Source organism: Schistocerca piceifrons, chromosome 4 (genome assembly GCF_021461385.2).
Source record: "Schistocerca piceifrons isolate TAMUIC-IGC-003096 chromosome 4, iqSchPice1.1, whole genome shotgun sequence".
Classification (NCBI taxonomy): Eukaryota; Metazoa; Arthropoda; class Insecta; order Orthoptera; family Acrididae; genus Schistocerca; species Schistocerca piceifrons.
The window spans coordinates 683,569,291-683,713,469 of NC_060141.1; positions in this window are offsets into that span (position 1 = coordinate 683,569,291).

Here is a 144,179-nt window from a genome sequence, read left to right on the forward strand (position 1 = left end):
GCCAATGCCTTCATGGGAGAATATCTTCCACGTTAGTCTTTCTTCAGGACCCCAGAAATATTGAAATTGCCTAGACACAGCTAGGGTCTCTATTTAGCGTGTGTAAGATATCCCTTGCGAAACTTCCATAGTAAAGTCGAAACAACCTTGACAACATGTGGGCGGGCTTTATCCTGCAACAGAAAGATGTCGGCCATCAACATTACTGGCCGTTTGTACTACGCTGAAGATGCTTCATTGGGAAGCCCTTATGTATCATCCGTACAGTCCATTTCTCTCCCTGAAGAAAGATATTTGTGACCGTCGATTTGCTTCGGAATAGGTACACGTCTATGTGGAATCTTGGTTCCACAGAAAACCGCAAAGATTTTTTCCATGAAGCCATTGACCATGTTGTTTCGCGGTGGGGTAAATGTATCAACAATTATTACGACTACGTTTAAAATAACAAACACTTTCTCCTTTTATTCAGTGTGTCACGTTTTCATTTGACTACCCTTTATAGCTACATCGAATTTCTGCGAGTCTCCATTACTCTTGCATGTGGTCTTCCTTGACCTGTTACTTTCGTTCTATCGCATGTATTAATTTCTATAGTGCCATATATAATTTTTGACGCCTCCTAAACTTGGAACAGGGCACTAGAATTGCTCTAACTGAATTCTTGTGTGCGTTTCCTTTCCAGTTGTACTGAATAGTGCCGGCCGGAGTGGCCGTGCGGTTCTAGGCGCTTCAGTCTGGAACCGCGTGACCGTTACGGTCGCAGGTTCTAATCCTGCCTCGGGCATGGATGTATGTGATGTCTTTAGGTTAGTTAGGTTTAATTAGTTCTAAGTTCTATGCGACTGATGACATCAGAAGTTAAGTCGCATAGTGCTCACAGCCATTTTTTGTACTGAATATTCCCCGAAATAAACACTTCTACTTTTATGGTCATTATCGGGCTACAGAGTATTGAAACTTCCTTGCACTTTCGCAGCATCCTTCATAAACAGTCTGAACGCAATACTGCAGAAGCGCTACAGATGATATAATTTATCACGCGTTTGCGTTTGAGATACGCGAGCTTCCTGCTCGGCCTTTTTCTTGAAAAGGCTTGGTGAGCCGCCAGTTCTCTCCCCTTCATATGCATAAATGGAAGTTCTCAGATATAATTCATGCATGTTTGCGCCAAATGCTCCGCGGGGTAAAAAGAATTTCGCATTTTAATGCAGGAAAATAATTTCAGCCCTACGGGCGTGTTGACATGTTTATTGTTGGCCTTACGTTCATTAACGATGTATCTCCCAAACTTTTTTATTTAAATCCTCAGGCAATCTTAAATATATCTTTCGGAACGTCATGTTTTTTGTCGTCTATGCATTAACAATACAACGAAAGTTACGAGTTTCTTGTTTACTTGAGTGTTTTTGTATGTCGTTAATTATAGCAACCCTAAATGCAAATCCGCATTCAGATGTTAGCATGTCAGAGGAAGTGGGAAGAAAGCTGCAGTACAGTAAATTTCTGTTACTTTGTGACAGTATGCCCAGATACGTGAAAAATATCTCCAAAACATCAGAAGTTGAAACAAATTGCTCCACTGTTGTACTTTGTCTCCAAGGTAATTTGCAAAACGGGCCGAAATCTGTAAGAAAGAGTCTACGTTCTTTGATACATGCTGCAGGAATCTTGTGGTAGTCACACTACTTGGTACTGTAATTTGCAAAACGGGCCGAAATCTGCAAGAAAGAGTCTATGTTCTTTGATAGATGCTGCAGGAATTTTGTGGCAGTCACACTACTTGGTGCTGTGATTTGTTGGGGAGTCTGGGATACTGAGTACTTAGTATAATATAACACGTAGAGCGATAGTTCGGGAGAGAAGGAGATGAGGCGAATTGGATGAACTGTGCATACTGGAGACTCTGCCAACACATCTGATTTTCCCAGTGGTTTCCATTTCGCGACCGATCGGAGCTTACTTTCCGGACAACGCTCGTACAATTAATAATACACGGTAATAGAACTTTCGCTAAAAATTATTCGCAACGTTACATTCAGAACTGAAAGACTATTTAAAGGAAACAAATCTTCGCGATTTGTCAGCATATTTACCACTTTCTGAGACCGAATTCGATACCTACATGTGACCACCTATCATTTTCAGGGACTTGGATGGTGTCATGTATTACAATGTGTGTCAGATTCCTTTCCTTCACATAAACAAAACCAGACACAATATTCCGTAACTACATTAAGACTGAATCCGTTTCAGAAACCTTACCTCACAAGTGACAGGTTGGTAACTGTTTTCTAACTACTGTAGCTTGACAGCTGGAGTTCACGCTGGAGCTTACAATGGACGTCGTTTTCTTTTGTGAAGTATTTAGAAGCTGTGGATTCTCGTAGAATTAAAATGTTGTAGTAAAATGGTTGATGTGTAATGCTTAAAGTGAAAATTACGGTGCGACGCGAGAAATAAATTCATTTACTGTTAACGGAACTAAAGTGCTCTACAATCTATAATTTAACGTGCAGTGTCTATCGCTGTTTTCAGTACCTCATGTCACATCGTAGTATCAGGGTAGATGAAATGCCAGCTGCGCATGGAATTAAAAACAGATGTAACTACTGATTTTGACTCTAGATGAAAGAAACTCTGTGCACAGCGTACATAAAGAGCAAAATTTTACATCAAGAGGAAAATTAACATTATGCACTCCGACTTACAACCCAACATCACAGAATTGCCTGCAGTTAGTTAGCCTTCTGAACTAGTCCTCGGGCGACAATATCACCTGATAGAGTAGTAGTAGCTCAAGCAGTCTGCTGATAAATGTAGAATATATATTTTCTCTGCCGAGGTTACAGACGCACACCGAGCATTTAAAAACCAGTAAAAATTAAATATCTACAAAGTATCACGAAGGTAGAGCGGGCTGTTCGCATTCTAACATATTGCAAAGTCCGGCACGTTTCCATCAAATACAAGGTGCGCTAGTAGCCGGCGACAGGAAGTACCAATTGAAAGTATTTGGAAGAGTGTTCTCCGTTCGAGCAGTTAACTTACAGCCATACGAAATCTCCAGAAAGTCAGAAACAGGGGATGGGTATACTCTTTATTTAATTCAGGTATGACAGATCTGAGGCGACAGTATTTGTTCATGTGTACATCAGAGTATTGTGGACGACTTGGTTGGGATGTACAGTTTACCTATCTTGCTGATGATCTCAGGATGTGCGATTCATGATGCATGGTATGAAACCAGAAACTAAGCTATTGGCAAAAGCAAATTTAACAGATGGGAGGAGTCTTCCTTAGATCCAATCTTGAGGACAAGGTTGTTTCTGAATCTCTGTTCATTTTCCAGTTCGGCAGCTTCTAGCTACACACGAATTGATCCACAGGCGTGGGCCAGACAGGCCCAGCCGATAGGCTGCGTCCGTCGTAAAAGGTGGCGGGCGCTGAACGTGGTTCGAGGTCGGCGCCATCTATCTTCGTCCCTGGGTCTGCTGGCCTGGGTTCACCTGCGCCTATAAACCGGCCGACCGCAGCGCAGTGCGCGCTCGCGCCCACACCAAGATTGCCGCTCGAGTGGCTCCGCTCTTCGGCACTCGCCGGAACTACCCACGCCGCTCCTGCGGCCGGTCCCTCGAGGTTTTTTTCCTCCCTCGAAGCCCGACCTCCCCCTGGCCCTCTTCCCAACTTCCTCCTCCTGTACTTCCAGCTTCCCTCCCACCTCCACCCACACCACCGCCAAGCTCCCTCCCCCTCGCCGTTTTTCCGACGGCAGGTAATCTTTATGGAAATTCGAGATGAAGTCGACATGTAGTTTGCGCTGTATCTCCCTCAAGTAAAGTGGGTGAAGCGGCGGCAGAGGGTGGCGGGCGGCAGAATTCGAATTTCCGCCCCGAATATTCATCGCGTCTGCTTCTCAAATAAAACTGCCCTGTCCCGGATACCCAGCACCGCGTTTCCTCCTGCCTCCCCCCGTCCGACGAACCCCTCTCATGGGTAGTTCGTCTCACCTCCTTATGTGACTACTTTTCGAATTACGGAGTTGTACAATAGGCACCTCTTTGAATCACTAATATGGTAGATAAGTCAAGTCGGAATGTAGTGACCTTAGTCACGTTCAGATGAAATAGATTTTCGGCAGTCATATTAACCTCTAGCTTTACAAATATCTGACGTAAAGTGGTATGCATTGGCCATAAAGGCGCCACGAAATTGAACTCGGCATGCATAGAAAGTAAAAAAACAAATAATAAAGTTCTATCAATCTGAAGTAAATGCATTGGCCATGAAGGCGCCACGAAATTGAACTCGGCATGCATTGAAAGTAAAAAACAAATAAAATATTCTATCATTTGCGAAAATTCGTGTACAGTAAAACATTAATCACAATTTCAGCAATAATTCCTATCATATTTAAAAATAAATCTATTGTCAGGTGAAAGTAACAGCGAACGTTTCCTACCATTCGTAGGTGAGAAATTCTGTCAAATTCGGGACGACTACGATAGAGAGGATCAGTATCTTGTATGTTGAAATATAGTAGTGTTGAAGCATTACTTTCAGTTATAAATACAAATATCATGTAAAGCAAATGAAACCTGCCCTTAGTTTCACTGAAAGTTCCGTTTTCTTTACTATAAATTTTGTGGTGGAAGTAGTGAACCCTTTCTCGACTACTACTCAACATCATATTGACATATGTTTAGCATTGCCTACACAGTCACTTTGAATGCATTATAATCTAACTGATTCCCTCATATTGCGTGTAAGATGCTTACATTCAGTTACCAAACAGCGCTAAGTCCAGTTTGGGTTCAGGCATCATTCAGGTATAATATTTTAATCTCTAAGAATAACGTGCCACGTGCTTTTTCTCTATACTGTATTTTTTATAACTTTTATGCTTAATACTAACTTGAAAATTTATTTATCTTCTCGTTTTGATAATGACTCATAAGACGCGAAATGATAATCTAGTTAATTCCATTCGATGTGATCAAAATAACTGCGAATAGAAAAGGAGTTCCCAAAATAGATTACGTTCTCCAGTTTCACTGTGTGGGCATTCTTCGCGTAATTATTTCCATTAATATTACGTAGAATCTAGAGTCACTGCACATGTGTAACGTGTAGATGCATTGACATTCGAGTATCTGACGATAGTAATGATAGTACTGTATTTCGCCATACAGTAGTGTCACAGGATTGAGATTGTAGTCAAAGAACTGACTGTACCAGTAGCTTATACTTGCTTGGTACACAGATTGGGAATCGTGTACACGTTGGATGAGCCAGTAATGAAATTTGAAACAACAGGACAAAAGAATTGCTGATTCTAGGAGAGAGTATAGCAAGCTATGGTTTGTTCTTTAATGTTTTGGGGGTTCACTCAAACGTATAGAAACGTTCATGACCAATTTTTCATAATGTGGAAAACAGAAGAATGTTAGAGGTATTCCAACGTGGGGTACATAATCATTGTTGGAGTGCTCCTGAGTGCGTTTCAACCCTACAATTACTGCCCAAAAGTGTGTCTGTCTCACTTGTAGAAAGACATGGGTCCTTGTATACCGCCACACCAGCTGGTAAAAATGTGCTTTATACTACACCACTGAAATATCACAAACAAATATTTGCTTCAAGTAACGAATTCCCTTAAATTATCTTTAGTCAATGGGCCATACTATCACGTTCCTTTAGAAGTTAGTGTGTGATAGGAAAATGTTAAGTGTATTGGTTCAAACAGTGAACACACACAATTTACTTTAATTCTAGGAGCACGCAGAGTGTAGGATATAACGATGATTTATTCCGGTAAAATGTTAATTGCAGATTACCACTGTGTCACACTGTGTTTTTTCATGTTCAGTACTCGCAGTTTCGATCTTAAGACTACATAGTCTCATCGTTAGATGCAAAACGTGACTCAGAAATCTAGTGCTGAAAGTACGACAATCGTCGTCCAGAACAGGAGGTCGGTATGACGATATCAGCGAGAGGGTTAAATGAGAACATAAATAATTTGTACCAACAACAATACGATTGTCTGTATACACTGCTCTTGCACGTTATGCACATTATACGGAATCCAGTTGGAGCTTTACTCGTCACACACCAAGTGAATCAGGTAGATACTGCATTTCTTGACTTCCGAGAGTCATTTAACCAGAACTGCACCAACTCTCACTAACGAAAGTACGAATATATGGGCTACCAAAAAAAATGAACAGATTGAGCACCTTTTAGTAGACAGGATGCAGCTTGTTACTTTTGACTGAGAGTCATCGGCAGAGATAGAACTTCATTCAAGTAAGCCTTAGTGAAGAATGGTGCTACCGTTGGTGCCCTTATTATATGTTAATGATCCGACACACAATTTTAACAGCATATCTTGTAGATTATGTAGTTATCTATATTGACGAAAAAAAAAAAACACAACACCAAGAAGGAGTTGTGCATGATAAACGAAAGTTGGTAGCCGTGCTTCTACATCTGGAAGATGACATCTTTTCAAATTTTGAGCCATTGACATGAGGACGTCTGTTCTTTCAGACATGTTCAAAAGAACATACACCATTTTGATCCAGCAGCCAATATGATTTAAGACAAGAAGGAAGTACAGGCAATGGCTACGAGCAAGCAAAATGGTTGAAATGGAACTGAGCACTATGGGACATAACATCTGAGGCCATCAGTCCCCTAGAACTTAGAGCTACTTAAACCTAACTAACCTAAGGACATCACACACATCCATGTCCGAGGCAGGATTCGAACCTGCGACAGTAGCTGTCGCGCGGTTCCAGACTGAAGCCCTAGAACTGCTCAGCCACACCGGCCGGCTACGAGCAAGCACTGATTTAATTCAACAGGGAAAGTTGAAAAGTTGTACTCGAAAAGGATTCGAACCCGAGTTTCTTGCATACTAGGTAGATGCTCTGACCACTAAGCCATGCATATAGAGTGGTCACTACAACTGTATGGACTGCCCTAGCGAAATTACAGTCATTGCCTAAAATCAACGGGAAAAGCTGAAACTGTATGCTAGAGACGGACTCGAGCGCGGCTCTCCTACTTACTATGCACAGTCTCTGACCACAAAGCTATTTGGACACAGTGGTCACTGCAGCTGCACGGGCTATCCTATCACGCCTCACGCCAGACCCAAGCTCTCAACTTGCCTACCCACTAATAATGGTATGCCCCTTGCCCACAGTCCCCATTATTCACGGTATTTCGCAGATTCCCGTAAGAGTTGTCTGGTGTGCATCTGCAGTGAAGAGATCATTGGCCATCTCACCTGCGTGTTTGTGCGTGGGTGTGCGTGTGAGTGGTGTTTGTTTTTTCGGACATATTCTTCCGCGATACCACAGAAATACTTGCGAGGAATGTGGCCATTGTACATCATTGCTGACAGCGCAAGGTACAGGCGGAAGAAGACAGGGCTCCACACAGACACATGCCACCAAAGACAGCGAAGACCATCGCGTTCAGTAAATGGTTGCGGGGCATTGTACTGCGCCTGCACCAGCATGGAACTGCGTCTGCTGCTGAGCGGCAGCTGGCACCACAGTGACACAAGGAACTATTACAAATCAGTTACTTCGAAGAGAGCTCCGATCCAGAGGGCCTGTAGCGTGCATTTCACTGACCCCAAACCGCCACCATTTGCGACTTCAATCGTGTCAGACGAGAGCTGAGAGGAAGTCTGTTGTGTTTTTGGATGACAGCTGGTTTCGCCTCGGTGCCAATGACTGTTGGTGTTTGTTAGAAGGAGGTCAGGTGAGCGCCTGCGACCAACTTGTCAGCAGCCTAGACTCACTGGACCTACACCCAGAGTTATGGCCGGGGATACAATTTCGTATGACAGCAGGAGCAGTCTTGTGGTTATTCCATGCACCCCGACTAGAAACTTGTACGTTAGTCGTGATTCGACCTGTTGCACTGCCATTCAGAACAGAATTCCAGGGGTGTTTCCCAAGAGGATAATGCTCGCGCAGATATCGTTGTTGTTACCCAAAATGCTCTACAGTGTCGACATGTGGTCTTGGCCTGTTCGATCATCGTATCAGTCTCCAATCGAGCACGTATGGGATATCGTAGGATAACAAATCCTGTGTCATCCACAATCGGCATTAACAATTCCTGGACTGACCGACCAAGAGCATAGGGAATGGAACTCCATGCCACAATCTGACATTGGGCACTTGTACGCCACAATTAATGCACGTTTGCATGGTTGAATTCAACACTCTGGGTGTTCCACTGGTTTCCAACGGGTTTTCTCGTGCTTTCATTAATCTGTGACCTTGCAACGTTACTCACTTAAATTTATTATCTTGACAAATGCATTCGCAAAATTTCATTACTCTACATTTTTTTGGGGCTGCAATTCTTTCCCTCAGAGTCTAATGCAATACCGTCTGTAAAAAACTGCAGGTATATTCAATCAGATAACGGTAAGATTTCAAAGGTGCACAAATATTTACCGCTTGATTTCAATGTAAAAAACGTGCGATATTATGCAATGCAAAAAATTAAAAAGTTGGTATCCTGTGACTAGTTACCAATAATTCACGGTAAAAATCAGTCACCTCGTAAAATTACGCGGTTGTAAAAATTCTTATTGACATCTAATGGAATGATCGTACAGGTGCAGGTGTAGTTAAGGCTCGGAGCAGATTTTTCTTTATTGTCAGGTTACTGAGAACGATAGTCAGTCTGCAAAGGAGACTCTTACAAATCACTTTTAGGTTCTGTCTCAGAGTATTGCTTTAATGTGTGGGACTCAAAAGAAATAAGAGCAACACGGTGATACGAGTCCTCATAGGTTTGTTTGGTCATCGGAGAGCTTCACGAAAAGATTGAAAAACCTACATTCCTAGACCCTTGAAGACAGACGCACATTATCCTGCTGAAGTCTATTCTATGAAGACTTAGTGTTCAGTGAAAAATCCAGAGATATTCAGTTCCCAAGTATCTCACCCATGGGGACCGTAAGGATTGGACGAGATTCATTACAACAAACACACTGTCGGTACTGAAAATGATACACCACCAGTTATCAAATGTGTGAAATTTCTGGCACAGTTTTGAGGCTTCGTTATCCTATTATCAAATGCTATAAAACAAGGAATCCAATTTATACATCCGAGTACAACACGTACTAACCACCATATAAAAATATTAATATCGTCCTGCGCAATAACATATCTTAGAGCTTCTACGTCATTAGGCGCCATCAAAAATAAAAACGCAACACCAAACTTGCTTTGTCAAACACAAGACTCTTTCTAGAACGTCTCATGTCGGCGTGTTATACCCTCAAAGCAGAGACGTAAACTAAAGACAGCCGCTTTCAAATATAGCGCATATGTCACAGCCTTCAACCATGGCGTTATAACAGAATCTATAATCATTATAAGCTGAGAAGCCACAGAAACTGGTACACCTGACTAATATGATGCAGGGCCCCCGCGAGCACGCAGAAGTGCCACAGCACGATGCAGCATGGAGTCTAGTAACATAAAAGTAGTGCTGGAGGAAACCGACACCATGAAACCTGCAGGGCTGTTCATAAATCCGAGAGTACGAGGGAGTGGAGATCTCTTTCGAACAGCACGTTGCAAGGCATCCCAGATATGCTCAATAATGTTCATGTCCGGGGAGTTTGGTGGCCATTCGAAGTGTTTAAACTCAGAAGACTGTTTCCTGGAGCCACTCCGTAGAAATTCTGGACGTGTTGGGTATCGCATTGTCCTGCTACAATTACCCAAGTCCGTCGGAATGAACAATGGCTATGAATGGATGCAGATGATCAGGCAGGATATTTACGTATATATCACCCGTCACAGTCGCATCTAGGCGTATTAGGTGTCCCATATCACTCCAACTGCTAACGCCTCACACCATTACAAATGTACACTCCTGGAAATTGAAATAAGAACACCGTGAATTCATTGTCCCAGGAAGGGGAAACTTCATTGACACATTCCTGGGGTCAGATACATCACATGATCACACTGACAGAACCACAGGGACATAGACACAGGCAACAGAGCATGCACAATGTCGGCACTAGTACAGTGTATATCCATCTTTCGTAGCAATGCAGCCTGCTATTCTCCCATGGAGACGATCGTAGAGATGCTGGATGTAGTCCTATGGAACGGCTTGCCATGCCATTTCCACCTGGCGCCTCAGTTGGACCAGCGTTCGTGCTGGACGTGCAGACCGCGTGAGACGACGCTTCATCCAGTCCCAAACATGCTCAATGGGGGACAGATCCGGAGATCTTGCTGGCCAGGGTAGTTGACTTACACCTTCTAGAGCACGTTGGGTGGCACGGGGTACATGCGGACGTGCATTGTCCTGTTGGAACAGCAAGTTCCCTTGCCGGTCTAGGAATGGTAGAACGATGGGTTCGATGACGGTTTGGATGTACCGTGCACTATTCAGTGTCCCGTCGACGATCACCAGTGGTGTACGGCCAGTGTAGGAGATCGCTCCCCACACCATGATGCCTGGTGTTGGCCCTGTGTGCCTCGGTCGTATGCAGTCCTGATTGTGGCGCTCACCTGCACGGCGCCAAACACGCATACGACCATCATTGGCACCAAGGCAGAAGCGACTCTCATCGCTGAAGACGACACGTCTCCATTCGCCCCTCCATTCACGCCTGTCGCGACACCACTGGAGGCGGGCTGCACGATGTTGGGGCGTGAGCGGAAGACGGCCTAACGGTGTGCGGGACCGTAGCCCAGCTTCATGGAGACGGTTGCGAATGGTCCTCGCCGATACCCCAGGAGCAACAGTGTCCCTAATTTGCTGGGAAGTGACGGTGCGGTCCCCTACGGCACTGCGTAGGATCCTACGGTCTTGGCGTGCATCCGTGCGTCGCTGCGGTCCGGTCCCAGGTCGACGGGCACGTGCACCTTCCGCCGACCACTGGCGACCACATCGATGTACTGTGGAGACCTCACGCCCCACGTGTTGAGCAATTCGGCGGTACGTCCACCCGGCCTCCCGCATGCCCACTATACGCCCTCGCTCAAAGTCCGTCAACTGCACATACGGTTCACGTCCACGCTGTCGCGGCATGCTACCAGTGTTAAAGACTGCGATGGAGCTCCGTATGCCACGGCAAACTGGCTGACACTGACGGCGGCGGTGCACAAATGCTGCGCAGCTAGCACCATTCGACGGCCAACACCGCGGTTCCTGGTGTGTCCGCTGTGCCGTGCGTGTGATCATTGCTTGTACAGCCCTCTCGCAGTGTCCAGAGCAAGTATGGTGGGTCTGACACACCGGTGTCAATGTGTTCTTTTTTCCATTTCCAGGAGTGTATAACTCATCGAGATGTATACATATCTAATTAGCTTTGTTTCATAACAAAAGCACTGTTTTAAAATATTTACTTCTAAAAGTAGCTGTTGTTTTCGTGTTTCGTTGATTAATACAGTTACAGTAACTGTGGAGGAATCAAAAGAGAAATTTTTGTGGGCTTCGTCAGTGAGAGAAGTTTTATGCAGATTTGGTTTCTTAATAAATATTTTAAAAAGTACTGATGTTCATCCTGACTCAATCAATCACTCCACCCTTTCCCACAGTGCTTCAGATACCTGTAACAACGTCCATCATAACACAATTACCAGGTGGTATTCACTTGACGCCACAATACGTATGTTCCCTAAGCACTGTTGTTTCTAGTTCACAGAGTCAATGTTTCAAATTGTCGAACTGTTTTATATAAGAAACCGAATGCTGAAATAGAAGATCCTTGATGATGTGAAATCAGTGTACAGACGCATATAAATCAGTTATAATTAATTAGATATGTTTACATCTAGATGACCTATACACTACTTGACAAATGGAAGTTCATGCTGATTAAGATATGACCATGAAGCTGTCTAAATGGTTACATGTTTACGCAAAAATTATAGAAAGAACACATAAGTCGATAAGCCTAGGGAAACATTTAAACATACTCTCTCTACAGCCTCAATGAACACGCAGCTGTAAGTAAACGTTCCTCATGTAACGAACGAAATGCTCTTGCAAAGTATCACTGAAATATGTGATTGAGACACAGCCTCCAATTATGTGACATCAGACTCAATTGACCTCATTTCTCCTAATAAATGCATAAAGTTAGTTAAATTGCTGTTTGAAAGTGGGTTGTTGTTGTTGTTGTGGTCTTCAGTCCTGAGTCTGGTTTGATGCAGCTCTCCATGCTCATCTATCATGTGCAAGTTTCTCATCTCCCAGTACCTACTGCAACCTACATCCTTCTGAATCTGCTTAGTGTATTCATCTCTTGGTCTCCCTCTACGATTTTTACCCTCCACGCTGCCCTCCAATGCTTAATTTGTGATCCCTTGATGCCTCAGAACATGTCCTACCAACCGATCCCTTCTTCTAGTCGAGTTGTGCCACAAACTTCTCTTCTCCCCAATACTATTCAATACCTCCTCATTAGTTATATGATCTACCCATCGAATCTTCAGAATTCTTCTGTAGCATCACATTTCGAAAGCTTCTATTCTCCTCTTGTCCAATCTAGTTATCGTCCATGTTTCACTTCCATACATGGCTACACTCCATACAAATACTTTCAGAAACGGCTTCATGACACTTAAATCAATAATCGATGTTAACAAATTTCTCTTCTTCAGAAACGCTTTCCTTGCCATTGCCAGTCTACATTTTATATCCTCTCTACTTCGACCATCATCAGTTATTTTGCTCCCCAAATCGCAAAACTCCTTTACTACTTTAAGTGCCTCATTTCCTGATCTAATTCCCTCAGCATCATCCGATTTAATTCCTTACATTCCATTATCCTCGCTTAGCTTTTGTTGATGTTCATCTTATACCCTTCTTTCATGACACTGTCCATTCCGTTCAACTGCTCTTCCGAGTCGTTTGCTGTCGGTGACAGAATTTCAATTTCATCGGCGAACCTCAAAGTCTTTATTTCTTGTACATGGATTTTAATACCTACTCCGAATTTTTCTTTTGTTTCCTTTACTGCTTGCTCAATATACAGATTGAATAACATCGGGGAGAGGCTACAACCCTGCCTCACTCCCTTCCCAACCACTGCTTCCCTTTCATGTCCCTCGACTCTTATAACTGCCATCTGGTTTCTATACAAATTGTAAATAGTCTTTCGCTCCATGTATTTTACCCCTGCCACCTTCAGAACTTGAAAGAGTGTATTCCTGTCAACATTGTCAAAAGCTTTCTCTAAGTCTACAAATGCTAGAAACGTAGGTTTGCCTTTCCTTAATCAAGCTTCTAGGATATGTCGTAGGGTCAGTATTGCCTCACGTGTTGCAATATTTCTATGGAATCCAAACTGATCTTCCCCGAGGTCGGCTTCTACCAGTTTTTCCATTCGTATGTAAAGAATTCGCGTTAGTATTTTGCATCCGTGACTTATTAAACTGATGGTTCGGTAATTTTCACATCTGTCAGCACCTGCTTTCTTTGGCATTGGAATTATTATATTCTTCTTCAAGTCTGAGGGTATTTCGCCTGTCTCATACATCTTGCTCACCGAATGTTAGGGTTTTGTCATGACTGGCTCTCCCAAGGCCGACAGTAGTTCTAATGGAATGTTGTCTACTCCTGGGGCCTTGTTTCGACTCAGGTCTTTCAGTGCTCTGTCAAACCCTTCACGCAGTATCGTATCTCCCATTTCATCTTCATCCACATCCTCTTCCATTTCCATAATATTGTCCTCAAGTACATCGCCCTTGTATAGACCCTCTATATACTCCTTCCATCTTCCTGCTTTCCCTTCTTTGCTTAGAACTGGGTTCCATCTGAGCTCTTGATATTCATACAAGTGGTTCTCTTTTCTCCAAAGGTCTCTTTAATTTTCCTGTATGCAGTATCTATCTTACCCCTAGTGAGATAAGCCTCTACATCCTTACATTTGTCCTCTAGCCATCCCTGCTTAGCCATTTTGCACTTCCTGTCGATCTCTTTTTTAAGACGTTTGTATTCCTTTTTGCCTGCTTCATTTATTGCATGTTTATATTTTCTCCTTTCCTCAATTAAATTCAATATTTCTTCTGTTACCCAAGGATTTCTACCACGTCCTTTTTACCTACTAGATCCTCTGCTGCCTTCACTACTTCATCTCTCAAAGGTATCCATTCTTCTTCTACTGTAGTTCTTTCCCCCATTCCTGTCAATTGTTCCCTTATGCTCTCCCTGAAACTCTGTACAAACTCTGGTTTAGTCAGTTTATCCAGGTCCCATCTCCCTAAATTCTCACCTATTTGGAGTTTCTTCAGTTTTAATCCGCAGTTCATAACCAATAGATTGTGGTCAGAGTCCACATCTGCCCCTGAAAATGTCTTACAATTTAAAACCTGGTTCCTAAATCTCTGTCTTACCATTATACAATCTATCTGAAACCTTTCAGTATCTCCAGGCTTCTTCCATGTATACAACCTTCTTTTATGATTCTTGAACCAAGTATTAGATACGATTAAGATGTGGTCTGTGCAAAATTCTATCAGGCGGCTTCCTCTTTCATTTCTTAGCCCCAATCCATATTCACCTACTACGTTTCCTTCTCTCCCTTTTCCTACTACCGAATTCCAGTCACCCATGACTATTACATTTTCGTTTTCCTTCACTATCTGAATAATTTCTTTTATATCATCATACATTTCTTCAATTTCTTCGTCATCTGCAGAGCTAGTTGGCATATAAACTTGTACTACTGTAGTAGGCGTGGGCTTCGTGTCTATCTTGGCCACAATAATGCGTCCACTATGCTGTTTGTAGTAGCTTACCCGCACTCCTATTTTTTTATTCATTATTAAACCTACTCCTGCATTACCCCTATTTGATTTTGTATTTATGACCCTGTATTCACCTGACCAAAAGTCTTGTTCCTCCTGCCAGCGAACTTCAGTAATTCGCACTATATGTAACTTTAACCTATCCATTTCCCTTTTTAAATTTTCTAACCTACGCGCTCGATTAAGGGATCTGACATTCCACGCTCCGATCCGTAGAACGCCAGTTTTCTTTCTCCAGATAATGACGTCCTCCTGAGTAGTCCCCGCCCGGAGATCCGAATGGGGGACTATTTTACCTCCGGAATATGTTACCCAAGAGGACGCCATCATCACTTAACCATACAGTAAAGCTGCATGCCCTTGGGAAAAATTACGGCTGTAGTTTCCCTTTTCAGCCGTTCACAGTACCACCACAGCAACGCTGTTTTGGTTATTGTTACAAGGCCAGATCAGTCCATCATCCAGACTGTTGCCCCTGCAACTACTGAAAAGGTTGCTGCCCCTCTTCAGGAACCATACGTTTGTGTGGCCTCTCAACAGATACCCCTCCGTTGTGGTTGTACCTATGGTACGGCTATCTGTACCGTTGAGGCACACAAGCCTCCCCACCAACGGCAAGGTCCATGGTTCTTGGGGGGGGGGGTTGAAAGTGGGTAAGAAACAAAAACCTAATAGCCTTCAGCACATATTCATGAGACAAAAGTAATTTTAGGTTAGTAATCCATAAAACGGACTATAACGATGCAGTATGTTTTTTTTTTCCACAATCTTACTAGCTTACTAAGGAAAATTGTACATAATGGTAGTTCACTTTAAATAAGAGAATAAGTGGAAATCAAGATATGGCTGTTCAGTAACCTTCCTATTCACAGAACCTAGATTCAGTCATAAAATACTATGTACACGTGTTGTGTGATGTTCTTATTTTAGTTAAGTTTAAGTAGTTGTACGTTCTAGGGGATTGATGACCATAGATGTTAAGTCCCATAGTGCTCAGAGCCATTTTTTGAACTATGTACACAAATATTTCGGCTCAGAAAATCAGCTGTAGTAGTCCAGCTCACAGCGCACTTATTGAGTCTTATTGTTATAACATTAATTGGAGTTCCTCGTGAAAGGGGAGGTGAAGTAACACTTGTGCCAAAATTTTCTCATTTTTTTTTTTTTTTTTTTTTTTAGATTCGCACAAATCGAGGAGTTTCAGGATAAGTGTTGAATCATAATTTTGTTGTATCTGTGACTGACATGTCATCAAGGATTTCACATACTTGGGGGGAAAAACAACAGCCTTACATAGTGTGGCAAGAGCAATCTTTTAGACTATAGGCAGACTATGCCCCATAATCAGATGCAGCTTGTTTGGTCTCAGGATATTAGTTGAATCTCCTCCAGAAACAAACCAGCATTTGAACTGGATCAGCTTTCTGTTGGCATATGTGATCTCGTCCTCTCATGAGACTTCCAGGTTGGCAGAATTATTCACCTCCTCCCTCAAGCGATTTTACACACAACATATCGAAGTAAGGATATCGAACTTAGGTAAAAGCATGTATTACAAAACCATTATTTTAGGAAATGCCTGTTAACTTTGCTGTATTGAATTTTACACAATTATCCCGACCGGTTTAGGTTTTCAACCATCACGCTGCAGACGAATGGATAGTCTCTGCATTTCAACTGCATCACAATATTTCACTGATAGCTGCCGTCCGCAGCTCGTGGTCTTGCGGTAGCGTTCTCGCTTCCCGCGCACGGGGTCCCGGGTTCGATTCCCGGCGAGGCCAGGGATTTTCTCTGCCTCGTGATGACTGGGTGTTGTGTGTCTTTCATCATTATTTCATCCCCATCGACACGCAAGTCGCCGAAGTGGCGTCAGCTCGAAAGACTTGCACCAGGCGAACGGTCTACCCGACGGGAGGCCCTAGCCACATGGCATTTCCACTGATAGCTGCGGATGTGTGTCACAATATGTCCTGCAGTACGTCATTCTTCTGCAGCGTGATATATGAAATTTAAAAATGGTTTTGTTTCTTGCTTTTCATTGGATGATGTTTGAAAATCGAAACCAGTCAGAATAACTGAGTCAAATTCAGTGCAGAAAAATTTACATGCATTTCTTCAAATATATTCATGCCATAGATTTTTTTGTAAAAAAGAGTTCAAAATATTATACCTCCCTCAGAGAGTTCCTCTTACACTATATGGTGTCAAAATTCATACTCTGGGACATTACTTAACAATTGGACACCTCTCAGTCACCTTTATTCATAATACCCATAATATACAAGTAAAAATACGGCACACTAGCTCATATTACATCAGTTTTTAGACATTTACATGTCTCAACATAGTTTTACAAAACTATAAAATGGTTGTGCACATATTAAACAGTTAATTCATCAAGTGCACTACTTCTTCATAATTAATTTGAAATTTTACTACAGTTTCAATTGATTAACTATCACCACGTTCAAACTCATTTAAATCTTGATAACCTGCCATTGTAGCAGCAGTAACCGATCTAACAACTACGCCAGACACTTGTTGTCTTATATAGGCGTTGCCGATCGCAGCGACGTATACTGCCTGTTCAAGTATCTCTGTATTTCGATACGCATGCCTATAACAGTTTCTTTGGCGCTTCAGTGTAGTTTCTTACAAAGTGCCATCCTCATTACACAGTAGCATTTAGCAAATATTCTCTAAGCAGCTATGTATTCCCTAAAATAAAGTTGTGCAATTGTGGAAGACCAATTACACAACACTTCCGTTTTCATCTTTAAATCTTTCAACTGAACAGTCACCAGAGCTAGGAATTTAATAACTACAAGGGGAACTTAAATATCGGTAGCAGCTTCTTCATGATCATCTCTGGCCCGGAGACGCTGTCAGGAGATCGGGAAAGAGTTTTCTTTTCTGCGTGAGCTTTCGAGTGCCCTGGAATCCCTAGCAGGGAGGTGGGGTTCGGAACGTGAAGAGTACAGCATTTGCGGCGGTGTTCCGATCTTCCCTCCGGACCTTTAAAATGCGGAAGAAGGCCACGTGGAGTTGGCGCACTGGTTCATACATCCGCACCAGGTCTCCAGGGTGAAGAGCCTGCAGTCGATAGAATAATTCATGTAAGGGAAGGCGGAAAATTGGATCCGTGACATCCGGATAAGAACTGGGACGTGTCGGGCGTGGCTGGGAAGTGGGTCAGCGCTAACGTGCCGGGCCTGGGCGTGGTGAGTGCCGTATGGACGCCGGTAAGTGAAAGCGTTTAGTGCGGGCGTGGTCTGCTCTCGCCATAGGTCGGACTCGCGCTGGCCGGCGGGGCAGGATTAGCGTCTGCAGTTCGCCACAGCGTGCTACTCTTGGAGCGCTATTGGTGAGCGGATTCTCTTCGGCTGCCATTCAACGAGCAACTCAGTAGCAGCATAGACTGTAGGAATCATGCTTTCTAATTAAAACGAAGCATTAAGATGGCAGGTGTTGACGCTTTTATATTGTGTTATCCGGATTATGTCTGAGTCTATTCAGTTCCTTAACAGATTATGAGTACCGCGTTTTGATATTTGTGATGGTTTAAACCAGGGGTGCACAGAGATACTAGCACCCTCACTGTTACGAAATAAGGGCCGCAAGTTCAAAAATAACTTGGCATGAAACAGATTGTTGAGTGCTAGCTCGACTGTGCACATAAGGACTATGCTCTACAAGGTCTCGCTCTCTCCTTTTTGGGAGATAATGAAAGACAAGTTAAAAAGAAAACTACAAGAACAAAGGCGAAGGGCGAGTCTCAATCACAGCAATGGTTGGCTGCATGTAGTCCTGATTGAATCGATCAGCTTCGAACGTGTTCTTCTGAGCACTATGCAGGAAACATTCCAAGTCTGCTCCCCAATGCCAGGGGAGTCTGATGGAAGTAGATCTCTACAATCGTCAACTTCCATGTTCTCTTGTTTTTCGTGTCCCGTACTTGCGAGCAGTCTTCACGGTGATACCTGTGCCCACTAGTCGGTATCTTTGTAATCACTCCTAGCACAGTTACGCTGGTTTGTCGTAACGGCGGTCTTTGGCAATGGCCTTACAAATTATTCGACAACGGGATCGTAACAGCGGTGCCTTCAGCACGTCTAAACGTCTGCTTCTTCAATGAAAATTGATTTTCAGGTGGTATGGACATATAAATTATGTGGATTTGGTTTGCAACTTTTTACTAGATTTCTTCCAAGTTCCAGGAGCTAAGCTTCCGTCGGAGTCTTCGGACGAGTATTTGCTGCGCCAAGTTTCCCGTAATGTCCTACGAAGACTCTGTATTAATACGTTCCCAACAGAAACGTGATCTGATTTACAGTCGTGAACCAAGTATGCACAAAACACATGTTTTGCCCACTCCTATGACGTGGAACACAGCAAGTTTTGTATTATTTAGTGTAAGTTCTTCTGACTAAAAACGCACACATTACAAAGAATTAACTAATTTAAATTCCCGATTTGACAGTTGTGCTAAGTAAGATTTTCTGTATTGCTTATTCATGTAGTGAAGTCAGAATTTTATGTGACACAGTTCATAGGGAAAAGAAGGAATTTTCATCAACCCAGTTTTCTGTGGCGTCCCAGCGTCCACTAAGGTTAACTGTAATACACAGACAGCTTACAACGTTAACCTGACTATGCTGTACTCCTGGAACTTAAGCACCACTGATATTTTCGTGATTGTGTGGATGATATTTATTCGAAAGTCTTGTATGTCTCCAGATCTTAGATTCCACAAACTATCTTGAAGTTTAGTTTTGGTGCCTCTTCACCGACAAATTCATTAATTGTGAAGAATTTCTGCCTTATCTGATCTGTAACACTGGATAAATATCGACTCCCATTTCTTCCTCTATCATGTCATCATACATTTCCTGCCCTCGTGGAGTCCGTAAATATCTTTCCATCTATGTGCTCCCCCTCTGAGTTTGAAAATGAAATTAACAATTCACATTTAATGTTGCTGCCCTTGCTTTGCAGTTCAACGAAGATTGTTTTGACTTTCCATGTGCTGAATCTTTCCTTTGCTACCGTTTCAACTTGGCTTCCCTGCACTTGATATTCATTTCATTCCTAACTGACTTATATTGCTGCATTCCTGTCGTTCCATCAACATGTCTGTACTCTTTTCATTCGTCAGCCACGTAGACAATTTCTCATGTCACTCAAGTTTTCCGTGCAACTCCTTTTCTTGTACCTACGTTTGTCTGTTCACTTTTAGCGACAGTCGTTGGAGAGATGTCCCGTCCTCTACATTTGAACTGCCTACTTTGTTTATTATATTCACAATATCTGCAGCCTGAATGACCTTCAGGAATATCTCATTCTTTCCGAGTGCTATAGTAACCCACTTCTAACCACACTAATTGCTACCGACAATTGTTTTCAACTTCAGCCTACACAGAATCATTACTACATTGTGATCTGAGTCTAGATCAGCTCCTTTTACGCATTACAATCGATTATTTGATTTCCAAATCTCTGACTAGCCATGATGTAATTCATATGGAATTATCTATTCTCTCTTTGCCTTTACCAAGTATACCTACTCTCTCTGTTAGTTTGCGTTTAGGAACCGATGGCCACAACGGTTTGGTCCCATAGGAACTTACCACAAATTTCCAAATTTGGTTTGCGCTTAGGCGCTATCTGAAACTAAAATTTATTGCAGAGCTCAGTACTTCTCCTCTCTATTCCTATTCCCTAGCGCATAATCTTCCTTAAATGTCTTCTAATTCTGTCAGCCATCGCCAGCATCCCCCATGATACTTAGATTACCACCGCACTTTACATACCGAATTACACCTTCAGTATTCACACATTCTTCCAATATCCCTTCATATTACGCTTATGACCCCGGTATGTAGATCTGAATTACTGTTTTTGGTATTAGTTTGCTATCAGCTTCGATGAAACCATCCCTCACGCCCGGGTTCCCGGGTTCGATTCCCGGCGGGGTCAGGGCTTTTCTCTGCCTCGTGATGGCTGGGTGTTGTGTGATGTTAGTTAGGTTTAAGTAGTTCTAAGTTCTAGGGGACTGATGACCATAGATTTTACGTCCCATAGTGCTCAGAGCCATTTGAACCATTTTTTTGAAACCATCCCTATCACCGAATTACGCGCAGTAACTCATTTTCTACCCTTCCTTACGGTTCACAACTTCCGCTTTACCATTTTATGCTACTACTATTATTACCACATTTTCGGCTGATCATAAATCCTTATCTTGTTTCCATTTCACTTCGCTCACTCCAACTATATCGACTTTGACCTCTTTCGTTTCTCTTTCAGATCTTCCAGCTTCCATATCACTTTCTAAATTCACGCTCCCACTCGTAGAATGTTACTTTTCCGTTGGTTATTCAGTCTTTTCTCGTGGTTACCTCTGCCTTGGCTGTCGTGCCGGAGATCCGAATGGGAGACTGATCCGGAATATTTTGTCAATGGAGATACCATCATGGGTAACATGCGCTGTAGATACATCTTATGTGTCTTTAATAAACAAGTTTCCATGGCATTGTACTTCCGTACGCCATGGATCATTGGTGATTATTTGGTATTTTTGGGGCAGTTTCCCACCCGAAGGGTGAACCTTTATCAGCTCCTCCATCCTCTTTGGCAAGACCGTTGGCAGAATGAACTAACTTCCTATGCCGGAAGTCTTCCGCCGCTATTGCTTCCTATTGTAACTGAAATATAAGCAGGAGTTTGATTAAAAACTGGGACGAAGGACGTTTTTATTACTAGTTAAAGATGATATCCCTGGACTAAAAAGGACAAATATATATATATATAGACAAGAGAGTAGTAAAATTTGCACATGTGTGCAGTATTAAGATATAACCAGAATGAACTTTTATGGAGCGATGGCCCCCTCTCGCTAATCGACGGAAGTGAGTTGTGTGTCATTTATAAACGACAAGAATATAAGATCCAGGCGGAAGAAATAGGAATTCTTACGGTTGTGAAACAAATGTATCAGAATAAAGCGATTAAGAAACAGAGAAAGAAGGAAGGAACTGAACATATTTAGCAAGTTGACTGCCGTACACTTGAGTGACGGATGTTTCACCACCAGGTAAGACCTGTCACACGCTGGTGTTAGGCTTGAGGCTCTTCTGTGGCTAGCGATCAGACGGCAGTCAAAGTGTGAACGTAAGAAGTAGAAGTCAAGATATCGGAAGAAACTGGAGTGAAACTCTTGACAGAATGAATTGCGGCTGTCCACTTCACAAAGTAGGAGGAAATAATCCCGTATTCCGGAGAAGTCTGAGAAGGTCAAGGAAGAGATGGATACTATATCTGGCAAATGCCTCATATTTTAAGTGAAGCAGTAGAAAAAATGCAGAAATACGAAAAAGTGGCAGTAAGTTGAGGTATACTTCGTAAAGGAGGAATACACTTAGAAAACAACATGAGTATTTTTATCAAGCAGATTTTGGCATGTAGTAACAATTGCAGTACCATCGTAATAGTTAACACAAAGAAAAAGGTACTATAATGGAAACCGAAAGCACATAATGAGCAAAACTGCCGCGATGACGAAATAGTAAAAGGCATAGTGACAGCTGACAGCTGTCAAAGACAAAAATACGGATACCGTAGAATTTATTTTAACGCTGATTAAGACTAAGACAGAGGGCAATAGAATGGTTCGAAGAAATGAAGAAAGAAATATCAAAAATAAGAAGAAAATTATAGGAAATATCTTGAATTCTTATTGCTCGTCAGATAATTCTTAAGATACCTGAACATCATGAGCTGCACATAAACTGTTTATTGTTCAACCCAGTATTCGGGTCTACAACTCGTCGTTATTGTCATATGGGACAAAGGAACAAACAACTGTATGTAGATAAATGCCAACACCGTGGCAAGTGTACACATAATAGCAGAATCTGGAGCCTACTTATATTATGTATCTCTATATCAATGACCTGTGTCTCAGTTAATAATTCTTTATTATGTTTGCCTAGATATTTATCTAGAAAGCTAAAAATCATGTGGATATCCAGAACTCAGTTACATCGATTTCTGCGATAGCACATAGGAGATGAATAGCACATAGGAGGCGACAAACGTCCTATCTCACTAAACACAAATTGTCGTACATGTGTCTGCTGTCAAATCTTAGGCAATGACAATGCTTGATCATATTTGTCGTAACTCTCATATAGTGTAACGTCGGACTGACAGGTCAAACGATGTATATTACACGTTTCTTGTTATTTTTGAGATCATATTGATGTACACCTGTTATATGCACTCGTATATCTAAAATACTGTGTCGGGACAACTGATAATGAGGATAGCATATGCAAAAGGAATTAAATTGCAGATATACGAAAGAAATAAAATTGCCAAGTATTCCAACATATCAAGTAAAATTACATGCAGGGTATGGAGAGACTCGAAAACTTACTTATTCGGTTAAAATATTGTCAAAGTTTTGTACAGACATCTTATTCCATAATTCTGTTTGTTCATTAAATATGTTGTTTGGGTATTCCATGGTATAGCTGTATATTTCAGTTGCTTCTAGAATGTTGAATAACCTATATTTTATGCTCTATGAAGGATGTAGATAGTTTAGTAATGTCATTAGCATATTGATTGTATGATCTTAAGTGGGCACTGACAGCTGAGATACTGGCTTGGCTGAAATAAATATGTACCTTGAATTTCGCTCTTAAGTTTCTACCCTGTTTGTCCAAAATATATCACATTCATTAGATGTTACTTCACATTAATGAGCACAAACATTACGACCACCTGCTTAATACCTTGTTCCCCGTTTTTGGATCGAAAGTTTACAGGTGGATTTGTGGAGATATGTAGCACTAGATGTCTACTTACAACGCGTGTAATTCGCGTAAGTAACGAGCCACTGATCTGCGTATGCGGTGATGGCATCCAGGAGAGACCCAGGTGGTTTTATACAGGATTTACACCAGGCGAATTTGGTTCAAAAATGGTTCAAATGGCTCTGAGCACTATGGGACTTAACTTCTGAGGTCATCAGCCCCTAGAACTTAGAACTACTTAAACCTAACTAACCTAAAGGACATTACACACATCCATGCCCGAAATAGGATTCGAACCTGCAAACGTAGCGGTCGCGCGGTTCCAGACTGTAATGCCTAGAACCGCTCGGCCACCCCGGCCGGCGCCAATTTGGTCCCCGAGACATCAATGTGAGTTCACTATGATGCTCCTCAGACCACTGTTGCACGGTTCTGGCACCGACGCAGGGACAATTATACCGCTGAAAAATGACATTACCTTCGGGGACATCAAGCATGAAGTGGTGCAAGTGGTTCGCAGCTGTCAGTAATCTTCAATTATTTCCACAGGTCCCATGTAAGCGCAGGAAAATGTCTCCCCATCATCTTGCGTCCGTGGCGCGCTGGACGTTTCGAGCCGCCACTCACCTCAGTGAAGGCGTTTGTGGAGACAACCATCGACCTAGTGTAGCAAAAATACGGTTCACCCGAAGAGTCGACACGTTTCCATTGATCGAGGGTCGATGAGGCGTGTGTACTTCCATCTTTCCACGGCTCGTTTCCTGAGCGCTGTGTGGAGCCAATATTTTTGGTAATCGACAGCGTTTGGGCGGGATCGGGCTCTAGCATCTCGTTGCTGTCGTTTATTGCTTCGCTTCTATTTCATTTTTAACGCGGTTGTTAAGGGTTGGACTTTTATGAAGCTCTGTCGTTTGAACTCCCGCCCGTAGTGTACCCACTATCGATTGCGAGTTTCTTCTTTGGTGTACTTAGAAACCGTAGGTTGGTAACACGACAGACTCACGTGTTTACTGCAGCAGACTCTTTGGCCTGTACTGTTTATAGGCGAGCGCGGTCACGCTGGAGCATTCGCGCGCCGGAGATCAACGCCTCGTGTTCTGTGTGTGCCGTCGTTTTGTGCTTAAGTGGTTCAGTGTTATTCGTTTTTTGCACCTACGTTCACGTGTGACAATTTTCGTTTCTGTCTGTGTCCAAGTGTCTGATCAATTTTATCTTGGACTCTACGCCCGTGAACGGCACCTTGTATTTTAAAAAGTGTTTGTCTCCGTTTATATGTCCACCATCTTTTTTCTCTAATTGTTTTCATTGTATCTTTGTGTTTCCATGCGGCCAAAGAGCGGCGTAGTATGCTGCTGCAGGCCTGCCTGTATACAGGTTTCCAAATGACAATAAAGAAAAAAAAACACGGTGGAGAAGGTTGTCGCACAGTGGCCTTCGTGTCTGCTCTGGTGACGTCGACATTCTGACTTCCGCGTACGGGTGTTGTTATCGAACCCGCACTTCTACCAGTGGAGGAACGTCGGCCTGGTTGAGGCCCCTCCGTCCGCTCTTGACTGGTTGTGCGTGGGAGGCGGATGGCAGTCTAATGATCGCCTGCGTCGACGAAGGCAAACAAACAGTAACCATCATGGGGCGGTGGAGCCGCCGTTCGGCGAGGGTTTGAGTCCGGGAGCAGTTCGGCTTGGTCGGTGTCTGCCGGGACGACTGGGGACGGCTCAGAATTGTGAACAGCAGTCCCGAACAAACGACGAAGTGCACCGAGGAAAAGGAGAAAATAAGTTAAGTGTGAATGTTTCAAGTTGATCATCCTTTGGGGTTGAGTTCATCCAGTCGTCGTTCCCGCCTTGTGGCCACCGCCGGGGCAATCCTCTGTTCTGTTCACTGCTTCAATTCTGACAGTGCAGATTCCTCCACGCATCGTTGCTAACCGCTGTAGTGGGGTATTTTGGTAGTTGTTTGTGTACGTTTGCACTTCTATGTTTTGGTAGTTCATCCTCCCGCCCTGTGGTTGCAGAATTTCGGGTGGGGAGATAGTTCCTTGTCTCCCAAGATCTAGTGCTCCGTTATTAAGGTTAATTCTAGTTCAGTCTAGTGTTCTGTTAATCCCTGGGTATGTGTCCGCCATACTATCTGCGCTGTATTTATTCTAAGTAAGTTGCACTGACAGTAGTTGGCGGTTCGAGTCCTGTCACGGAGCTGATAAGGTGTCACATTGGTTTCGGCTTGTCAGTTGGAGGGTGTTGCCGCAAAGGTTTGTTAACATTGGCATGTCAGCGTTGTCTAGCGCTACCGGGACCCTACGAAGAACATTGTGCTGATTAGGGAATATTGTTACACGTTCTTGTTTTCATTTCTATATCTGTATTTGTGAAGGCAACCGCATGATTAAGATCTATTCTGAAGCTGTGCTGGATCTTGCGCTCTTGGTATTTTTGGTTTTGTTTTCATCCCGACTATTTGGGTGTCAGGAATATGGAACTGTGTTATTAATGTTTGGCTTGAACAACGGACATGCGGCTAGTTTAGTACGTGTGTAGTGGCATGGCGTCCTCGTGAAGACGTGCAAGCTAGATTGCTATTGCGTCTCCTCAAAGTGTAATTTGCACCATACTAAAACCCCCTTATTAAAAGGAAGAAAAAACAGACTTTAGAAATACCTTCTATTTGCATTAACTATCTTACCTGTTGCTTAAGTAAATATCTGCTCAGTAATTAAGCTAATGGGAGCGCCTATCCTCAAAGCAACAAGCGCAATTCTGTTATGGTGGCCCTCGTGCATATTTTGGTCCGAAAGATTGTATAAACAGGCTTACATGCTCCGTATCGAGCTTCTGATGTTGTTTTTTGAGTGATTGTGGATTATTAAAATTCATTATAGTGCAAACGTTTGTATTATCCCAACCATATTTATAAGTAATTAATATGATTGGCTGCAATGGAATATGATAGTTTTAGGACCATAGGTTGTCCAGGTAGAAATTTTGAACCCATGCTGTGTTGTGAATTCAAGTTATAATGAATTCTACTCTGTAAATGATGAAAGTCTATATGAATGCAGCTTGCCGCTAACTTGGTGTAATGTTTTGTCTGTACAGAAGTGTATCTGTCGCCTTTATCGCTCTTTTACCCTCACACATAAATCGGTACAATAAAGTCAGGGCTTCGTGTTTTCTTATTAGGCTGATCCGTGAAAAGACAGACAAACAATTATGCTAATGGAGGATTCTGAGTAATTTCTCGAATTTCATATGCTCTCTCTCTCTCTCTCTCTCTCTCTCTCTCTCTCTCTCTCCCTCTGTCCTTTATCTGTGTACAGTTTAACTATATTATTTACGTGAAATCAGCCTAGTAGAATCTCTGGTGGAGCCCTTCGTCTTAATGTTCAGCGGCTGGCTTGCTGGAAAAGATCTTTACATTTGTTATTATTATTAAGCGCTGCATTCAGTTGGGAAAATCGATCGTTTGAACAATTCGTTCAGTTTACGACAGATCTAAAATTTCAGATGTGGACGAAGCCTTTTTGGACGATATATAAAAACTCAGAGATTGCAGGCTCTCTTCGTCACAGCTGAAACTTCCCAATTAATTACAGGGCCCAGACAATCATCAGTGATTCAGACAGAAAACTCATTCATCATTCACTCTAGAATAAAATGGTCACAAACCTTATTTCTGAGGAAAATTGTATGTTGAATCCATTTTCGTACATGTTCCGTTTTCTGATGGTTCCAAGTCTCATGTAATTTTCTTTTACAGGTTTTTCTTTCTCTTTATCTATCACGCTAGCGGCACAAACTTTCCTAGCTCGCTTTAGCGCGAAGAAGAGTAAATAAATCTCTTTTAGCAATCCGAAAATCCTCCAACCGATACTTCCAAAGCTGTTCCTTTCTCCCACTATATTAACCATGGAGCATACATTTCTGTACCTCTGTTGTTCCAAAGAATAAACGTACTAGAAAAATACCTTGGCGTCGACGAGCTGTCGGCGCATATATTACTAGAAAATCTGATCAGATACTTTTCAAACGTAAATACATGTAGATGATTTGGTTGACCATTATTAATTATTGCGTGGTAGAGGGTAATTTTCCGTGGGGAGATTACAATGCCCCTCGCAGCGAGCGAAGTTTGTGAGCTCAATTTTGATTCACCGAACACACTTCGCGAGCTATCTATTAGCGTGGATTACCCGGAAGTGATGATTGTCAGTCCTCCGACTGAAAAAGAATATTATATTTGAGACAGACGAAGAAAAGAAATGTTGAAGACAGAAGAAATGAAGAGACAGGTACCGCGGCTGTATTGCTTTTACGTGCATCTAGGTGTTATGTTTGCTGTGCACAACCAAGGAAGATTATCTTTCATGAAACTGTTATCAGGGTCTACCCATTCGGGAACTTTCTTAAGCAGGGAAACCTTGGAAAACCTCTTAAGCCTAGATCCCCAGCCTACGGTACATAGAAGATAGGAAAGCCTATAGAAGAACAAAAATAATTTTGAAATTCATCTCTAAAGGAAAAACAGGGATCAATTTGTATCACGATTTGGAGAAGAGTGGTTTGTGCCTCTAGCAAAAAAAACGTTTTACAATAAATAACGTGAATTCTCGTTTTACAATCTTGCTCCTGGTACAATATCTTGCGGTGCTAAACTCCCCCGGGTCTTGCATGTCCCCGACGTCCACATTTGTAGTCGGTCTTCTACGCGGCCCCCTCTGTAGTTGATCTTCTACGCGGCCCACAATGGGAAGAGTAGAAGGAACAGGGATACTCGAATTCACATGCAACATTCATTCCAAAAGAATAAGCAATGACCAAAAGGAAAACTCTTCCTGTAAGAGAACTGATTAGGTTGCACGGTCCAAGATTCTCCTTTTTGAAAGCAAAATCCTTATGGCTTCATCGATCCTTTTTGTTACGACGTACTTCAAGGAATTCAACCATTAACTAATGATGTTGCCAAAAGCATCATCCGATTTACTCCCTTTTGAATACTCCTTTTGACTTTGCCTCCCCACTTGTGCTTATAAGTCCAAAAGTTCTAACACATTTTCTATCACTGATTTGTTCTTCGTAATTTAAAGGACTCATGTAACTTACTAGAGATTTTGGATTCAAATCATCGAATAATGGAAAGTGTAGTTCATTTTATACCAAGACATCATCCATATTTCCTTGATAAGTCATATAATTTAGCTATGCTCAAAACTTTTTATTCTAAATACATATATTTTTACGCTTGAGTGCTGAAATGTAAAATTTATTAGCACTGAGGAATGCGGATTCACTTCTTTCATTTACTCTCTGATTCATACGGCGTTCATCCATGCTCATATATGGAAATGGATTTTTCACACAAAATTCTCAAACGAACACGAACCATTAAATTACTACTGAATCTATGAATATTACTTTCTTCAATCATTCGTTAATAAATTAAAAACTCTTAAGTTCTAATTATAACACCTATTCCTTTTAAAGTTCAACATGAATCGGTTTATCCTCGCGTTTGGTGCGAGTCTCTTACAAAGCATATCTGTGTCGTCTATATCGATTTTAATTCTCGCGCCGACGTCAACTGTTTTGCGCGGGAAATTATCTTTGCGGCGTTAACCGTCACTCACAATTCACTGTCACAACACATCCCTTCACTCGTTTACACATCTCAGCGTTCACATGAGATTATATATGAATATTCACTCGGAACCTCTTTTGATTATTCAACGTCATTTACGGGAAACATTTCATTCTTCTTGACGGTCAGTTAGATCTTTAATCATTCTTAATGACATTAGCAATGCTAAAGTTCTATGTTCACCCAAACCACAGGTGAAGCCTATCGCCACTCTCTTCTTTACAACACTCGATAATAATAGTTAGTCACTATTTCTATAATCATGTCACTGATTAACTATTTCAATTTAAAGGTTTCTATCACTACACACACAGTTTATTGTTATGTTTTTACGAGCGTTCATTTCTGTCACTCGGAACACCATTCCTCCCTATCTTCTAATCTTCATTATACTTTTTTAAGTCGTTATGAGAAAATAACCCTTTTATTTTGTTCGATCCCGGGTATGCTAACAGACAAGCCCCCGGATTCGGAATTTGTAGGATAATGTATGGTCCAGTATATAGTAACTCCCATTTCTTTATACTTTTCTTTATTACGGATGATTTGGTATGTCGTTTAACTAGTACCTTCTCTCCGACATGGTATGTCTGTACCCTTTTGATTAATTTGTCATATCGTTGTTTTCTTTGATCAGCCCTTTTCGTCATATTTATGATAGCTTGTCTTATTTTTTCTTCCCAAGGCATCTCAGTTTCCTGAGTTTTGGGGATATGGTCAGTCCAGAAGTTTTCCTCTTTTGCTCCGAACATCAATTCACAAGGTGTATATCCAGTTGAGGAGTGGGGCATGTTATTGTATATCTGTTCAAACTCTTCCACATAATTTGCCCACGCAGTTTGCTTATTATGGCAATACGTCCTCATAAATCGATTGAATTCTCTAAAAATCCTCTCAACCAAATTGCCTTGTGGGTGGTAAAGTGATGTTAGTACATGTTTCACACCGACTTGAGACAAAGTCTGCTTCCATCGGAGTCCCGTGAATATTTTAGCATTGTCTGTTATGATCGCCTTAGGTGTACCAACATGTAGAAGATAATCCCTTATCAATCTTAATACAATTACTTTGGCTGTAGCCGCCTTTATCGGGTATAGCTTTACGTATTTCGTACACACATCGAGAAATGCCAACACATATTTAACACCACCTCTTGAAGTAGGTAACGGTCCACACAGATCGCATGAAATTAATTCTTTTGGTTTTTGTACTAATATAGAGCATAATGGATGCTTAGTCCCTTTCGAATCCGGCTTTGTTTTTTGACAGATTATGCATCTCTTTAAGACCTCATGCACTCTGCACTTCATGTTGGGAAAATAACAGTACCCACTTATCTTGTCTGCACATTTTGTCGCACCGAAATGTCCCCAGGTTAAATGAGTGAACCATACAAGTTTCTCTATTTGCGCCTCAGGTATACAAACACACCAACGGACTTTGTTTGGCCTTCCACAGCGGAAAAATAATACGCCATTTACCAGCTTGTAATAATTAGCCATCTGATCCGAAGGTTGCTGTTGTAACCTTTGAATGACACTTCCCCATTGAGCATCCTTTTTCTGTAACTGGGCCATATGCACACACAAATTGACGTAGAACGTCTTAAATGGATTTTCCTGCAGCAGCTATACAGGGAATTCTGAGGAATTATTTACTTCAATCTCTTTTGTTAAACCCTGCGGTGACCTTGATAGAGCGTCAGCAATAATGTTTTGCTGCCCTGAGACATGTACGATCTTAAACTGGTATTGTTGCAGAGCGAGAGTCCATCTAGCCAGTCTGGGGTGTAACAGTTTACACGTTTGTAAAAACGTTAATGATTGGTGATCGCAATATACGATAGTCTTCGACCCATAAAATAATAATGAAATTTTCTAAATCCCCAGACGACCGCAAGAGCCTCTAATTCTGTCGTCGTGTACGTTCGTTCTCAGTTGTACAAAACACGACTAGCAAACGCAATAGGACAAAAGGTAAGCTGTCCATTTATCTTGCGTACTTGGAAAAGGCACGCTCCAAGACCGACATTTGACGAATCTGTTGACAAGTAAAATTCCTCTTGCATATCCGGATGGTACAAAAGCGGTGCATTTACTAGTTGCTTCTTTATCTCTTCGAATGCTTGTTGACACTCTAATGTCCAGAGCCAGGGCACATCCTTCTTGAGCAAACTATTTAGAGCTGCTGCATTCATGGCCTGATTCGTTATAAATCTTCTAAAAAATGAGGCAAGACCCATAAACCCTTTTAATTGCCTCCTATTTCTCGGTGTTGGAAACTTACTAATCGCAATTAGCTTCTCCTTGGTCAGTAAAATTCCCTTTGCGTCAACTATATGCCCCAGGAACTTGATTCTGTTTAGTGCAAAATGGGATTTCTGTAGGTTAGCAGTTATTCCCATGGTTTTGAACACGTCCAACACCCGACTCAGTAAGGCAATATGCTCCTCCCAGGCCTTCGATGCAATAAGCATATCATCAACAAATACTGTTATCCTGCTTCTTAGTTCTGGGCCTAGAGCATAATCTAGAGCTGCTATAAAGATTCCAGCACTAATGTTGAGTCCGAAAGGAACTACAGTAAATTGGTAACTTCTTCCGGCATAAATGAAAGCTGTATATTTCCTTGATAACTCATCCAGCTTGACCTGCCAATAAGAACTCCGCAAAACGATGCTCGTCAAATATTGGACATCCTGGAACCGTTGTAGCAGCTCGTCTATGTTTTCCGGATGTGTCCTCACTGGAATTATGATTTTATTTATTTCCCTGGCGTCGAGTACCAGTCTCACAGTTCCATTTGCTTTTGGCACGACCAACAATGGGGAGCAGTATGGGCTTGTGGAGGGTTCGATCAAACCCCATTTCAACATGCGATCTATTTCTTTTTGAACTTGAGCCTTTAACCTCCAGGGAACAGGATAGAAAGTTCTACAATACGTTTCGTGCGGCTTAACGTAGAGATGGCATATGTATCCCTTAATAACTCCTGGCCTTTCATCAAACACGTTTTCATACACTAATAATAATTCTTTGAGCTGCTTTTTCTGATCTTCAATAATGCAGTCGGATTCATTTAACTTCTCATACACTAATTGACCGAAATCTCCTTTGACTTGGAACTCATTATTTACGTGCTGTTTAGAATTTTGTGCAGTCCTAATTACTTGCACACTGATCCCACTATTATATTTTCTGGTAAGGCTTTCCTTTTTCAACAAGTCCCACACAATTTCTTGTTTATTTACATTTAACCAAATTTTTCCTGTTTTAAAATCTATTCTGCATCCGTATTGACGTAGGCTGTCGACTCCGATAATGCAGTCTACCACCAAATTTTTTACAACAAGGAATGTGCTTAATATTGCTACATTTCCGACTTCTACCCTAAGTAGTGACTGCACTTTTACATTAGCCGATCTAGCCCCAACGGCGCCTATTATTCTGCAATTTTGAACTGGAAAAATTGGTACTCGTCTTATATTTCTGATCTTGTTGAATAGAGCCTCCGAAATAACATTCGTGGTTGCAGCTGTGTCCAAAACCGCCACTATAGGTACAGTCTCCAAAATGACTTGCACTTCGGCTACTGCCACCTGTTCCTTATCCTCATCTTGGAGTTCTAAGTCCTCGGTCAATTCATCTGCCAGTAATCGTCCATCATTATACGTTAGCATGGGTACACATATCCTGTTGCCCCTCAACCAATTGTTGACCGCTCCTCCGGGGCACGAGTGGGTCCTTACAAGTTTGTTGGATTTTGATTCGCCTGGTGGTTGACATCGTCCGTCACTTCGGTAATTACCGGTTGATTCGTAGATGTCCGTCCCCACTGATGTTGGTTATTTGAGTTTATTCCCCCCGGTTGATTCCACTTTCTATTATCGTTATTGTTCCAGGCTTGCGGTCTGAAATTCGTTTCGTTCCCCCATACGGGATTGTATCGTTTCCCATTCCTGTTGTTCCTTGGATAGCCCCTCGCAAGACTATTGCCGGTATTATTATTGAGATTTTGAGGGGCTTCTCCACTATTTATCGATCTCTGTGCGTTCCCTTGCCTACCACTTGGCGGAGGTTCTATCTCCCTATATTGGAATCTGTTGTTACGGGCTTTCTGGTTGCTCTCTTCTATAATGTCTATATGATCTAATGTCGTGAGGAACGACTCCAAGTCTTTATCGTTCCCGTAAATTAATTGATTCCGGATGTTAGTTGGTAATCTTGCCTTAAGTATGTTTATTATGTCTGGCAAAGGCATAGGTCTGTCCCAATATCTAGTTTTGTTTATATATTTTTCAAAATACTTCCTAAGGCTTCCTTTTGAAAAAGAGAAAGGCTCTGGGTAGAGCACCTCCTGCCTTTGGCGTTCCTGTACCCCTTCTGACCAGAATTTTGCTAAAAACGCTTTCTCAAAATCGTCACATGTCGAGCAAACAGAAGTCATGTCCGAGGCCCAGATCGCCCCCGAACCTTGTATATACCCAGTCACGAAACTGATTTTCTGCCACTCCGACCAATTTCTGGGTAGCACTCCTCTAAAACTTCGGATAAAAACAATCGGATGGACCCCCCTTTTGGCAGTGTTAAAAATCTGGAATTGCCGATGCTTTATCATTTTTTCTTCGGCATGGCAAAGGCTTTCGTAATCTCCGTCAGATAAAACTTCACGCGAACAACTAGCTCATGGCAATTTAATATTCGAGTTACTCACACAAGTCGGTATCGTGTGCGAATGTGCAGTAACTGGCTCTATCGTCGCTGCCGACTTCTGGTGCTGGCCTGTATTCATTTGTTCTGAGCCTTGTTGTGAAACGCGTATCGACTCTGCTATCGTTTGTTTCCAATGCTCGAAATCAGCCCCTAACTGCTGTCGCACTTCCTCAAGTCCTTTCGCAAACAAATTCTCTTCCTGTTTGCCACATAGACTCTGGAATGCTGCTTTAACATTTTGCTCAACGTTTTCACACATTAGCCTTTTGTTTTCTAATGTGATTTCGGATAATTTACCCGTTAATACATTAATCTGGTGATCTATAACGTCTTGACGTTCTGTCAGATGTTCCACACTTTCCTTTAGGTTCGTCTGCGTACGTGCCAATTCAGGAAGTTGCGCAATTGCACATGACATGGCATCTTGCTTTTGTACTAACTGCGGAACCATTTCCATCTGTTCGCGTACGGTATCTATCTTAATCGCCACATACTCCTTCATTTCTACACGTACGCGGTGAGTAGATTCCTCACATTGAGCTTTCACCAATTCTATTTGTGCAGTTAATTTTCGTTCCGTCTCTTCGGCCTGATCTTTAAGTTCCTTTGTCTTCGCCTCTATCCGCTGCTCTAATTCGGAAAAACTGTCGTGTAACTGCTGCTTAATCTCAGCTTTCAGATTTTCCTGCCCCTCATTAACTGAGGCGAACTTCGCGTTAATGTCAATTTTTAGATTTTCTTGCCCCTCAGTAACTGAGGCTAATTTCGTATTCATATTATTCATGGTCTCAGTTAACATCTGCATCTGCCTCATGATAATGACCAATGGATCTAATCCATGTTGCGTACTTGCTGTTACATCTCCAGCCGTGTCTACAGGTCGTTCTATCGCGCTATCTGTAGCGATCGGTTCTACAACACTTCTTACTGCATCACTATTATCCGTGCTAACAGCTGAAGGCTGTTTCGTGTTGCTCTGCTCTGCTTGACTCATCTTAAACATTGCCCTAGTTAAAACCATATAAATGTTCTATCGTCAATATGTATATATCTCCCTTCACACAAGAATACTTCAGTGGCTACTTTCTTATAGTATATACAGGTAAATGCAAATAGGGCAGGTCAAACAGCTGAAGGCTGTTGCGTGTTACTCTGCTCTGCTTGACTCATCTTAAACATTGCCCTAGTTAAAACCATATAAATGTTCTATCGTCAATATGTATATATCTCCCTTCACACAAGAATACTTCAGTGGCTACTTTCTTATACTATATACAGGTGAATGCGAATCGGGCAGGTCAATCAAACTACGTCTGGCGTGAGCACAATTAGTAAATGATCAAACCTACGTCTACTTACTCAATACTAGCAAGCATTAATAAAATATTATAGATCTGCACTTTATTTCTGCGCCCAGCGTGCTGCTTTTATTTGTAGATGGACTTAATTTGGCTGCGAGTATTTCTTCTCTTTTCCAAGTTAAGTTGTCTCGTCGTAGTTCACATGAAACAGAGAACAAAATTATTTTAACAACGTCCAAAAACGTGTCCTGTCACGGATTGGCCATTATAATCAATTCTACTCTGTAAATGATGAAAGTCTGTATGAATGCAGCTTGCCGCTAACTTGGTGTAATGTTTTGTCTGTACAGAAGTGTATCTGTCGCCTTTATCGCTCTTTTACCCTCACACATAAATCGGTACAATAAAGTCAGGGCTTCGTGTTTTCTTATTAGGCTGATCCGTGAAAAGACAGACAAACAATTATGCTAATGGAGGATTCTGAGTAATTTCTCGAATTTCATTCGCTCTCTCTCTCTCTCTCTCTCTCCCTCTGTCCTTTATCTGTGTACAGTTTAACTATATTATTTACGTGAAATCAGCCTAGTAGAATCTCTGGTGGAGCCCTTCGTCTTAATGTTCAGCGGCTGGCTTGCTGGAAAAGATCTTTACATTTGTTATTATTATTAAGCGCTGCATTCAGTTGGGAAAATCGATCGTTTGAACAATTCGTTCAGTTTACGACAGATCTAAAATTTCAGATGTGGACGAAGCCTTTGTGGACGATTTATAAAAACTCAGAGATTGCAGGCTCTCTTCGTCACAGCTGAAACTTCCCAATTAATTACAGGGCCCAGACAATCATCAGTGATTCAGACAGAAAACTCATTCATCATTCACTCTAGAATAAAATGGTCACAAACCTTATTTCTGAGGAAAATTGTATGTTGAATCCATTTTCGTACATGTTCCGTTTTCTGTTGGTTCCAAGTCTCATGTAATTTTCTTTTACAGGTTTTTCTTTCTCTTTATCTATCACGCTAGCGGCACAAACTTTCCTAGCTCGCTTTAGCGCGAAGAAGAGTAAATAAATCTCTTTTAGCAATCCGAAAATCCTCCAACCGATACTTCCGAAGCTGTTCCTTTCTCCCACTATATTAACCATGGAGCATACATTTCTGTACCTCTGTTGTTCCAAAGAATACACGTACTAGAAAAATACCTTGGCGTCGACGAGCTGTCGGCGCATATATTACTAGAAAGTCTGATCAGATACTTTTCAAACGTAGATGATTTGGTTGACCATTATTAATTATTGCGTGGTAGAGGGTAATTTTCCGTGGGGAGATTACAAAGTATTAACGTTTTGTATTGAAATGTGAATTTAAATGTGCTGAACCCACGCTTTGTGATTAATAATTAAAGATTTAAGAGTGCGTTCACTTAGCGCTTATTTTTGTGTTGTATTATTATTGGTATTTTTAAAAAGTTATATTAGGCGTTTTAATTTCTTAAATTAAAGCCTTTTCAATTCGAAAGTGTTTGCCCTCCCATTTTGGGCAATGGTAAACATCCAAGTAGGATTTACGTAGTTGGTGTTATGTATTGTATGTTATGAATAAATTATGAATGTGTTAAATCACGCCTGATATGTCAATTCCTTGGCCCCGTCCACACCTTGATCGTAGTCTTTTAATATTAAATGATCAGACCACCGTTCCAGACGACCCCGATGGTCCCATGCCCACTGCAGTCGTGACTGACGATGTCGTTGGATTAACATGTGAACACGTAAGGGTGGTCTGCTGCAGAACTCCATGTTGGACAACGTACGATAAGCGGTGTGCTACGAAACACATATGAATGCGCCATCATTGTGCAAATATGCCACAGATTACCTTCACCATCTATCCAACTTCACAGAGGACACAATCCTCCAAACCCCACGTTCTCTGAAGAGTCGTTGACATCCAGCAATTCAGCGCCTAGTGGTAGTTTCACTATCCTTCTACCTCTTTCCATAGATGCTGACGACGGTAGCACGTGACCACTCGACGAGGTTCGCCGTTTTCGAGATACTCGTTCAGAGTCTCTGCGTAACAACAATCTGTCCTTTGTCAGAGTCCCTTATCTCAATAGATTTCCGCGTTTGCAACTTATTTGTTCGATAGGGTGATACGCGTCCGTGTCTGATCGTTTTTCGTACTTTAGCTATCGCGTCACGAGCCCGTGATGCTACGAGACAGTATCAGAAGTCGCGCTGGGCAGTGGTCATAATGATTTGACCTGTCAGTGTCTCTACAGCCGACATCTATACGCATTATAAATAACATCCAAAAATATAAGATTTCAGATGTTTACAAGATGTCTTTTGCATAAATGGTGTACAAGTTAAAACTCGAAAGAAAAGAAACACAATGGCAGAGTGTAAGAGCTAATATTTTGAAAATATCTACCAATAAAACCAAATACTTAATTAGGAAAAAAAGAGAAAGAAACGGACTTGATGAAGCTGTGAGGGGTGGTAACCCGTAAAGACCGATGTCGATTAGACTATGCTTGCGGCTGTATGGGAAACGTGAGACAGCGCCTGGTGGAGGATGCGGTGACCCGGGTTGGCAGAGGCGGGCGACCGCAGCGCATTAGACAGCGCCTGGCTAACAGCTTCCGGCCTAACTCTCCAGCCGCCGACAGCGGTTGCTGGGTGCCACAGGTAGTCGCCGACCGCGCTCGCATCCTCAGCGGTCACGTGACAACATAGCGCTCTTACCGACAGGTGGAAGGGCAAATAAGTGGTTACCAGGAGTGCAGTATACTGCTTGCGGTGGGGCGTTAGGCGTTGTATCAGTTTAGGGAAACATGGCCACTTGTTCGTACAAACGGTGGACATAAACATTTAAACACCTCTAGATATGTATGCTTGAACCTAAATGCAGTCGTGGTCAGAATTGAGTTCTGCGCGGTTGTAAATGCATTCTGTTGTAGCTAAGTCAATTGGAAAATGGACAAATTGCTTGTATGGTGGGTGCTTCTGTAACCAAGTGAGCCGAAGTGTTCGGCGTTGAAGATTTCTCCCTCATAAGGGGACGCGGGAAAACATCATCCGCTAAATCACAACATGGACGAAAGTGTGTCCTGAGCGCTCGTGACAGGCGGTCATTGAAGAGGATTGTTACAACATCTGCAAAAGTCAGCCGGCCGCGGTGGCCGTGCGATTCTAGGCACTTCTGTCCGGAACCGCGTGACTGCTACGGTCGCAGGTTCGAATCCTGCCTCGGGCATGGATGTGTGTGATGTACTTAGGTTAGTTAGGTTTAAGTAGTTCTAAGTTCTAGGGGACTTATGACCACAGCAGTTGAGTCCCATAGTGCTCAGAGCCATTTGAGCCTTAGGTTAGTTAGGTTTAAGTAGTTCTAAGTTCTAGGGGACTGATGACCTCAGATGTTGAGTCCCATCAGTGCTCAGAGCCATTTGTTTGCAAAAGTCACTGCAGAACTGAATATCGTACTCGTGAATGCTGTTCGCCGCAAAATAATACACTGGGAACCGTAGGGCGAGCTGAAATCCCAAAATAACCCATCAGTGACGGAAATGCCCGTTACTCGACAACGTGGTGAACGTGGGGCGAATTCTGGGCTGTGGAGTCATGACGAAGAAATCTTTTAGTCTGATGAGTCTTGTTGTATGTTGTCTCAAATTTCTAGCCGAGTTTAGTCCTCAGAGTACAACGTGGCGGCTGTTCCGCAATGTAACCCGGTCAACGAAGACAAGGAATGTCGATTATGAGAAAAAAACGTGTAGTCTCAAATTTCTGCACAGTGCTAGAAGGGAGTGACGTGAAGAAAATAATAAAAGTCCTGACCGGTGACGTGTGAGCTTTGGGAGAGGTGGTTTAAATGTCACAATTTTATGTTTTTCTCGAATATCTGAGGAATAGCGGCTCCAAGTGAAAATGTAGCCATGGCAGATGCGAGCGGTCGTCGTTACACTACTGAGGAGGTCTTAGTGGCAAGTGTGTGGGTGCACAAAACAACACACAGGGCACAAGATGAGACAGATACGAGAGCATTTTAGATGAGATTTAAGAAGGTTCCAACCCGCGAAATGCAACACATCTGGATTGGAAAATACGTGCCTTTTGCCTTTGGAGGTATCAGTCAGATCGTGGAGTTTAAGGGAAAAGAAAAGAGAATAAACTTGTGGCGATATCTCTGCTTCGAATGAACAGTCTCTTATGAAGTCGACAAGTAAACGCTTCGGATCAGTGTACTGAAGGCAACAACGTGAGATCCTTTACATAAAAATGCAGCGCCCAGTCACTTTTTTTAATGCGTTTTTATTTACGCCAAATGTGGCATCGTGAGATCGCATGTTAAAAACCCTTAAGGTCTGTCCATTTCGACCAACGTTCGTAAACAAGTTAGTGGATACAGACCGGAATGAACGCGTTTTAGCATGCCGTGCTGTGTTAACTCAAGTTCTAAATGCAGTGGACGATGCCAAGTTTATGTTTTCAGATGAATGTGGCATTTATCGCAGCATACAGGCTGGAAATGCAGTCGTTTGGGTCAAAGGGAATCCTCACTACACATTCGAGTTAGAAAAAAAAATAGCCGCCTCACATCACAACATCTGCTTGAGCTGTACTTCTTTGAGCGGACAGTGGACAGTGCAACGTATTTACACGTTCTGCAAACATGGCTAATATCTCATCTTGAGAAAAGGAACCTCGTAGAACGCATAACCGGGTGCCTTCTCACTAAGCTCTTGCAGTGCTCGAGTTCCTAAATAAATACTTCCCAGGACGGTAGATATATGGTGGTTCATCGGCAGCATCAGCCCTTTGAAATGGGCGCTAAGATGTTCTGACCTCGCCACACTTGCCAACTCGTTACAGAGTGTCATTAAGGCACATGTATCTGCACGTCGTTATGCTACAAACGAAACACTGCGCAATGTTGTTGAGGATGCATGTGCGCTATGGCATCGGACATTCTCAAGTATGTGTCAAGAAGAACATGGAGGGGTATGGAAATGTGTCTACAGCATGGTGGAGAACATGCTGAAATACTGCACACTTAATATGTGAGTTCTTGTGCTAAAACAAACGAAATCAACTGGATTTCGATACAAGGGGCTACGGGGAATCCTTGCCCACCCTGTATATGAAGCTGATAATCAAAATCCTTCCGCAGTACTGTGAACATTAAACAGCATACAGAAATCTATATAGAGGTGACGTACCAGCTCCTCACGTCGAACTAAAATGTACCAGGGCAGGTCAGCTGCACTTACGTTCACCCTCGAGTCCTATCTAAAAAAAGAAAAGTTGGCAGACCACTCAGTCCTCTAAAGCGGTTCCTGTTTCATGTGATTTTACCGCTACCTCGTTTCAACATTTCGGCAGATAAGCCTCGCAGACTTCTGTGTTCAAAGGCTTGCTTGTGCAGACACCTAATCGAAGATACCTTGCACAGCACAGTCCGAAAATTACGGCATTACTACAAGTCTCTAGGAGGATGAATCTATTACTGCTAGCTGATTGATACTACGAAAAGTATGAGTAACATGCCGTCAGTTCCATTAAATTGGTCATTTCTCCAAGTGTATGCATCTCGCTCGTCATTTAGAGCCTGGAAGAGTTTAATGTGACTTCGTTATGGGACGAGTCGGCACGTTTAACGGCGGAGGCGCCTCAACGGATCCTTCACTGAAGAAGTTCAAGAAACTGTGCCCTGGGCTGGTAACCTCATGGCTACAGTCTGTTGGGAATCTGAAGGGGTTATTTCGTTCGTGCTGTTATGTTCTGATCTGTTAGTAAATAGCAGAAACGGTTACATCACGTTCGCGACCACAAAAAGGTGAGCGCACTTCTTGTTCTCCACGATACCTACCGCGAGTACTGGAATGCTGGAGCTTATCCGAACTCACTCCTTCCGACATCTGTCTCTTTGGGCTACTGAAGCAAGGTTGCAGAAGTTCGCTGAGATGAAGAACAGTAAAGTGGCACCATAATGGCACACAGATACTCACATTAAGACAACGTAATGCTAGAGAACTGAAGGGAGATAACGTTTACAATTAGGGTTTTGTAGTCGTAGAATTGGAGATTGATGTGGTGTATTTAAATAATGAAAAATGCTACAGCGCTTTGAGAAAATAAATGCATTAGGTGTTCAACTATCTCTCACACTATAAGGGTTCTAGTGTTCAGTGGAATCAATGTCTCCTGTGTTACCGGGGACACTACATACACTTGCCGTAGTTGTTACTTTCCGGCACGCGAACTTCACACTGCGCAGCCGGCTGCTCTCTGCGGTTTCTGGAGCGACAGAGGCCCGCATCCAGAGGCAGTGGACGCTAAAAGCCTAGTTGGTAAACTTTTGGCCCATTGTCCTCGGCCAAGTTGGCTGCAGCCGTCGGAAGAGGTCCTGAATAAAAACGCCCTCCTAAGCCGTCAGCCGAGGTCTCGGCCTCCATTTAGCACCACCGGCAGCGCAGGTGTGGCCCGGGCTGCCGCCAGCGTAGAGGATACTCTTAACCCGTCACCACGAGAGCGCTCCGTGTTAGAGGAGTGCGTTTTACGGTGTCCACGATGTCTGAATACCATTAATGTGGGTAGTATACAGATTTAAATTCCTGGCCACGCACTAAGCTTTGTAACACAGCGACTTTGTCAATGCAATACGCACGTGGCAAGGTCACAGCATTTGTCCAGAACAACCCTCGCCACAATGGCAGGGAGAGTTGTAAGGTTAATCCTTTAATTCATATCACAGGTGCTAATTCAAAATGAAAATTCTGATTAAACTGATACCTAACTCAGAACAGTTGATTAATTAACAGTTCATCAAACATGCCTACTGAACTGGTACTCCTGAATTAATTTTCCCTAGCCTATGGATGCTGCAGAGATATTGTAAACATACAGGACCAACGGCTGCAGGGGGTGGGACCAATTCAACATTCCCAATTTGATTAACATAGAAAACTCCCAAGACAGAGAAATCTAGATTGGTTTTCTGGCCGTTGTTTCGAAAAGTCGTTGAACACACACGCTGGCGAAGGCACTCGCAGTTCTCCCTCGTTCTGAGAATTAGTACCAGTCCAGGTCGGGCAAACTGAGGGCCGAAAATTGACCACTCCAGCTGGCCACGACAACATGGATGGTTCCACGTCTCATCGCTGTTGTGCAAGCTACAAGGACCTTTTTATGTATCGTAGGGGCGCAACGCAACTCATCGACTGCGACTTGAAATAACCTGGGGAGCAACTGTCCAGCCCACTCCACTGCAGTTTCTAGAAGTGTCAACGTCGCGAGGTTCAGTGTACAGCAGTTACCATTTTTAGTGGCTATTCATCCTTGAACCACTCGTTATGTATAGAGTTACTACACACATCGCAATTACAGTTGTGGCAACTCTACTACCACAACGTCTGCGCCAGAAGATACTGATGGTGCTGATCAACATGTAGCGTGGAAAGCCATTTCGGCCGACCCCTGTTTCTGTTGCTGTAAGCGTAACCCATGGTTAGTTCCTTCTGTTGTTGTGATATCAGTTATTTCATTTCTGTGTTCTCTCTAGCGACTGGTCTTTATCCTGAAGACGATTTTCTGTGTAGTGGCACCACCGTTTAGGACAGGGAAAGTCAGTTTTGTGAAATATTCTGAGCACAAGTTACAGCCAGGTGGGGACTGGATTGCAGTGAGTTATGCGTACCAACAGTTGCGAAGTAGAATAGAGACCACAGGGTCGTCATATTGCTGAAAGAGTATACGCAGCGGTTTTGCATGTCGCAAATCACAGGCAGAAGGGGCCCACTGGCTAATGCGTTAACAGTACGTGATGCGAAGCGGCGCGTATGGCAAAACAGAGGCGCACAGCCATGTAAAATTAGGTGTGGGTTTCTAACGAGATTCATTCAAGTGTGGCAGCTTTCGTGGACGGCGGGGCGTGTCACAACACCAGCTACACACAGCCGGCCGGTGTGGCCGTGCGGTTCTAGGCGCTTCAGTCAGGAACCGCGTGACCGCTACGGTCGCAGGTCCGAATCCTGCCTCGGGCATGGATGTGTGTGATGTCCTTAGGTTAGTTAGGTTTAAGTAGTTCTAAGTTCTAGGGGACTGATGACCACAGATGTTAAGTCCCATAGTGCTAAGAGCCATCTGAACCAGCTACACACAGCAGCAGATGGGGCGCCAGCATTCCAGTCCATGGCGGGTCGCTGGTTCAAACCTCTGAGGCCAACGCGAGGTCCATAGCCAGCCTGTGGCGAGCCACTCCACGGCTCGCTACTGCGGGCTGTCGTCCTGGCTTCCAACACACGCTGGAGGCACCCCAAGGCGAGGGATGAAGATTCGGGACTCCGGATCGTGAGCGCTTGTTGTCCTAAGCCATGCTGGCGAGGGAGCATGGCGCGGACTGTGTTGCAGTTGTCAGCGGGCCGCTCAGCAGCTCCTTGGAGTGTTGCTGAGCAATGAGGATGGGGACAGCTGAGTCGGAAGCCAGTGCATCCTGATACCATCGGAACTCCGCGGACGGCCAAGGCTGGCTCGCCACAGCATTTCATTGTGCGGGCCACTCGGGTACTTCCTCAGCATTGCATGGCCCTGTGACACAGACCAAGGTAAATGAGGGCACTGTAGTTGGTTCTACCTCTTTCCGCTGCATTTGGTCATCCTGATACATTCGGTGGCAGAAGTTCCCACTACAGCTGTGTGAACTTGTGTTATTACAACTTATACTGCAGCAAATATATTGCTCGCCCAGCGGCTACATTCAGTGAGTGATGATTCATGGGAAGTTGTGACTGAGCTATCTCTCGTCTATGTGTCCAGTTTTTAATATATTTTTCTCCATATTACTGCGACTGTCATTGTCTGTAGCATCCCTACAGACCCTTTTGCAAATTAGTTACTTACTAGACAGCGAACACCTGCTGCAAGAACGAAAATCGGCATGTGAGTGGTCCACTAGGGAGCAACGTTAGTCGGTGCTTTTTCGATAATCTGCTACAGCCACATCTACCAACACCCAAAGGCTACAAGATGCTAAGAATCATTATTCTTCCCCCTTGTTTCTCGACTGTAAGGCTCCCTTTCACCGTTCTTGCTATGGAACACAGCTATTGAAGCATACATAACTCAATACCTTAGGATTTTTCCGTTGTTGCGAATGAAACTTTTTTCAGCGCACAGCCAGAAAGGTCAGAAAGGAAATCTCAGTTTCGCATGCCGTGGTTGAAGTGCAATTCAATACTGGATATAGATTGTTTAAAGCAACAAACTCTGATAGTTGGCGAATTGCTAATAGGAGTGGTCTGGGTTCGACTTCCGGCATCTACTACGTTTCAGTGATTCCCGTTTTCCTATGTATTGTGTAGGCATCAATAGCAAATCAAGACCAAGGGCCGTTACCCACCAAATTCCAGCGACGTGTGTGTCGGGCATGTAAGTTGATAGAGTAAAGTCACCCACTCGTTCGAGATTATACTCATTTCCAGAAACTGCTCAGAGTGTTCACGACCCAGATGAATACCAGCAGCATCCCTCAGTCGGCCATCCTCCAGATATCGGTGATAAACGACCGAGTTGAAGCGGACCGCCGTTAAGGCAGCGTGGCAGAGCATGCGAATGCTCTCTGGTGAGATGTGAAGCAAATTATTGCTTAGTTACAGGCAAAGAGATTATAGAACACTTTAGATTACATGTCAAAACATCACACGGGTAAAAAGCTGTGCTCCAAACGTACCTTTCTAGAAATATTCATCGACTAGCTGTTAGTCACGGCTGCTCTCGCATATCAGTGAGTTAGTTATGATGGTGAGTCAGTATGTAAGCCGTATGCGCAATATCATCAGCTGCCCTCACGTGACCGTTTGTTTGGGAAAGTATACCTCGCGATCTGCTCTCCGTTCTTCCACTTAACAAGCTGTCTCACCCAACGCACGATGCGTCGACATTCGCAGTGTCGCTGCTGTGCAGTTCGTACACAGGCTCATGTGCAGGAGGGCGCAGCTGTGCAGCATGCTATTCAAGTCGTATGAAAGTACGCGTTAAGCACATCGAAGAATGTATAAGAATTGCGTTCACCATTTGGATCGTATCACGCATCACGTGTCAGCCAATCAAAGCATTTTCCCAAATATGATATTTAATAGTCAAAGAGTAAACAGGTTTCTCAGAGTAAATATTTTTTTCTATAATTCGTGTAATGTTTTTCAAATCAACAAGTATCTTGTACTACATTCTTTATATGCTGGACTGTGCTTTATCTCAGTGTTTAAGCTATCTCCTTACAAAATTTCATCAAATTTGGTCCAGCGGGCTAGTAATAATAAATTTCAACGTCAAGCATGTTGCATCAGTTTTTCACGTATCTCATTTCTCATATTGTCACCGGTTTACACAATATACAAGAAATCAGAAAAAAATCTGGTTCACTCTCATAGTTAAAAACGAAAAAGTGGTACAGAATCAGTTGTTAAAATCACGAACAACTACAGACTGCTGTTCTCGCGGCTAATCTGCACATCAGCAGCAGACAAATTGCGCAAGAACCGGGAATCTCAAAAACGTTGGTGTTGAGAATGCTACATCAACATCGACTGCAGCTGTACCACATGTCTATGCACAAGGAATTGCATGTCGACGACTTTGAACGTCGTGTACAGTTCTGCCAATGGGCACAAGAGAAAGTACGGGACGATGACACATTTTTTTCACTCGTTCTATTAGGAGACTAAGCGTCATTCACCAACAGTGGTAACGTAAACCGGCATAATATGCACTATTGGGCAACGGAAAATCCACGATGGCTGTGACAAGTGGAACATAAGCGGTTTTGGTGGGTTAATGTATGGTGCGGCATTATGGGAGGGACGATAACTGCCCCCATTTTATTGATGTCAATCAAAATGGTGCCATGTATGCTGATTTCCTGCGTAATGTTCTACCGATGTTTCACTGCATGACAGAATGGCAATGTAATTCCAACATGATGGATGTCCGGCACATAGCTCGCGTGCGGTTGAAGCGGTATTGGATAGCATATTTCATGACAGGAGGATTGGTCGTCGAAGCACCATACCATGGCCCGCAGGTTCGCCGTATCTGACGTCCCCGGATTTCTTTATGCGGGGAAAGTTGAAGGATATTTGCTATCGTGATCCACCGACAATGCTTGAGAACATGCGTCAGCACAGTTTAAATGCATGTGCGAACATTACCCAAGGAGAACTGTTCTCTGTTGAGAGGAATGTCGTTACACTTATTGCCAAATGCATTGAGGTCGACGGACATCATTTTGAGCATTTATTGCATTAATGTGGTATTTACAGGTAATCACGCAGTAGCAGCATGCGTTCTCAGAACTGATAAGCTCGTAAAAGTACATGTATCACATTGGAACAACCGAAATAAAATGTTCGAACGTACCTACGTTCCGTATTTTAATTTAAAAAACCTGCCTGTAACCAACTGTTAGTCTAAAATTGTGAACCATATGTTTGTGACTATTACAGCGCCATCTATCACAAAGCGAAAAAAATGGTCCAACTGAAACTTTTTATTTCTTTACGTTCTACACAAATATGTAATAAAAAATGTGGGTCCCTATTTTAAAAAAAGCAGTTGATATCTGGTAGACCTATGGCAGCGCCATCTAGCGTGCCAACTACAGCGCCATCTGGTCTCCCCCTTCAAGCTAAACAAGTTTCGTTCTTGGTAGTTTATTCGTTTGACGATTATTTCGTGAGATATTTGGCCCGATCACGATCAATGAACCACCCTGTATAGTGTACTGACCAGTCAAGACTGTTCTCTCACATAACACACACTGTCGCACGCTCCAGGGTTCATAAACACAGACAATCCGTTATTCAGCACTGACAAGCTACCTTTCTGGAAGTTATTTATAAATGGCCACACTTAATACACGTTCACATGTAACACGGAGCATTGCCTCAAACACAAGGATGCCACAATTAAGTGTAAAACAATTCCTTTCCTGTGCTAACCTCTTCATATCAGAGTAGCACTTGCAACCGACGTCCTCAATTATTTGCTTGACGTATTCCAATCTCTGTCTTCCTCTACAGTTTTTGCCCTTTACAGCTCCCTCTAGTAAAATGGAAGTCATTCCCTCATGTCTTAGAAGATGTCCTATCATCCTGTCACTTCTCCTTATCAGTGTTTTCCACTTATTCCTTTCCACTCCGATTCTGCGTAGAACCTCCTCATTCCTTACCTTATCAGTCCACCTAATTTTCAACATTCGTCGATAGCACCACATCTCAAATGCTTCGATTCTCTTCTGTTACGGTTTTCTCACAGTCCATGTTTCACTACCATACATTGCTGTACTCCAGACGTACATCCTCAGAAATTTCTTCCTCAAATTAAGGCCGGTATTTCATATTAGTAGACTTCTCTTGGCCAGAAATGCCTTTTTTGCCATAGCGAGTCTGCTTTTGATGTCCTCCTAGCTCCGTCCTGTCCGTCATTGGTTATTTTACTGCCTAGGTAGCAGAATTCCTTAACATCATTGACTTCGTGACCATCAATCCTGACGTTAAGTTTCTCGGTGTTCTCATTTCTACTACTTCTCATTACCTTCGTCTTTCTCCGATTTACTCTCAAACCATACTGTGTACTCATTAGACTGTTCATTCCGTTCAGCAGATCATTTAATTATTCTTCACCCTCACTCAGGATAGCAATGTCATCAGCGAATCGTATCATTGATATCCTTTCACCTTGTATTTTTATTCCACTCCTGAATCTTTCTTTTATTTCCATCATTGCTTCATCGATGTACAGATTGAAGAGTAGGGGCGAGAGGCTATAGCCTTGTCTTACACCCTTCTTAATACGAGCACTTCGTTCTTGATCGTCCACTCTTATTATTCCCTCTTGGTTGTTGTACATATTGTATACGACCCGTCTCTCCCTATAGCTTACCCCCACTTTTTTCAGAATCTCGAACATCTTGCACCATTTTATATTGTCGAACGCTTTTTCCAGGTCGACAAATCCTATGAAAGTGTCTTGATTTTTCTTTAGCCTTGCTTCCATTATTAGCCGTAACGTCAGAATTGCCTCTCTCGTCCCTTCACTTTTCCTAAAGCCAAACTGATCGTCAATTTTCTTTTCCATTCTTCTGTATATTATTCTTGTAAGCAGCTTCGATGCATGGGCTGTTAAGCTGATTGTGCGATAATTCTTGCACTTGTCAGCTCTTGCCGTCTTCGGAATTGTGTGGATGATGCTTTTCCGAAAGTCAGATAGTATGTCGCCAGACTCATATATTCTACACACCAACGTGAATAGTCGTTTTGTTGCCACTTCCACCAACGATTTTAGAAATTCTGATGGAATGTTATCTATCTTTTCTGGCTTATTTGACCGTAAGTCTTCCAAAGCTCTTTTAAATTCCGATTCTAATACTGGATCCCCTATCTCTTCTAAATCGACTCCTGTTTCTTCTTCTATCACATCAGACAAATCTTCACCCTCATAGAGGCTTTCAATGTATTCTTTCCACCTATCTGCTCTCTCCTCTGCATTTAACAGTGGAATTCCCGTTGCACTCTTAATGTTACCACCGTTGCTTTTAATGTCACCAAAGGTTGTTTTGACTTTCCTGTACGCTGAGTCTGTCCTTCCGACAATAATATCTTTTTCGATGTCTTCACATTTTTCCTGCAGCCATTTCGTCTTAGCTTCCCTGCACTTCCTACTTATTTCATTCCTCAGCGACTTGTATTTCTGTATTCCTGATTTTCCCGGAACATGTTTGTACTTCCTCCTTTCATCAATCAACTGAATTATTTCTTTTGTTGCCCATGGTTTCTTTGCAGCTACCTTCTTTGTACCTATGTTTTCCTTCCCAACTTCTGTGATGGCCCTTTTTAGAGATGTCCATTCCTCTTGAACTGTACTGCCTAGTGCGCTATTCCTTATTGCTGTATCTATAGCGTTAGAGAACTTCAAACGTATCTCGGCCTACTTCCGTATCCCACTTCTTTGCATATTGATTCTTCTTGACTATTGTCTTGAACTTCAACCTAATCTTCATCACTACTATATTGTGATCTGAGTCTATATCTGCTCCTGGGTACGCCTTACAATCCAGTATCTGATTTCGGAATCTCTGTCTGACCATGATGTAATCTAATTGAAATCTTCCCGCATCTCCCGGCCTTTTCCAGGTATACCTCCTCCTCTTGTGATTCTTGAACAGGCTATTCGCTATTACTAGCTGAAACTTGTTACAGAACTCAATTAATCTTCTCCTAGTCCCAAGCCCATATTCTCCTGTAACCTTTTCTTCTACTCCTTCCCCTACAACTGCATTTCAGTCGCCCATGACTATTAGATTTTCGTCCCCCTTTACATACTGCATTACCCTTTCAATATCCTCATACACTTCCTCTATCTGTTCATCTTCAGCTTGCGAAGTCGGCATGTATACCTGAACTATCGTTGCCGATGTTGGTCTGCCGTCGATTCTGATTAGAACAGCCCGGTCATTGAACTGTTCACAGTAACACACCCTCTGCCCTACCTTCCTATTCATAACGAATCCTACACCTGTTATACCATTTTCTGCTGCTGTTGATATTACCCGATACTCGTCTGACCAGAAATCCTTGTCTTCCTTCCACTTCACTTGACTGACCCCTACTATATCTAGATTGAGCCTTTGCATTTCCCTTTCCAGATTTTCTAGTTTCCCCACCACGTTCAAGCTTCTGATATTCCACACCCCGACTCGTGTAACGTTATCCTTTCGATGATTATTGAATCTTTTCCTCATGGTAACCTCCCCCTTGGCAGTCCCCTCCCGGATATCTGAATGGGGGACTATTCCGGAATCTTTTGCCAATGGAGAGATCATCATGACACTTCTTCAATTACAGGCCACATGTCCTGTGGATAGCCGGCCGAAGTGGCCCTGCGGTTAAAGGCGCTGCAGTCTGGAACCGCAAGACCGCTACGGTCGCAGGTTCGAATCCTGCCTCGGGGATGGATGTTTGTGGTGTCCGTACGTTAGTTAGGTTTAACTAGTTCTAAGTTCTAGGGAACTAATGACCTCATCAGTTGAGTCCCATAGTGCTCAGAGCCATTTGTCCTGTGGATACACGTTACGTGTCTTTAATGCAGTGGTTTCCATTGCCTTCTGCATCATGTCGTTGATCACTGCTGATTCTTCCGCCTTTATGGGCAATTTCCCACCCCTAGGACAAGAGAGTGCCCTGAACCTCTATCCGCTCCTACGCCCTCTTTGACAAGCCCGTTGGCAGAATGAGGCTGACTTCTTATGCCGGAAGTCTTCGGCCGCCAATGCTGATTATTTATCACAATTTAGGCAGTGACGGGATCGAACCCGGGACCGAAGACGTTTGGATTATGAATCAAAGACGCTACCTCTAGACCACGGGTACGTTGACCTGTGCTACTTACGATCTGACAAAGTCGTTCCCTCTCCTCCAGTGCAACGCTGTGCATTCGACCGAGGAAGACAGCAGCCGCTGCCCTAAGTTATTGGACACACGGCAGCTCTGCCAGTGTTGATGACTGTCGCGTCGGGTACCTACCAGCTCACCAGCTCCTGGAGACGTTTGGGACTGGCTCCACCAAGCACTTTTTCTGTCTCACTCGAGGACTTAAGCAGTATCGTCCATCCACCTCCAAGACCATCCCAAGCCGTCAGCCTTCGCCACTGTAGCAACTTTCCGTGGCCCCTCTGCCTGTTGTTTACCGCACCACTGCTCATGCTTCCAGGAGATGTTGCCTTTTACACTTATTTCAAAACCGAGCGAGGTGGCGCAGTGGTTACACACTGGACTCGCATTCGGAAGGACGACGGTTCAATCCCGCGTCTGGCCATCCTGATTTAGGTTTTCCGTGATTTCCCTAAATCACTCCAGGCAAATGCCGGGGTGGTTCCTCTGAAAGGGCACGGCCGACTTCCTTCCCCATCCTTCCCTAATCCGATGAGACCGATGACCACGCTGTCTGGTCTCCTTCCCCAAACCAACCAACCAACCAACTTATTTCAAAGTCTGTCCCACCACTGGTGTTACCTTATCCCAGATCTGTCAACCGTTGTGGCGCTGGTGTCTGTCATATGTCCGCAGCAGTCGCTCTCTCGTGGCGCCAGTCCACACACACCAATATTCACGGTTTCTGGCCCCCGGAGGGAATAGCCGTTCCCCTCGACACAGCGACAGCTTAAAGCCAGTTCCGTCTTCGATGAAACGATCCGTTCATCTCTATTGTTTGTTATTCACTATTTGTTTAACTAACCTGCCTTCCCTGATTCCGTTTACATCTTGATTCCGTTTTATACATCGTTGTTAGATTTTTCATTTATGCTTTACCTACTAAATTTTCCTCGTACAATATTCTATGCTTTAACTTTCCTTAAAAAATATATTTCTGCAGATTGTGTTCTTCATTTGTTCTTCTTAGTCAATGTGCAAGACAGAGGTCCATATATGACAATAGGGGTAGGGATACTCCACAAAATTTTAGCTTTTTTGTCATTCCTTGTCTTGTCATACAGTGTTCTGTGACTTATACCGCATTCAATTTGAAACTCGTTTAACGTATTGGCACCGCTGTTTTCGTACTCATAGCTAATAACAAACATAGCATATAAAAATATCTATCTTCTGATGATTATTCATTTAGTACTATTTGGAAGCCTACAAAAAATTGCTCTTGGAAGACAAATTCTTTCGTTGATTTAACCGAAATTTTTAGATCACATTTCTTACATATTTGATTTAGACGATGCGTTCTAATCTGGTGGTCATTTTCTATCTTTCAAATAAGTATGTAGTCATCAGAAAAGTTCAGAATGCTTAACCCTAGCAGTAACAACGCATGCGTGGCAATACTCTCAGCACGCTGTACAGTATAATGCGGAGCGGAGAACGTCTTCGTCAGTCTTCGATGACTGGCAGTTGTACAATCGAAACATAGACGTTTACGACGCCAGCCGCAATCCCGAAATCGCTTCGAAAGCATAAGCATGTTCCATACCAGACATTACCGATGGAGGCAGGAGGTAATACTATGCGAAATACCTCAACAAGATTTGTGTTAAAGACGTACTGATGTGTATGTAGGGTCCAAAACCTGATAACATCTTATAGAACATTCTTAAAAATATCGGTACACCACCAGTGACGCGTAATATTAACGGGATTACTTTATGCCCACTGTAAGGAAAACGATTAATAAATACAAATTTTGTTTCATTTTTGTTGATTTTTACTCACAACGTACTATTTAAATAGATATTGATGTGCAAATGAGAACCACGATTTCAAAATATTGAAAATGACTGTCACTGTGGATGTGACATCTGCTCGTAAGGCTTACATTTTTGGGTTAAGTTTAACTTAAAAATTTAAAATATTTAGGGATTCTAGTAGAAGAATTCGTTAAAAAATATATATTTTTTTCAAAATGTTAAAATGTAAGGTAACTTATTAAATTACACTATTTCCAAGAGGTGGGCATAAATTACCATCCGTCCCCACCCACCCACAATCTTAGTTTTGCGAGGGTTGAGTGTGTGTGTGTACTGGTAGTAACCTGACACCTTGTCTAACACACAGTTTCCACCGTTTAACAATGATGTCCAGACAATATTCCGTTAAGTGGGTGAAAGTGTAGAACGTTGTCGAATTTTCGCAATCTTTTTTTATGTATATTGGTCCCGTCTTCTCTTTCTTTGCATTTATTTTAATTTATGTATACTCATTCAAACTAGTCACAATTTTTCAGTATTTCAGTGTTCTGTCTCGGATTGTCCGATAGTTTTATATGCACGCGCACGTGTCTTCGTTTGTAATGGGTTTATTATGATTATCGGCAAATTTAATGCTCTGTTATTTAATGCATTGTTGAAGCGATCTCTGTAACTTAGTCTGTCCACGTACTGTAGATATTAGTAATGTTGAATACACGTCACTTCCTAGTGGCTCGTTTCACCTAAAGTACTTGAGTGGTCAGCCAAACGCGTAATGGATGCACAAAAGTATGGAAACACTGTGAAAAATACATGCCTGAACATAAAAGACCATTCCTGCAGGTTGCGCTGTTGTATCTGATCACGAATGGCACCTACTGGGTCTCCTCAATACGTTGCGAATGTCTGTCGTGGTGAGAACAATTTTCTGCATAGTTATGAGTGCATTCTGTCGGAGCTAAGTGAATTAGAACGTAAACAAAGTGTTTGGGCTCATATGGTGGTTGCTTCAGTCAAAAAGGTAGTCGAAACATTTTGTGTATCTAATGGTTCTAACGGCTCCGAGCACTATGGGAATTTACCTCTGAGGTCATCAGTCCCCTAAGACTTAGAACTACTTAAACCTAACTAACCTAGGGACATCACACACATCCATGTCCGAGGCAGGATTCGAACCTGCGACAGTAGTGGTCGCGCGGTTCCAGACTGTAGCGCCTAGAACCGCCCGGCCACCACGGCCAGCTTTTGTGTATCAAGAGGCACCGTATCGAAGATTTATACCTCAGACTGAGAAGGAGAAAATAATAAGTAGGTAAGTCACAACGCGGACGAAAAGTGTATTGTGGGTGATCGTGACTGACGGTTGTTGAAGAGCACTGTGATGAAAAGCAAGATGACAACAGCAGCAGAACTCACTACTCGACTCATGTAGCGCTCACGGACTTTTTATCAGCACGTAAACAACACCAATGAATGTCCATAAACGGGAACTGTATGGCGAGCTGAAATTCCAAGACCACACGTTAATAACTCCAGTGCCTGTAATAGGAAAAATGTTGACAAACCCATAAAATTTGGTATATGGAGCAATGGAAGAAAGTCGCATGGCCGTACAAGTCTTGTTCCAAACTTGTTCCAACTTCTAGCCAAGTTTGCGTCGCTAGAGTGGGACATGGCGGTGGTTCGGTGATAATTTGGCAAACGTTATCTTGGGGTTCAATGGGCTCTATAGCTACTCTGCAAGGTTTTCGTTACTCCCGAGGATTATGGGATCATTTTGGCTGACCATTCCGCCCCATGGTACAAAGTTTGTTCCCCAGTGGAGGTGCTATGTTCCAAGGCGATACAGTCTCTGTTCATACACCTATCATAGTCCAGGCCCAGTTTTTGTGAGCACGAGGATGAAACATCTCCTCCAGCCACCACTGTTAACAGATCTCAGTACTGTTGGGTATTTTTGGTCGGCTCTGGAGAGAAGGGTGAGTGAACGCTATGCAGGTGCATCATCGTATCCTCAAACTACCATTATTTTGCAGGAAGGATGGAGTACAATTCTCTGTTTACCCTTTCTGAGACGACTCGAAGCTGTCTGGAATCCCAATAGGTAGGCTGCACCAAATTTGGCGTGGTAATGTTTTTGGTGTTTCCATGTTTTTTCACTCCCGGCACTTTATCCACATAAACTCTATTCACACTTGTATCCCAATTCGGGAGACTATTTACCACCACAAAGGCCTTAGATGCAATATCTGGTATCCTAACAGCAGATTGAAATTCAAGAGGCTACAGAAGAATGTGTATGCGAATAAATGGAGTTCGTACAGTTTAGATCAGAATCAGACGAAGTGGAAATTCTCAGGGGGAATGAGAAATAGTCTACAGAAAACGTTGTAAGTAGTTCAGTAGGAGTTGAATATAAGGAAAAGTCTGCTAAGGCACAACAGAACATCATAGGTATAGTGAAAGCAGCAGTGCAGAAGACATGGATGTATCCGGAAATTTTCTATCCTATGGATCGAAGCAGGATGGCAAAAATGATTGCATGGTAAGCGATTACGAGCATGAGTGGTTTACATGCTGCTATTCGCCCACAGGATCGACGCAAAAAATTATGGAATAACTTGTCTCAACACTCATCTCCATTATCCACTCAATTTTCAATTGGTATGGAACAACAAGTGGATATCAGTCCCAAGGTAAACTGGGATTTAGGGGAACTCCTTCCCCCAACAAAGATATTGATTTGTCTGACCGTTAACATGCGTGTAGCTCCCCTTCAGTACTGTTGTTTAACAGTTTCCACGAAGTTTGTGCTTTACCAAAGCCGATTTTTTTCGGTAATTATTTTGAACCTCGTTTGTCATCATTTATATATCACACTCTAAGGGAGGAACTGCTATGGTCATACCTGTTTCTGACACAGATAGGAGTGAGTACACAAGGATTTGGTTCAAGTTGGTAGGAGTAAGAAAGGGATGGAGGAAAGGAGGAGAGTGGGTGAAATAAGAGTGGGGAGGTATGGGTAATGAGTAGACTGTAGGAAACTCATATTATTTCCGTTGAAGGAGGAAGGGTGGAGAGAACGAAGTAGAATTTGTTAAAAAGAAGTATTTGGGAAAACTGTGTTTGTTAATCATCAGTCATACGAAAGCAACCACTTTTTAACTGGAACCAACTACCTACAGTGTTCTTTTGTGAGATATCACAGTTTATCGGAGACATTTACAAATTATTTAACTGTTAAATCGGTATCAGTCAGATAAATTTTGATACTCTCTGTACACATACTCACATTTTTAGAGTTTTCTGACTGGAGTGGAGACTAGTTTTGACATATCACGAGAAATGGCTCTGAATGCTTTTGCTTCTAGTACCCATCCATTCATTTGTGGAGTGGATCCTTTTGCCAACAGTCGCCATTATATTGTAACAACGACACACATATCGTGAATTGCACAAAGGTGGGATGTTTTCTAATGACTACACAAAGATATTTCCTATATTATTAACAAAACTAGTGTTAACTATGAGTTGTGTTCATAAGTGGCTTTATTATTCGTGGGACAGGCAACCTTTTTTATTATGCCAGAGTCTTTTCGTTTCACACTTAGCTCAACTAATGCACAAATGTGCATTACTTGCAAAGGGAACGCAGCATAAATGAAATAATAATATCTTACCAACTTTAAGTAAGGGAGAACAATCGTCTACTTTCTTTCCAGCGTTATATGATTACAATCTACGATTATAAGTGCATGACTACTCTGCAGTTAACACTTCAGTGCCTGGTGGAGTGTTCATTGAACCATTTTCTACCTATTTTTCTACCGCTCCACTCTTGAACATCTCTAGGGAAAAACAAACACTGGAATCTCTCCGTGTGTGCTCTGATTTCTCTTACTTTATTACAATGATCCTTTTTCCATATGTAAGTGGATGACAACAAACCGTTTTCGCTTTCGAAGATGAACGCTGGAAATAGAAATTTCGTGAAAAGATCTCTACCGAAATTGTTTTAATAACTGCCACGCCAACTCGCGAATCATATCCGATACCCACTCCCCTATTTCGCGATAGTACAAAACGAGCTACCCGTTTTTGAAATCAGAGCACGTACGGAGGGATTCCAGTGTTGTTTTTCCCTCGAACTGTTGGAGAGTGGAGCGGCAGAGACATAGGTAGAAAGTTGTTCAAAGAACCCTTCACCGGGCAATGAAGTGTTAGCTGCAGAGTGGTTATGCAGTTATAGTTGTAGATTGTAATCTTATAAGCGTTGACAAGATGATGGACGACTGTTCCCTATTACTTAAAGTCCATCGTCGGTCCTATCTGGTAATGATCTACAATTTCACAGCAAATATTCTGGCAGAGGATAGATAAGCATAGCGTATATAGTCTCTTTAGTAGACCTGTTGCATCTTCTGAGCATTCTGGCAAAAAAGAAAGAAAAAGAAAGAAAGAAAGAAAACGGCAGCCGATGATTTACTTTCCCTACAACATTATCTATGAGATCGTACCAATTTAAAGTCTTCGCAATTGTAATACCTAGACATATAGTCTAATTTACAGCCTTTAGATCCCTGTCATTTGACACATATCATTAATTTAATTAATTCCTTTTATTTTTTACGCGGATGACCGCGAAATTTTATTATTTAGGGAAAATTGCCAGTTTTCGCACCATACACATTTCCTGTCTATTTTATTTACTAATTGGTTTTGATTTTCTAATTGACATTGTGCCAGCCTTTGTGGCCGAGCGGTTCTAGGCGCTTCAGTCAGTAACCGAGCTGCTGCTACGGTTGCAGGTTCGAATCGTGCCTCGGACGTGGATGTATGTAATGTCCTTAGGTTAGTTAGGTTTAAGTAGTTCTAAGTCTAGGGGGCTGATGACCTCAGATGTTAAGTCCTATAGTGCTCAGAGCCATTTGACCCATTTTTTGATTTGACATTGTCATTTGCAAACAAACAAAGGTGGCTTTTCGAGTTTGTCTCCTAAATCATTTATGTAGTCAAAAACAGCAAAGGGCATGTAACACTTCCTTGGGGAGCGCCAGATACAACGTCTCTTCTACTTGACGACCCCCATCAGTTACTAAGAACTGTAACCTTTCTGACAGGAAACAACTTATCCGATATTCCAAAGGTATGCAATTTGTTTAGAAGCTACTTGTAAGGAACGGTATCAAAAGACTTTTTGCAATCTATAAATGTGGAATCAATTTGTGATTCATTGCCTGTAGCATTTATTATTTCGTGAGAATAAATAGTTGCATTTGACAAGAACGACATTTTCTGAATCACTCAGACGGTCTCATAACAGATTGTTTTCCTCGAGGTAATTCATAACGTTTGAATCCAGTATACATTCGAAAATCCTACTGCAAATCCACGTCATTGATGCAGGCCTATAATCCACCGGTTACTCCTGCATCCTTTCCTAAATAGAAGTGTGATCTGGGCAACTTTCCAATCTGTTGTACGGATATTTTGTCAGGCGAGCGGTTGTATATGTGTACGACAAGTACGCAGCTATTATATCTGCGTACTCGGAAAGGAATCTAATTGGTATACAATGTGGACTACCTGTATTAAGTGAGTCAAGTAGCCATGCAACAACTAGGATATCGAATGTTACTTATGTTATGGCAGCTGTTCATGATTCAAACTATGGAATATTAACTTCTGCTATTTTCGGTTAAGGAATTTCGGAGAAGTGTATTTAATAACTCCGCTTCAGTGGCACTGTCATCGGTAACATTACCATCGCTATCGGGCAGTGAAGGTATTGTTTGTGTCGTGCTGCTGGTGTAATTCGCATACAATAAACATTTCTTTGAATTTGCTGGCAGATTTAGAGATAGAGTTTCATCGTAAAGAGCATTAAAAGCATCTCACTTTGAAGTTCATGCTGATTTTAGAGTTCCTGAGAAAATTCCACCGCTATAGGGATTTTGTGCTCTTTTAAACTGCGAATGGTTTTTCGTTGGTTCTGCAATAATTTTCTGATGCGGAACAGACGTGTACCATGGGAGGGGGGGGGTCTTTATTAATTTATTTCTTATGAATCTCCCAATGCTGTCGATAGCATTTCCCTGAAATCAAACCACATATGGTCTGCACTCACATAGTTCGGAGGAATGGGTGTATCTCTTAGGGAGGCGTCAAGCGAATTTCTATCTGCTCTTTTAAACACACAGATTTTTCAGTATTCAGTATTACAAACAAGCGCTTGTGGTCGCTAATCCCTACCTGTACTGGTCAAAATGCCCCTATTTACTCGTGATTTTTGTTGCCAAGAGGTAGAATATGTTTTCTCGTTCATTTACACATCAGGTCGGCTCCTGAACTAATTGGTCCAAAATAATGTTCCTTGAAAGCATTTAGAACGATATCTGATGATGTTTTATGCGTATCTCCGACTTTAAACATTGTGTATGTAGTTAAAATATACACTGATAGAAATAGGTAATTTACGCCCGAAATTCAGATTGGTGGCAATCTGACTAACAGCAGACTGCCAGTGCTCCTTACGGCGATGCGGCTGTAGCACGACGTCCGAACGTCAAGTACTTGGACTCGTCCAGTGCTACCGGATCCACTTGTGGAACATCATCTGTGTGAAATTGAAAACTGATCTTCGACAGTGCTGACCCCTGGGATCTACATTCTAGTTTAATGTGTGTTATGCTGTTGTACTGATTATCACCCCATTTTCAAAGCCTGTTAGCTCACGACGTGCTGTCATGTTCACTACTCACGTCTGTAATTGATTGCTGGAGATGTCGTCAACACATTCGTCATAGCTGCATCTTGTAGAAATATTCGAGAGTCAAACAAAGCACTTCTTGAAATGGAATTACTCTGTCCCTTGTCATATAATTTCACAATCGATGTCTAGAGGAAAGTAGATCGCGACATCTAGCAATAAACTTTTTGAACCTAACCAAACTAGTAAGTATAACGTGAAATCAATTTCTTATACTTAAGGTACATTTGTGAGTGAAGTACAATATCGCTGAATTGATTGATATCGATTTTCCTTCCACTCTTTACATTTTACAGTTCGTTTAAGAGATCCATATTTCGAAACTTGTTACTGGTTCAATTCACCAACCCATGTTTGGATACCATGATTTGAGGATCGACAGAAACTAAATATCATAGCAAGAGAATAGTTTTCATGGGGAACCAGCTCACTGGGCAAAATCCCAAAACTGTATCACAAATGAACGGAGAAAGCTGTTGAGTAATATCCGTACTGCATTAAATGAATACTTTGAAAACGAATATTCGTTCAGAAAATGCTGCAAGACAAAAGATCATAATTTACATATAAAATTGTAATCCAAACGTATTAGATGAATTCATGTTAGTAAAATATAAATCGTAGTATTATATCATCTATAACTTCGGAAACATAATAAACTCACATAATCTGGCCGTAGTGACATACTTTATACTCAGTCTTTTTCACAGAACCTTCGCTTATCTTGTTGTACTAAGTTGTGCAGACAGGATTCACTATGTAATATTCAAACCACGTATGGATGTTAGTACATTAATATGCATTCAAACAGATTAAATGTGTAAAAGAGAAACTGTCGTAAGCTAATATTAATACAAATGAAAACACAGCTAGCCTTGCACCTAGTCTGTTTCCATCGTTACATACATTTTATACTCTCCTGTGACATCACATGCCTTAAAACGGTGAGAAGAGTGATGACTGTAAAATAAGATTTATGTAGGCGACAAGCTTCACTTGAGACTGAGCTGGTATTGTGGTAGGTCACATAGACCTGTAACAGTTTCGTATTTTATGAATTGCAATCAAATTAAAATTAAAGCAATGCATGGAGGATAACAGAGTCACTCTCAAATTATTCAAGGTTAACAAAATTTAGTCGCACCAGATTCAATAGCATTCCTGTATGTTGGTGGAATTCGTGTAATAGCTGCGTTTCAAGTAAGTGTACTTAATTAATCACCGCATGACATACCGAGCACTCACGTACATGCCCGTATAACTCAAAGCGAAGGGTTTGATGCCCTTTCAGCAGTAATCTTCCGTCGGTTGGCCACACACCACTCCGGCTAAGAACAAGACTGCATTACTGTAGCCATCGATTCCACACATTCGAGCTCCTCCTACTAAATCACCCCATCTCACATGTGGCGTAAACAGTCACTGCAATCCATCGGAAGCACAACTTATTGCTTAATGCCTGACAGTATGCAATAACTACGAGTGAGTACTGAAAAAAGTCTCCAAATTTCTTATTCTTTTGAGTTAAAGGACATGTCTATTACTCGGTCGAATATCGCGCTTCGCTGACGCAAGTTACAACCCTTTTCCCCTAGAAGGCTCCGAATTCTAGCTTGTAACGCAGCAGTGTGTAAGGTAAATACGTAGGTGCGTGAGGGAAATCTATAAACGAGTTTCTAACCGTATAAAGAGTGCCTACAATTGAAATCCGTTGTAAAATAAAAGCTCTGTTCGATGGTGACTATATCGGTAACATCAGACGGTGGGTTGTTCATGCTCGTAATAGAGGAAACGGTGACGTTAATCTCAACGTGTGTCACAGAGCATGAAATGGACGACCGCGTACGGCAACCGACGAGGGTTATCGGAACTTGATTGATCAGTTCACCAAAGAATATCGTCGGATGACACAGGCACAGCTCTGAGTTAAATGTGGCATATAGCAAGAGCATGTACAGGCCATCATTGCTGATCTCCACTACGCAAAACTATGTATACGGTGGATGCCTCGAATGCCCACTCCTGACCTGAAACAGAGGAGGTTGGACATCTGTCAACAAGTTCTTTTATGTTTTTGGTGTGAATTTGATGAGTTCCTTAACAACACTATGACACGTGATGAAAGCCTTAACAACGCAATGACAGTTGATGAAAGGTAAGTTGGCCACTTTGACCCCAAAACAAGAGAGCATCAGTGAAGTTCCGCCACAAAAGATCTCCAACGCCAAAAAAGATCAAGACCATGCCATAAGCTGGCAAAGTCATGCCCACAGTGTTCTGGCATATATGAAATTCATGTCTAAAGGTACCACCATAAAGATAATGCGATACCCTAAGAAAACTGAAAGGAGGAATACGAAGAGTACATCCACACATAAAACACCTTCTTATTCAGCATGGCAGGACCAGACCACACGTTAGCCTTGTGACGTATTCAAAAATTCGACGCATTCTGCCCTGAAGTCGCGACTTGGGCCCAAAATTTTAAGTACACCTACGAGGATTTCACTTTGATAGTGATAAGAAGTGCAAGCAGAGGTGAAGTGTGGCACTGTCAACAAAGTGAAAAATTCTAGAGCGAACCTATCAACAAAATAGTCTTTCGTTGGGAGAAATTTGTTCGTCGCAGGGTTACTATGTTCAGAAATAAATATGTAATAGACATGAATAATACTGACGTATAATGTTAATAATAATTTTTTAAAAAAACCTTTACGAGTATTAGCATAAAAAATTTGCTAGCATTACTTTTAAACAAGCACTCGTACTAAGAGTACTGACTGGTTAGAGTTTGGGACAGCCTTGCTCGGCATCAAGTTCCATCTCCACCTCTTCGGGCGTGCCCTCGTGGGACGCCGCCGTCACCCAGTGCTCTCTGGAGCATTCATAACTTGCGGAACCGAGCCGCTATATGGCTCACAAGAGAAGGTTTCAAAAACATACGACCTTGTCCGATAACGGTCATTCGCGACTTCTTCCTGTTGTTTAGGTAATCACATTCTGAATTACGAAGACAACTTTTTTGTATGTCGGTACTGACTTTGTATATAATTATGAAAACTATCAGTTCCACTGAACTTTGGTTCCAGAGCACTGTAATTAGCTGCAGCTATCAAAGTCATCGTATTACGGTGATGAAATCCACAGCTTGGATTTATGGAATATTGGAGTTATAATGAATGGGGCCAGAGACTTTTACATCGATCACAAGCATAGGTAATAGCACGCCATGACATACTGCCACTAGGTTTATACATATCTTAGAACAGGTATCGACTGGACGCCCTCTCCTTTGCTCTGACATGCATCTACTTCTTAATCTGTCTGTAACTTCGTCCATTTAGAATGTGACCCATCATCCTTCTTGTTTCTCTCGTTCGTTCCTTCACTATTTGTAGCAGACAACTGCTTCACTGCAAACATCCCAGCCAAGCTATTTGCTTCTTTCGTATGAAGTCAGTAGTTAGTTTTCTTCTACTATTCTTACAATAACTTATTCTTTTCTGCTTCAGTGGTTCACGGGCGTCGAGTCGGATGACGTTGTGAAGGTGCACAATATTTCAGTGAGAGAGCTACTTATCATCCACAGGTGCTTACTGACTTGTTGCTGCAGTAGCTCGCCATTATATACGCTGGCTCGCAGGAACAAGAGGAGGGGCTGTAACGTCGTAGTAGAAGGCTCACAGAGGACGTCGACGTGCAGAGTCCAAGTACGTGGAGACGAACGAAAAGATCTTTGTCTCTCCGTAGGTAGTGATATGTTCCGTGTCAAGCCTGTGTTCAGTAACAGCAGATTTTTCTGGCTAACCAATTCTGGTGTGACGTCGACCTTGAACGCATCATCTTTGACGATATGAAATGTATAGCTAACGTATGATTTCCCACACTGACACGGGATTTTATATATCCCTGATCTCTTTATACCTAAGTTGTTTTCAGTTGAACCCACCATCGTTTGCACTTGGGCTGGAGAGCGGAAGACACATTTCATTGTAATTAAACAGCCTGAAGATATTAAAGGACACGCCACCAACGTAGAGTAGAAAAACTATCCTAGGGAGTTCTCTTTTCTCATTCTATTACTGTATTTCCTCTTCAAGCATTTTTCTCCGTAACCAGATATCAAAACTACAGCTAGAAACACTTGCCGGATCTCTTGATTAGTGCTGTCTAAATTCATTTTGCTTTCAACAAATCATACGCCTTTTCAAAACCGCATGTACCAATAGATACTCCGTGTCTTATTTTCTACACAAATATATTTCCCTTTATCTGTGTTAAATAGTTATAAATCTAAATTTATTCGAAAATCTTCCTGAAAAAGGTGTACTGTTTGACAATTGCTAAGGAACATCTGACACTTTCTAAGGAACGACTGCCAGTTGCTACGAAACACATGCAAAGTGAGAGTAAAAGGAAATGAGAGGGCAGGGCGTGTGAGCAGCACAAAAGCCTGTGCACGAACGCTTTGTATGTATTCATTCAGTACGGCGTTTGACGAAGATTGTTGTGGAAATGATTAGTTCCACATTCCGTGTGGTACTACAAAAGTCAACAACGTATCATTTCAGATCAGCTTGATGGCTCGAGGCCCGCCAAAGTGTAAATATCGTTGCCACAATAATGTTTGTGTATAGGTGAGTCATTTCGCGTTTAAAACGGCCGCTGAATGCTATGCGAAAGCATGCCGATAGTCGTAAAAGGACCATCAAATCACAAGAGGATCGATATGTAAGCCTAGTGGTGACAAGGAACGAACATGTCACTTCTAGACATATCGTCGTAGATCTTGCAGCCTCTACAGGTACACTTGTGTCTACCATAACAATTGCGCGCCGACTAAGTCACGCTGATTTCTATGTTTGGAAGCCTGTTAAATGCATTACACTTCAGCGACGCCATCGTCGAGAAAGAGTTATTTGGTGCAGCGAGCATGTTCGGTGGGGTAATGACAGTGGTCCACAGTGATGTTCTCTGACTAATCCCGCTTCACTGCAGCAAGTGAATGTGGCCAGCCGTTAATATGGAGAGAATGGGATGGGCACATATTACACACCAGGATCTTTATGAACATCTTCGAAATGGCCTAGGCGTTATGGATTTGGCAGGCATAATTGCCAAACACCACTGCATATCTTTACCCGAAATACCGTTACATCATAGTGGTATTACAGGAAAATTATTCCGGATCATGTATGTCTGTGGGGTATGTTACGACTTTCTGCTTATGAACGACAATACCCGACCACACAGGATCGCTGAAGTGTCAGACACAACGGAAAGTGAAGATTATTGAATGACCTGATATCTTACTACCTACACCCTATAGATGATATCTGGAATGTCTTTGGCAGATATATTTCTCAGCGAACACTCCCTCCCCGAAACGTGGAAAACTGAAAACGCCTTGAGAAAGGAGGGGTACAATATCCCTCAATGACTCCCCAACAGTTCAGTATCCAGCACGAATAACTGATGCAAAACGTGCTTCGGTGCCCGAGGAATACATATTCCTCACCAAGAGTCCGAAATCGACCATTCTGTTGAGAGTCTAACCTGTGTCAAAATGAACGGTATTTATGTATGTGATGTGTTGGCAAATGTGCCAACACCTTGTAGATAGAGGAGGCCGAAATGCACGCTATCTAACGCAGACGGGCGTGAATTCTGGAACAGGATAAGTATTGAATGCTAATAAGAAAAGTATGCAGCTCCTCGAATACTTAACTTTTATTTATCCTTGTTGTGAATACAGCATTCTTGATGAGACATTTCATACGATAACTATCAAACTATGTAAGGCTAATGGCGCCTTGCTAGGTCGGAGTCATGTACTTAGCTGAAGGCTGTTCTAACTATCTGCTCGGCTAATGAGCGATGCTTCGTCCGTGTAGTCGCTAGCAAAGTCGTCGTACAACTGGGGCGAGTGCTAGTCCGTAACTCGAGACCTGCCTTGTGGTGGCGCTCGGTCTGCGATCACACAGTGGCGACACGCGGGTCCGACATGTACTAAAGGACCGCGGCCGATTTAAGCTACCACCTAGCAAGTGTGGTGTCTGGCGGTGACACCACAGTATGTCTTCCAACTTTCCGGTACAGTGATTTCAGTACCATTTTTCGGTGTGAATCAACCACTTCACTTCTATTAGCTATGTAGACTTTATGTCCTCCATAATTGCCTATGGTTATTCCCGTCCAACACTGTTCCTTAGTAATTACCACACAGTGTATTTCGCCGGATTCTGCATTCTTGTCGATTCTCATCAAATTAGTCTTCTCATTCTCATTCATGTCCCTTTGCCCACGTCTTCGAACTCTCTACTGTAAACTGAAGTTCTTCCTCCTGTACCAACACAAAAGCAAACGGTCGTTGTTGGCAGAGGGGAGATGTTCGCCGTGATGGTGGCGTGTTCGGAGTGCATAAATCATGGCAGCGAGTATCGACTGTCTCCTCTACTTGTTGCTCTCCTCGCAGCTTACATGTCCTGCCAGAGTGACGTTTCAAAATGATGAGCTCCTAACGCACCTTATTCAAGCTGAAATGTCAAAATGTTTCCCTTTTGCTTCTAACATTCATGACTGATGCACAAATACTGCAGTAGCATACACAGGTGTTCTCATTTTTTTTTTCTAAATCGTCTGAAATCTCAAACCATGGACTGTGCTAACAACGTGCTGTATGTTCTAACACACATTTAAATTAAATTGTCTTTTACTTTTCATTAGACAGCTGTCGCTCTATTTGATTCTTCCATAGAACACCGTTTAGATCCAACAAATGAGAATCAAATGTTACAAGACCCCCTTCTCTATCTTTAAAAGTTATTTAACTATCAACATAATCAAGCATTTAAAATTCACTGTTGAGTTATGGGCGTCCTTAGTACTGTTCGTTTCACATGAAAGGTCCGCATCTCCTCGCTATAAATCAAACTTGGTAGCACGTATTCGTTGTAGAATCTCTTTCCGAACAGTTTCGCTGTTTAGTTTCAATAACTTTCCGTTTATTATCAAAGAGGTCATTTCAATTTCAGCACTTCTGCTTTCTTTCCCTGATCAACCAGACATTCTCTACGGCTGCCCTACATACAAAAACTTAAAACCTGGTACTGTAACATTATTGTTAACGTATATCGTTTTCTTTTTGACGTGTTGCAACAAATTAATTTTAAGGCTTACTTCCAAACTCGTTCAACTATGATCTCGAGTTTGTTGGTCAGGTTTGTCTGTGCTAAGAGCTACAGGAGTCCCCGCATGGTCTGAAGATGCCGGCACGGCACCTCAGAGTGTTCGGTCAGAGTGCTGGCTGGTGTCTGTAATAAAAAGAACTGAGTGAAGGGATCAACAGCGAACTTCAACAGATGTCATGAGACGTCCGCTACGACCAAATACAACAACAATATCGAAACAAAATGCAAGAATAAGGGTATAGCGTCTCAGATTAGTAGTGAAAACGTTCCCGGTCCCGGGTTCGAAACCGGCCACAACTTAAATTTTGATAAATAATCAGCATTGGCGGCCGATGTCTTCCGGTATAAGATACATTTAATGTATTCGGAATTGCGAATAAGGACTACCATCAGGTTTAGAATGGAATGATAATGAAATTCTGTGCCGGACCGGGACAAACAACCGAATTTCCCGCTTATTGCGTTGAAATTTGGCTATCCGTCCATGACTCGCTGCCAGACCCAAACTTCTATACGTCGTCAACAAAGCGTCTACGACCAATAATCGGCAGAGAAATACGATATTGTAGTATCATATGTACATGTCCAAAGGAACTTTTGCATCCAAATCAGAGTGACATATACACTGCAATATCGTGTTTTTCTGCCGATACCGGGCAAGCGACTTTCAGTTATAATGTCTGACCTATACGTGAATATACATAATGGATTGTCGAGTACAAGTCGTAGACGCATGGTTAGCGACATATACACTATTGGCCATTAAAATTTCTACATCACGAAGATGACATGCTACAGACGCGAAATTTACTGAACGACGAACCTGAGTGCACGAACGGCAAAACGTCATTTTTTCGGATGAATCCAGGTTCTGTTTACAGCGTCTTGATGGTTGCATCCGTGTTTGGCGACATCGCGGTGAACGCACATTGGAAGCGTGTATTCGTTATCGCCATACTGGCGTATCACCCGCGTGATGGTGTGGGGTGCCATTGGTTACACGTCTCAGTGACCTCTTGTTCGCATTGACGGCACTTTGAACAGTGGACGTTACATTTCAGATGTGTTACGACTCGTGGCTCTACTCTTCATTCGATCCCTGCGAAACCCTACATTTCAGCAGGATAATGCATGACTACATGTTGTAGGTCGTGTACGGACCTTTCTGGATACAGAAAATGTACAGAAAATGTTCGACTGCTGCCCTGCCCAGCTCATTCTCCAGATCTCTCACCAAATAAATACGTCTGGTCAATGGTGGCCGAGCAACTGGCTCGTCACAATAAGCCAGTCACTACTCTTGATGAACTGTGGTATCGTGTTGAAGCTGCATGGGCAGCTGTACCTGTACACGCCATCCAAGCTCTGTTTGACTTAATGCCCGGGCATATCAAGATTGATATTACGACCAGAGGTGGTTGTTCTGGTTACTGATTTCTCAGGATCTATGCACCCAGAATGCGTGTAAATGTAATCACATGTCAGTTCTAGTATAATATGGTTGTCAATTGAATACCTGTTTATCATCTACATTTCTTCTTGGTGTAGCAACTATAATGGCCAGTAGTGTAGAAATTTAGGTCTGGCCGTGAGTCGTACCCGAATACCCAAAATACTCGTGTAAGAAACTGATCGTGATAAGCGGGAAATCCGGGTTCTAGTAGCGGTCCGGCACAGATTTTCACTGTCCTCGTTCAATTCAACAACTGATGGTTGTTCTTATTCGCAACTGCGAACACATTTCATGCCCTTCATAATGGCTGCAGTCGCAGCAGAGTCCGTTTCTTTGGACATGCATGCACATCGAAAGGAACTTTGCATTGTAATCAGGATAATATAGACATTGCAATATCGTATTCGGCGTAAGTGTGACCCTCATTCTGCCAACGGCCTTATCAAAGAGGGCTGAGTAGCGAACCGAGTTTCAGACACTCTCTTGTCCTTGGGGTTGGGAACTGACACTAAAAGCTGAAGAATCAGCAATGATGAACGGCCTGAGGTTGCAGAAGGCAGTGGAAAGAACTGAATAAAAGACACGTAACGTGTATCCACAGGACATGTGGCCTATAATTGAAAAAGTGTCATGATGATCTCTCGGACGGCATGAGATTCTGGGATAGTTTCCCATTCGCATCTCCGGGGAGGAACAGCCGAGGAGGAGGTGGCCATGAGAAAAAGATAGAATAACCAACGGAAGAATAATGTTCTACGAGTCGGGACGTATAATGTCAGAAGCTTTAATGTGGTAGGGAAGCTAGAAAATCTGAAAAGAGAAATGCAAAGGCTCAAATTAGGTACAGTTGGGGTCAATGAAGTGAATGAAAAGATGACAAGAGTTTCAGGTCGAATGACTACAGGGTAATGTCAACAGCAGTAGAAAATTATATAAAAGGAGTAGGATTCGTTATGAATAGGAAGGTACGGCAAAGAGTGTGTAACTGTGAATAGTTCAGTGATATGTTTGTTCTTATAAGAACTGACAAGAAGGCAACACCGACAACGATAGTTCTGATATACATACCGACATCGCAAGCTGGAAATGAAGAGATAAAGAAAATATATGAGGATATTGAAAGGGTAATACAGTACGTAAAGAGAGACGAGAATCTTATTGTCATTGGTGACTGGAATTCAGTTATAGGGGAAGCAGTAACAGAGAAGGTTACAGGAGAATATGGACTTGTGACATATTATGAGAGGGGTGAAAGACTTATTGAATTCTCCAATAAATTTCAGCTAGTAACAGCGAATACTCTGTTCAAAAATCACAAGAGGATTAGGTATGAAACTTCCTGACAGATTAAAACTGTGTGCCAGATCGAGACTCGAACTCGGGATACAGTTTTAATTCTGCCAGGAAGTTTCATATAAGCGCACACTCTGCTGCCGAATGAAAGCCTCATTCAGGAGTAGGTATACTCGGAAAAGGCCTTGTGATACGTGAAGATTTCAGTTCGAGTACTTCACGGTCAGACAGATATTCGTGATGAAAAGTATGCTGAAATTTGAGGAATTATCCAGGAAGAATCAATATGCAAAGAAGTGTGACACGGAACTAGTAAGAAATGACGAGATCGCTTTTGGTTCTCTAAGACTAAAGATACAGCAATAAGGAAAATTGCAGTAGGCAGTACACAAATGGAAATCTTAAAAAAGGGCAGTCACAGAAGCTTCAAGGAAAACCATAGGTACAAAGAAGGTAAATGCAAAGAAATCATGGGTAACAGAAGAAATAATTCAGTAATCGATGAAAGAGGGAATTACGAAATTGTTCAGGCAAATTGAGGAGTACAGAATAGTTCCTGAATAATGAAAGGAATAGGTAGCGCAGGAAATCTAAGCTGAAATGGCTGCATGAAAAATGCGAAGGAATCGAAAAAGAAATGATTATCGGAAGTGATGGCTCGGCATATAGGAAAGCAAGGGTGGCGACATTAAAAGTACGACCAGAATTTCACTGTTAAATAAAGAGGAGAGAGCAGATAGGTGGAAAGAGCACCCTGAAGGTCTCTACGGGAGGGGAGATTACACTGATGTGACAGAAGAAGAAACAAGAGTCGATTTAGAGGTGATAAGGGTTCCAGTATTAGAATCAGAATTTAAGAGAGCTTTGGAGGAGTAAAGATCAAATAAGGCAGAAGGGATAGATAACGGTCCATCAGAACTTCTAAAATCATTTGGGGAAGTGGCAACAAAACAACTATTCACGTTGGTGTGTAGAATATATAAGTCTCGCGATATATCATGTGATTTTCGGAAAAATCTCATCCACACAATTCCGGAGACTGCTAGAGCTGACAAGTGCGAGAATTATCGCACAATCAGCTTAACAGCTCATGCATTCAAGTTGCTGACAAGAATAATATACAAAAGGATGGAAATGTAAACTGAGGATGTCCTAGATGACGGTCAGTTTGGTTTTAGGCAAGATAAAACACCAGAGATGCAATTCCGACGTAGCGGTTGACAATGGAAGCAAGACTAAAGAGAAAACCAAAACAAGTTCATAGGATTTGCCAACTTGGAAACAACGTTCGGCAGTGTAAAATGTGCAAGATGTTCTAAATTCTGAGAAATACGTGGGTAAGCTATAGGGAGAGATGGGTAACATAGAATATATACAAGAGGCAAGAGGGCAGAATAAGAGTGGACGATGTAGAACGAAGTGCTTGATTAAGAAATTTGTCAGAATAATATATAGTCTTTCGCCCCTACTGTTCAATCTGTGCATTTAAGACACAATTATGGAAATAGAAGGAAGATTCTGGAGTGAAATTAGAGTTCAAGGTGAAAGGGTGTCGGTGATACGATTCGCTGAAGGTATTACTATGTAAGTAGGCTGTTTATGTTTTCTCTATGTAAGTAGGCTGTTTATGTTTTCTCTATGTAAGTAGGCTGTTTATGTTTTCTCTATGTAAGTAGGCTGTTTATGTTTTCTTATTGGCAACGTTACGTAGCGCTCAAAATGAAATCACTGGCTGTGCTGTGTGCAGTCTGTGGCTAGTTTGCATTGTTGTAATACTCGCCATTGTAGTGTTAGGCAGCTGGCTGTGAACAGCGGGTAGCGTTGCGCAGTTGGAGGTGAGCCGCCAGCAGTGGTGGATGTGGGGAGAGAGATGGCGGAGTTTTGTAATTTTTCATGAACTGCTTTATTTATATATGATGATATCAAGGTAAATACATTGTTTGTTCTCTATTAATATCTTTCATTTGCTAACTATCCCTATGAGTAGTTAGCGCCTTCCATAGTTTGAATCTTTTATTTAGCTGGCAGTAGTGGCGCTCGCTGTATTGCAGTAGCTTGAGCAGCGAAGATTTTTGTGAGGTAAGTGATTTGTGAAAGATATAGTTTAATGTTTGTCAGGGCCATTCTTTAGTAGGGAATTTTGAAAGTCAGATTGCGTTGCGCTAAAAATATTGTGTGTCAGTTTAAGCACAGTCATTGTAGAATAGTTCAAAGGGGACGTTTCAACTATCCTGAGTGAAAGTGAAGAAGAATTACATGATCTGCTGAATGGAATTAACGTTCTAATGAGAGCAGAATATGTACTGATATTAAATCTAAGAAAGACGTAATTAATGACAAGCAGCAGAAATGAGAACAGCGAGAAACCTAACATCAGGATTAATCGTCACGAAGTAGACGAACGGAACAATGAGGACATCGAAAGCAGACCAGCGTTGACAAAAACTTCATTCCTGGCCAAGAGAAGTCTACTAGTATCAAACAGAGCCCTTAATTTAAGTAAGAAATATCTGTACATCTGGAGCACGGAAATCTATGGCAGTGAAACATGGACTGTTAGAAAACCGGAACAGATGAGACTCGAAGCATTTGAGATGTTCTACTAAAGACGAATGCTGATAATTAAGTGAATAAGTAAGGTAAAGAATGAGGAGATTCTGCGTAGAATCGGAAAGGAAAGGAATTTGTGGAAAACAGTGACAAGGAGAATGGACCAAATGGTAGAACATTTGTTAAGGCATCAGTGAATATCATCCATGCTACCAGAAGAAGCTGTAGAGGGTAGAAACTGTAGATGAGGACAGAGATTGGAATACATTCAGCAATAATTGCGGACGTAGATTGGAAGTTTGGAAGTTTGCACGTGCTACTTTGAGATAAAGAGGTTGACACAGGAGAAGAATTCGTGGCGGGCCACATCCAACCAATCACAAGACTGATGTCCTCCCCCCCCCCCCACCAAAAAAAAGAACGTGACATGTAGTACGACAGAAGGGAAGAGTGTTGTCCGTGGAATATAGTGTTTCTACGAACACATGTTGACTTCTGATTGGTGTTTCAATCTAATTAACCATTTTCGGATCACATGAAGAGACGCGTAGCAGGCACCACAACAAACATTTCCTGTCAATTTCGAACGGTTTTTGTTCTTGTTGGACATGAGGTTGTGTTTTGAACAGCGTTAGAACATATTACAGGATCTACCTATTTAAGTGTTGTATAGTTGAGCAAAGAGTATTATGTTAAGTAAATTTCACTATATTTGTAAAGCTAGTTAAATAACATGTGGACGATTAAGTCATATTTCGTCGGTCGTGCACCATCTTGTACCCTGAAACGGAAAGAGGTCTTCTACCACAGAACACGTGATGTTTGCAAATGAACTGAGTTTCTTTAATGTCTTAAAAATTATACCTCTATCGAAAATGGAAATATGTTTTAGTTGGCAATAGTTTCAGTTTCAGAAAGTCTTTAACTTGGAACCCCCTTTTTAATAGTACTCGTTCTTAATTTGATTTCAGTTACTGATTATTGTGTAGTAGAGTAATAATGCAATAACGATCTATTAAATGCAGCATAGTACTCACAAATATGTCTCTATTGAAACATTCAAGAATTGAAATAGAATATGTGTTCCTAGTTACTGGAGTGTAAATGGTGTTGTTGGGTTGGCCTCCACGAGACATTTGTCACTCGGTTTCACGCCAGCGACGACTTTACGTTACGAATAATTGGCGGTCGCAGTACTTGAAGTTTATTGCATGAGTGTACTTGCTGTGCAGTGCCACTAAACCATTCCATATGACTTTTTGTCGTTTTGCGGTTGGGGCTGATGCTGGAAGAGAGTCCCGACCTATGTAGGCTACTAAACTGACACAGTCAGGTTTGCTTTGACCCTTCTGTGTTATACCAGCAATGTTTCCACTGTGCAGTTACTTCTACAATTGCTGATATTGAAGAAGATCGCTCATAATTTGTAGCTCACAACGGAGCGTAACTTGTATGTGTAATGCGTTGACAATAGGGACGAATGACAGTTCCCATCACCATTCTTCAGTTGCCCCACCGTTGACATTCTTGCCCATCAACGGTGAAAGTTGAAAATCTTTGCTGGATCGGTACTCGAACCAGAAAAAAACAGCTCTTCAGCCGTCTACTGGCACTAATACAAATCAATAGTGAAACTTAAAAATCTGTCCTGGATCAAGACTCGAACCCGAGAAATTAGGACTTTATTCGTCTACTGGTATTCTAAAACACATCAGTGGTGAAAGTAAAAAATTTGTGCCACATTGGGACTCTAACCTGGATGTTATGCTTTTATAGGGAGTAGAGATGTGAGCTTCTGGCAGATGGAGGCCGGGTGGACACGTTCGATTCCGAAGGCCTCGCTACGATGCCTCCCCTTTCCTGTCCCTGAAAGAGCCCTCCGACTTCTTTTTTTCCGTTTCTTTGTAAGTGTGGAAGAGGAAGGCAGGTTAAGCAGAGGGTCTTTATTTTCACAATGGTGCTAAGAGCAAGGGAAAAGAAAGTAACTAAACAACAAGAAAAATGTTAAAGCATAAATATAAAATAAAGGCGGAACCAACATTAGACGCTACGTTCGCTGCTACTGCGGTCACTATGACCATGGATCCTTCTAACTCGCCATTAGGTCCACGCACGAATTCACGAAGAAACGGTTTGTATAGCTCTCTCACTTGTTGCGGTCTGTAGTTTCAGCTTTAATTTTTTGTTTTAGTTATGTCATGTTCCGTAGATCATTTTCCCAATTATTTCATCGATATCATGTGGAACAAGTAAGATTACAAGATATATATATACACACATGAATAGTGTTAATATTAATGTAACTGAAATTTTTAGTTCTACTCATGCAATTACATTTAGGGGTACAGTTATTTTTACCATTTCTGAAACAAAAACTCGTCAATGGAGTAGAAGGAAATGATTTTAAACTAGATTCAATACTTGATCTGCTAGCTGCCAGACACTTTATGTTGTATTGCAAATGATCAAAGATTTTTGTTGCTGAATAATGTACTCCTTTTTGAGCAACTGACTGCTTCAATAACGGACAGGAAAGATCATTTTTACCTCTAGTGTTGTACGTATGAACATCACTGTTCCTCGCTAATTGACATGGCTTATTTGTATTGTAACGAATTTCATTAGCGAAATATGTACTCTGATGTTGCAGTTAAAATACCTAACTCCTTGGAAAGGTGCCTACATGACGTCCTTGGGTAAACACCACTAAGTATTCTCACTGCTCTCTTTTGTGCAATCAATACTACATGTCTAAGTTGTGAGTTACCCCATAAAACTATTAAATAAGACATTAATGAGTGGACAAATCTCTGTTTCGTAAAACTGACATGCACGTAAGGTTAACTTCTCATACCTGGCACACCTAAATATATCGGAAATAATACGTCAATTATGGTTTGATAGTAGTTTAACAAATTCCCTCTTACGGAGCAAACATATAAAGTCGTAATGATAGAACTGCCAAACTAATGTCAAATCGTAATTAACGTATTATTTTGAATATATTTACGTCATTTACCATCTTATCAAATCTGTGATAGTTATAAGTTCACTAACCACGTAATATGGACGTCACATCATCCTAGACTCACTTTAAATGCCCAGTCACTGGTGAATAGAGATTAATTGTTGTAAGCAGCTATTCTGTTGCAACTTTCTAATAATTAGGTCATTACTTGACATATATTATGCGGCTGGTCTGAGAGAAAAAAAAATTAACCATAATTTACGGAATTTGGTGACGTCACTTTATTTATTATATAGATATACGAAGTATATGAAGTAGTGAAAAACGAAAGATACAGGCGGAAAAACAGCAAGTTCAAAGAAATGGCTCTAAGTCGGCTACTATGGGACTTAACATCTGAGGTCATCAGTCCCGTAGACTTAGAACTACTTAAACCTAAATAATCTAAGGACATCACACACATCCATGCCTGAGGCAGTATTCGAAACTGCGACCGTAGCAGCAGCGCGGTTCCGGACTGAAGTGCCTAGATCCGCTCGGTCACAATGGCCCGCAAACTGCAAGTAAACTCTTCATTGTAACAGAAGTAATTGTCATATGTATTAATACATGTATCACACTCTGTGATAGGACGGTCAAGGCCTTCATGGAATAATGTTCCGGTGCCTACGGGAACCATTATTGTTCCAAGGTATGTGCCTCTTCATCCGAAACAAATGGACGACCCCGAATCTCATTCTTCAGGGCTCTAAAACTATTGATCTAGCATATGAAAAGATCCGGTTTGTATGAAGGACGTGTACAAGCTGCGCATGAAAACTTCAGCAGCGTAGTCGAAACAACCCTGACAAAACTTGGGCGTGCACACGATGAAGAAGTTTCGATAGGAAGCCTACACAAATCCTCCATACAGCTCCGATCTCTCACCAAGCGACTTCCATGTTTCTGGAACCCTGAAAGAAGTTATACGTGGAATCCATTTACTTCCGACGAAGAAGTGCACGCCTGTGTACGATCATGGTTCCGGAGACAATCCAAGAAGGCACTGACCGTCTGGACTCAAAGTAGGATACATGTATTGGGTTGGGTTGTTTGGGGGAGGAGACCAGACAGCGAGGTCATCTGTCTCGTCGGTTTATGGAAGGAATCCGGCAGTGCCCTATCAAAGGAATCATCCCGGCATTTGCCTGGAGCGATTTAGGGAAATCACGGAAAACCTAAATCAGGATGGCCGGACCCGGGATTGAACCGTCGTACTCTCGAATGCCAGTCCAGTGTGCTAACCACTGCGACACCTCGCTCGGTGGGATACGTGTATTAACAAATATGGAATTACACTGGGTGATCTAAGTCATGTGATAGCGACATGCACATATACAAATGAAGATAGTATAGCGCACGCAGAACATAAAAGGGCAGAGCATTGACGGAGCAGTCATATGCTCTCTTGTGATACATCTCAAAAGACTTCTGACGTGATTATGGCCGCAAGACGGATCCAAGTGTCAAAGAGGTACTATGCGGCTGTCGGTGGCTCCATAATAGTGTGGGATGTGTTTACATGGAATGCACTGGGTCCTTCGGACCAACTGAACCGATCGTTGACGGGAAACAGTTATTTTCGGCTACTTGGAGACCATTTTCAGCCTTTCATGGACTTCATGTTCCCAAACAACGAAGGAATTATATGAATGACACTGCGCCATGTCACTTGGGTACAGTTGTTTGAGAATTGTTTGAAGAACCTTGTGAACAATTCGAGAGAATGATCTGGCCGCAAAATCGCCAAAATGAATCGCATCGATCATTTAGGGGATCAATCGAGACGTCAGTTCGTGCACAATCTCTGTCGCCAGCGACACTTTCGGAATTGATGGACGGTTGTAGAGGCAGCATGACTCAATATTTTTGCAAGGGACTTCCAACGACTTGTTGAGTCCATGTCACGGGAGGTCCGACACGATATTAGAAGATATCCCATGACTTATGTCATGTCAGAATAATTTGAAATTTTGAACAGTTTACTTTATTTTTTCTATCTGTGTCATTTTCATTTGACTGTCCTTCATAATTTTTCTGTTTCAGTCACATTTTACGATTTTTTAGCAGAGCGTGTTTCTGCAGTTGTTTTAGAGGTACGTCTACATTAATGTATAGTTGTAGATAGAGGCTGATGAGTTCTATTTGCTGAGTGAGACATTGGGGTTATTTAACGAAACTTATCCCTGTACAAAAACATAAATTAATTTCATTGTGGATATTAAGTGAGTTGCTTGTGTAAATCAAAACTCAGATGCCTTTCCTTACGTTTCATCTTAATGTGTATGTATCGAAGTGACTCTTCGATTATGACCAGTACAGACAGCTTTCGAAATGCAGTTGATCAGTGAGTTGGACTACTAAGGAACACATAATTAACTGACTGGGAGATAAAAATGCTTTTTTGTCACAAGTTATCTAAAAGAACGAATATGTTGACAAACGTACAGCTTGGTTAATTCGGTAATGAAGCCATGTTGAGCAAGTATAAACTGCAGAAGAGCCTCAGTTTTGGATACTGTAGAATGGTTTAAACGCATTCGTGCAGCAGTAGTGACCCACAGATAATGAGACTTGCAGATGATGAGCAGATGTGGACAGCAGTCATCAGAGTGAACAATTCAGCAGATTTATAACGTAATGAATCACGCTTTTGTGTGATTTTATTTAACACACGAACGGTTTCGGGCTTATGCGCATTGTCAGGCGGTTTATATTTATGTATTTGTTTCCATACTCACAAGGGAACCTCCCCATCGCACCCCTCTCAGATTTAGTTATAAGTTGGCACAGTGGATAGGCCTTGAAAATCTAAACACAGATCAATCGAGAAAACAGGAAGAAGTTGTGTGGAACTACGAAAAAATAAGCAAATTATACAAACTGAGTAGTCCATGTGCAAAATCGGCAACATCAAGGGTAATATGAGCTCAGAGCACCGTGATCTCGTGGTTAGCGTGAGCAGCTGCGCAGTGAGAGGTCCTTGGTTCAAGTCTTCCTTCGGGAGAAAAGTTTACTTTCTTTATTTTCGCAAAGTTATGATCTGTCCGTTCGTTCATTGACGTCTCTGTTCACTGTAATAAGTTTAGTGTCTGTGTTTTGCGACCGCACCGCAAAACCGTGCGATTAGTAGACGAAAGGACGTGCCTCTCCAATGGGAACCGAAAAAATTTGATCGCAAGGTCATAGGTCAGCCGATTCCTCCACAGGAGAACACGTCTGATATACTCTATACGACACTGGTGACGGCATATGCGTCACTTGACAGGAATATGTTGTCGAGCCACCTAACTTGTACACTTGGCGAATGGGTAAAAAGATTCTTCTACCTTGCCCGATTTAGGTTTTCTTGTGAATGTGATAATCACTCCCAAAAAAGTGATGAAAGTATAAGCGTTTGTCACATAAACTGAAAATAAAAAGTTAAACTTTTCACCTGGGGGAAGGCTTGAACCCAAGTCCTCTCGTTCCGGAGCTGCTCAGGCTAACCACGGGACCATGGCGCTCCTTAGCTTACATTGTCCTTGATATTGCCTATCTTGCGCATGGACTACTCAGTTTGTATATTTTGCTTATTTTTTCATAGTTCTACTCAACTTCTTCCTGTTTTCTCTATTGATCTGTGTTCAGTTTTTCAAGGCCTATCCACTGTGCCAACTTATAACTAAATGTGAGGCGGGTGCGATGGGGAGGTTCCCTTGTCAGTGTTGGTGATCACTGCTTAAATCAAAAGTAAATTGAGTGATGATGACTAAATAATATTTCGCAATGGTTAAGCGACATTTGTTGTAGTACTTACGTACTGCTGGTATACTCATGTCATTTTCACGTTACATTGATCAATTACAAGAGTTCGTTTTTGCAAGTTAACTGTACATGAGTCGCTAAGTTAATTATTATTGCTTCCATATCATGTCTCTGATAAAGTAGTGGCTCTTTGCATGTTAGTAACTTCTGAAGCACGTGCACTTACAACATCCAATGCTCTTAGATTGGAAAACAGAGGTTATGTCCAAAGATTTTAGATCAAAAAAGTACAGAGATTTTACACATACAGATAAATAATAGATATTAAAAATTAATAAAATAAAATTGTTGCATGATTGTGGTACAACTCTGTTGTTTATAAGATACAGGGTGGTTGTTGGCAAATTATATAAGCTTAGATAGGCATTGCAATTTTGTTTTTCAAAAAATTGTTAGTTGTATGGAGACCATGAGTTACAGTTTTTTGTTTTTAAAATAGTCCGTAAAAGATGTGTAGAAAGGATTTGTTTGTCAGGTCTACTTGACCACTGAAATTTAAATATTGTGATTTGGGGCTATGTATGTAATTTTCGAGCTCTTACAGAAGACTCGTTTTCTTTCTTTGCTGACACTGTGTAGTATCCGCAGATTGGCTTTAATGGCTGTGATTGAGTGGTCATGTTCTTTCAGTTGTGTTGCAAAATTTGAGTTATTTAGGCGGAAGCCATCCATATTTGCGTCAACTTATAGTGAAACTCCTTCTTCTCTGGCCTATGTAGAATTGTAGTCAGTTGTCTCAAAAAGTTTGTAAATACCTGATTTGCTGTTACATAGGATATTTGTGTTGTTGCTGTGAATTTGCCCAGTTGTAGGTTATTGTTAGTGCTGGGGAGTATTTGAATGCCATTTTTAGCAAAAGGATTAAGTACCATGTATGAAATTTTTCCTATAAACGGTAAGCGAGCAAACGTGTGTATTTGTTCTTGTGAATCTGATTTAGGAGGTTTGCATGTTTCATTTTGATAAAAAAAAACCTTCTGTTGTGACTGGTAGTGGTTATTATTCTGTATTCTTCACTGAGACGACAACATCGTGTCGGTCCTCATTTTGCCGGACGTAGTGTAGCTACCCGTCGTGGCATCGTCCCAAGAAATCGTTGGAAGCCCCTGTAGGAATGGTGAGCCTTGCTGCCCCTATAGACGTCCAGAAATGCGAAAATGTTGCTGGTACAAGATTTTTTGTACGAAGTGGCCACTCGATTATGTCACATAAATCTTCGATGGGATTCATGTCTGGCCATCTGGTTGCCAAATCATTCGCTCAAATTTTCCAGAGTCGCGAACAGTTGTGGCCCGACGTCATGGCGCATTGTTATCCACAAAAATTCGTCGTTGTTTGGGAACATGGTCCATGAATAGCCGCAAATGGTCTCCAACTAGCCGAAAATAATCATTTACAGTTAAGTTCAGTTGGACCGAAGCACCCAGTCCATTCTAGGTAAACACACCAGCCCACACTATTATGTACTCAACAGCTTGCACACTTGGGTCCATGACTCATTGGGATCTGCGGCACACTTGAACCCTTCGTACAACTCTTACCAACAGAAATCGAGACTCATCTGACCATCCAGAAGTTATCCTGTGATCTAAGGTCTAACGGATATGGTCACGAATCCAGGAGAGGCACTGCAGGCAATGCCGTTCCTTTTGCAAAGGCGCTAGAGTCGGCCGTCTGATGCCATTGCCCATTAACGCCAAATCACGCCGCACTGTGCTAACGGATGCATTCGTTGTACGTCCCACATTGATTTCTGTAGTTATTTCACTTACTGCTGGTTGTCTGTCGGTTCTAAAAATTCTACGAAAACGCCGCTGCTCACGGTCGTTAAGTCAAGGCCATTTCGTTGTCCGTATTGTAACGCTTGATGTTTGGTATTCTCAGTACTCTTGACACCGTGGATCTCGAAATATTGAATTTACAAACGCTTTCTGAAATTGAATGTCCGATGCACCTAGCTCGAACTACCATTCAGCGTTCAGAGACTTAATTCCTGTCGTGCAGCCATAATCACGTCCAAATCCTTCCCACATACATTTTCTCAGTACAAATGGCAACCCTGCCATTGCGCTGCCGTTTTAACTTTTATTACTCCATACTACCATCATCTGTATAAACACATATCAATACTGCATAACTTCTGACAACTCAGTTTGTAAAGGAACAATCACGAGTTCAGCTACATATGTCATTGTTAAAATACACTTACCTGGACATGAAATGAGAGCCTGGTGTAGGAAGTACTAATGTGTGCGGAAAAGAAAATATTATTTGCAGTCTCATTGGAGGTGATCCCAAGAACGAGAACTTCGCAACATTGTAAGTGGGAAGGTACAAAGTATTGGGGAGTGCACACGGCTCGTCTCGCGTCACGAGCGCGAATTGGTGCGTTAACAGGCAGTGCTTTGTGGGATACGTTGCGAGGCGGCCGCAGCCGACATGAGAAACACAAAAGCCCGTGGCTACGGCAAACAAAGCGGCGTGTCGCTGGATCACATGTCGGTGCTGAATGTTTGATACGCGCGCAGTTTCGGCGCCTGACCCTACTCGCGCTGCATTATTCGCGCTCGCCGCGTCGCATCCATTATTCGCGGCGGCAACAGGCCGCAGCCCGGCCGCCGGCCTTGTTATATAAATTAACGATCAATTAGGCCAGACCGCCGCCGTGGCACAAGCCATCACCCTACCCTCCCTTCCCACCACAGCCTGCTCTTGATGTCGGCGATGCCGCGACGCCGATAGCGTCTGGCCCAAAGGCAACGTGACGCGGGGAAGATACCAATACATTCCTGTTATCGAGTCGGCAGTACCAACCTAAAATCGTAGACCTCATACATTAAAGTGTACAGGAACCACATGGTTTGTACTGATTCTAACATCCACGTTACCACAATATCCCGCTAAAGGATATCGGACGTGAAAATTATCACTTTCAGTGGAAATTAAGGTAGGAAACTACAAATTTAAACTAATAATCCAGAAACGATATGGAAATAATACTCAATAAAAAGAATGAAGGACGCTGCGAAAATTAATTAAATTATCTCATAGATGTATCGAAATAAAGCGTAAATCGAATGCAGCCAAGTTTGCTGTGAAGTTCTCTATCGGTTTTGAGCAATTAGGCAAATATTCCACGTAATGCAGAAAAAGCAGAAACGAGTATCGGTTCAGACATTCCTCATTGAGACCGCTGCCATCCAAAACATTCTTTTTTATAATCATCATTGGTTTCGGGACAATTAAGTTCATCTTCACATTGCCACAATAGTTTTTATTACATGGTCTATATCATCAAGAATATATCATCTGCTTGTCCAGTGACTCAAAATAATTACGAAAATTACTAGTTTACAACCTTAAAAAATGGTTGAAATGGCTCTGAGCACTATGGGAATTAGCATGTGAGGTCATCAGTCCCCTAGAACTTAGAACTACTTAAACCTAACTCACCTAAGGACATCACACAGATCCATGCCTGAGGCAGGATTCGAACCTACGACCGTAGCAGTGTCGCGATTCCAGACTGAAGCGCCTAGGACCGCTCGGCCACACCGACCGGCTTACAACGTTAGCTATTTCGAGAACTCTCACAAAACTTTATATCGCCAAATATGAAATAAAATATCAATAACTGGAGCACATACATGATGGAATATCACATCCACATCCTGTGTCTTCATGTGCGAGTAATAAACAATATAACACACTGAAGCTTCAAAGGAACTGGTACAGGTATGCGTATTGAAACACAGAGGTATGTAAAGAGACAGAATACGGTTCTGCGGTCGGCAACGCCTATATAAGACAGGTGTCTGGCGCAGTCGTTACGTAACACAACATGCACACCCAGTACCTTACCGAGAAAAAGATATCTCCATACCTGTCTGGAACGAAAACTTACATCTGGGACCACATTGAATACGAGGCTTAGACAACTCTACCCAATGCCCAACAGGAAAAATAAACTGAATAGAATGGTGTCGAGGTCCATGTATATGATACTGATTAGACCTCTGATGATGTGCGGAGATCCTGTCTGGGGATACGCAGATCATATACGCTTGCGCCGCTTGCAGATCATACAGAACGAAGTATTACATATCATTAGAAACGCTCCACGCTAAACACGCATTGTGGGTCTTCACAATGAATACCGCCTTGAAACCCTCAAGGAAGTATTTAGAAAACACGCCACGTGACTATGCAGGAAGTCGAGACACTCGAACAGTCCTTTCATCCATACTCTGGGTTAATGATCACTAGGACCCTGATTTTAATGACAAGTCATATTTTTTTCTCAACTATAGGGTGAATTTTAAAACAATTTATACACAAATCTAGGCATTTTAGTGTCAAATAATTTATTTTGATTGTGCATATAAAGCATATTTAAACAAATTTTAGTAACAGGTCATACTTTCCGCTACGTTTTAATATAATAGGGCATATTTCCGTCAACTTCTGCCAAAAATGCATGAACCGTTTTTCTCGTATCTTATGGGACACACGAATAAGAAAATGAGACAATATTTAACGTGCTATTATGAAAGATAAACAGATAAATTAGTACACAGCTTTATATCTCAAGACTGTAGCAGAAAATCGGTGTACCACAACAGTCGTTTCACGAACATAAATCATTGTTGCGCAGAGTCGACAATAGGCTCTCAGAGCGAACAAAGGCGTCTTCTACGGTAATAATCATCGCAGTCGCGCAGTTGTTCCCATTAACCAGTTCGAATACAGCCTTTGCCTTGTTCAACATGCCTAAAGCAAAGTGCTCCGACAGCGTGAAGTTGTGAGGATGTGTTCGAGAATTTGGAGAGAAGTTCTTTAGTACTGATTTGAAAATATTGTTTTGTAAACTGTATGAAGTTAAAGTTACTGCAGAAAAGCGCTTTAATATGCAACAACACTGTAATAAGGCCAAACACAGCACCTGTGTGAAACGAAGTGCTGAAAATAACAGCAGCCAAACGTTGTTGTTTGAACAGACAGGTCAATCGTCAACCGTGCGATCATTCTGCAAGGATTTGTGTGAGATGATGGTGTCCTGCAACATCCCATTGAAGAAGCTGAAGAATCCACCCTTGAGACGGTTCTTGGAGAAGTACACAACACATCCAGTTCCAAATGAATCTACTCTGAGAAAAAACTATTTATCCGTATGCTACGATGATGTGCTCAACAAAATACGAATTACTATTGCTGAGCAAAAGTTCTGACTGTCGACAAATGAAACTATGCGTATTAGTGGGCGATACATTGCAAATGTGTTGTAAAAGTTGATGGCCCTGGAGATATGTTCCTACTAACGTTTGAAGCTCTCGATAGAGTTAACAATTCGGTGATTGCTATTTTGTTTGACAACTCTCTGCAGCTACTGTTGCTGGATGGTGTGAAAAGAGGCAACGTTTAGCTGCTTGTAACAGATGGTGCTTCATATATATGCCTAAAGCAGCCAAAGGGCTTGAGATTCTCTACCCCAGTATGGTGTACGCCACTTCCATTGGACATGCGTTGCACAGAGTTGCCGAAGAGGTGCGATCAAATTATCCTGACGTGGAAAAATTAATTTCCTGTGGCAAGAAAATCTATGTGAAGAATCCGCTAGGGGTACAGAAATTCAAGGAACAAGAACCTTCAACGCCCCTCCCACCTAAACCAGTTCTTACACGATGAGGTTCTTGGCTTAATGCTGCTGAGTATTACTGCGCCAACTACACCCAAATAAAGACAATCTTTTGTGAGCTTGAAAGCGATGCATCAAGTGCTATCAAAATTGTGAAAGACGTTTTTATATTGTATCGAAACTTGGCATACATCAACGCCAATGTTTCAGTGATATCAAAAGCCATCATTCGACTGGAAGCCGTTGGCACTCAGCTATGTGAAGCCCTGAGTATTGTGCAATATGTGCAGAGTGAGTTGGGTCGAGATCGTGGTCATGTGGCTGACAAAGTGTAAACCAAATTGCAAAGTGTTCTCCAACGGAATTCTAGATATTCTACACTGTGCAAAATTAGTGACACTCTTTCAGGGAATGCCGCAACATTATAAGATACTGAAACAAAGCTGAACTCCAGTGACCTGGCTGCCTTCAAATACGCTCCAGTGACGTCTTGTTAAGTGGAGAGGAGCTTTTCCAGGTACAAAACTATCCTCAGCGACAACCGTTGATCTTTGACAATGGAAAACCTGAAAATGCACCTTGTGGTCCACTGCAACTTTGCAGGTACTGAAGATTGAAAAATGGTATTAAATATTGTAAAACGCTTTAAATACTATGTAGAAATAGAAACATTGTTTTACTGTTTCGATACATGATCTTTTCACTGAACTTTGTGTTTAGAAAATAAAACATTCAGAAATTCAAAAAATAGGTGCAAATTAGCCACAAATCCTATAGAAAGAAAGAACTATACTTACAATATTTTGAGAAGTGAATTTTGTATTATTTTATGATGAATAAAAAATTAAATAAACTTCTATTAAGTCATATTTTATTTTTTATGGTCATATTTATGAAGTTTTAGATCTTAACTGCTTGCATATTTCACTGTTTTTAGGTAATTAAAATCCGGACCATAATGATCACAACCATAGGTGGACGCATACGCGGCCGAAGATTCCACTAGCTAGGGCATAACCAACTATGGCAAGCTAACATGTACCCACAAGCGACAACATCGGAAAACCCCAGCATCTCAGCAACGTTGGCTGGATATGCTAGCTGGTATTAAAGCCGACCAACAGGCTACAGCAGGGAAACCGACAAGCTCGCAAAGTAACGCACAAATAAACCGCCAACGCTACCCTACACTGTGAATCCGCTATACGGAATATCGAACACAAAATGAGGATGAACTTAGCAGCTACACGTATGCAGACGCTGACCGTGAAGCCAACGCCCGCACCTTTGACAGCCACCAAGTAACATCATCGCACAACTGCAAAGATATCGACCTGCGTGGTATCCACTACTAACAAAGCCTACCCTTGCATGACCTGTCGCAGGCAGCAAGAAAACCGCTACTGCTCTGACAACCCGACCCAACTACACTCCTGGAAATGGAAAAAAGAACACATTGACACCGGTGTGTCGGACCCACCATACTTGCTCCGGACACTGCGAGAGGGCTGTACAAGCAATGATCACACGCACGGCACAGCGGACACACCAGGAACCGCGGTGTTGGCCGTCGAATGGCGCTAGCTGCGCAGCATTTGTGCACCGCCGCCGTCAGTGTCAGCCAGTTTGCCGTGGCATACGGATCTCCATCGCAGTCTTTAACACTGGTAGCATGCCGCGACAGCGTGGACGTGAACCGTATGTGCAGTTGACGGACTTTGAGCGAGGGCGTATAGTGGGCATGCAGGAGGCCGGGTGGACATACCGCCGAATTGCTCAACACGTGGGGCGTGAGGTCTCCACAGTACATCGATGTTGTCGCCAGTGGTCGGCGGAAGGTGCACGTGCCCGTCGGCCTGGGACCGGACCGCAGCGACGCACGGATGCACGCCAAGACCGTAGGATCCTATGCAGTGCCGTAGGGGACCGCACCGCCACTTCCCAGCAAATTAGGGACACTGTTGCTCCTGGGGTATCGGCGAGGACCATTCGCAACCGTCTCCATGAAGCAGGGCTACGGTCCCGCACACCGTTAGGCCGTCTTCCGCTCACGCCCCAACATCGTGCAGCCCGCCTCCAGTGGTGTCGCGACAGGCGTGAATGGAGGGACGAATGGAGACGTGTCGTCTTCAGCGATGAGAGTCGCTTCTGCCTTGGTGCCAATGATGGTCGTATGCGTGTTTGGCGCCGTGCAGGTGAGCGCCACAATCAGGACTGCATACGACCGAGGCACACAGGGCCAACACCCGGCATCATGGTGTGGGGAGCGATCTCCTACACTGGCCGTACACCACTGGTGATCGTCGAGGGGACACTGAATAGTGCACGGTACATCCAAACCGTCATCGAACCCATCGTTCTACCATTCCTAGACCGGCAAGGGAACTTGCTGTTCCAACAGGACAATGCACGTCCGCATGTATCCCGTGCCACCCAACGTGCTCTAGAAGGTGTAAGTCAACTACCCTGGCCAGCAAGATCTCCGGATCTGTCCCCCATTGAGCATGTTTGGGACTGGATGAAGCGTCGTCTCACGCGGTCTGCACGTCCAGCACGAACGCTGGTCCAACTGAGGCGCCAGGTGGAAATGGCATGGCAAGCCGTTCCACAGGACTACATCCAGCATCTCTACGATCGTCTCCATGGGAGAATAGCAGCCTGCATTGCTGCGAAGGGTGGATATACACTGCACTAGTGCCGACATTGTGCATGCTCTGTTGCCTGTGTCTATGTGCCTGTGGTTCTATCAGTGTGATCATGTGATGTATCTGACCCCAGGAATGTGTCAATAAAGTTTCCCCTTCCTGGGACAATGAATTCACGGTGTTCTGATTTCAATTTCCAGGAGTTATCTCAGAGTTTTTTCTCCCCTGGTTCTTGCCTTGGCACGTCTTTCCTCCTGCCCTTCAAACCGCTATCCTTCGTTAAACTTTCGACCCAATCGAATCTCCAGATGAACGTGCATTAATGGTTAACCTTAACCAGACGTCCGCAAACATCGCAGTTGCCCACATTCTGCGAGACCTCACTTTAGTAAAAACTAACCCTTACGCAGAGATAGCTGTAGACCTTCTCTGTTGGCCATCATGCCGGTGTACGCGTGAGGGTACCACTTCTTTTTTTTAAAAAAAGGCACAGTTAATATATCGGTTACTGCTGCTACAATGACAGGTTATCAAGATGAAAGTGAGTGTTATAGTCGGCGCACGAACGATGGGACACAGCATCTCCGAAGTAGTGATGAAGTGGGGATTTTCCCGTACGACAAGTTCATGAGAATGTCATGAATATTAGGAATCCGAGATAAAAAAAAATACATCAATTCTCCAACATCGCTGCGACCGGAAAAGATCCTGCACGAAGGGGACCAACACCAACTGAAGAGAATCATTCAATGTGATAGAAATACAACCGCTCCGTAAATTCCTCCAGTTATCAATGCTGGGCCATCAGCAAGTGTCATGGTGCGAACCATTCAACGAAACATCATCGATACGGGCTTTCGGAGTCGAAAGCCCACTCGTGTACCCTTGATGACTACACGACACAAGGCTTTACGCCTCTTCTGGACCCGTCAACACCGACACTGCATTGTCGATGTCTAGAAACAAGTTCCCTCGTCGGACGAGTCTGGTTTCAAATTCTGTCCGTCTGATGGACGTGTAGGGGTATGCAGACAACCTCATGAACCCATGCATTCCAGCAGGGAACTGTTCAAGTTGGTGGAGACTCTGTAATAGTGTGCGTCTTGTGCATCTGGAGTGTTGTGGGACCCTGAAACGTCTAGGTACGACTCTGACATGTGACACCTGCGCAAGCACCCTGCCGTATCACCTGCATCCATTCATATCCATTGTGAATTCCGACGGACTGAGGCTATTCCAGCAGGTCAATGCGACACCCCACACATCCAGAATTGCTACAGAGTGGCTGCAGGAACCTCTTCTGGCCACCAAGCTCCCCAGACATGAACATTATTGAGGATATCTACCATGGATCGCAACGTGCTGTTCAGAAGAGATCCCCATTCTCTCGAACACTTACGGATATATGAACAGCCCTGCAGGATTCATGGCGTCAGTTCCCTATAGCACTACTTCAGACGTTAGTCGTGTGCATGCCACATTGCGTTGCGGCACTTCTGCGTGCCCGCGGGGCCCTGCACTATATTAAGCATGTGCAGCAGTTTCTTTGGCTCCTCACTGTATTTTTTACGTATATATGTCAGCTATGTGTCGTAGTAAGTGGCATCACAAATATATTCCGGAGCAATGCAGGAGAAAACCATATGTTAATAAAGGTGTTGACATGCAGTGAAAACAAATACAGCCATATAAAGATGGGCGCAGTTGCACGAAACTGGCAATGATTATCCTATGAGGGCTTGTTAACCCTTTTTTTTTACTTTTTACGGTTTACATCATAACAATTTAAGGGGAACTGTTTGAAGGAATTCGACGACTTCTATCATGGATTAAGTAATGCAACTATTACTTTGAACACACGTTTTGGATGACAGTATTCCTTCACTTTATAGATATTTCTACAGCAGGTCAGGGTCACATTATCCATTTACAACTAGAAAGATTAAAAAATTCCCGAAGGCAAATATCAAAATACACTCCTGGAAATTGAAATAAGAACACCGTGAATTCATTGTCCCAGGAAGGGGAAACTTTATTGACACATTCCTGGGGTCAGATACATCACATGATCACACTGACAGAACCACAGGCACATAGACACAGGCAACAGAGCATGCACAATGTCGGCACTAGTACAGTGTATATCCACCTTTCGCAGCAATGCAGGCTGCTATTCTCCCATGGAGACGATCGTAGAGATGCTGGATGTAGTCCTGTGGAACGGCTTGCCATGCCATTTCCACCTGGCGCCTCAGTTGGACCAGCGTTCGTGCTGGACGTGCAGACCGCGTGAGACGACGCTTCATCCAGTCCCAAACATGCTCAATGGGGGACAGATCCGGAGATCTTGCTGGCCAGGGTAGTTGACTTACACCTTCTAGAGCACGTTGGGTGGCACGGGATACATGCGGACGTGCATTGTCCTGTTGGAACAGCAAGTTCCCTTGCCGGTCTAGGAATGGTAGAACGATGGGTTCGATGACGGTTTGGATGTACCGTGCACTATTCAGTGTCCCCTCGACGATCACCAGTGGTGTACGGCCAGTGTAGGAGATCGCTCCCCACACCATGATGCCGGGTGTTGGCCCTGTGTGCCTCGGTCGTATGCAGTCCTGATTGTGGCGCTCACCTGCACGGCGCCAAACACGCATACGACCATCATTGGCACCAAGGCAGAAGCGACTCTCATCGCTGAAGACGACACGTCTCCATTCGTCCCTCCATTCACGCCTGTCGCGACACCACTGGAGGCGGGCTGCACGATGTTGGGGCGTCAGCGTAAGACGGCCTAACGGTGTGCGGGACCGTAGCCCAGCTTCATGGAGACGGTTGCGAATGGTCCTCGCCGATACCCCAGGAGCAACAGTGTCCCTAATTTGCTGGGAAGTGGCGGTGCGGTCCCCTACGGCACTGCGTAGGATCCTACGGTCTTGGCGTGCATCCGTGCGTCGCTGCGGTCCAGTCCCAGGTCGACGGGCACGTGCAGCTTCCGCCGACCACTGGCGACAACATCGATGTACTGTGGAGACCTCACGCCCCACGTGTTGAGCAATTCGTCGGTACGTCCACCCGGCATCCCGCATGCCCACTATACGCCCTCGCTCAAAGTCCGTCAACTGCACATACGGTTCACGTCCACGCTGTCGCGGCATGCTACCAGTGTTAAAGACTGCGATGGAGCTCCGTATGCCACGGCAAACTGGCTGACACTGACGGCGGCGGTGCACAAATGCTGCGCAGCTAGCGCCATTCGACGGCCAACACCGCGGTTCCTGGTGTGTCCGCTGTGCCGTGCGTGTGATCATTGCTTGTACAGCCCTCTCGCAGTGTCCGGAGCAAGTATGGTGGTTCCGACACACCGGTGTCAATGTGTTCTTTTTTCCATTTCCAGGAGTGTATCGTAGCCTTCTGTAGCGTGTAAATGTTATCTTCATGAGGAAGTATAGTCCACTGAGAATCCAGGAAACAAATAGTGTGTAAAAATGACGAAGGAGTCAGATCATATGGAAGCTAAAGAAACTGTAAATGGTAACTACGTGTGACATTTATTTTATTTTCAATAACCATCACAATCAAACAACTTAATCTCAGTCTAGATTTCAGCTAACATTCCACTGTTAGTTAAATATATTTCGTCCACCCAAAAATCATTAGTGTCGCTCCTGTGTCAGTGTCCAACATCACGAAAAACTACGTTTTTGTCATCATCAACATTATTAAGCTCAGAACTATTTTACGGCAAATTACCTGTTCCAGAATCGACTGTTCTCTTGGAGATCGTTCACTAAATCCGCCCCCGCGTTGATGATGTATGTGTAATATAAAGAAAATAATAAAATCGGGCTATTTCTTAGCGGAAATCGGTGGTATTCATACTTTCGAGCGAGTAACGTGCTCGAGTTTTAAAATCTGTGCCCACCATTTTAATTCCTGCTTTTTATCGAAAATTAATGAGGGACTTAGCGTATCCAGAACTGTTAATGTTGTGGACTGGCAAGACAGCCAATCCACAGTGACGGGTAGCCGAACGGCACGCGTTTAAGCTCACGCAGGCTGGCGTGAGGTCTGGAACAGTTAAAGGATTTGAGTCTAGCAAATAAAGTACGTAGCTGTTGGAATACTTAAGCTTAATCCATAATTGGTGAACATCGGTCTGACGATACATGCATCACAAGATAAATAGCAAATGATAATGGCGCCTTGCTAGGTCGTAGCAAATAACGTAGCTGAAGGCTACGCTAACTATCGTCTCGGCAAATGAGAGCGTAACTTGTCAGTGAACCATCGCTAGCAAAGTCGGCTGTACAACTGGGACGAGTGCTAGGAAGTCTCTCTAGACCTGCCGTGTGGCGGCGCTCGGTCTGCAATCACTGATAGTGGCGACACGCGGGTCCGACGTATACTACCGGACCGCGGCCGATTTAAAGGCTACCACCTAGCAAGTGTGGTGTCTGGCGGTGATACCACAGTTAACGCCACTATTGTGTTCTACCTGTACTAGTACTGACACTGATCTATGTATTTGCAGGCATACTATCGCCTTATTGTACTGTGTCACCACATGAGAAGCAGTCTAGGGAGACCATTTACATTCGACTTGAGAGGCGCCATCATTGTAAAATCGCTTTCCTCCTAGATGTTCTTTCTAGATCGCCTGATTTTGTCATCTGTGGTCGAATTCGATGATTTTCCTTTCCGATCAGCATTAATAACGTCTGTGCTGGCTTGGTCCTATGGTTCGCAACATTTCACTACGATGACAATAAATTTGATCTACATGCCGCCAGTACTTCTCGGTGAATCCGTGTGCAATTTAGATGTCTTGCCCACAACGGTACGGTCCAGCGTTCTTCAAATTTAAGAGTGTAAAAGCGGTGCCTTATTCTCTAGCATTTCTATGGGAACTGAAGAAAGACCTTGCAACTGACTAAGCAAATATACAAAAGATTTTTGTTTTGTATTTTCGTCATACGCGTCTATTAAAATATTCGCAACTCGGTAATCCTAACACTTATACTGAGAATAAGGTAACCTACTTTCACCACATCAAGTGGAATTTTATTCATGACTCTTTGTGAGTCGAGACCTCTCTCTTGCTCTGAGAGGAAAGATTATAGTTTCGGTTATTAGAAGTACGGAATGTGCAATGGCCGTAACGGATCTGCGTAAATCAACTTAGCCGTAACACGAAAAGACGCAAAATCCGCCCGACCTTACGGAGCCTGCCTACAGGATGCATTTATTAGTTAATTACCTTACTAATCGGAATGGCTGTATGGGGTACTTTGAAACAATTCTCATGTGAGCGGGTGAGTTTCTGGTGGATGAAAGAAAGATAAATTGGCATTAACACTGCGTCTTTATGAACAAAAGATGAAAATAGAATCTTTCACCAGTACAAAAATTTAACCTCGTTGTTCTTACTTATTCTGAGAGCGTTAAACATGATCTTATAACGAAGGGGTTGGAGATGGTTCTGTAGCCTGCTTTTTTCACAATGACGAGGGCACATATGGATGGCGGACAAGGGATCGAGGAGTCTGATATTCGTGACTAGAAGTTACGTTACTTCTTAACAAGTGAATGAAGTTATCAGCATGCAACTGCCACTACCACAAACTATACGGAACAAGTACTGGGTACTAGGGTAAGAAGACGCCAAAGTGGCCTCCTCCCCGGGAATCAAGTAACATTTTCCAATGTCCATGATGATAACTTTCGGCTGAGCAAAGAGGGTCAGATTACTGCGGTTATGAACCCTTGCTTTGCAACCTATCATAAAGTAAGGCCAACGACTCATCACGTGGGCACGTGGTCTAGCACAAAGTATCAAGCCTATTTCACAATGTTTGCACTTTAGAGAATCTTAATATCACGAAGGGAAAGAAACAGAGAAAGAGTGCAGGAGGCGCAGCTGTAACCTTGAGAGTGACTATCTCTACCCTAATACGAACAACAACTGTTCTCGCGTCCAATGGACAGGGGTTAGATACCACACCCAGCATTATAACAACGAAGCAGGAGCTACAAAGAACAGTCACTCTTTCAGATATCGTAACTCGACGTCGCACCACCAACCACGAGCAGCAACAGACAAGCAGTGACCAAAGATTCCTTGTCTCCAGTGGGAAACTGGGGGGTGTTAGGTAGCGAAACTGGCGCGCTCCTACACCGGCCAATCTTGGGCCCGGAGTTCCCATGGAGGCTACTTTGCGGCGTTAAACGAGAGTGAGAAATGAAATTTCACAGCTTGTACGACTGCTTCAGAGACTAAGAAGAGGGACAAATTTGGACACACCTAGTATTCGAACTGGCCCCACGTACTCCCCCTAGAGGCCTACAACATTGGTGAAGGTGAGAAAGGGGGCTACAGGGAAGCTGCTGAATTGACTGCATAAGTAAGGAAAACTATCCTGCACCCATCCTCTCTCACTAATCTGCGTGGTATTAACAGAAAAAAAAACTTATGTAGCCATATAGGCATTCAAACGCAATGTCAAGAGACATGGAAAATACTTTATTTACAAGAAGAATAAAATAGGAAAGGCGTGTGTAGTGAACGAGAATGAAGTCCATGTCTTTCGGTCTGTTTGCAGTTCCTGCGCTATTTCAGTCGCTCACTATTATGCACCTGTTATCCGTATCGCAGCTGAAAAGTCTCTGCAGGAAAGCCGGAAAATGAACTCTCTTCTGACAATTCGCTACTCTTGTTGCGCCATGGTATTAGCATGGGTCGATATGCGTAACTTATCTTCTGAAATCGCTACGTAGATGCTATCAAGTCTGTACAGGACTGACACTTTCTATCATGGAGTGTAAATTAAATGATCTCAGTTGCCGAGTGGAGAGAGTTCACAATAAAGTAGCGTTATTCATATTATTTTATCAAGTAGATTCTCGCTTATATGGCCTGGAGAACCTGCATTTTATAAATCTAGGTCCGATTCAGAGATTACCATTATGAATTCACTGAGGCTTTACATTTAGGAGACAATAGCCTTTCTAGAAAATATGTTACAAGTACTCACGTTTGATATTTTTATTCACCTCTTACTACCAATATGGTAGAACAATGTGTGCGATAGTGACTCTGCTAACATCAATGGTCCGTGGAATAAAATCTGATGTTTTAACATCTTGTTTCTCGTTCAGATATTCCTTCTGTTAACTGATCAGTGCTTTGAATGGTTTTACATTGTCGTACACGTTTTTGTGTATTGCATAAATCGTTTCACCTGTAAGGATTAAGGAAACCCAACATCCTAAATATTTAATTTCACGTATGTTAGTTATTGCCCGTTCCTAGGCATTTCCCCTCTACCGCCCTTTCTCCTGTCACATCACCTGCTGTTGAACCAAGTGAATGTTTCACTAACCGGTCCCTTTTCACGGTAGCTGTCTTCTTCCATACACCTCTTTCCCCACTCACTTTACTTCAATTGTCTTCACTTCTTCTGCCATCCGGTGTAACCATGCTTCCTAGATACGAGATTTTTTTCCGTTTCCTTCACTACTCTGTTCCCAACTTTGATAATAAATAACTCACTATGCTCCTTTCTACTATTCGCCACCGTCTTCTTCTTAACGCATTACTCTTGCTACATGAATTTCCTATTCCTTGCAATTGGTCTTCCTAGGCTTTTACTGGCCAGGAGGGATATGGCGTTCATAAACCTTAGCAGTCGTAAGTTTTCCCCTCGCACATTAATTCCTCTTCACTTTCCCTCATTGTTCACTCGACAAATAAGCTTAACAATAGTGTTGCCACCTTGCTTACACCTGTCTACGAATTAGTCTCTTTTGGCATTCCATTTGTGCTTTTGACAGATCACTTATACTCACTACTTCCATTCAGTTTTAGTGTTTGCTTTAGTTAATTCATATTGCAGTGAGAATCTACTGCGAATTGTCTACATACGATGATAATATTGTCGGAAGTTAAAACTAGGTCCACAAATGGTTGATTAACCAACAATGGATAGTGCTTTAAAAACGCAATTTTCAACAAGCGTATACTCACGACGAAAGCATAATAGCTTCAGACTCTTAGTAATAGCATCGGAACCAAGCGTGAAAAAAAACTTTGAAGACGAGATGTTCATTACTTAAACTAGCTCCGTAACCAGGGACGCTAACACACGCCTTTGTGGTCTCTGCCGATTAGTAGGTATCTGGCTGGGACCTTCGTAGTGGATGGTATTTTCACCATGGAAATGTAATCGGAAAGAACTGGAGAGTTTTTGGAGTGTAGTTCGTCATCACCAGACTTTGCAGCAGTGTCTTACATTACGTTGCAGAGTTTCCCCAAATATCTCATGGAATCGTGCCATGTGTGGCATGTCACATGAATGTTCGTTGCCGTGCCACAAACTGTGTAGTACGCCACTGTCATCCCCATCCTTAGCAAAAGACGAGAGTGATAACAAAGAATATGTGTGTTAAATTTTTTCGTTAATTTTGTAAACCGGAAGAATGGACATTTGACTTTTTCTTAAATCCTGTAAGATTCATGTACACCGAATGAGACTGCGTTCGAGCGAAGTCCACCCCGGATAATTCAGTGACAGTTCGACTTACTTATCGCTTCATATTGTTGGTTTATTATTACGAAAACAAAATTGAATGACTCGTTTATGTTCATTTTCAGATGTTGTTGTAGTTACCCTGTTGAATCGTTTTTGAGTAGAAATACTGTTTATTTGCTTTTGTAGTCAAAAGTTGTTAAACATTTTGCGTCATTTTATTTGATATGATAGTGAACTGTTACTGCAGCTGTAGTTGAAATTTAATTCAGGAAATGTGGTTATTTGTTTAAAGGGGAAAGTTTTATTCGGTTTGAGACAGTTATAGTAAATATTTTAGATTGCAGTTGAGCTTAGGGCCGAACAGGATAGCGGGGCACAGTAAGACTGTGCTGTTTTCTAGACTGGACAGTGCTGCAACCTACTGTAGTGACAAGTAACAATGTCTCTGATTGGCAAGGAACGTGCCAAGCCATTTTGACTTGGTTTGGAATCGGCGTGGTAAGTGAACTATTGTCTATCACGTTTCCACATGTTTTTTTTTTCATACCTTTTGGGTAAGTTCAACGTGAATTAAGTCAATAATTGTTATTTTATTTAAGTGTCATTTAATCTTAAAGTTAATGACATTCGTTATACGTTAACTATGTAATATATTTCAGTCCGTCACTTATTATGCTCCATGATACTACCAAACCTGATATATGCTCTTGGGTCGTAACAGGACGTGGCAGAATGGAATAATGCCCCTTTCAGCCCAGTGAGATTCTTATGCAATTATATTTCAAGCTACATCTTTCTTTTCTTCATGGTCTTTTCCATATGGCATGAACTTGCATAAGAAAGACTGGTAGACAGGAATCGGATATTAAATCGTTGGAAATAGTAGTTTCAGCCATTGTATTTTCTAAAATGGAAATTTTAAAATATTCGAAGTAGTTTAAAGTATCCAGATGAAAATTGGAAAATTACTTTCATAAAGCTAAGAATATTCAATCCGCAGAGATGACAAACCAGACGGGAAATTAAAAAATGTGTTCACTGCAAAAGAAGATGACGAGATAGTAGCCTCCTTGAAGTTAATGGAGAGGATATGCTTCCCTCGAACAAGGAATTATCTTGTTGTCAGATTATTAGCCTAGAAACTAGCACAAGGAACGGCTCTTTAACACAGACATGAGAATGGTCTAGCTGGGTAGGACTGGGTTACAGGATTTATTACTTTATTTATTTAATCGTATGGTGATTTTATACAATATACAGTTGATGTAAGGCAAATTATTATATATAATATACATATGATATAAGACAAGATTAAACCTTAAAGTCCATATTTTTTAACCAGTTAATTAAGCTGGGTGTGAGAGTGAACAAGTCATCAGGAATTCCAGAGTATGAATGAAGTGGACAGCGTTGGACTAAATGTTCAATTGTTTTCTCTTCTTGATGACATTCACACATTGGTGAACTGATCCAGTGCCATTTGTACCTGAAGTAGCTACAACAACCATGTCCAGTCCTTAACGTGTTGAGGCGGCACCAAAATTTCCTCAGTTGGTCAAAACCTTTTGGCTTCTATGTGGGATCAAGGTGATGGGCCCTTGTTCCCACTGTTTTTGTTGACCATTCATGCTTCCAGCTTTCATTTCGATCAAAACCATCCGCGATGAGTTGTCCTGCAGTAACACTTGCTGGTCTTCTTGATCGCTATCGTTGTTGTGGCGGATGAAAGAATTCTTGGTGCAGTGATAGAGAAGGTGATGCAGAGATTTTCTTGGCCTCCCTCAGCATTGCTTGTTTCCACCTTAAGTGAGGTGGAGAGATGTGACTCAGTACAGGTACCTAGTGGCATGGTGTTGATTTGATGGAACCAGTAATGCAGCGCATTGTGTCGTTAAGTTTTGTGTCTACCTTCTTCACATGTACACTTTCCAACCAGACAGGTGCACAGTGCTCGGCAGCAGAGTACACAAGACTGATGCCAGTTAAACACAGGCAGTCAGCAGAGGTTCTCCAGGTGGTACCACTGAGCTTATGTAGTATGTTGTTCCTTGCAGCAACTTTATGAGAAAGCTCTTTGTAGCTCAGGGTTCTATGTAGAGCGATTCTGAGATATGTTGGGAAAGGATTGTACTTCAACGTTTCTCCATTGGGCAGAACTCTTGGTTTGTAGTTCGCAGCACGATTCGCTAGATGGAAACAAGAGACTTCAGTTTTTGATGTGCTTGAGATCAATCTCCAGGTCTTCAAGAAAGTTGACATCTCCTCCAGATCCTCCATAAGAATTCGTTCTCCATCTTCAAAATTACTGCTCTGTGCTACCTGTGCGATGTCATCAGCATAGATGAATTTAGTTGATATTGCGGTTGGTAAATCATTAATGTATAAATTCAATAGTGATGGGGCTAAAACAAACCCCTGTGGTAGTCCATTATTTAGTTTCCGTTTGTGGCTTTTAGAGGTGCCTAGAAACACTTCAAATAGCCTTTCAGTAAGCATGCTGGATATTAGATCCATACTTAGATACATAGTAATTACTAATTATCCTACACTGTCCATCTGAAATCAAGCAAATGCATCTTCTGGACGACCGATGGGTTTCCATGAAGTAACAGTAAGATATATTTTTAAAATGACTTTAAAATATTTTCTCACTGTTAACGATTTTTTGAATACCTCTTTGTATTCCTGGGTATAAGTGGTTATTGATTTAACTTGAGGTTTTAAGTCTCCAGTGTGGGTGCGGCAGATCGGCAAATACGTAACCATGTCTCTGAAAAAAATGTAACAAACAGATAACATAAAGTTTTAAGTGATTTTCAAGTACAGTATGTCAGGCTGTCCTGCAAGGTGGTTTCTTAGGACTTCAAGAAGTGTTTTTCTGCTTTACAAAGAATGTTAAACTTTAAGTGTCCCATCCTACACGGGTTTTCCGTATATATTTTTGGTAGTGCAGATAAACGTCATCAGATACGACAGAAATATTATCGCCTTCGTCTAACCAAGAATAAGGTCTATAGATTCGTTGGCTAAAATAATAGTTGGCGACGTTCTCTATCTACATCTACATCTACATCTATACTCCGCGAGCCACCTTACGGTGTGTGGCGGAGGGTACTTATTGTACCACCATCTGATCCCCTCTTCCCTGTTCCATTCACGAATTGTGCGTGGGAAGAACGACTGCTTGTAAGTCTCCGTATTTGCTCTAATTTCTCGGATCTTTTCGTTGTGATCATTACGCGAGATATATGTGGGCGGTAGTAATATGTTGCCCATCTCTTCCCGGAATGTGCTCTGTCGTAATTTCGATAATAAACCTCTCCGTATTGCGTAACGCCTTTCTTGAAGTGTCCGCCACTGGAGCTTGTTCAGCATCTCCGTAACGCTCTCGCGCTGACTAAATGTCCCCATGACGAATCGCGCTGCTTTTCGCTGGATCATGTCTATCTCTTCTATAAATCCAACCTGGTAAGGGTCCCATACTGATGAGCAATACTCAAGAATCGGACGAACAGGCGTTTTGTAAGCTACTTCTTTCGTCGATGAGTCACATTTTCTTAGAATTCTTCCTATGAATCTCAACCTGGCGCCTGCTTTTCCCACTATTTGTTTTATGTGATCATTCCACTTCAGATCGCTCCGGATAGTAACTCCTAAGTATTTTACGGTCGTTAGCGCTTCCAATGATTTACCACCTATGGCATAATCGTACTGGAATGGATTTCTGCCCCTATGTATGCGCATTATATTACATTTATCTACGTTTAGGGAAAGCTGCCAGCTGTCGCACCATGCATTAATCCTCTGCAGGTCCTCCTGGAGTACGGACGAGTCTTCTGATGTTGCTACTTTCTTGTAGACAACCGTGTCATCTGCAAATAGCCTCACGGAGCTACCGATGTTGTCAACTAAGTCATTTACGTATACTGTAAACAATAAAGGTCCTATCACGCTTCCCTGCGGTACTCCCGAAATTACCTCTACATCTGCAGATTTTGAACCGTTAAGAATCACATGTTGTGTTCTTTCTTCTAGGAAATCCTGAATCCAATCACAAACCTGGTCCGATATTCCGTAAGCTCGTATTTTTTTCACTAAACGTAAGTGCGGAACCGTATCAAATGCCTTCCTGAAGTCCAGGAATACGGCATCAATCTGCTCGCCAGTGTCTACGGCACTGTGAATTTCTTGGGCAAATAGGGCGAGCTGAGTTTCACATGATCTCTGTTTGCGGAATCCATGTTGGTTATGATGAAGGAGATTTGTATTATCTAAGAACGTCATAATACGAGAACACAAAACATGTTCCATTATTCTACAACAGATTGACGTAAGCGAAATAGGCCTATAATTATTCGCATCTGATTTATGACCCTTCTTGAAAATGGGAACGACCTGCGCTTTCTTCCAGTCGCTAGGTACTTTACGTTCTTCCAGCGATCTACGATAAATTGCTGATAGAAAGGGGGCAAGTTCTTTAGCATAATCACTGTAGAATCTTAAGGGTATCTCGTCTGGTCCGGATGCTTTTCCGCTACTAAGTGATAGCAGTTGTTTTTCAATTCCGATATCGTTTATTTCAATATTTTCCATTTTGGCGTCCGTGCGACGGCTGAAGTCAGGGACCGTGTTACGATTTTCCGCAGTGAAACAGTTTCGGAACACTGAATTCAGTATTTCTGCCTTTCTTCGGTCGTCCTCTGTTTCGGTGCCATCGTGGTCAACGAGTGACTGAATAGGGGATTTAGATCCGCTTACCGATTTTACATGTGACCAAAACTTTTTAGGGTTCTTGTTTAGATTGTTTGCCAATGTTTTATGTTCGAATTCGTTGAATGCTTCTCTCATTGCTCTCTTTACGCTCTTTTTCGCTTCGTTCAGCTTTTCCTTATGAGCTATGATTCGACTACTCTTAAACCTATGATGAAGCTTTCTTTGTTTCCGTAGTACCTTTCGTACATGATTGTTATACCACGGTGGATCTTTCCCCTCGCTTTGGACCTTAGTCGGTACGAACTTATCTAAGGCGTACTGGACGATGTTTCTGAATTTTTTCCATTTTTGTTCCACATCCTCTTCCTCAGAAATGAACGTTTGATGGTGGTCACTCAGATATTCTGCGATTTGTGCCCTATCACTCTTGTTAAGCAAATATATTTTCCTTCCTTTCTTGGCATTTCTTATTACACTTGTAGTCATTGATGCAACCACTGACTTATGATCACTGATACCCTCTTCTACATTCACGGAGTCGAAAAGTTCCGGTCTATTTGTTGCTATGAGGTCTAAAACGTTAGCTTCACGAGTTGGTTCTCTAACTATCTGCTCGAAGTAATTCTCGGACAAGGCAGTCAGGATAATGTCACAAGAGTCTCTGTCCCTGGCTCCAGTTCTGATTGTGTGACTATCCCATTCTATACCTGGTAGATTGAAGTCTCCCCCTATTACAATAGTATGATCACGAAACTTCTTCACGACGTTCTGCAGGTTCTCTCTGAGGCGCTCAACTACTACGGTTGCTGATGCAGGTGGTCTATAGAAGCATCCGACTATCATATCTGACCCACCTTTGATACTTAACTTAACCCAGATTATTTCACATTCGCATTCGCTAATAACTTCACTGGATATTATTGAATTCTTTACTGCTATAAATACTCCTCCACCATTGGCGTTTATCCTATCCTTGCGGTATATATTCCATTCTGTGTCTAGGATTTCGTTACTGTTCACTTCCGGTTTTAACCAACTTTCCGTTCCTAATACTATATGCGCACTATTTCCTTCAATAAGAGATACTAATTCAGGAACCTTGCCCTGGATACTCCTGCAGTTTACCAATATTACGTTACCTTTTCCTGTTTTTGGTCTCTGAGGACGGACGTTCTTTATCAACGATGATAATGTCCTCTCTGGTAAGCCGTCAGGTATTTTACCGTTTCGCCCAAGGGGGGGTCCCTCTAACCTAAAAAACCCCCGTGTGCACGCCACACGTACTCTGCCACCCTAGTAGCTGCTTCCGGTGTGTAGTGCACGCCTGACCTGTCTAGGGGGGCCCTACAGTTCTCCACCCAATAACGGAGGTCGATGAATTTGCAACCATTATAGTCGCAGAGTCGTCTGAGCCTCTGGTTTAGACCATCCACACGGCTCCAAACCAGAGGACCGCGATCGACTCTGGGCTCTATGCTGCAGATATTAAGCTCAGCTTGCACTCCGCGTGCGATGCTGGTTGTCTTCACCAAATCAGCCAGCCGCCGGAAGGAACCAAGGATGGCCTCAGAACCCAAGCGGCAGGCGTCATTCGTTCCGACATGTGCTACTATCTGCAGCCGGTCACACCCAGTGCGTTCAATAGCTGCCGGAAGGGCCTCCTCCACATTACGGACGAGACCCCCCGGCAAGCACACCGAGTGCACACTGGCATTCTTCCCCGACCTACCCGCTATTTTCCTGAGGGGCTCCATAACCCGCCTAACGTTGGAGCTCCCTATAACTAATAGGCCCGCCCTCTGTGACTGTCGGGACCTTGCCGGAGAATCGGCCACTGGCCCAACAGGCGAGGCATCCTGTGGTGGCTCGGAAACGATGTCATCACCACTAGGAAGCACCCCGTACCTGTTGGAAAGGGGTAAGGCAGCTGCCACGCGGCCAGATCCCACCTTCGCCTTTCGGCCAGGCACGCGCGAGCCCACCACTGTCCGCCATTCACCCTGGAGTGATGGCTGACCGGTAAGATGCTCACTGCCGGAAGACGCAGCGACATCAGGGGTTCCATGTGATTCCAATGCCACCGAAGTAGGCATAGGTCTCACCACAGTTGCCCCAACGCCACTACGAGCCGACGCCTGCGCCTCGAGCTCGGTGAGCCTAACAGACAAAGCCTCCACCTGCCCCCGAAGAGTGGCCAATTCTCCTTGCGTCCGCTCACAACAACCACAGTCCCTACACATGACTATGTTTACCCTACTCTATACGGTGACAAATTCCCAAGATAGTCTTCTGATGAGCTACTCTGATAATCAAGAAACACTCACTGAAATACGAGACGCGAAAACTACGCTAGGTTTTCCCAGAAAAACTATTTAAAAGCTATGCGCAGCAAATAAGTACAAAAACGCTTTATACAAACAGTACTCGCTGCTGCTGGTGCTCTCGCTCTGGCTGTCACAAGACAACTGCTGATTCAAGTGACTAGTGGCTAACGGCCGCGAAACAAACAAAAGACGGTTTTAGGGCGCTTTCTGTTCTAAACGATCAAGAAAACACTAAGAAATCTAACACGAAAACTACGTAAAGTTTTATCAAGAACTGTTAGTTACTATGCAGAGCAGATAAACACAAATAGAATCCCTTCCTTAGTGGAAGGTCGTAAACAAAACGCAAAATAAACGCTTTATACAAACAGTACTCGCTGCTGCTGGTGCTCTCGCTCTGTCTATATCGATGTAGCAAATTTAATCTGATCACTTAAATAAATTAATGAATAAATTTAGGTCTACAAAGAGTAAATGGCTGTTAGAAAAATAGTCGATAGATATTGAGTTACTGGGACCAATGATATTTCTTTGGTTTCTAGAAAGTCTTTGGCAGAGGAAAAACGGTAGTGTTAAAAATCGATACTGAAATGTTTTTAATACCTCCTTCTTTATACCTGACGAACCAGAACGAATTGAAAGAGTTGCACTGTCTAATAAACTCAGTATACACTTTTTTCAGTTATGGGCGTAAAACAGCTTCGTAATATAATTCAGAAATGAAATGCGTAGATGGTACATAGGGTGTAGAAGAGCAGTGCACTGGAGAATCTGCCATTTCCTCTCAAGTGATTCATGTCAGAAGGTTTCCGACGTGGTTATGGCCGCGCAGATTTTGAGCGCGGCGTGGTAGATGGAGCGAGACGTATGGGCATTCCATTTTGGGAATCGTCACGTAATTCAGTATTCCGAGATCCACAGTGTCACGAGCGCGCCGACAGTATCATATTTAAGGCATTACCTCACACTACGAGCAACACAGTGGTCGACGGCCATCTCTTAACAACCAAGAGCAGCGTTACTTGTGTAGAGTTGTCAGTTCTAACAGCCAAACTAAGCTGTGTGGTACAATCGCGGAATGAGTGTGGGATGTACGCGAACATATCCGTTAAGGCAACGTGGCCAAATTTGGTGTTAATGGGGTATGTATTCAGACGACTGATGCAACGACCTTTGCTAAAAGCACGACATCGCCTGCTGCACCTCTCTTGGGCTCGTGACAATATCGTTTGAACTCTAGACGACTGGCCTCGTCAGATGAGTCCCTGTTTCATTTGATAGTAGCTGATAGTAGAGTTCGGGTGTGCCGTAGACCCATGGAGCCATGGGCCCAGGTTGTCAAGAAGACAGGGTTGAAACGTGTGGTGGCTCCATAATGGTGTGGGCTGTGTTTACATGAAATCGACAGGGCCCTCTGGTCCAACTGAACAAATCATTGACTGGAGATGGTTACATTAGGTGGTCATTTGCATCCATTCATGGATTTCATGTTCTCAGACAACGACTTCAATTCACCTGGCCACATTTGTTAACGAAGGATCTGAAGAATTTTCTGGTGAATTGGAGCCAAAGAATTGGTCTTCCAGATAGCACGACATGAAATTCAATTACCATTTACGGTACGAAGTCGAAAGATTAATTAATGCAAAAAATTCTGCACTGATAACACTTTTGCAATTTTGGACGGCTATAGAGGTGCCGTGGCTCAGTATTTCTGCAGGGGACTTCCAAGGACTTGTTGAATCCATGATATATCAAGTAGATGCACTATGCCGGGCAAAATTAAGTCCGACTTGATATTATGAGGTATCCCATTACTTTTATCACGTCAGTGTGGTTTCTAATCAGTAGTTTCTTCAGCAGCAAAATCATACTATTCGATTCCATAGAAAAAGAAATTTCGGTGATTCTAGAAACACTGGAAGTGCGCGATATGGAGACAGCACGTACTGAAGTAAACGCAGCAGGGAGAAACGCCAGTCACTTTGCAGCAACACCTGCGACACTCAGCGCTGATGCTGCCTCTCGCTCAGATGGCGGCTGCAGTCGGCGTCCACGTGGGGCGGCGCAGCAGACGCCGCGGCGTCGTGATGAATGTAAAAGGGAAACAAGATTGGGAGAGCAGAGCGAGGAGGGGTGTGGGGGACGTACACGTGCAGGGAGAGCCGTATTTATGGCGGACATAAAGACGGGGGCGGCGCATATGGGCCCGTCGCGCCGGAATAACTGTCAACGGCGGCGTACTTCCTGGCCGACGCTGCCGCCACCGCTGTATTTCATAGCGACGCCGGGGGGCGGCGCCAGCCCGCGCGCAAGATGCCGCGACACTTCGCCGCGCAAGTGCCCGACCGGCCGTCCTCTTCTCGCTGCGTGCGCTCGAGGCGGAGACGGCCTGGAACCCAGTTTGGGCTTGTGACATGGAGTTGTAAAACTATTGTAGGCTACAGTAGAGTTTTCCAAGAGAGTTAGAGTTTCCAGTAGCTTTGGTCAATCAAGGTAGTATCCGCAATACATGTGAGTCACATGTGTTAAATAACTGCCGGCCGGTGTGGCCGAGCGGTTCTAGGCACTTCAGTCTGGAGCCGCGTGACCTCTACGGTCGCAGGTTCGAATCCTGCCTCGGGCATGGACGAGTGTGATGTCCTTAGGTTAGTTAGATTTCAGTAGTTCTAAGTTCTAGGGGACTGATGACCTCCGCTGTTAAGTCCCATAGTGCTCAGAGCAATTTTTTTTTTGTTAAATAACCTCACAGCCGCCATATTGTTTATACATGCGATTAGTGTCTTACTAGAATCCCCTAATTAGTGGAACCGATAAACCGTCTAGAAACTATGCGAAGGTGTATAAACTCCTGGTCATGTACGGAACATATTTGTCCAACATAGTCTTCCCCCCTTCCTTTATTTAAAAATAATGAGTACTGTAGCAAAACTGAAACAATGTTTAATTAAGATTTTATTCGAAAATTCCTGATTTGTAACGTGGAACAAAGGACTGCTGTAGTAAAAAAAAAGAAAACAATACAAGCAGCGCTAAAAATATTGTTTCCTCGACAAAAAATTTAAAATTATAAAAAAAGAAGCAAAATAAAAATATACCAAACACTGCATCAGTACTTAATCGAAGTCATATAAAACATGTTTCTCTTATTCGTAAACAACTCTTGCCTTTATCAATAACAAGAGGAAACTATTACCTTTGATCATGATGAAGATTGTTCTGTTCAAAATGGCTCTGAGCACTATGCGACTTAACTTCTGTGGTCATTAGTCGCCTAGAACTTAGAACTAATGAAACCTAACTAACCTAAGGACATCACACACATCAATGCCCGAGGCAGGATTCGAACCTGCGACCGTAGCGGTCGCTCGGATCCATACTGTAGCGCCCAGAACAGCACGGCCACTCCGGCCGGCGATTGTTCCGTTGATAAAAAAAGTAATAATTACATATATGTCTCATGTTTGTGCTTTTAAATTGTATTTGCAGCGAAAGAAATTCCTTTTGTTACCTAAAAGTGCAAAAGGTATGCGATAAAACTAATTTTTATTAGTTATAAGGATATAAAATACACAGTGGAATACAACTGAATGATGTGCATTTCTAATTATGTACGAAATAAGCAACCGAATAAAAAAAAAAAGCAGGTGAAGTCATCGGCTCGCTGTTTCTCTCTTACACAGTCATTTATGTTAATTTTTCTATATATCCTATCAGTACTACCTAACATTTACTACGTCATTTATGTATTGTACCAACACTATTGAACAGTAGTCCTGGTACAGTACAGCTCTAACCATAATCCCTCTTAGTGGAAACTCCAGTTTGTGAATGGGATGTTATTGTGCAACGTATTAAGTCCATGTATCGAGAAATAAAACAGTGTTTTTAATACTCAAATGTTGATAAATATAACCTGTAGATGAATAAATTCACATCACACTACTATCAATAGTATTTATTTAGACAGTTTTACGGTGTTCATTTTATTTACTCGTGGACTGATAAAAGAAAGGTAGGTTTCCGGCGAACTATATTAACAGCTCTGTTTCCAAGCATCCACATATCTCATAGCCATAAATTGAAGAGAAATTTAATTTTGGCTAATAATGTACTTGATTCACTTTGACAGGGACTACATCTTGTTTAAGAAAAAAAGTCAACCACATAATTATGGAATATACACTGAAGCACCAAAGACACTGGTAGAGGAATGCGTTTTGAAATACAGAGATATGTAAACAGGTAGAACACGCTGCTGTGATCGGCGACACCTATATAAGACAACAAGTGTTTGGCGCAGTTGTTAAATCAATTACGCTGCTACAATGACAGGTTATCAAGATTTCAGTGAGCTTGAACGTGATGTTATCGGCGGCGCTCGAGCGAGTGGACACATCTCGGAGGTAGCGATGAAGTGGGGACTTTCCCGTACGACTATTCCACGAGTGTGCTGCGAATATAAGCAATACGGTAAAACACAAAATCTCCGACTTCACTGCGGCCAGAAGAAGATCCCGCAAGAACGGGACGACGACAACTGAAGAGAATCGTTCAACGTGACAGAAGTGCAACCCTTCCTCAGACTGCTGCATTTTTCTGTGCTGGGCCATCAACAAGCGTCAGCGAGCCAACCATTCAACAAAACATCATCGATATGGGCATTCGGAGCCGAAGGCCCAATTGTGTAAACTTGATGACTGCACAACACAAGGGCTCACCTGGGCCCGTCAACACAAACAGTGGAGTGTTGATGACTAGAAACATGTTGTCTGGTCGGTCGAGTCTCGTTCCAAATATTATAGAGTGGATGGACATGTACGGGCATAGGTGCAACCTCATGCATCCATGGAGCCTGCATGTCTACAGGGGACCGTTCAATCTAGTGAAGGCTCTGTAATCGCGTGGGCAGTGTTCAGTGTAAATGATATGAGACCCCTGATACGGCTACGTACGACTCTGACAGGTGACACTTAAGTAAGCATCCTGAAACATCCTGGCAGATTAAAACTGTGTGCCGGACCGAGACTCGAACTCGGGACCTTTGCCTTTCGCGGGCAAGTGCTCTACCAACTGAGCTACCCAAGCACGTCTCACGCCCCGTCCTCACAGCCTTAATTCCGCCGGTACCTCGTCTCCTACCTTGCAAACTTCACAGAAGCTCTCCTGCGAACATTGCAGAACTAGCACTCCTGGAAGAAAGGATATTGCGGAGACATGGCTTAGCCACAGCCTGGTGGATGTTTCTAGAATGAAATTTTCACTCTGCAGCGGAGTGTGCGCTGATATTAAACTTCCTGGCAGATTGAAACGGTGTGCCGGACCGAGACTCGAACTCTGGACCTTTGCCTTTCGCGGGCAAGTACTCTACCAACTGAGCTACCCAAGCACGAATCATTATAGAAGTAAACATCCATTCATCTCCATGGTGCATTGCGATGGACTTGGGCGATTGCAGGAGGACAGTGCGACACTCCACACGTCAAGAATTGCTACAGAGTGGCTCCAGGAACACTCTTTTGATTTAAGGACTTCCGCTGGCCAGCAAACTCCCCAGACATAGATATTATTGTACATACCTGGGATGTCTTGCAACGTCCTGTTCAGAAGAGATCTCCACTCCCCCTGCTCCATTCGCCCCTTGTAATCTTACGGATTTATGGACAGGGCAGCAGGATTCATAGCGTCAATTCCTTACACCACTATTTTAGACATTAGTCTTTGCGTGTTTCCCTTGCGTTATCTAGGCACGGACTCGTGTTTCGGTAACTGTTGTTCAACATCGGTTAGAATGGACAGGGACTGTGATTGCTGTGTTCGAATGAGGGTTGAGTTGGCACCCCTTCGCTCACAGCTGCAAGCGGCGCTGACTTCGGTCGCGCAGCTTGAGGCTGTTGCCAATGGGCACCACTGTGGAGAGCCGGACTTGGGTATCACGGGGATGTCAACCTCGTCCCGTACTTCCCCAGATCGGTCTGCCGCTGTGGTTGCCTCGGTTGCTGCCCGCAGTTGGGCTGAGCCCTCGCCTGTGGTTGATTGGGAGGTCGTTCCAAGGCGTGGCAGGCAGCGAAAGACGTCCCCGGAGGCTGATAACAAAGCCTCCCCGGTGCGTCTGACAATCAGGTTTCAGGCACTGTCTCTGGCTGAGCCAGATGCAGCTGCCTGCCCTGATTCAGAGGATGATTCTCAGCCTTCAAGGTCCGGGCAATCACAGAGGGTGGGCTTATTGGTAGTTGGGAGCTCCAATGTTAGGCACGTAATTGGGCCCCTTAGGGATATGGTGGCTAGGGAGGGGAATAAATCCAGTGTGCACTCCGTGTGCATTCCGGGTGGAGTCATTCCTGATGTGGAAAGGGTCCTTTCGGATGCCATGAAGAGCACAGGGTGCAGCCAGCTGCAGGTGGTGGCACATGTCGGCACTAATGACGTGTGTCGCTTTGGATCAGAGGAAATTCTCTCTGGATTCCAGCGGCTATCTGATTTGGTGAAGGCTGCCGGTCTTGCTTACTAGATGAAGGCAGAGCTCACCATCTGCAGCATCGTTGACAGAACCGACTGCAGATCTTTGGTGCAAAGCCGGGTGGAGGGTCTGAATCAGGTGGGATTTCGGGTTCAGCTGAATAGTTCAGGAGTTCACTACACTCAGCTGGCGGCTACACGGGTAGCGGAGACTGTGTGGCGTGGACAGGGCGGTTTTTTAGGTCAGAAGGCCTTGGGAAAGTACAGGGTGGGCTGCAGTCTCAAAGGGTGCATGACAAATACAGGATGTGCTTGGATCAAGGAACAGCCGGAATGTGGTTGTAAATTGGTTGGAAAGTCCATTAACTTCAAGAGCTAATAGAAAGCACAGAAGCTGAAATCGTTATAGGTACAGAAAGCTGGCTAAAGCCTGAAATAAGTTTTGCAGAAATTTTTACGAAGTCTCAGACGGTGTTCAGGAAAGATAGATTAGGCAGAATTGGTTGTGGAGTGTTTGTGTCTGTCAGTAGTGGTTTATCTTGTAGTGAAGTCGAAGTCGATACTCCGTGCAAATTGGTATGGGTGGAGGTTATAATTAACGGCCGAACTAAGTCTATAATTGGCTCCTTCTACCGACCCCCAGACTCCGATGATATATTTGCTGAACAGTTCAGAGAAAATTTGAGTCTCGTTACAAATAAATACCGCACTCATACGGTTATAGTTGGTGGGGCCTCTAACCTTCCCTCAATATGTTGGCAAAAATACTTTTTCAAAACCGGTGGTAGGCAGAATACATCTTCCGAGATTGTCCTAAATGCTTTCTCCGAAAATTATTTCTAGCAGTTAGTCCACGAACCCACGCGAATTGTAAATGGTTGCGAAAACACACTTGACCTCTTAGCCACAAACAATCCAGAGCTGATAGAGAGCATCATGACTGATACAGGGATTAGTGATCACAAGGTCGTTGTAGCTAGGCTCAATACCGTTTCTTCCACATCCACCAGAAACAAATGCAAAATAATTTTAGTTAAAAAAGCGGGTAAAGTGTCACTAGAAACCTTTCTAAGAGACAATCTCCATTCCTTCCGAACTGACTATGCAAATGTAGACGAGATGTGGCTCAAATTCAAAGATATAGTAGCAACAGCAATTGAGAGATTCATACCTCATAAATTGGTAAGAGATGGAACTGATCCCCCATGGTACACAAAACAAGTCCGAACGCTGTTGCGGAGGCAACGGAAATAGCATGCGAAGTTCAGAAGAACGCGAAATCCCGAAGATTGGCTAAAATTTACAGCCGCCCGAAATTTGGAACGGACTTCAATGCGAGATGCCTTTAATTAGTTCCACAACGAAACATTGTCTCGAAATTTGGTAGAAAATGCGAAGAAACTCTGGTCGTATCTAAAGTACACAAGCGGCAAGACACAGTCAATACCTTCGCTGCGCAGTGCTGATGGTACTGTTACCGACGACTGTGCCGCTAAAGCGGAGTTATTGAACGCAATTTTCCGAAATTCCATCACCAGGGAAGACGAATGGAATATTCAAGAATTTGAAACACGAACAGCTGCTAGCATGAGTTTCTTAGAAGTAGATACCTTAGTGGTTGCGAAGCACCTCAAATGGCTTGATACGGGCAATTCTTCAGGTCCAGATTGTATACCGATTAGGTTCCTTTCAGACTACGCTGATACAATAGCTCCCTACTTAGCAATCACGTACAACCGCTCGCTGACCGATAGATCTGTACGTACAGATTGGAAAATTGCGCAGGTCGCACCAATGTTTAAGAAGGGTAGTAGGAGTAATCCATCGAACTACAGACCTATATCATCGACGTTGGTTTGCAGTAGGGTTTTGGAGCATATACTGTATTCAAACATTATGAATCACCTTGAAGGGAACGATCTATTGATACGTAATCAGCATGGTTTCAGAAAACATCGTTCATGTGCAACGCAGCTAGCTCTTTATTCGCACGAAGTAATGGCCGCTATCGACAGGGGATCTCGAGTTGATTCCGTGTTTCTAGATTTCCGGAAAGCTTTTGACACCGTTCCTCACAAGCGACTTCTAGTCAAGCTGCGGTCCTATGGGGTATCGTCTCAGTTGTGCGACTGGATTCGTGATTTCCTGTCAGGAAGGTCGCAGTTCGTAGTAATAGACGGCAAATCATCGAGTAAAACTGAACTGATATCAGTTGTTCCCCAGGGAAGCGTCCTGGGACCTCTGCTGTTCCTGATCTGTATAAATGACCTGGGTGACAATCTGAGCAGTTCTCTTAGGTCGCTCGCAGATGATGCTGTAATATACCGTCTAGTAAGGTCATCCGAAGACCAGTATTAGTTGCAAAGCGATTTAGAAAAGATTGCCGTATGGTGTGGCAGGTGGCAGTTGACGCTAAATAACGAAAAGTGTGAGGTGATCCACATGAGTTTCAAAAGAAATCCGTTGGAATTCGATTACTCGATAAATAGTACAATTCTCAAGGCTGTCAATTCAACCAAGTACCTGGGTGTTAAAATTACGAACAGTATCAGTTGGAAAGACCACACAGATAATATTGTGGGGAAGGCGAGCCAAAGATTGCGTTTCATTGGCAGGACACTTAGAAGATGCAACAAGTCTACTAAAGAGACAGCTTACACTACACTCGTTCGTCCTCTGTTAGAATACTGCTGCGCGGTGTGGGATCCTTACCAGGTGGGACTGACGGAAGACATCGAAAGGGTGCAAAAAAGGGCAGCTCGTTTTGAATTATAACGTAATAGGGGAGAGAGTGTGGCAGATATGATACGCGAGTTGGGATGGAAGTCATTAAAGCAAAGACGTTTTTCGTCTTGGCGAGAAACTTTCGAATGCGAAAACATTTTGTTGAGCTCAACCTACATAGGTAGGAATGATCATCAAAATAAAATAAGAGAAATCAGAGCGCGAACAGAAAGGTTTAGGTGTTCGTTTATCCCGCGCGCTGTTCGGGAGTGGAATGGTAGAGAGATAGTATGATTGTGGTTCGATGAACCCTCTGCCAGGCACTTAAATGTGAATAGCAGAGTACACATGTAGATGCAGATGTAGTCCATGGCACGTCGTGTTGCGACACTTCTCTGTGCCGGCGAGGGCCCTACGCTGTATTTTGCAGGTGTGAGTTTGGCTCTTCAGTGTAACTTTATACATAACCTGATGGAGCACTTAGCTTCAAAGTGTAGATATTTACCTCTCAATAACTGATATCGCAGTGACAGCTTAGAGTGCTGGATAAACACAGTGGATTTTGTACTATTTTACAGGTGTTGTGGTTAGATGAAACTGAAGTATTAAACACAAAATACACGTTTGATATCAAAATTTTGAGATCTGATCAGTTCACAAAAATACCGATAGTAACGTCAAGCACCATTTTTGCAACAATGAAAAACGATGTTTGAAATTTGAAAAGCCATATTCACAAGAAGACAACATAAACAATTTCACTTTGTATCAACAACAGCCACTGTGGTCAAGTTCCTTGAATTGCTGGAAACAAGGACGCTAAATTGTATTTACCAGGTGACCAATGCAAAATTTTCCTACTTTTTGACATAATACCGCTACTTGGATAAATATAGTCAATGGGATAGGAGTTGCTGTGGGAATGAACAGACACTACCTTTAAAAATGAGCATAGCGACAAGAAATAATAACAATGAATTTGTGATACAGCTCTGTGTGATTTTGTATGCGATTCATACTTCATGTAAACACATTAGGCAGTAGCAGCAAAATGCTTATCCCTATTCAAGTTGATAATGCCAAATATGTTTGTCGTTTCGAAAAGTATATTCGTTTAGAAACGTCAGCTTGTACGATGGGCAGAGATAATGTACTAATGTGATTACTCATAACAGTGTTGTTATTATTGTGTTCTTCAGTCCTGAGAATGGTTTGATGCAGCTTTCCATGCTACTCAATCCTGTGCAAGCTTCTTCATCTCCCAGTACCTACTGCAACCTACATCCTTCTGAATCTGCTTAGTGTGTTCACCTCTTGGTCTCCCTCTACGATTTTTACCCTCCACGCTGCCCTCCAATAATAAATTGGTAACGCCTCAGAATATGTCCTACCAACCGAGCCCTTCTCCCAGTCAAGTTGTGCAACAAACTCCTCTTCCCTCCAATCCTATTCAATACCTCTTCATTAGTTATGTGATCTACACAACTAATCTTTAGCATTCTTCAGTAGCACCACATTTCAAAAGCTTCTATTCTCTTCTTCTCCAAACTATTTATCGTCCATGTTTTACTTCCATACATGGCTACACTCCATACAAATACTTTCAGAAACGACTTCCTGACACTTAAATCTATACCCGATGTTAACAAATTTCTCTTCTTCAGAAACGCTTTCCTTGCCATTGCCAGTCTACATTTTCTATCCTCTCTACTTCTACCATCATCAGTTATTTTGCTCACCAAATAGCAAAACTCCTTTACTACTTTAAGTGTCTCATTTCCTAATCTAATTCCCTCAGTATCACCCGACTTAATTCCACTACATTCCATTATCCTCGTTTCGGTTTTGTTGATGTTCATCTTATACCCTCCTTTCAAGACACTGTTCATTCCGTTCAACTGCTCTTGCTTTGTTGTCTCTGACAGAATTACAATGTCATCGGTGAACCTCAAAGTTTTTATTTCCTCTCCATGGATTTTAATACCTACTCTGAATTTTTCTTTTGTCTCCTTTACTGCTTGCTCAATATACAGATTGAATAACATTGTGGAGAGGCTACAACCCTGTCTCACTCCCTTCCCAACCACTGCTTCCCTTTCATGCCCCTCGACTCTTATAACTGCCATCTGGTTTCGGTACAAATTGTAAATAGCCTTTCGCTCCACCCCTGCCACCTCCATAATTTGAAAGAGAGTATTCCAGTCAAAATTGTCAAAAGCTTTCTCTAAGTCTACAAATGCTAGCAACGTAGGTTTGCCTTTCCTTAATCTATCTTCTAAGATAAGTCGTAGGGTCAGTATTGCCTCACGTGTTCCCATATTTCTACCGAATCCAAACCAATCGTCCCCGAGGTCGGCTTCTACCAGTTTCTCCATTCGTCTGGAAATAATTCGCGTTAGTATTTTGCAGCCACGACTTATTAAACTGATATTTCGATAATTTTCACATCTGTCAACACCTGCTTTATTTGGGATTGGAATTATTATATTCTTCTTGAAGTCTGATGGTATTTCGCCTGTCCCAAACATGTTGCTCACCAGATGGTAGAGTTTTGTCAGGGCCGGCTCTCCCAAGGCTGTCAGTACTTCTAATGGAATGTTGTCTACTACCAGGGCCTTGTTTCGACTTAGGTCTATCAGTGCTCTGTCAAACTCATCACGCTGTGTCATCTCTCCCACTTCATCTTCATCTACATCCTCTTCCATTTCCATAATGTTGCCCTCAAGTACATCACCCTTGTATAGACCTTCTATATATTCCTTCCACCTTTCTACTTTCCCGTCTTTGCTTGGAACTGGGTTTCCATCTGAGCTCTTGATATTCATACAAGTGGCTCTCTTTTCTCCAAAAGTCTCTTTAATTTTCCTGTAGGCAGTATCTATCTTACCCCTAATGCGATTAGCCTCTACATCCTAACCTTTTTCCTCTAGCCATGCCTGCTTAGCCATTTTGTACTTCCTGTCGATGTCATTTTTGAGACGTCTGTATTCTTCTTTGCCTGATTCATTTACTGCGTTTTTATATTTTCTCCTTTCATCAATTAAATTCAATATCTCTTGTGTTACCCAAGGATTTCTATGAGCCCTCGTCTTTTTAGCTACTTGATCCTCTGCTACCTTCACTATTTCATCTCTGAAAGCCACCCATTCTTCTTCTACTGTTTTTCTCTCCCCCATTCCTGTCAATCGTTCCCTAATGTTCTCCCTGAAGCTCTCTACAACCTCTGGTTCTGTCAGTTTATCCAGATACCATCTCCTTAAATTCCCACCTTTTTGCAGTTTCTTCAGTTTTAATCTACAGTTTTTAACCAATAGATTGTGGTCAGAGTACACATCTGCCCCTGGAAATGTTTTACAATTAAAAACCTGGTTCCTAAATCTCTGTCTTCCCATCATATAATCTATCTGAAACCCGTCAGTATCTCCAGTCTTCTTCCATGCATACAACCTTCTTTTATGATTCTTGAACCACGTTTTAGCTATAATTAAGTTATGCTCTGTGCAGAATTCTACCAGGCGACTTCCTCTTACATTTCTCACCCCCAATCCATATTCACCTACTACTTTTTCGTCTCTTCCTTTTGCTACTGTCGAATTCCAGTCACCCATGACTATTAAATTTTCGTCTCCCTTCACTATCTGAATAATTTCTTTTATCTTATCATACATTTCTTCAATTTCTTCATTATCCGCAGACCTAGTAGGCATATAAACTTGTACTACTGTCGTAGGAGTGGGCTTCTTGTCTCTCTTGGCCACAATAATGTGTTCACTATGTTGTTTGTAGTAGCTTACCCGAAGTCCTATTTTTAAATTCATTATTAAACCTACTCCTGTATTACCCCTATTTGATTTTTTATTTATAATCCTGTATTCACCTGACCAAAATTCTTATTCCTCCTGCCACCGAACTTCGCTAATTCCCACTATATCTAACTTTAACCTACCCATTTCCCTTTTTAAATTTTCTAATCTACCTGCCCGATTAAGGGATCTGACATTCCACGCTCCGATCCGTAGAACGGCAGTTTTCTTTCTCTTGATAACAACCTCCTCCTGAGTAGTCCCCGCTCGGTGATCGGAATGGAGGACTATTTTACCTCCGGAATATTTTATCCAAGAGGATTCCATCATCGTTTAACCATACAGTAAAGCTGCATGCCCTCGGGAGAAATACTATGTACAAATTATCCAGTTAATAATTACTTTAAAACAAATAAAACTGTATTTACGGGACATAATATTATTAGGGAGTCTCTTATTCGCTTTATTCGTAAAATATAGGTATTATGCTTTTCATCACTAATGCGCTTTTGCCTATGATAGCTAAAAGTCTCTTAAAATTTTCCACAAATTGTAAGTTTCAGTGCAAAATCAGTGTGCAGTGTCAGACACAACTTAAAAAACCTCTATACAGCTTCCTCATTCAACCCAAAATGATCAGTATGTGTTGTTCTGAGAAAATGTATATGACATTACAGTTTATGGTCGTTACACAGAAGTGGAGGTATTACAGTGGAGAAATTTTCTGAGTCATTAGTTCTGAGGCTTATTTCATGCAGCCAGCCACCAATCCCCTTCCTATGCCTAACATTTCATCTCAGAGCAGCAATTAGAACCTACATCCTCAATTATTTGCTGAATGTATACAAAGCTCTGTCTTCCACTACAGTTTTTAACCTGTACAGCTGCCTTTCGAACTATGGAGGTTATTCCCTGATGAACATATGTACTATTATACCACCTCTTCTGCTTGTCAGTGTTAACAGTATATTCTTTTCCTCGCCAATTTTTTGGAGAATCTTCTCATTCCTTCCTCATTATTCCATCTAATTTTCAATATTATTCTGTCCCACCATATCTCAAGTGCTCCTGTTCTCTTCTACTCCGAGTTTTCCGTAGTCCATATTGCCGTACAGTACAACATTGAGTTCCAAAGTCATTCTCAGAAATTCGTTCCTGAAATTAAGGCCTCTGCTGGAAACTAGTAGACTCCTCTCTGCAAGAAATACCTTTTTTCCAATGCAAGTTCGCTTTTAATGTCGTCTTTGCTGCAGCTATCATGGGTTATTTTTCTCCCTAAGCAACAGGACTCCTTAACTTCACGACCCACATTCTCATGTCAAGTTTCTTGCTGTTTCCATTTCTGCTACTTCGCATTATCTTCGTCTGTCTTCGATTTTCTCTCTGTCCATATTCTGCACCGGTATACATTAGATGGTTTATACCATTCAATAGGTCCTACAATTCATCTTTAGTTTGACTGAAGACAGCCATGTCGTCAGCAGATCTTATGAATGATATCCTTTCACCTTGAATTCTAACCCCATTCTTGAATCTTCCTTTTATTTTCGTCATTGCTTCTTTCATGTACAGATTGAACAGTAGAGGCGAAAGAATGCATGTATGCCTTACACCCTTTTTAATCCGAGCACTTCGTTCTGGATCTTCCAGTGTTACTTTTCCTTATTAGTTGTTGTAGATAGTGTGCTTTATCTGTATTTCCAACACGTGTCTAATATTTTACCAATATTTCAACAGTTATCATTGGTCTGCGTAAAAAAGCCCCTGTGTTAAAATAGTGTTGACTTTTTAAGGGGTGCGACATGTTTTGGCGCGGAAGAACGGAGATGTGTGTTATGAGACAGATTCGCATTGTGTTATGAGACACACGTGTGTTTTATAATTGCAACGCAAGTTAAAGTGTTGTGCAACGATAGCGCCCGTCTTTAAAATTTAATGTCTGAGAAATGCATGTCGAGTCAGTAGCTAAAATAAATGATGAAGATGATTGAAATTAACGGTCTTTCCTAAATACGTTGCAACTAACATCGTAAAAGCATTATGCAAATTTCCGCAAAGCTGCAAGTATGAACCCGGAGATACTAACTACGCATTTTAGCCATGTGCGATATCATGAAGACCAAAGCTAAATATATTGCACTCCTTCATATTTTTTAGCGTAAACTGAGTTTTATGTGCTAAACAAATCTCATCAGAGGGCATTTATTTACTTTTCCTCAATACAATATCGTTCATCCATGTAGATAGGAACTGATGAAGAAATAATTGAATATCATCAGCAATCTTTTCTGTTGAGAAAAAATTATTAGAGATTCAAAATTTTAACAGGACTCAAAAAATCAGAAATTCATTCGTGTTTCTTCCTAAGCGCTAAGAGTACTTACACACCATCCAAAGGAGTTAGAGCATTTCAAACTTTACTAGCATTTTTGCGGAGAAATTGATACTCTAAAACTATTGTCTGAGACACTTTTCATCTGGAGAAGTGGCTTCAGAGCTACAGGTGCTGGGACATAAGCGTAATTCACTTTCTCGCCAAATCGGTAAAAATAACCTATGTTTGATGACCGCAGGAACAATTTAACTTCTAAGTAAGTCATTGCACACGAAATTTTACGCTCTCTCATTCGGGTGTTTCGTAAATCTTCTGTACGATGTGTCGTTTTCGAGTTATAACTCAAAAACTGAAAAAGTCCAAAAATTTTGGGTTTTTCGGCCCTCAAAATCTTAACACAAGTCAGAAATCGTCCCAAACTAATTTATCTCTTATTTGGGATGTCGAATATGGATTAAAGTTGTTTCCAGCCTACAGTAATTGTAGTAAAAAATTATCCTGTTAAAATTTTCGTTTATTCCTATGTAGGACAGCTGTAAAATGAATAATACATTGAAACACAAACACCCTGATCGACTTGATGTTGCTTTTCTGATTCAGTTATATCTATAATATATATTCAGACCTTCATTTGAGGTTGCAATCGTGCACCTTTCACTCTTTTGATATTGACGACTCCAGCGTTATCTTGCACTTTTCACGTCCTGAACTGTTTCCGAATTTTCTGAATTTTCTAACATTTTAATAATGATGTTCCAACAAGAGCGTACTACATCGGCTACTTATATTGTAGTAAAACAATGGCTGAACGCGAAAGAGAAATAAGTGGGACAGTACGCATTGTTGTCCAGCAAACGCTTAGAAAAGACGTGGTTTATCTTGTAGGATGTTGTGTGATTGCCTGACAGTAAGCACAAGCGAAAGTGAAGGGTATTAAATTTAACGTTTAAATTTTAATTTCTAAGTTTCAATCATGCGATATAAAAGAAGGTTTAGCTGAGTACCGTCGAATCTTGAGAAATATAGGTGTCGACTTCTTTGAAAATTTGCTGTATGAATCTTAAACGACTACTTCCCAAGGTAAAAAAAAGTCCATACATTTTCGGGTGAACTACAAGGGGTCGGTACATTAGACACACAATATTTCCACAAATACTCTTCTGGCTTTTAAGTGTATAAAACTCTCCTTTCATCAGTGACTCACAACATCAGTGGCATCATGCGAAATCACACCCGAGGCCACGGCTCAAATCTACGCACTTTTGGCAATGGGCATTTACGAGGCAAATTATGTGACGCAATGCTTCACAGGTTAATCGGAAAAGTTTATTCGCTGAATTGGGTTATTTCTCTGTACTGCTACAATCTGAGTAAAGTTCAAATGGTTCAAATGGCTCTGAACACTATGGGCCTTAACATCTGAGGTCATCAGTCCCCTAGAACTTAGAACTACTGAAACCTAACTAACCTAAGCACATCACACACATCCATGCCCGAGGAAGGATTCGAACCTGCGACCGTAGCGGTCGCGCGGTTCCAGACTGAAGTGCCTAGAACCGCTCGGCCACAACGGCCGGCAATCTGAGTAAGGGTCGCCAGCCCAGCATTGATCAATGAGACAGCGTTAAGTTTCTTTCCATTCCAATCTCAATAGTTAAAAGAGGCGAAGGAACCTACTTTCGAAAGGTACCGAGACCCGAACGCTGGATTGGAATAGAGGGATTAGACAAAAAAATTGAAGTACCGCGAGAAACGTATGTTTTAACATGAAAAGATTGACCACGAATCTGTACAATGTCCTCAATACGTTCCAAATGCCAGTCGTGATCAGAATAATGTTCTGTGTAGCTGTGAGTGAATTATATTGGAACACAGTGCATTGGAACGCGGCAAACGGTTGGTTCTCGCATGGTGGGTGCTTTCGTAACCAAGATAGCCAAAGTTTTTGGAGTTTCAAGTGTCACTCGTTTATAACTTCATCCACCAAATCAAACCGCGGGGGAGATTGTGTTCTGAGTCATCATAACGGACGGTGCTTACAGAGTATTGTGTTGAAAGATAATAGGGCGACAGTTGCAAAACACGCTACACAGCTGAGTATCTCATTTTCGAACCTTGTCAACACCAAAACACTGCGAGTTGAACTCCATAAGGTGGGAATCGCAGGGTGACCTGCAATGCCAAAACTACTAATCAGTGACGCAAATGACCGCAACCAGAAAATGTGCTGCAGAAGACATAAAATCTGGATAATGGAGCAACGAAAGAAACTGATTTGGTCGGATAAGTGTTATTTCACTGTTCGGAACTCCTGGCCGAGATAATTTCAACAGTGATGACATAATGATGAAGGTCAATAAAATTTACCTCTTTCGGGTAGAAGAATTCATGGTGCTCTTTTCTCATTTTCGGACTCTGTATTTAACGATAAGGCGCTTCAGCCTATCAGAGTCAGTCGTAGAATTTAGGAATTTGCATTGAACTTCTACTGCTCCTGCTAACAGAGGATAGTATCGGCCAATGTGGTGAATTACAAACCTGTAAGCCAGCCATGTAGGCTCCACCCACAACCGATTTAGGAGGACTGGAGAAACATTTACTCCTAACTTTCAGTCTGGAGAACTGGTCTGGTGGACATAACAGCTACCAGAAGAGCTCATAGCAGGAAATGATGTGCTATTGTACACTGGTGGAAATGTAAGTGTATAAGCTTCTACAACCAGTGTCATTTTGCATACAATCGGTTTTGCCTGACTTTGTTTGACTTTATTACTAAAAACAACTATTAATTCAGAATTTTCGATCGTCTTCACAATGGTCATATCCAACGTGACACTGCGCTCCTCTGTTTAACGACAACCGACGTATACATGGTGAGATTTCCACCAGAACTACACTTACTTTCTACGGAAATTTCTTATAGTCTTCTCCATTGGGATTCCTCGCCTTCAGTGCATCCGAATGTATTAATTGAAACCACATACAGACGATCTGCCAAATTTGGTGACTCGCTGATTCGTAGTCGACAGTGCCAATGCTGTAGCGAGATATCGTTCAGAGAAGCAATTTTTAATCAAACCAATTCAGTCGCTGCAGCTTCCTAACGATAAATGGTGCCTGAAACATTCTGACAGATTAAAACTCTGTGTCGGACCGACACTCGAACTCGGGACCTGTGCCTTTCACGGGCAAGTGCTCTACCATCTGAGCTACCCAAGCACGACTCACGCCCGGTACTCACAGCTTTATTTCCTCCAGTACCTCGTCTCCGACTTTCCAAACTTCACGGAAGCTCTCAAGCCTGGTGCCTGTTTCAATCTCGTTTCATGTAACAACGGTAGCAGATTAGTTTTCCGCTATTTTTATTAAATTGCTGTCTTGTACTTGAAGGAAGAATTCGTATGTAGCATTCCATTTTATTTTGTTTTTCATATCAGTGCCTGTTTTCCTTTTCAGTATTACCCATCATTAATAAGCTCTGTAATATGTGATGTGAGGGTTCATCTGTACCACTGTCAATCGCAGTAGTTTGATTTTTTTCTGGTGTAGGGCCTTGGGAATTTTTCATAGGGTACTGTTCAAACATACCTTTGTCGCCTGTTGTCTCGAGTAACCGACATCATGGCTATTTAGTGTCTTGCGATTCGCCAAGAAACCGCTGTATGACACTTCCTGTCAGATAAAACCTGTGCACCGGACAGAGACTAGAACCCGCTGTGTACTGTGTGTACCGTCGTGTAAATTTTCCTCTCAATTTCTATTCTAGTCCGCTAAGCTGTTATGGTGCAGAAGAAAGCTCACCCTTCGATTGGACAAGTATATGGCGGCTTTTCTTTGCGATTGATCTGCTACTGCCTCACCCTGTAAATATGGTGCAGGACGTTCATATTCACTAATTAACACCCAAGAGTTGTCCACCACGCTGGTTGTGTAAAGCAACGCCCTACTGCAAGAGCTCGATAACCTGGTGGCCAGCGTTGAGACGCTGCATTGTTTTCAGCCATGATCGCACACCGTCTTAAACACCACATTCCGCCTTTTGTAACGTCCAGGAGGTAATCATAAATGGCTGTGACATCAGTGTAATTATTGTCATTGAATGAAGGTGCCATTTATGTTCGGCTGATGGCGTATTTCTTTCCGTTATCTTTTGCAGTTAACAATAGCAGTTCTTTCTTTGCACTGTCCATATGTCAAAGAGTTGTATTACTTGGAAGTAGCACATCATGGGTAAGTTACTGTCATTCTTAAGTTTTATACACCAGCAGGATTGTTAGTTCTACGACTAACTGAATAGAAATCTGATACTCGAATGAAGTTTCAGTCAGTATCACCGTACGTGCATTAGACTACGCCAGTAACTTCTTGTATGTGCCAATAGGTTAGGTCATACAATTTTTATTGTGCGCGGTGCAACTGTATTCTCAGATGCGAAATCATATTACAAAGATAGTAGTAGCTTTTACTTAAGGTTAAGGATTTCAAAGAAGTAGTTGAGGAATGATGTAGAAAGCATTTAAGAGCAAGGTCAGAATTGATCTCGTCTAAAGTGAGGCAGTGGAGAACCATTGTTCACGTTTTGGATGGCATTTTAAGAACTTCGGAGAAAAACAAGGGAGCTCCCACTATATTTTTGGACCTGTAGTAGCGGTCCGTTGTGGACGAACGGTTCTAGGCGCTCAGTCCGGAACCGCGCGACTGCTACGGTCGCCGGTTCGAATCCTGCCTCGGGCATGGATGTATGTGATGTCCTTAGGTTAGTTAGGTTTAAGTAGTTCTACGTCTAGGGGACAGATGACCTCAGATGTTAGGTCCCATAGTGCTTAGAACCATTTAAACCATTTTTGGACCTGTAGTAGGCATTATACACGGTCCTAAGAGCGAGTTAAGAAGCCCATAGAGCAAAGTGAAGCAAATAAGGCATTAAACTAAGCCATCTGGAGTCACTGTTCAAACTGCACGAGCTTCGTGAGGACAGGACATTATAGATCTGCAGTAGTCAATTTTACCTCTCGGGCTGAGGCTCCAGTACCTGAGTTTTGTAATATACCTTGAACCCGTAACAGCAAAATTAAAAATCTCAGCAACAGAAATTATCAAATATACCCCTTCTCATTGACCATTATAGCACTTGTAGATCGCTCTGAAATAGTATTCTCTTGTGACCAAAATGTACGGTGCAATATTAGTGCCTCAATGGAAGAGTTTCAGAAGGAAGAAAAGGAGGTAAAAATTCTGTTTCCAAACAAAAGAGATGAAAGGCGTAACATGTAAGGTTTGTAGTTTATTTTGTAGTATCCGATGAAATTGACTGGGCTCTATATTTCCATTCGATATGTCCTATTTCATATGTATATAATGAAAATTTTTCGAACAGCAGTTTTCAATACTCGATATGTTACATCAAGAGGTTTAGAGTACGAGGACTTTCGTTGTCAGTAGCATTGTCGTTGTAATAGGCATTTTAAGCTAAGTTTGTTAGGGAGCCGGGTATTGTTTATGCTACTGAGTGGATATAAATAGCTAGCAGAGCACAGTGATCAATGTACCGAGATGGATAAATTGTGAGTTATGAGTTAGTAAGGATTAATTGCTCAAGTGATGAGTACCAAATAAAGTTGTTGCTGCATTGCTTGCTTGCGCGTAATTGTGATGTGTTTAAAAATGGTAAGCTTTAGTGGAGATTTTGGTGCATTGTTCCGACTAGAGTAAGTTAAAAACTCGTTTCACATAACTTGCAATCAGAGATTATAGATTTTACCACTTCTTTACCATTTTCAGAAACTAAATACTTGGCAGCGTACAATTCGTTATAAGATATAATTTTTTGTTATGATGATTGTTCTAGTTCGACAATTTTCGCAATACAGTTTTTTAAAGGTCAGTTACTTTCAGTATTCTAGCAAGCTCAAATTCCACCATTTTCTCCTCACTAAACGATTTCATATTTTATGATTATATGTGTCACCGCATTGAACTCTGAGGAACTAACACACGATCTTTTTAGAACAGCTTTACGTCCTTGCATTGCACTAGTGCAAGGCTTTTCTCTTACTTAGCTTGCTTGCTGCTGCACTGCATATTTCATGTTCACCCCTTCGAGCATCACGAAGTTCCCATTGCCGTCGGTTGCCCATGAAAATTTCTTAGAACCAGTTACATTACGGTTAAGACAATATGGTTCTTTACAGTTAGCTTTGGTTTTCCAAATTCATCATCAGAGTCAGTTCAGCTTAAGTTTATTTCAGATTCCATTTCATATCTAGGCAGTTATTCTCACAGTACACTCTTACAGTTTCTTGTGTATTTATTCCGAGTTCGGAATTTTGTTGAGTGAGATTGTGTGTGGCAGTTGTTAGTACGTTTTTGTAGAAACGACTAAGTTATTTCTTCTTTCAAAATTCGGTTCGTAATTTTATACAACGTTTCCAGTTTTTTGGCTTGTGCCTTATCACGTATTATGACGTCATGCATTGTAGTACTCCTCGCTGTACAGCACAGTCCAGTTTATTTAGTTTACGGCTTTGGTTTTCGAATTACTTTGTCAATTACAAATATAGTTATACAGTTCGAGCGAATTTTGGCGACTCACTTTTTCGTATATCGTCTCGGTAATTACACCACTTGCTTTGTTGAGGATTACAAGGCACAGACACATGAATGTAAAGAATTGCATCTATATTATTCCAATTTCAGTTTACTAAATTAAACACAGAAAAATTACAGTAGAAAAGTTACAATTATCAAAGTTTTGGGGAATTCTGCAGTATATGTTAGTGTATTTTGCTTCTTGTGCTCAACGAAAGAAAAAATGAAGAAAAATATTAGAGATAGCGCTTTATTCCTGACATACGTGTTAATGGTTCCGACTTTGTACTAAGAGCTACAGCATATGATGGAGAGACAATTTCATTGTTGCAAATCCTTGTGTACCTAAATAAATGTTTTTGCTTTGTTGAACGCTTCCTATCGGCTTCAGAATTGGTGGCTTCGTGCAGTATACGCGGATTAATGAATCCATATTCTTGAGTGCTTGTTGACAAATGTTCACTACGAGTATAGCTTGCACACAAACGCGACTTTATTTGAACAGCTTTTGTTTTATAACTAGTGAACACTTGCACTGTGGAAGTAGTATACAAACTTCGCACATAATGAATGGTTTCGTTTCGGTAGACTTGTTACTTACTTAATTCGTATTATAACTACTGAACTGCATTTTTAATCCAGTTCCGCTATCTTTCCCCACTGTTCACATAGAATCTGAAGAATGTCACCAGAAGAATCCGTATTTGGAAATAAATCAACGTGGCAGTGACTAATCTACGTTTCTAATGGGATTATCTCATGATTCATTCGTTTAGTACGCATGCAGTAGGTTTTAGAGTCTAATGGTGTCTGAACTTCGAAGTTTTTGCGAGTTGGTTTGGTATGATTCTACCGTTGCGTTTTACAGCAGCAGACTCGAGTCTGTGTGATTGTAAGAAAAATACCTTTTGCATTAAAAAGAGGTAAGAAAGATAAGAATGTAAGATCTCGTCGTCGACAAGGCCCATTGCGATGGAGAGAAAGTCAATGCTTCACCTTCACAAATTAAGTGACATCTCCAACGAACCTGCTACCGCCTTCATTCCAGAATGTCGAATAGGGAGCGTCTGGGGTGCAGAATAACAGGTTCTCAACACACAACTTACTTGACCTGGATCCAAACTGGAAATCTAATTGCGTTACTACAAATTGGAGCTGGGGTTGGCTGCCACTCGAAATAGAGGCGGATGCTGCGCGGAAACGCCGAGCCGGGTGGAGGTGCACTCGGCGCGCGCCCGCGGGGGCCTAACTGCGTTACCCTGATTGCTGGTGCTGCTCAAGGAGGGACACGCCGGCTGAGGCTGGCGAACGCGTACTTATTGCGATGCTTCCTGGGCGGTGGGCGGCGAGACGCCAGCGGTGCATGAGGCTCCACTGCCAGCGGCAGCGTGACAGTGTGCGGACGTCTCCATAGTCTCCCCTCGTACTTCCCCAGTCTAGCCTCTCGCCACTCTATTCCCTCCCACCATTTTTTAGGATTTAAGATTGCTGTCGGTAAAACAGAATTCTTATGGCATGAATTTCGTTTTCGACTGTCTGTCCGTCTTTAAGACTCGCTTTTTTTCATAAAAGATAGAGATATTAATTTGAATGTCATGTCAAATACTATGGTCTACAGTCTCCTGATGGTGTCATAACGTTAAGCATCTACGTCAATGAAGTCAAACAGTACGATCGTTTGTACCATACACTCATATTTTGATACTCTAAAACTCACTCATCAATACCAGAAGAGTACTTTTCTTAATGTAAAATCATTAAATTGCGCTCAAGCAATCTTTCACACTGAAGTAAAGGAAAACCTCCAAAATTGTTAATTTGTAATTATATCACTTAAAAAGTATTTTTGTCTGTTTGTTTCCCATCTGTCTCTGTCTCAGTCTGAGAAGAACTTTTCATTGTGTACTAGGAGAACTATCTAGTTGATATTTATGTCAAACATTAAGAACTACAGTCCTTCTCCATATTAAGGAGAGGGGTATCAAGTTGTAATTTAATTTAAATTCTAAGGTCAACAACCTCCCAACAGAGTAAAAAATTAAGCTTTTAAGTTAATGTAATCAAAAGATCCATTTATGTTACTGGTTTTGATACTGATGAAAACCTATACAAGAATTATTTACGTAAGCAGTTAAATTTGTACAGAAGCCTCAGAGTGCGAATCTTAGTCGTGCTTGTGCAGCTTCTTTACCAACTCTATGGCTTGAGTCTGTGCCTACAGATGTACATGTGTAAATCTGAATGGATGTGTGGATATGTATGCATACACATATGTGTATGTATGTGTGCATATACATTTGTATATACATGCACATGTACATATTTATTAATGTGCTTGCTTGTCTGTGAATGGCATGTATGTATGTGTCTACGTATGTATACGCTTGTATGTGTATCAATGTACGTGTGTGTGTGTGTGTGTGTGTGTGTGTGTGTGTGTGTGTGTGTGTGTGTGTGTCTGTGAGTACACATTTGAATTGATATAAAGGGTGCGGCAGCGTTCATAGTAGGGTATTAAAAACACACCATCAGGAAGTAACTGTAATATATTTATTACCTCTTATGTCAATTAATAGTAAAAGGAATGCCATTTACTAATGGGTAAGTCATTGTCCATTGCGTAGATTACTTTTTGAATATGACTTCTATAAAATGGTCCTCTCTCTGCACAACGCATTCATCTAGGCGACGTTGGAAGTTCTCCATAACTCGGCGTAACGTATTCCCTGGGACATTGCCGACGGCAGTTCTGATGCAATCCTTCAACTCAGGAATGGTGGCACAACGTGTTCGGAACACTTCATGCGTCAGGTAGCCCCAAAGAAAAAAGTCAGCACGTGCTGCAGATGAAAGGTCAGGTGAGCAAGGCGGTCAGGTAATGTCACCAAAACGGGAAATTGCTCTACTGGGTAATGTCTGTCACAAGAAATCCACGCAAATTATGGCTGTATGCGAGGTCGCTCCGTCTTGTTGAAACCTTTATTGTTCCACATCCACATCGACCTCACCTAATTGGGGGAAACGAAGTCTTGCAGTATCTTTAGGTAGCGTTCACTGGTGACAGTTACAGCCACACTGCTGTCATCGTAAAAGAAGTAAGGTCCAATAATCCCAAAGGAATCAAATCCACACCACACTGTAACACGAGAACGATGTGCAGTTCATGCGGGTTTACATCACTCCAATAACACGTATTCTGTCTATTAATTGAACCACATAACTGGAAATGAGCTTCATCTGACGTCAGGATGGTGTGCAACATTTGTGGATTTTGGCGAATGCGATCACGCATAGTTAAGCAGAAAATTTCGCGTGAAACCCAATCGCGAGGCCTAACTCCTTAACAATCTGCTGCTTATATGGCTGCTTATATGGCTTATATGCTGTGCACTCCACCGCTCCATATCACTGTCACACTCGAAATGGCAGCTCTTTAGTACACGAATGCGGCACGAGCTGGCGCGCATTCCTGCAGTACTTCATTGTACTACGCAAGTCAAATTACGATATGAACGCTGCCGCACCCTGTATTAGTGTATGTATTTGTGTGTGTGTGTGTGTGTGTGTGTGTGTGTGTGTGTGTGTGTGTGTGTGAGTGCACATGTTTGCCGGCCGCTGTGGCCTAGTGTTTCTAGACGCTTCAGTTCGAACCGTGCCTCGGGCATGGATGTGTGTGATGTCCTTAGGCTAGTTAGGTTTAAGTAGTTCTAAGTTCTAGGGGCTGATGACCTCAGATGTTAAGTCCCATAGTGCTTAGAGCCATTTTTTGTGTTCATGTTTGAATTCACATTTTGATTTACATTTGCGTCTAAATCTTCATATTATTGAGTGTGTGTTTGCCTCTAAAAGTGGATGTACCTTGGTGTATGTATGTGTGTGTGTGTGTGTGTGTGTGTGCGCGCGCGCATATGCATTATGTGTGTGTATACATGTGTGTGTGTGTGTGTGTGTGTGTGTGTGTGTGTGTGTGTGTGTGTACATTTACTTGTGTTTCTGTGTAAATGAGCAACTATGACGATAGGTCACAAATATCGCACACCTTGCGGGACTCAACATCTGAACTTGGTTTCTGTACTCAACTATGTATAGTTTGCTCTCAATAGAATAAAGGGAACGACGATACAGCTCTAGCACAGACTGTACAAATTTCAGGATAGCTTTGCGGCGTTTGTTTCATTTACTTCTTTGCATTGAACTGGGTGTTCAAGTGGATTTGAGCCCTGCCTCCTCTAGTCTGCAGCGCTGTTTACGGTTGAGCCGAGCCCTGCAGCAGTTTTCCTGGAGCGACTGACAACGGTTGCCTAGTCGACCAGTTACTGATGTACAACTGACTAGTGTGGAAGGGGTATTCTACCGAGATCACCTCTAACACTGCAATGTAATATGAGATAATGTCAGGTTGATTGGATTTGCTAGTGTTGTTAGAAGTAGGGCAATGAACTTCTGGATATAGTAAAAGGGCGCTTACGTACCTAGCAGTCCGTTTGTTGCTGCAGGCTGCTGTGAATTATGTCCTTCATGTAAAGGCAGCCTCTTTGTTTAGAGATTGCCTCTGCACTGAAAAGTTGAGTAACTCACGCCCATGAAGAGGAGGCCAGTGTGCATTAGTATTCATTCTGGTGAACAATAAAGTCTTGGAAATATGAAATTCGCTTGGTTCTGTTTCTTCCTCAATTGAGTGGATTTGGTGTTTCGGATATATACTTATACGGTCGCAAACAGACTTTGTAGAAGTTGAGTCAATAGTTACATTTGTTCACTACATGCACTGTCCGCTGTTGTTTGCACCAATGAATTACAGACAAGCCGGCCGAAGTGGCCGTGCGGTTAAAGGCGCTGCAGTCTGGAACCGCGAGACCGCTACGGTCGCAGGTTCGAATCCTGCCTCGGGCATGGATGTTTGTGATGTCCATAGGTTAGTTAGGTTTAACTAATTCTAAGTTCTAGGGGACTAATGACCTCAGCAGTTGAGTCCCATAGTGCTCAGAGCCAATTACAGACATTAGCATCAGGTCTCCGAAGTATTTGTTGCGAAGGCGGAGAGTCCACTTGAAATGCGTCGATGAAAAGTTGTCTTTCCTGTTGATGAAGAGTTATTGATGAGAGGTGTTGATGAAGAGGTGGCTCTTAATTCAAAAAGCAGCAACGAAGTACATGTAGTCTCACCATCATTGGCTAAACATTGATTTGATCAGGTGATGCACTGTCTTGCTTTGGAAAGGCTATCTGGGGAAGATTTTCATGCATCTTGGTTTGTAATCTCGAACTGAATTAGCTGATTTCATCAGTGGGAAGAATTTTAAGAGAGTTTTACGTAACTGTAGATAGAATAGGTGACTAACTGTTCTAATGCAGTCATTCAGTCCTTTGCGAAAATCTTGTTAACCTGAGTAGAATGGTTATCATACATACTCACCATGTTTCTAAAATGTGACGCATGTGGCGTTATTGTACCTGATGTTTATATATTTCAGTTAGTGTTTTATATGTTTATTCACATATTCCACGAGTAACTTGTCAAGATTGTATTTCATGTCTGATTTTGTAAACCTTGTTTGGAATACAATAAAACTTTCCTGGCCTTTAACGCACGCCGCCACTAGTGACTTCTAAGGTCACACGGACGTTGTAGGAACCTCTTACAGGTAGATTTCGTTCTGACAACGGTGAGGGCATGTTGAGACAACGCTGTCTACTATCTCACTAATTGATTTCATGCCTGGTGTAACAGTATTAGTGTTATAGAGCATAAGTTTCAACTGCAAGGCAATTTTGTAAATCTTACTGCTATATGTTGTTACATCTCCTGCATTTTGACCCCCAGGCTGATTTGATAATGAATGTCCAACACCAGTCATCAATAAATAAATGTCCTTCTTGTACAACTTACGACAGCTTCAACGACGGGTATTGTGAGGAAGATAAAATATTTGCAGTGAAAAATGTCATTCGAAAGCTTTTTGAAAATAACCTTAAGAGATATGACGAGAGAACAGAACGGTAATGCCTTTTTCTTAACAGAAAAAAATGAATCAATCCAGAACTACGCAATTAAAGACATGTCTGCCAGAACACGTGATTGAAAATTTCATACAGTACATCCATGTCACATAATGATACTAAGATCACAGAACTGCCATTTTGCGCATCGTATTCTACGAAGTACTTGAACTAAAATCGTCACATTTATATGAAAACACATTCGGTTCACTAGACATACATGGTGCCTCTCCAAAACTTCGTCCGAGTTAGTGTGGTAAGAGAGCTTCAATCTTACACACTTGCCTCCACAGGGTGCATTTTAGATTGGTCGGTTAGATCGGTCAGTGACAGATAATGTAATTTTTAAGATTTTTCCACGATTTGTTGACATCTTGAGGTGAATTCTGCTAGATATCAGCGTCGTTCTTACATGATACTTCGAGAACTTGACTGTTAATCTTCATCAGGTGGTACTTCAGACTGCTTGTCCAGTATAACAGATACAGTATTTATACCTGCGCTCTTCCCCTTAAATCTTCAACCCCCGGCGTTCGGCCTGCAGTGTCTTTAGCGGATACATATTCAGCCCAGAGCGCCTGTCAGTGGGCGGACGTTCCGCTTTCTGTCCCGTGCGGTTCCACGTCTTCTCTCTGTGATCCGTTCCTGCTAGAAACTTTGTTAGGCATTACCTCTTCGGTCTGGTGCAACAGGCCAAGCGCTGGTGTTTCGGCTTCGGGCCCATGTACTCGATCCCGTCCTGCATTGCATGCATTCTGCTGCTCGACTAGCTGCGGGTGGCTTTGTTGGTGCCGTCGGTCGTCTCGCTCTTGTAACACATCCGAACATGGTTGGACGTGGAGTGGGAGGCAAGGTAGCTGCCGTGGTTGAGACTCAGATGAAGGATATCAGGAACGACCTCTGCGGAAAGAAGAAGACAAAGAAGATAGCACTGCAGTGCTACAAGTGCCAGAAGATGCGACATGTAGCCAAGACCTGCAGTGGGACAGTTGTTTGTTTGAAATGCGTGATACTTGCCACTGTGACAAATCGAGAAGTGTTGCTGGCACATGGCTCACGCTGCAGACTTTCGTAGCTGCTGCCACTAAAAGGACAGGAAGACGCAGAAGAAGGCCGTCACACATGAAGAGACGATTCAAGACGACATGGCGACAGCACGGTCCCCTATTCAAGAGAGGAAAGCTGGTCACACCTCAACGAAAATCATCTATGTGTGGCACGCCAAGTACCGCCACAGTTGACGCAATGGCCGCCCTCAAAGTCGCACTGCAACTGCGGGAAGATCTGAGGTTTGCTAAGAAGGAAATGGCACTCCCAGCCATTCCCTCCACGATGGGGCGAAAGGCGCCAACCCCCCCGCCTCCCCACCCCTACAGAAATGGGGGAGGGCCGATGTGGTGAGCATGGAATTATAAACCCCTGCTCATCCTCCCGGAAGTCGACTAGCAGCAGACACAAGAAGAAGACGACGAAGAGATGCCTACCGCGGTAGCCCCACAGGAAGAGGCTGCGATGACAGAAGACGTTTGCTTGCTACTCCCAGAGGAGCGTAGCGTGCAGACGATGCTCAAAACGATCTCTAAGTCAATTGGAAAAGGTACCCATCTGCAACTTAATAATAGCCTTCTTCCCAACCCCTCCTCAATTTCCTAAGCCTTCCCAGCCTTACAAGCATTTCGACTTCGGTGGCACCCAGGGAACCCTCTACGGTCTCATCCCCAAGAGGGAACAGACTTTTATCATTTCATACGATGTCTTTGTCCCTTATGATTGGTGGCACATACTCAGTGTCGCAGACGACTGGATACAAGAAGAAATCCAGTCACCGCAAGCTTGCTACAAAATATGTTCTTCTCCGTTTCAGTTGACGCCAGGATATCTTCACCTTAGGTACCATCAACACCAACCTCAGAGGAAAAGAAGGATCTGAAGTCATCTGCACAGACTCCTACACATACCGGACCTAGGAGATGGCCGTTATTTAGGCAACGGCGATGAAAACGCCACTGCACTGGCTTTCTGTGTTCCGTCCAGGGCGGTTTTAGATGTTCCTTTGAGGTCCGCTCCCGCTAGAAGGAACCTTAGACTTTCCATCTTCAGGTTAGTAAGCCTAGTGCACTATATGGGGCTCGTTTTCCGTGCCCACATCCGCGGTTCTTCCTTTTATGGAGTTATGCTTCTGTCCCCCATTGAGTTCTCATCAACTCCACGGCAGAATCAAAGGGTTTACCCAGTGTCAGGGCTCGTGACATGGTTTACCAACTCAGTAGAGCCTGGAATCCTGCACTGAAATTGCTGAAAACCCAACGTAGACAACAACATAACTCCACAAAAAGAGGAAATGAGGCTGTGGGCATGGGAAACGAACACCAGATAGAGAACTAGGCTCACAGAAGCGAACGTCGGTCGATGGGCGCTTCTAGTGGCAGCAGACCGTAAAGGGAACGCCTAGAATCAAACTGGAGATCGAACCCCAGCCCGCAGACGAGTACATGAAACCAGGGACGGAACACCAGTGCTCGGTCTGGGGCACCCAACCAAAGATGGAACGCCTAAGAACGTTCCTAGCGGGAGCGGACGGCAGAGAGAACACGTGGAACACCAGCGGACCGAAAATTGAACGTCAGGTCACAGACATCCGCTCGAGACCGAAGAGGGAACACTTAAGGACGCTGCTACCAGGAACGGATCTCAGTCGCAACACCTGGAGCCGAGGATGGAAGGAAAGAACGTAGGTATAAATACTGGACACTCGATGAGCAATCTCAAATAGCACCTTATGCGTTATATTGTATTAGACTAAATTCTGTTTTCATTCCATAGACTCGAAAATGGAATGATTCTCGTGGTTGCCGAACGTGTCTGACAGTGTAACATAAGAAATATATAACGTTTCAATAAAATACTCACTTCCCTGACCATTTGTAAGGTGATTGTCAAAATATATGAATAAACTGTAGTAAAATGGAACTGCTAAGATTTACAAAATTAATATAATGTTAGAGTGAAACGTGGTTATGCACTTTTAATAAATGTATCATACACGACTGTTCTGACTAAGTGCTGGCAGAATTGAAATGTGACAGACACTTTTGCTTAAGCTTGTCTAACAGTTCCCGTTAGTAGGAGTTTGCCTACCAAAAAGACTTTCAAACTCTTAAATCATGTTTTTAATGGTTTCTGCAAATTTACTGAAAATGCGTGTTCCTGAATACTCAACCGCGTTTTGGACCAGGGTGAGTGATAAGTCTTTATGGAAATTGTTCTTATTCCTAGTATTGATATCCTGTATTGAACTGTTGGTTGAGAGTAGCGTGTGTTATTGGCTACAAATTTCATTAAGGAATAAACATACTAAGAAACACTGACTGGAATACCCATTTCCTTGAACAGGTTTCTACGTCATGTTCTTGAATCTACACTACAAATGTGTCTTACTACACGCATTTTCACTCTAAAAATGCTAGCTCGGTTTAACGACTTACCCCAAAATATGATTTCATGTGGTATGATAGAAAGAAAATATGCAAAGTATGCAAGTTCTTTTTATATTTATATTTCCTATATCTGACAACATTCGCATTGCATATACAGACGTGGGTATGTGCTACAATAACTGTGTGGAATGCTTTTCCCAAGCGAATTTACTATCGAGAAGTGATCCAAGAAATTAGCTCTGTCGACCTGTTCTGTCTGTATGTCTTCGTACGTTATACACATGCTGGTAGGAAATCTCTTACAATTTCTGAGCTACATAGAGTGGGTCTTGTTCAGTAACAGTGAATTAGCTTTAAACCATTTGTAAATATCAGTGAAAATTTTATTAGCAGCCATATGTAAAACTTCACTTGACTTTCTGCTTATAGCAATGTTTGTATCATCTGAAAACAAAACGAACTTAAGTGTCTGGCAGTGTAACAGTCGAGTGGTCATTAATGACAGAAGAAGAAATCAGAGAACTGGGGCCTTGAAGAACATCACATGTAAATAATTCCCAATCATATGAAAACTGCTTGCTTGCTTCACAACACCTTTTGTTTCCTATTAGTTGGATAAGACTCGAACTATTTTCCAGCACTGACAGTGAACTATAAAATTTTAATTTACTTAAGAGAGTGCTGTGATTCACACATTCAAAGGCTTTTGTCAGGTCTCAGCAACTGCCAGCAAACTCTAGTTTGTTATCTAATGAATGAAGTACAGTCTTACTGTACGTATAAATGGCCTTTTCTACGTCGGAACCCTTAAGGAACCCAAACTGTGGCTTGGATAATATACTATCTGCAGTCAGATGCTTAAGAAGAAGCTTGACAATAACATTTTCAAATATTTTTTGAAAAACAGGCAAAAGTGAAACTGATCGATAGTTTCACGGGTTCTTTTCATTATCTTCTTGCAAAGACACTTAGCTTCAGCTTATTTTAGCCAGTATGGAAATGTTACACTTATTAGAAATAGATAACACATAAATTTAAGATAGAGCTCAGCGCATGTAATCACTCTTCGACCAGCAGTGTTGATATATTTTCTTAATCACAAGAATACTTTGATTTTAAGGATTTTATTATGGATGCTACTTCTTTGGGAGAAGCGATTGTCATTTCCCAATTACTGGAGTTATTGGTAGAGACGATCTCAGATATTGCATTATATTATTTACTTAACATGATAACCCAAAACTCTCAGTAACAGATACAAAGTACGTACTTAAGAAGTTTGCAACACTACATACACTCGTTACTAATATCTCATTTATTTTTAGACCTATGTGTTCCTCTTCCTATTTGGCCTCACCTGTCTCTGTCTTCACCACATCCAATATAATTTTATTTTGTTGCCTGATCTAATTATCGTTTTCTCATGATAAGGCTTCTTAGATCTCTGAATTGATTGCTTCAATATTTTGCAATATTCATTGCAATGCATTACCAAACTGACATCAGAGCTGTTCCTAGACAGTAAATACAGTTTTCTTTTTTTCCCACTTGACGTCTTTATTTCTTATTAAATCCATGCTTCACTTCTAGACTTCTGTTTGATTTGAGTTACTCTATGGGAAAAAAGTTCTTAAATGAGGAAGCAAATCTATAAATGAATGGTTTGTATTTTCCATTTGCGTCATACGTATTGTAAAAATTTATCCAGTTCATGAGTTTTTGGGTCGATAGTGCTGCCATCTTGCTGTGCTGAAGCGACTTAACGAGTTGAGAAACATTCCACCATCTTAATCTGAATTTTGAAGGCTACAGGGAAAACCTGACGTAAATGCATGAAGAAAATTACTTTGGTTGATGTAGGTTGGGTTCATACTGGATTAGGTACGGTGATAAAATAGAATATTGCAGATGTTCTACGCATATACCATTGTTGAGCCATTCCTCTATACTTTTCATGGATATATTTGGATTTGGTTTTTTTGCTGCTGATTCCTATGTAATGGAGTGCATACCAAATGTTAGCGTTGCCACCACTGAACAACTGCTAACTTAAGGATATCGTCTGTAAAAAAGTTGTTTCTTTAACGGGCAGTAAGCAAGTGCAAGATCCCATTGCTGTTCCTTTTATAAGTACATAATAATATAATTTAAAGCACAAATGTTGCATATTGTGAACAGTAACTCAAATTAAATATTCACAAAAGTATTCTATTGTAGCATGATAGAATTATTGTAGCAAGCCGAGTTAAAACAGTAGTTGATCATATCTAGTACCACAATATTTCTCTGACACACACACTCTTTAAATATACTGGATTGGAAACATCCTTTGAAGTATTATAAGTAATCTCTGTTTTGCAGTTATTTAAGTATATTTAAATTATTCTCTTGCAGTTTAAAAATTGCAAAGGAATGTTAAATATAGAAAATTGAAAAAACAAAGAGTACAGCGAGCACCTGATGCTGTAGAAGTGGTTTAAACCAAAATTTTGTTCCCTGAGAAACTCTCAAACATCATATGGATGGAAATAAAATTGGTTTTCTATGGAGGATAATAAAGTAATGGGAAGCTTCAGTGACTTTTCTTCTGAAATTGATATGTCAACCATATGATGCATTTAAAAGAGTGCATGTTTGGCCTAAGGTCTTACGGATGATGCCATTCAAAGTTGCCATAAGGAACAGAAGAATGCAGAGAGTCAACAGTAAAAAACAGATGGCCGGCAGGAAGTGGTACTACAATTTTGTGAAGAGGCACAAAGTGCTCGCTGAAACGAGCCAAGGCCACATCCATGGCTCTTTCGTAGTTCAAACAAAGAGAGAGTCAAAAGCTTTAATACTCACAAGTTCCCTATACCAGAATGAATTAGAATGTAGTGCTAAACGTCCAGCTAGCCTAAAGAGAAAGGTGCCTGAAGTGAGTCAAACGAAACAAGTGAGAAGTACCAACACCAATGATTCGTTTTGTGAACCATGTCAGAATCTATCAGTGAAAGACGTGATTCTGTGCATCACATGTAGGGAGTGGGTATAAGAAAACTACTTTGGAGTTTGGAAGAAGACTAAAAGATACTCATATATTAATTTAAGTTAGGCTGTATCCCTGTGTTACGAAAATCAGTCTGATCTGCCTCATAGTTTGTCCACAAATATACTCAATCTCAGTTCTTCTATAACGTAGGCTAAATTTAGCTTAATTTCAGAATAATGTCAGTTTAGAATTGTACTGAACTTCATTATTAGTCTAATTCAATACTTTTTAAGCTCAGAATGAACATTCGCCATTCATATTAAAATTAATTTTCACTGAATCATCGTTTTATTTTTTTTAATTATCCCGTGTGACCCTATTCGAATCCACCAAGCCGCTGTGTACTGGAATAAGAAGTGTTTAATCATAAAATATACCTCTAATGGTCCATTCATGAAAGTTAACTGGTCCATTGACAAAAACGGCTACCCGTGAACTGACCGTTACAGAAAATAACTCAACATTGTTTCCTGGTGGTATTAAATGTTTTTGCTGTCAAGCACTACAGAATGATATTTGACTACAAATGGCGTTCGCGTTCTGTCCAAACTAAACATATCGGCTGTTGTCACATGCAGAACATAAAATTAGATCTCACACTTTCCCCAACAGGGAGTCAGCGTAAGCACAGTTTTGTTGTTCCAAAAGCCTGTGAGCAGCAGTGAAAAAAATTGGAAAAAGATCCTAAATATAGCATTTTGCAATATTGCATATGTAATGGCAAGGCTGTTTTGGATTCTAACTACCGTCACGATCAGGCTTTGGCTATTATATTTTGACTTACTCAGTTTGTTCAACGTATCGTTCCAGCTATCTCACAAAACAAAATATCCATATTTAAGCGTAGTACACGCTGCATAGTGAATGCTTCGATGGAGGTGGTGGTGGACGTGAGTGCGAATTGATGGTGAGAGTTCCTCCGTTTTCGCCGTTTCACCCTCCCCTCCACCTCTGCTACCCTCACGGATAGCACAAATGTTGACAGACCCTTGGCTAACACAGAGAGATTAGACATAACTTTTAACAACAAGAACATGGGGTGTCTGCGTTTCGGTTCCGTGACTTGGTACTGATGATTAGTGAGGTACCACTCTGAGACTTCCATTGCTTGCATTACAAACACGTTATAACTTCGAACGTGTTTCCTTGAGATTGTCTCCCCATGTCTCATTTATGCCATGTTACATACTTCTCGTATTACTTGAGATTCACCAAGTCAACTACGTTTATGAGTTAGCTCCAGCTAGTGATAGTTCCTTGAGTTGTGGAGAACTCAATGCTGTAATTGACAGACTATGTAGTCCTTCTGACCAAAGAGTAAGAAAGCGTCAAAGTCAATGGGTGGACAGAACATTTCCACTCAATGCGGGTGAAGAAAGCTAAGAGCTAAATGCTGGTGACTAATAGAGATGATAACAGTCTCGGTTAACGTCACGGTTCCAGATGAAAAATAGCGGAGAACATGAAGTGATTCTCGCAGCTAAGCCGGATAACCACACACAATGGCTGCTCGGCAAACTATTTCAAGAATGGACTGGCGCAGCAGAAGTTAGCTTTACCCTCAGAGACAGCCTCTCTGGGAGCAAATATTGACTATGCTTTGTGGAAGAATTGCTTAGACTGTATTATGCATCGCTAATTGAATCACACAATGCATAGCATTGTCTGTAAGAGAAACGTGCAAGCATGAGCATCCGTATAGGGAGAACAATCTTAACTCATTAGAAATATTACGTTAACAAAGGGTGTTAAAAATACTGTTAGTTACATCAAAATGACTGCTCCATTTTCCGTCTTACAATCAAGTTGCAAGTTGTACAGTTTGTTCCATGTATCACATGTTTTTCGCCACACATTTCAGTTTTGTGTCATCTCTGACTACGCTTTTTTAAAATTGTGCAAAACTGTTTGAATATCATTCGTACACCACTGCGTCATAATAAAAGAACACCATATTGCTTACAGCTCATTTGAATATAACAATAAATCATACGTAGAAATTCGTTCAACAGTCAGTATGTCATACAAATGGAGACTTTCACAGTTGCAAATGCGGAGGTATATCCGATCTGTTGTCTTTCTGAACCTCCACTCTCTTTTTCTTAGACAAGTCCTTTTCTAGCGGCTGTATACATATAAAAGTTGTTGGGCATAACTACTCCTACTTTTCACTGACAGACTAAATTGATGGATAGGTAAGTAATCTCTGGAATTTTCTTGCCAATGCAGGAATAGAGCAGTGGGACATCTTCGGCAATAAGAAGGGACAATCGCCTCGAAACTGGAAGCATTGTTAGAGAAGATAAATTATAATGAATGGGAATGACTGCAAAGAAAATTACAAAGAACGTTCGGTGTATCATGCATGAAAAGAAGAGCCCGAAAGAGGCGAAAATAGAGAGCAGCATCAACCACCTTAGAGACTGATCACTTACAAAAAATGTGTTCTGAGTCTCAAAATGCGACAGCTAATTAATTTACAAGGGAAAAGTTAAATGCAGTTTTTTCTAATGTGTTAAAGTTTATTAATAATGTTATTATTCCCGTAAGTAATTTATAATTTTGCAAATCGGTTCCTTATTCATGCACAGAGAAGAACCAACAATGTCGTCATTTTTGTATGTATTACCTAAAGAAAAGCATCTCCTGCCTTTCTTTCACAACCACATATTAGATGTTCTTCGTTGCACGCTGAAGCCGTACCAGATCCACTGCAGTTGAGTAGATTGCCTGTTTGAAAGAACTACAAGGCTTTATTATTCAGGCAAAGTTTCAGAGCCGATATTATCCGTCGCTCAGTTACGGCGACGCGGCAGGTAAACCGGGGGGCGTTTGGAGAATCCCCAAATGCAGCTCACTAAAGCTTATGAACGAAGTTCATTTCCCTGGAGTCTGGAGCCCGCTTACCCGTAAAACTCGGCATTGCTCCGCCGGCTGTAAGTTACTGCGCTATAATCGTTAGCATTGAGCGTTCCTCCAGTTCGGCTACAAACAAAATCTCTTTATTACAACAAGCGTCAATAGAATACACTAATATACAGCTGTACAGCGAGCGGAGACCGTTGGAATCCGAGATGTTTTATGTTTGCCACGTACTTAACATTTCTTTTCTTTTGTTCTGCACCTACTTTTTTCTCTTTAGTCTATCTTTAAACATGACTGATGGCTTCGTGGAAAAACACAGGATTCGTATTATGGAAGACTGCTGTTCTCGTCCTGAGATTACTGTTCTTGGTGTCCCTAAGACATTTTGCGGCAAGCTCCTTGATAGATATTTCGAAAAGAACGGACTGCAAATCTTATCTTCCTTCCTTCCTCCTCTTTCTTTTTTTTCATTTCTGGCGCTACGGGACAGCATGATCTTAATTTCAGGAGCCATTAACAGCGAAAAGCGGAGCTCAGAGCCCTTCTGGTAACAATATTTCTTCTTTCAGTGGTCGATAAAGTCACTGTCAATGTCATTTTCCATTCTCGGCCTACGTAAGATTTTGTTCTGTTTGTAATCACACTGTCGTCGACGTGACGTCAGACATCAAAATATAATTTGGCGTTCAAGTAGTCCGTCTCTTCAAGCTTGCAAAACTTTATTGGTACCTTTCACCAAATATTTGTCACTTATTATTTCATTGTGTCCCTTCTTTGAGAGAACTTACGGAATTATCTTTTCATATGGCCCCCACGACATTATATCTTATTTGGTCACTTAAGTGACAACCTTTAATTCCACGTAATAAATTCAATATGGTGGCACGTTTTCATACCTTATTCGCTTAGAACCAGTGACTTACTACTCGGTATCAGTACTGGGGTAGCATTAGCCCATCTCTACGGCCTTATAGCATATGATGTTGATTTAGTCAATCGTTCACCAGCTTCATTTGTGCTGGATTAGTCATGACCATGTAGCCGTTTATTATTTGTCTCTCTCTGGTAGTTTTACTTCTCAGAGTTTTGCGTGCAGTAGGACGCATCAGAGGACATTTGTGCAGTTTGGTTTTGACGTTATTTTCGTGTCCATAGATACGAATGACGTAAAATGCGTCTTGGTAATAACATGAAAAGCTTTTACGAAAAGATATGTATTTTAACCTCTTACGCAAATTTCGGTGTAAGGAAGTTTAAATTCGAACGCTTTAAGTTAAGTCTTACCCTGAGTTATTGAAATCTACTGAAACAAGTTTATTGTTGTCAGTTACTGTTACATTATTTACACAAACCGCTTCAGAGGTTTAATTCTACACCTGCAGATGAATTTACGCGTAATAATACGGCACGTGTCTTGTATTATAATAATAATAAAAATAATACATGTACAATAAAAATAGAAAAAATTGTAGGATAGTAAAATTGCACTATTAGTAAATGTTCCGCGTGTACGAAATTGTGCTATTCTTCATTCAATTTACCTTGCGTCGCTTCATGTTTTTTTGTGTGTGTCCATCACTACAAATATCTTAACTATATTTGTCGTCTTCTGAAAGCTCTTATACTTCTGTTAATCTTACGAAATAGGACCACGGAATTCCTCTCCTACATTTCAAATGTAGATGCAAGCAGCCGTCTCCAAGGACACCAGTGCCTCTCAAGATGAAGGAAATCCTCCCAGCCTGGCTCCACTTCACTTCAATAAAAATACTTAATACTGCTGTTAAGTGTTCTCTTGTTCAGAATCACATATACTACAAAACACTAGTACCACGTCATACTTCGAGCCATACATCTTAACCATCTTTCTACATACAAGAGAGAGAAACAAAATCATGTACAAAGAAAAGTTAATGATGTATTTTGTTCATTCGTTAGCGACTTACCCCACACTCATAATTAATGTCTTTGCCGACGCTTACGGTTGGTCTTTACTTCTGTCATTTTCAATCATTTTTTTAATTAACTTTACTATATACAGGGGCTCTTTCACCATGTACCCACCTACACAGTCTGTTAAGTTACGACTTTGGGATAGCCTGTGGCGCTGTCTAGTACATAACAACAAGATACACTTTCAAGTATTGCTCCATGGAGGTCTTTGAATGAAAACTGCGTAAATATGAAAATTGAACAACTAAAATAGAACAAATAGCGTGGCTTCTTTCTCTGTTAGAATACATGACATATAAACTCTCACAACCGGTAAACAAAGTTGGTGTCTAAAACTAATAGGTGTAAAGAACATATGGCAAAAACAGAAAAATTATTTCGAAGTTTAAAGAACTTATAGCAAGAAAAACCAATTCTTTCAGAATAAGTCTTAAAGCACTGCTGAGATCTTTGGTTAAGTAGGGGAAATAATGTATCCGAGTAAATACTTCAAATGGTATCTGTAAACTTTACATACATTAGGCTTTGTAGTCGTTTACGTTATCAAGTGCTACGTTAAAAAGGTTAAGTGTAATAATTATATTGCAAACAGTGGCAAAATTATAAACAAAACACAATTTAGGCTGGGTTTCAGGGCTACTGTATGAAGCGAATGACAGGAGGAGAAAAAAGGTGTCTTAGTCTTACAGCCATTACTTGCTATTACAAAATAAGTGTTGAAGCAATAGAGTTACTATGCTTTAGAATAATGTGTAGATATGTAAGTATTTTTTCTGTTACCTGTGGTTCCTTCGCAGTTACCTTCATGGTACCTATGTTTTACCTTCCTACTTCTGTAATTGCCCCCCTTAGAGATTTCCATTCCTGTAACACTTTACTGTCTACTGAGCTAAATGTTCGTTAATGCTGTATCTACAGCCTTAGAGAACTTAAAGTGTATCTCATCATTCCTTCATACTTCCGTATCCCACTTATATCCATACTGATTCTCCCTGACTAAACTCTTATACTTCAGCTTACTCTTCACCACTACTACATTGTGGTCTGAGTCTATATCTGCTCTCGTGTATTCTTTACAAGCCAGTATCTGGTTTCGGAATCTGTGACGCACCATTATGTAAGCTTTCCTTATCATCCGGCCTTTTCGAAGGTTACCTCCACCTCTTGTGGTTTTTGAACAGATTATTCGCCAGTACTATCCGAAATTTATTAACGAACTCAAATAATTATTAGTCTTCCTCCTCTTTTATTCCACGTCCCAACTCATATTTTCCTGTTACCCTTTATTCTACTCCTTTCCCTACAACTGTATTTCAGTCCCCCACGACTTTAGATTTTCATCTCCCTTTACGTCGTGTATTACCCTTTGAAAATCCTCATATCCTCAAAATCCTCATCTTCACCTTCAGCTTGCGAGGACGGCATGTATACCTGAACTGTCGTTGTCAGTGTCGACTTGCTGTCGTTTCTGATAAGAACAGCCCTACCACTGAACTTTTCATTGCGATGCACTCCATGCCCTGCCTTTCTATTCATAACAAATCCTACTCCCTTTGTATCATTTTCTTATGCTCTTGATATAACCCTATACTCATCTGACCAGAAATCCTTTCCATCTTTCCATTTCACTTCAATACTATATCTAGTCTGCATTCCCCTTTTCAGATTTTCTAGCTTCCCTACCACGTTCAAGTTTCTCACATTCCACTCCCCGACTTGTAGAACCCCCCCCCCCCTCCAGACATGCAAATGAGGAACTATTCTGGAATCTGCCGCTTGACAGAGCATCATGACACATTTTGAATTACAGGCCACATATTGACTGGATACAAATTATGTGTTTTTATTGCAGTGGTTTCCATTGCCTTCTGTATCCCTATGCCGTTGGTCATCGCTAATATTTCCGCCTTTGGGTGCAGGTTCCCACCCCAAGGTCCAGAGAGCGCCCTGAACCACCATGCGCTCCTCTGCACTCTCGTAACAAGGCCATTGGCAGAATGAGGTGACTTCTTATGCCGGAAATATTCGGTTTCCAATACTGAGACTGGTTTCGAACCTGGGGCCAGCAATCTTGCCCTCCCAGTTGCGCACATTACGTATGATTCTCCAACTCCATTTAGGCGAAGTGTCAATTCATCACTGAAGACGACTCGATCCAGAAGATCTTCATCGTCATTTCGTTTCCAAAGTTGGCACGTAAACTATAATTTGTACGCTTTAGAATTTTTAAGAACTGCAAACAATAAGGACGTAGTTTAAGCGTCTCGTTAAAAGTTTCCACACAGACTGACTGGAATTGCTAATTCACAACAAGCCTTCTGAAGGGTTTTCTTGGGTCTCCGCGTGAAAGACTCTCACTCGTTCAATGGGTTCTTCTGTTACTCTTCGTTATTCCATACCCTTCACTTTGCCCAAAGATATAAAAACAAAACTGTTTGATTTGCTCTTTCATTTGATGTGAAATTTGTAGTTGTAAGTTGAGTATAATAAATGCTACATAGCGATAAATCCCGTATATTCATTTTGAAACACTGTG